Genomic DNA, 137,692 nt, shown 5'->3' on the forward strand with positions numbered 1-137,692 from the left:
GCTGAGCGTTTGGTTTTGGTTTTCTTTACGTTTTTAGTAACCATTTGCATTTTTCTTTTGAGAGTCACTTATTCGTGTCCTTTGCCCATTTTTCTTCTGAGACGTTCAGGTTTTTCATATTGATTTGCAAGAGCCCTTTTTGTACTAAACATATTAGCATTCTCTCAGGCACGCATGTTGCAAATATTTTTCCTGAGCTTGTTATTTGACTTTCAATTTTGGCAATGGTGTTTTGCGGGCTAAATGCATTTTCGATGTTTCTATAGTCAAGCCTTGTAAGCTTCCCTTTTACGATTCCAGCATAATAGAGACCTACAGGATTGTCTCCAGGTCAGCCTCCTCCTGCTCTCAATGCCCGAATCTCTGAGTCATGTTAGTTGCTGTCCCGTGAGACCCAGCCTTGGCTCAGTGGACCAGGGAGCCATCTGCTCATGTGGGGCCAACTGGGTTCTCCCTTTTGATAATTTGGGACTGGGATCCAGAGGTACCCACCAGGCAATGTTGCCCATTTGACCAGAGGACACAGAAGCCTGGAAGCTGTGAGGGTAGGGTTGCCCCCAGAGGTCTTGAGGTGCTGGCAAAGCCAGATTACAGAGAAAGAGGGAAAGGAGAGGGTTGACAGGGCCAGAGTGTGGGCTGCGATGGGCGAGGCACAGAGTGGACGTGGGTGGAGACAGCAGCCCTGTCTCTGAAGGCTCCTTGGGCCTGCCCCCGACCCTGGCCTAGGAGGGCCCCTGTCCTGTGTCCTAAGTCAGTTCCCACTGAACTCTGGTCTTAGGTAGGTCATTTGCCACAAGAAAGTCTTGACCAAGTCCCTCCAGGGGCACAATTGCCGGAGGTGTGTCAGGCAGCCTTTTACCTGTTGTCATCATGGAAATACAAAGGTTTGTGAACAGCCAAGCCCTGCTACCTATTCCCCTCCCGCTCAGCTCACCCTGGGAACAACCCCAAGAGAGAACGCCACTGTCTTCCAGCACAGCTGGCTGCTTGTCACCAGTTCCTGGAGCTGAGGACCAGCTGAAGAGGGAGCAGGAAGCAAGGCCGGCTCAGGAGGTCTATGCCTGCCTCTGACCAGGAGGGTTGTCCTGCGAGAGATGGGACCCCAGGACCCCAAGACTAAGGGGTGCAGGCTCCAGGGACGACCATCTGGCCTTCGGACACAGAAAGACTTTGCAATAATTCAGAGGTGGGGGGCACTGTCCTGGGGCCCCAGGAGGCTCTGAGCCCCCCAGCTTGGTTGGGGTCAGCACACGGGTGGGAGGGGGTGGAGGCCCCCAGAGTATAGGGAGCTCTTACTCTGGGAGGGTTAAAACCCAGGGCCCCATGGCGTTGCTCCGCGCCTACCTGGGGTGGAGGGTGGGAGGCAGAAGCACCTGTGTGCTCCCCCGCTGTGTATCCCACTAGCACCTGAGTAAGAAGTGAGGCGGGGCTGGGGGAGTTTGGCTGCACCGTGTGAATGTGCTGAATACCACTGAACTGCACACTTAAAAATGCTTAACATGGCAAATTTTATGTATGTTTTTACCGCAATTAAAAATTTAAAAATAAAAAACCTGGGAAAGATTGGGGTCATATTCTTAAAAGTGGGGCTTTTGTTCCTTCCTCCCCCTCCCTCACCCCCCCACCGCGGACTTTCCAGGGGCTGCGCCGTGATGCCGGGACTCGGTGCCCATGGATGGGGGACAGCGCAGGGAGCAAGGCCGGGGCAGCCAGGCGCCCCCACCGCTGCCCCCGGCGGCGCGAGGGCGAGGAGGAGGGAGGGCGTTGTTCCCGAGCGGGATCCTCCGCCCTGGCCGGGTGTTTTTGGAGCGTTAATCCGGTTCCTCGAAAGCCGGCGCAGCCCCGCGCCCCCTCGGCCCTGGCGCCGGAGCTGAAGCAGAGCGTCCCGCCGGGACCGCGCGCCCCACGGCGGAGGAGAAAGGGGAAGCGGCCTCGCCTGAAATCACACTTATCATGCGAAGGCAGTAAGTGCGGCGCCGCAATCGCCCGGTGGGGGCGTGTTTTCTTCTCCCTCGGGTCCTTCTTGATGGAGGACTGACGGGGAAAGGAAAGGTGCCCCCAGCCGTGGGCAGAGAACCCTCCGCGTGGAGGGCGCGTCCGAGCACAGCGCGCACATCAACGCCGGCGGACGCCTGTGGGCCGCTGAGCTGTGCCCTGATGTGCCGCGTGTTTCAGTGTGACTGTCTTTGTGCTGACGCGTTTAATGACCTATGGCTTGAGACCCTGGAGAGACCCCAGCCCCCGAAGTGCTGCCGGGACTGCGAGGGCCAGCCCCGCCTCCTGTGCCCTGGGCTCCTGCCTCCTGGTGAGACCATTTATGTATGTTTTCCATTTGGTTTTCATTATTATTATTATTATTTGCTTTTCGGAATTAAGAGTAGTCCATCAAACATCCTCTCTGCCCTAGAACTGGGTCACATGTCTCAGAAGCACAGGCAGAGAGCTTTCCTCAGATGAGGGGGAGAAAAATATCTAATAATGATGTTGAATGTTAGTAATTAACGTTAATATAACTCAACGGATTGAGCCAATTTTCCCTGGAATTTGCCGGTTCCACTAGGTAAGCCTGCACATACTTCTCCACGCTCTGGCAGCTGCTAGATTCGCATGTTTGCAGTGTTAGTGCTTCCCCATGAAATTGGTGTTTAGTAAGGGATTTTGTGTTGGTTTTGTTCCGGAACCCCATGACCTGTCACTTGGCCTGTACCTGACAGACTTGCCGAGTGACGGTGTGAGGCCGTGTGCTCTTGGTGTCTGTTACCTGCTGTGCTCTGGGTTGGCTCCACCCCATCACACACTTGCACACACGCTTGCACACAGGCTCGCCAGGAACACTTGAGTCCTTTCCCATGGTCCCCGTGTCCCAGCCACTTCTGGGGGTGAGCCACACAGCAGGTGCCCCCGCCCATCCCCTCACGCCTGAGCAACCGTGCACTTTCAGGAGGCAACCCAGTAGTGGGAGCCCGTGGCAGGTGGGGATGGGTCTCTGGGAAGGGTTACACTTGGGGATTCTTGCTGGTCACCTGAATGTCACACTGTTTATGGCGGGGTGCAGCTGTTGGAGTCCCATGTCACTTTCTTGAGCACTCGTGTCTTTGTGGAGAGAGACATGGCTGGGCCTCTTGAGAGCACTTGTGGGGCGTGAGTGGAGAGCTGGGCACAGCGCTGGGGGCTGGGCTGCCAGAGGGCTGGTCCAGGGAGGGAGGGGGACCAGTGCATGGAAGATGCCTCACTGGCCCCAGCTACGCTGGGGTTGGCCATCCCCCTCCCCCGCATATTTGCTGCTCAACTCCGCTTGCCACAGTTCAGATGTGGCGGCCAGTGTAGGGTGGGTGACGACCCCTGACCCCAGACAGCTGCTCACAGTGGAGGTTCTCCTGCACCGGCGCCTCTGGGGAGCAGTGACCCCACTCAGCGCTCTCCATGCTCGGAGCTCCCGGCTCCTGGGCCTCTGTGTCCCATCGCCATGTCTCCGTGTCCCCCGCCCTTGCTCTCCCTTTCTCCTAATGAGCCCTTCTCAGTCTCCTTCAGGGCTCTCCTGCCACTTGCCCGCTCCTGTGGGTGCCCTGGGATCTCCTGTACAGCCCCCTCGGTGAAGACTCCAGCCTGACCTTGTCTAGGTCTCCAACCCGATGGGCCCATCTGCTCCCTGTGTCCCAGTCCCCGCCCTACTGACTTGTTTGCCCGCCCCCACTCACTGGCCTTGGTCTGTACCTGCTCGGGGCCCCTGTGGATGAACCCACAGCCGAGTCTGTGGAGACGACCCAGGGTGAGGGCCCCAGAAGGCTCTAGCAGGCCAGTGGGACACGTGGAGACTTGCCCCAGGGGCAGCAGTCCATCTTTGGGTCAGAGCCAGGGCTATGTGCAGTCCCAAGGCCCATGCCCCTCAACGACAGGCCACAGAGCTCCAGGCAGGTGATTCTCTCCCTGAAAGGCCATCCCGCCCAGTGCTCAGTCAGACCCCATGGTCACTGTCAGAGCCCAGCTGCCCCATAGGCCGGTGGGCTGGGAGCCCACAGCTCAGCTCTCAGAGGCGGGACAAAGGCGGCAGCTGGGGCACTGAGCCCATCTCACCAGCCCGTCTCCCTGTCAGGCCAGATGGAGCAGGTGGGGACCTCAGAGACTCCCGGCCTTTGTGCTCTGGGCCCAGGGACAGCCACAAATCATCCATCAAATTGAAGGCCCCTCATTTAAATTCTAATAGAAAGAGACAGGAGGCCTGGCGCTTCCCTGAGCCTGCCCTCCCGCCTCCCCCTGTGGTGGCTGCCCTGCCGGCTGAGAGCTGTCCACACTGGGATCCTCAGGCCCCACTAGGCAGGCGGGGCACACGAGTGAGGGCTTTCCCCAGGAAACTCAACCCCGGCTTCTGGTGGCTCTCCCAGGGACTCACTTGAATTGTGCCACCTGCCACAGGAGGAGTAGCACTCTGCCCCGACCCCCACTGAGCACTCTGTCGCAGGTCCCTGCAGGCATGGCACTTTACACCAAAAGATCACCCAGATATTTCTAGCCGAAATCCTAACTCAGATCATGTCACCCCACTGCTGGGTCCCGTCACTGGCTGGAAATGGGGATGAGGGGGACAGAAAAGTCACAGACAAGTCTCGGCTTTCTTTTGGCCTAAACAGCGGGGTGGGTGGTGCCTCCATTCACAGAGATGGGGTGAGTGTGCCCAGGGGAGAAGTTGCGGCTGGAGACACCTACTTGGAAGTTAGTGACACCCATCAGTGACTGCGATGAGGCTGATGCCACCTCACCTCTGAGCACCAGTTACTCCCCTCAGCATTTAAACATATTTACCCTGGTACCAGTCCTGTGATGGAAGAGCTGTTCCCACCCACAGTGGAGAAAGAAAGACATGGAAACACTGAGCTGCATAGAGGCTGCCGGGATATTTTCACGTCTGCTCCACCCAGATGCCCTCACAGGTTTCCCCTTTTGGTGGGTTCCTGGCTCTAGCAGCATGGTTGCTTCTCTGTAAGAACTTTGTTACCAACTCATTGACTCAGTAAAACAGTGTCTGGTGTCTTGATTGTGGTTACCTCGAATTTATGAATTCATGTAGGAAGAAGTGACTTCTGTCCAAGACGGGGTCACTCTGTCCAGGGCAGGGATGTCTTTCCACCTGTTCAAGCCTACTGTGTACCTCCCCCAATCAGGTCTCTGTGCAGTGGTCCACTGTCATCCAGGGGTTTCTTCTAAGCTGCTGGTGCCAATTCTGCGGGTTCTGACACCGGCACGTATACAACCTTACTGCAAAGTGTCGGCAGGGTTCCAGGCAACGGTCAGGACTCACACTCCCTCCAGATGGCCCTCTGATGGCCTTTTGTGAGCCAGGTGTGCAGGGGCTGCGCTTGTCCAGTCAGACCCATGGGAGGGCCTACCAAGATTTCCATGTGCTAGCAGTGACCACATGGCCACATGTCACAATTGCTGCCAGGGTAACAGTGACCATAAGACAGTATTCACTGTAAGATGCACCCCGACTTCCCACTTACCAGGTGGAAAGGACACTCCTAGGAACTGGCAACACAGAGCACGTCCTGAGCCAATCCCCCTGGATGCCTCCCCGGTGCCCCCGCCTCTGCTAAGAAAGTAAAAGAGAAAACCCGTGATCGTCTCAGCACCGAGCATGGGTCGGGCAAAACCCAACATCCATTCACGATTTAAAAACGACTAACAAACTAGGAGTAGAAAAAGCCTCCCTCACCTGACATTGTGCAGAGGCCGGGAGCCTGCAGACACGCCCGTGCTCAGCACCCGGGGCCTAAAAACCAGAATGACCATTACACATGATGCAATGGGGTGCAGAGAAAGTCCCCCAGGCGGCCAGTTGGCTCAGTGGTTAGAGCGCGGTGCTCATAACCCCAAGGTCGCTGGTTCAATCCCCACATGGGCCAGTGAGCTGCGCCCTGTACAACTAGAGTGAAAACAACAGCTTGACTTGGAGCTGAGCTGCGCCCCCCCCCAACTAGATTGAAAAACAACGACTGACATCCTGGAAAAACACACTGTTCCCCAATATTCCCCAATTTAAAAAAATTTAAAAAGAAAATCTTTAAAAAAAAAAAAAGAAAATCCCCGAGGGCCAGTATAATGGCTGAATTGGGTCTCTCAAATTCCTGTTAGGAATCCTGGCCCCAGCACCTCAGGGCGTGACCTGATTTGGACGGAGGGTTTTTACAGAGGAAAATGAGGCTATTAGGGTGGACCCCACTCAAATAAGACTAGTGCAGGAATGAGAAGAGGAGCTCAGGAGACAGACACACACAGAGGGACAACCGTGTGGGGAGATAGCTGTCTACACACCAGCGAGGGAGGCCTCAGAGAGCCAGCCCTAGTGTCTGTGGTTTAAGCCTCTGCCGTCGCCGGCAGCCCTAGCAAACTAATACACACTTCACTGATAGCAAATCAATACGCAGGGTGGAGTTTCCATTAGGGACGATGGAGAAGGGCTGGAGGTGACGCTGGTGATGGTGGCACAGACAGTGTGAGTGTACTTAGGCCACTGAGCTGTGGGCTCAGAAACGGCTCGGGTGGTGACTTTATGTTATGTCCATTTTGCCCCAGGAAAGAAAATCGATATACAGAAAACAATTGTTTGCACGTCAGCGGCGAACCACTGAACACAGAATTTGGAAACTACATGTAGAAGGGCATCAAAAATGTCAAAGACCTAGAAAGCTAGCAGAAAATGGGTAAGAGCACTACCGTGAAAACTGCGACATTCGGGGGGAATTCAAAGCTCATCGCTAAACATGGAGAAAGGTACCCTATTTGTGGATCAGACCACTCTGTGCTGTTAGGGTGTCAGTTCTCCCCCATTCGCCCTCCGTGTCTGACTCCAGGTTTTCACGGAAGCCTCTGTGTCTAATAAAAAGGGGCGTTGCTGGAGGCTTCCAGCCTCCTGACATGAAGGAGTTCCCTGCATCCCTGACTTACAAAGCATTGTCTTCACCGTGAAGCTCTCAGCACTGAATTGCATTAATAGACTTCCTGGCCCGCACGCTGAGCCAAGTCCTGCTCCCACCGTGACGTGACAGCTCTTCTTTTAATCCCTCGCTCGCTGCAGTCTGTTTGCTGGTGGTTTATTTAGGTGAGCTCAGGAGCGGCACTGCCTACTCCTGCCGGTACATGGACGACACAATTCTAAACAACATAAATGCGGCCGCTGCGGCTGGGGGACAGCAGGCCAGGGCCCCTGGCACATCACGTGCCATTCGTAAAGTTTGTGGAGTGAATGTGCAGGGCACTTGCAGCCGCCTTCTCATGTGCTGCTGTCCTGTGGTCGTCTCTCCACATGCAGTATCTGCCTGTTGCCTTTCTCTTTCCCATCGTTTATTTCATGGGGAGCTTCTGCACATTAAGTTCCACCACAGCCAGGTTCAGGGTTCAACAGTGGCCTGCTGGTGCCTGGGAGCTCAGGCGCAGGTCTGCGAACCCGTGGGAGCCGCCCCAGCCTAGGGGCCCAGTCTGCACTTGCTGGTTTCACGGTCCTCACCCAGGGGACCCACCACAGAGCCACATAGAGAAGAGCATGCTTTTCTGAAGTCTGTGTGAGAGTGAAAAAAAGGAGAGGAAAGAAGGTTCTGGAAGAGATCCAGCAGGAGAGCTCTTCTTGCCTGCGGCAGAGGAGGAGCTGGGATGGGCTAGTGGTGGCCTTGAACTTAGGCGCCTGGCAAGCGTGCAGGGCTGAAACTGGGGGCATCTGGATGGGGAGGGGTGGGGCGGGCTGGGAAGGAGGCTGGCACCTGCAAGACCAGCCTCACCAGGGCAACCTGTTCACTTACAGCCAGACAGGGACACAGGGTGGCCGCGTGTGGTGATGTACCAGGACAAGAAGAAAAACCAACACCCTGCTTGGCTACAAAGCAGCTTTGCTCCCAGAGATCCTGTTGTTTGGAACGTCCCCCCTCCGTCCCCCTCCCAACCTCTCTGAATTAGTTAACACTTCAAAAATTCACACCTGATGCTTTGCAAGAGAGGCTATGTATAGGAAGTCTGGGTTTTAGCAGATTCTCTTGAAAGCGCTAAGGTCACTCTAGAAGGTAGCTGCTTTATCCGTGCACATGCCCTGTATGGGGCGTCTGACTTTTGTATTTCCTTGGGCACACATGTAATACGCTCCTGGGGGCGCGGAGAGAGTACGGGGCTCCAACACACTCCCAACATGCAGAATCCATCTCTCACAGCTCATTCATTCATCTCTGCATCCACTCACTACCTGTGTGAACCTGGGCAAGGGGCTCCTGGAGCCTCAGTTTCCCTGACATGGGGCTGAACGGCTCCTGTGAAGAGTGGAGGGCATTGTAAAATTCCAGTGTGGAGCCTGGGTGCCGAGCATTGCTACTGCACAGGTTGGCTGCGTGATTGTCACTCCTTCAGCAACACCCCCTGGGTACCTGCAGCGAGGGCCTGCGCTCAGCTAAGGCGTGACTCAGAAATGACCAGCCTCTGTGCGGGGGACGGGGGATGAGGGACGAGGGCCACGACAGAGGCACGGTCAGGGACTGGCTGTGAGCCCACATCCCAGGGAGCAGCTAAAGCTGCCCAGGAGTGTAGAGGGAGCCTCAATACAGGGGGCACATGGAGCGGGCCCTGACGGATGAATAGGAGTTTTCCAGGCAGCAGGTGGTAGAGAGGGACTGGTAGACAGAGGAATCAGGAATCGCATTCTTTCTGTGTCCAGAGGTAAGTGCTGGTGGCAGTGATCTGAGACCTCCCTGCCCTCTGATGCAGGCATGGGCTTCCCCTGCGCCCCACGAAACACAATGTGTCGTGTTTTTAGCTTCATTCAGTTCAAAATGCTACCTAATGTTCCTTTTTATCTCTTTTGTGCTACATGTGTTATTTGTTTCCAAACATTTGGCGGGGGGCTGGGGGTAGGGTTCCACATATCTTTTTCTTATTGATTTCGAATTTAATTCCACTTGGTCAGAGAACATAAATTGTATGATATGAATCACTGTAGGTGTTTTCTGGCCCCGCGTGGGGTCTGTCTGGGTCAACGGTCGTGTATACTTACGGTGTCCATTTAGAGGCTGTTGGGCGCAGTTCTCTGTCGATGCCAATCAGACCACATTGTCTTGGTCTTGTTCGAGGTCCTGCCCGCTGCACGACGTCAAGAGAAGGTGCTGAAGCCCCCAGCTGCGCTCTGCACTGGCCTCCTCCGCCCTGCAGCTCTGCTAGGCTTTGCTCCCAGGATTCCGAAGCTCGGCCACTAGCTGTTTGAACTTGCAGCGTCTCCAGGTCCCCTTTAGCATCTTAAAATGCCCCCCTTCCCCTTGGCACTATGAAATCAGACCTTCCCGAGTATGCAAGCCGGTGTCTTGCTCTGACGCTGGGCGTAGGGACTGCTCCTGGCCATGTGCGGGCCACCTATCTTGTTTCTGTGATTCTCTCACACCTCGGGCAGCAGTGTCCCCAGCAGGTACTGATCTGTACCCAGCCAAAGACGCCAGGAGGAGCCTCTGCAGATGGCAGTGCTCTCCCGTGTAGCTCTGTCCACAGTGGTGGCCCCGCTGGCAAGCCTGGCTGAGTGTCCTCTGATCAGGGACACCACTGCTTTCACCTGGGTCATGCCGCCTGGAAACTCACCAGGCAGTAAGCAGGGGCAGTCCTTGGGCCCCTCACTTGTCTCCTGTCTCACGGGGACCACTGGCCTTTATTGGCTGATGTCCAGTGTCTTGGACATGGCGGCTTCATATGCTTTGTGTGGGTTTTAAAAATGTATCCAAGCTGTTCTGCAAACACCTGTTTCACAGCATTCCACAGTGCACACCCATCAGATTGTACTTGTTCACTCACTACAGATGAGTAATCAGGCTACCGACTTCTGCTACACTAACAGCTGTGCAACGAGCAGCCTCCCTGCATCCCCTTGAGGACCCGTGTGAGGCGTCCTGGCTTAGAGCCACAGGGCACAGGCATGTGCTCCATTGAGAGCAGTTGCCTCCGCCCACCATGTGGCAGCTCCCAGCCCCTCGATTCTCACTTCTGCATTTTTACTATTCTGAGGACGTGAGGTGGTGTCTCGTCATCATTTTGTCTTGTTATCAGTGAGTTTGAGTGAGTGCCCCTTCATATACCTGTCAAACTTTGGGCTTCCCTGTTTGAATTGCCAACTTAAACATCTGTTCACTTGTCTGTCTGGTTCCCCTTTTCCTCGTGACTTGTGGGAGGCGTTTATATGTCACGGGTACCGTTTACTTGGTGTTAGACGTGATAAGTGTTTCACCCTTCCCCTGTTACCTCCGTCTCTAACGTAGACAACAGAAGCTCGGCTGCCATTGGATAGTAGTGTGACTTAAATGACACAGTATGTGTAAAGCACTCACAATGACACCCGGCAAGATGAAGCACTCAGACATGTGGCAATCTCAACTATTATTCAAGGACCCCAAGTAACAGGCATACAGAACGCCTGTCCAGGGCTCTGGGTGCATAGGGTGCTCCATGACCACTGGGGCCTGCATGTGCCATTATGAGCTGGAACCCAGACACATGAAGGGTGAGGGGAGTGGGACTCCCATAACAACGTGGAAATGGACTGGACTCCGTGATGACTGCACAAGTGGTGACATCACTCAGCTGACACATAGAGTTGGGTGTCTGAATGTTGGCACCGATCTCAGAGAATATAGGCAATGAATTGGAGGAACCAGTGCTGAAGTTAGGGTTCCCTTTATAGTCGACTCTCAGCAGAAATACATTGGGCTGGAACCCTGGCCTCCAGCATTGTTTCTTCTTTAATTCTCCTGCCAAACGTGTCTTCTCTGCCCAGCTCTGTGGCCATACGGTTGGTTTATCCTCAAAGCTCCGTGGTGTCGGCTCATTGTTACACCTGGCGATGGCCCCAATGACCACTCTAGGTTTGAAACCCCCTTATCTGGTCCACCTAACTCCCATTTTCTCACCAGCTCCCTCTGCCTTTCTCAGGGATATTTGGTCAGTGCCCCGAGTGTCAGGTCGTCCTGGTATGCAGAACACCTTTCTCCCGTGCTTGGCTCACCGAGTGGCTCTCTTGTCATCACACCTGTTACCTCCCAACTCAACCCCTGCTCAGTCCTTCTCGACAGATCAGAGGGTGGTGACAGCTTTTCTTGGCTGTATCCTTTCCAAACATGGCATATTGAATTCATCAAGTATTTATTGGATCAATTCCATCAGAAATTGCTTTTTTGTTTGGTGTTAAGGTAGGGGTCTGATTTAAGTTTTTCCATAAGTGTAGCCAATTGTTTTAGCCCATTGATTGAAAGTAATTCCTTTCCCAACTGCTCGGCAGTGCCAGCACCCTCACAAATCAAGTGTCTGTATTTTGTCTCACTGGTAAATTTGTCTATCCCCATGTCAGTATCACAGTCTCAACTACTGTAGTCTCATAAGACATTTTTATTTCTCCGACAATTCCGTTCCATCTCCTCCTCCTTCTTCTAGAATGTGTCAGTTATTATTTTGTTCTTTCATATTCATTTCAGAATCAGCTTGTTAAATTTCTTTAAAAAACCCTTTTGGAGTTTTAATGAAAATTTCTTCTGTAGGACAATTTGGGGGAGAAGTGACAGATCTGAGCCTTCCTATCCATGAATACGGTATATAGTTCTCATTTTATTCAAGTCTCCTTCAATAACGGTTTATAACGTCAACACTTTTGCTCACTTTTTAAGAAGTTTTGTGTCCCTTCTATTCTTTTGTTGCTCTTTTCAATGGTATTTTACAAAACTGAATCTTTTGGTTATTGCTGATAACTAGATGCATGTGCAGAAGTGTCTCCATTTGCCCTCCCTCCCAGGTCCACTCTCCACTTTTCTCTGCCTCTCTTTGTGCCCCGAGGAGCCTACATCTACAGGCTGCACCACTGGGCTGTGTTCAGGGGAGACACTGTAGGAGGTTAGAGGTGGGAGGAGACAGGTCAGAATGCCTTTTCCTCAGACCCCACCTGCAAGCCTGCAGTTTGGCAGGTGGCCTCCTCCCTCTGTGTGGCCCACACTTCAGCCCAGGACGCCTCTTCCTGGCTACTGCTGCCTCTCTGTCCTTTTAAGACCAGGAGTGGTGGTGGCTTCCTGAAGCTCAAATTTCCTCCATGCTTCACTGTGTTTTGCTTGTTCACTTAACTCTGCCCTTCCTTTATAAACAGTCCATTTATTAAAATTCCTCCAATTATCTTTCTGAGCATGCCATCTGTTTCTTGCTGGGACCCTGACTGATACAGTAATTGCCTCCATAAGTGTCCCCAGAAAACAGACTCTCCTAATAGGATTCTAGAATTGGGTTGCTTATATATTTGATGAGCATGTGGATAAAATCCTTGCCGGAGGGAAGTTGAGCCCTGGGGATCCGTGTCCTGCTGTGGTATCCCAATCCCTCAAATGATCTCCAGCGGTGGCCTGGGATGTGGTGCATGTGGCGGGCGGAGACATGGGAGGTCAAGTGGCTGAGACACTGAGCTGCTTTGGCAAAACGATGATGACACAGATTATGCCGTGGGCTGTTTGCTTCAGACGACTCTGGGAAGTGGACACAGAGGAAAAGGACAATTCAAGCCTTGGGTGTGTCAATGCTGTCTTGTCAGACCACCAGAAACACACCGTTAACTCAACAGGGTGGGACTGTCACTCATTGCAGCAAAGGACAGCACACACTGCAGGGAAGCGCAGGGTGACGTGTCAGAGGGCATTAGAAGGGATCTGGGCTTCTGTCAGTGATTATGGGGGAGCTTTGAGGAAGCGGGGTTCTGCTCTGGATCAGATGCTGTCAGAAGCAGGGGTAGCCTTCTTCATTCTTATCTAGGAGGGAAGACTAGGGGAAGGCTCCAGCTGGAATTGGTAAGCAGCAGCAGCCATACCAGCCAGGAAGGGAGATGTTGGTCTCTTGGCGTGGAGGGTGTCATGTCGTCTGTGTTCACACGTGACCAAGGAGCCATCACGGCTTTGTACTGATGCACTGTGGTCACAGTGGCCTTGTCTGCTCTGGCGTTTTGTGAAACTGCTTACATTCAACAAAGCAGAAGGACCAGCAGAAGGCAGGCCTTTGGCACTTCCTTCTCTGATGGAAAATAAGTCTCTACGGAGGGGAATGTGAAATGAGTGGTGGAAGGAGGCAGCTACGATCATCAACCTGGGCCTCATCACAGGTGCAGAACATGGAGAAGCTGCAGACATAGCTTCTGTTTGCGGGTAATTTCCCCTGACAAAGGGCATCGGTAGGTAACGCTTCAGTCCTTGCTTCACTAAAGGCTGAGACGACATCACCCATGAAGATACGGTAGTGGACGGTGCCTTGTTTCTCCTGCCCTGAACACCCATCTTCCCGAGCCTGTGAAGCACCGCAGCCCACATTCGCCTCTCCTTTAGCTTGACTCCCATTTTTAAAACGTATACATGTAAGTGCTCCTCCCCCAGAGGATTTTGGGTAAATCAGGGCTTTTGTTGTCTGGCCCCTCAATCCACAACCCCCTCCCCCGGGAGGCTTGCCCGTTTGCAGGAGGCTGCCCATCTGTGGCCGGTATCGGGACGCTCCTTCTCTACTCGTTGATACCAAGGTGCAGAATTTCCTCCAAGACCCTGGCCCCGCTCAGTGGTCTGTCAGCGTGACCAGGGGCCCTCGGCGGGGCCCTGACTCCCCAGTGCGGAGCGTGTGGGCCACTGGCCCCCGAGGCCACCCCTCCCAGCCAGCGGCCCCCCTTCCTGATGACTTCCGGCTAAGGCCACCCTGTTGTCACGTCACGGGTTTGCTGCCCGACTCCCACAGAGGCCAACGCCCGGGCACCGGCTTCTGAGCAGAGAAAGAGCAGCTACTTAGCGCCGAGTCGCTCACAGGACACCGAGGCACCACTCCAATCTGTCGGGGGGCAGCCGGAGGTCAAAGTCCTCTCCTCTGCCCACGCCTGGGCTGCGTGTCTTGCGGTTTGGTCTCTTGTCCCTGAAAAGCAACTCAGTATCTTGTTAGAACCAGGACAGGCTCACTTTGGGCTGGTTGCGTTTACTGTCCCTGCCCCCGGGTCCAGCCGAAGGCCCAGGGAGGGGAGGGCCGCTGAGGCTTCCCGCAGCTCCCGGCGCCGGCCAGGAGACCCGCTCGGGCAGACCCCACAGTCCGTGCGGTCGCCTGGCAGCTCTGCACGCGCACCTGCCGCTAGACCGCCCAGTACGCCCACCGCGGGCTGCGGAGCCATTTCGGGCGCCCGCCCGCGGCGGGGAGCAACTGCGCAGGCGTCCGCCGGCACCGCGCGTGCGTGCGCGGCGCCGGAAGGGGCGGGGCTGCGCGGCGCCTGCGCAGTGCGCGGCGCGGGCGGGGTGGCCGTCAGCTGACTGTGGCGGCGGCTGCGGCCTCGAGGGGGACAACCGTCGGCGTCGCAAGCTCCGGCGGAGGGTCGCCGGCACGTCAGCTCTCGTTGGGCGAGGCGCGGGCCGGCGCAGCACCATGGCGACCACCGTCAGCACGCAGCGCGGGCCGGTGAGACTCCGGGCGGACGGCGGGCGGGCTTTCCCCTCAGGGCGCGGGCGGCGGTGCGGGTCCGTGGCCTCCGGGGCTCTCGGGGAGGCCCGACGACGGGCTCCGGGCGAGCCAGGGGGCGGGGGCGGGGTGCGGTCCCCCAGTGGAGGAGGCCCTCACCGGGGTGGGTCCCCCGGACGGAGGAGCCCCCATGCCCGGGAGTTCCCTCGGGTAGAGGAGGCCCCGCCAGGGTCGGTCCGCCGCACGGGAGGCGTCTCCTGTGCCCTGTGGCCTCCCCGATAGAGGAGTGTCCCGAACTCCTAGTCGGTACCCCGGATGGAAGGGGCCCCCGCACCCTGGGCGGGCCCCGGATGAAAGGTTCCTGCGCCATGGGTGTTGGGTGGGTCCCCGGATGGAGACGGACCCTCACCGGGCCGGTTCCCCAAATGGAGGAGGCCCCCCCCCCCCCGGGCCTAGACCGTCCCCACGGAGGAGGCCCGGGAGCCCGCGACTCCGCCCCCTTCCCTCCCTCTCGGGAGCGGCGTGAGGCCCGCAGGCCCCGCTGTTTCCCTAAGTGGCCGCTGATCGCGCCCTCAGTTCCTTCGTTTGCCGGTGCGAGGACGGGCGCTCAGAACCCCGGCGGGCCCTTCCCACCCCCGCTGTGTCTCGGGGCCCCTGTCGGTCTCCACGGCCGCCTGCTGCTCCGGAGCGCGCGTGTAGACCCGCCCTGGGGACCGGGCCGCGCGGCCGCTCCTGCAGGCGGTGGGGGCGGGTTGTCACGAGCCGGGAAGTTTCTATGGGCAGCGGATCAAAATTTGCAGCAGACAAACATTCCCTTTAAGTGGGGAAAGTTCTCAGTGATGCCACCACTGCCCTCACTCAGTCGCTCTGCCTGTGAAGCCCGTCACCCGCCCCTGCCCCCCGGCCCTGACGGGGTGTTGACAAGTGCTGCTGGTGTTTTCCTGACTAGAGCAGAATTTTTCCCACAGCATGTCTTTTCTGAGTGAAGAAGACCCAGGTGTTGTTAGAAGTCCCGAGGGCTTTGCAGTGGACGTGACGGCCCCCCCCCCAGATTTCTCTGTGGAATCGGTCCACAGTCAGCAGAGAGGTTTCTGGATTCCCTCGGCCTTGGAGCGTTCCCCTCTCTCCGTCCTCACTCCACAGTGAATTACAGCGGCTGACAGCCAGCCGTTTCTCATTTCTGCTCAACTGGCTGGTCAGAGAGGCAAGGGAACCAAGTGAGCCGCTCCCTTGTTCGCGTCCCCCAGGGAGCAGTGGGCGCAGTGGGCCTGACCTGTCCCATGTCCTCACCCGCCTGGTGCGGACCTCACTGGTGTGAGTGTGAACGTGCGGTGCTGGGCGCAGTGGCCAGAAGTGCGCTCTCAGTAAGGGTCAGCTCCCCTGTGCGGAGCAGCGGTCAGCGCTGGGACTGCACAGAGCTGGGGCAGCTGGCGCCGCAGCAGAGCAGCTGCGGGGTCGGCCATTCCCGTCCCGCACGTGGGGCCTGGGCCGGCAAAGATTCTGTCCAGCTTGCCATGTGTACCGTGCTCCCCGGCCTGTTCTCTGTAGCACAGGCGAGTGGCCGTCTGTCTGTGTGTTGGTGTGCAGCACACATAGACCTGCACATGTTTTGGGGGTGCTCTCCATGGCCCGTAAACACAGTAACGTTAGGTCTGGGCCGGGCTGCTGGGGGCCTCCAGGAAGGTGTCCTCAGGGACAAGGGTCTTGAGTGCCCCTGGAGTACCTGTGAGTTACTCAGCCAGTGTTGTTGATCATGACATTGGGACGAGCAGGTGTAGTGCCTGCAGGGGAGGGGGTGGGGGCCTTACAGTGTGGCATGGGAAACCGCTGCCACGCGTAACCTGGCAGATAAGCCCAGCGGGGATGGTTGCCATCAGCTCTGTGGGTTTTAACTTAGGTATAAACAGTGGCCTCCTGGGCCGGGAGTTGGGTGGGGGGGTAAGGTTCTTGGAGGAACCTGAGACAGGGATGAGCAGGAGTTGTTAGATGAGGTGGGGTGGGGCAGGCTGCGGAAAGCCAGGAAGGGTCCTGAGGGCAGGGCCTGTGCCACTGTGAGAGAGTGACAGGCGTGGCTGGGTGCTGTTCCAGATGGGAGGGCCTGCGGCTGGCAGATGGGTTTGCCCTTGAGTTTTATCTGGTCGCTACAATGTAACATTTTTTAAAAAACATCTTTGCCTGGCACCATCCTCTCAGAGACCTCCCTGGTAGCCAGGGTGCATGGACTCCATCCTGTCTGGGCCCTGCCTCCCTGTGTGCTGGGTGCCATGCAGGTAGACGGGTCAAGAAGCTGCAGTACCAGCTGGTGCTGGTAAAGGTGGCATTTGGCTCTGCTCACTGCCCTGGGTCCTGTCTGGGCAGCAGTCCTGAGGGACCCCTGTGCCCTAGGGACATCCGTGTCCCTGCCCGAACAGGGTGGGGGTCAGCCCTGGCACAGGGAGCCCAGAGCCTTGACTCTCACTGGGGCTGGCTCGGAAGGCTGACCTTGCCTCCCACTCCTGCTCCCGTGATAAACGAGTGACAGGCAGAGTCTTTGGGACTGTGAGTGAGAAAGGGGAGTCACCACGGAGGGAGGCTGAGGTGGCCCTTGTCCGTGCTTGCTGCCCGTGGGGCGCCTGAGGGGTGGGCGAGATGGTATGTGAGAAAAAGTGCAGCCCGCGCTGAGCCGGCCTCACACCTTCTGTCCTGCTTTCTCCCTGCAGCAGCTGATGGGCTTCTCTGCTTAAGGTTCAGGAGACGTACTGTTTGTATCTCCAGGGTCAGGTTTTCCCTGAATAGTCTGAGGATGGCCCAGCCCTGTGCTGTTTGCCCCACTTTTTAACAATGCTCGTAGTTTTCTAATGACAACCCTTTTTCTACCCAGTGTTTCTGTTCAGTCCACAACTCTCAGTAAGCACCCAACGGGCACCTAGGAGGAGTAACTGGGGGTGGGCTCCCGCCCTCCATGCTAGAACTCGGTGGGTGGCATGCTGCTTTAAACTACAGCGGTGTCCATCAGCTTGAGGGGACGGACAGCTGTCAGGCTTAATTGGAGGCAGCTTCAACTTTTTTTTGGCAAGACTCCTTCATAGATGTGTGGGTAGGTCCCAGTGAGCCCAGGCTGAGGGGTTCCCAGGCTGAGGGGGGCCCAGGCTGAGGGGTTCCCAGGCTGAGGGGGGGGCCCAGGCTGATTGGGGGGTCCAGGCTGATGGGTGGTGCAGAGTAAACTATATTATAGTGTTATACGTACACACACATTTTTTTTTTTCCAGATTTTATTGGGGAAGGGGAACAGGACATTATTGGGGAACAGTGTGTACTTCCAGGACTTTTTTCCAAGTCAAGTTGTTGTCCTTTCAATCTTAGTTGTGGAGGGTGCTGTTCAGCTTCAAGTTGTTGTCCTTTCAGTCTTAGTTGTGGAGGGTGCAGCTCACAGGTCCAGTTGCCGTTTTTTCTAGTTGCAGGGGGCGCAGCCCACCATCCCTTGCAGGGGTCGAACCGGCAACTTTGTGGTTGAGAGGACGCGCTCCAACCAACTGAGCCATCCGGGAGCTCAGCGGCAGCTCAGCTCAAGGTGCCGTGTTCAATTTTAGTTGCAGGGGGCGGAGCCCACCATCCCTTGTGGGACTCCAGGAGTTGAACCAACAACCTTGTGGTTGAGAGCCCACTGGCCCATGTGGGAATCGAACCGGCAGCCTTCGGAGTTAGGAGCATGGAGCTCCAACCGCCTGAGCCACCGGGCCAGCCCCATACACACACATTTTTTAAAAAGTGTTTTGTACTTTCATTTGTCCTGTTTTTTGTTTCTTTTTCTTCCTTGCCTCTTTTTGGATTGCCCAAATACAGTTTTTTAAACTCAGTCTTTCGTTCTCCACTGGTTTGGAGAACACACACAGTGCTGCACGCGTGTTGGTTTTGCGGTTATCCTAGAGTTGGCACCATGGAGCCGTGTCAGGACCTGCGCTAACCCGATATGCCGCCCTCCTGATGAGTGTGCCACCTCACGTGACCGCTTCCCAACCGCAGGGCTGTCTGGTCCATAGGTGGGTCCTGTCTGACCTGGGGGCGCGTGTTCACTGCTCCTTCTCATCCTCTGTCTCAGGCCTTCCGCCTGGGCTCACCTGCTCGTGCTTCCTGCTCGGCCTTCCTGCTCATCCTTCCTTTGGGGGTACTCGGGTTTGCTTGTAAGTTGCCGTACAGACCCCTGAAAGGCGTTTCTGGATGGATGGATGGTCACCCTCTCGCAGCCCTTGCACTTCCTCTGCTGCCTTCCGTGGGGCGCCCCGCACCGTGGAGCAGTAGGGCCCATGCGCCTGTCTCTGCTGCATTCTGAACTCTCTCCAGTCGCCGCTGCTCTGCTCTGTTAGCAGCCGTTAAACTGCCCTGGAGTTCTTGGTGTAAACAGTTTGAGTGACAGTCAGCTCTAACTTTGGGCTTGTTGCTTAGCGTCTGGTGTCCTCATGTGTCAACCTTTGTCACGCTCGTGGACTGGCCATGTAGGTCAAATGCTTGCCCCAGGCCTGGCCTGTGGGGGCACCTGGACCTGTGAGCTGCTGGGTCCCTAAGAACTGTTTCTCTTTCTCAACTTGGCTGCTCCTCGTGCCACCCCCACCTCCAGCTTTGTGCACCCCATTTCCCCTTCTGCATGCCTCCTGCCACTTCTTTCTCCTTTGACACCAGCTGAGGGCGGTTGGCTGTGTAGGACAGTGGAGCCTGGGAGGGACAGCCGCATCGGCTGGGGGGCCACGAGGCCCTGGAGGCTGGGAAGCATCTGTGCTCCGAGGGAGGTGACTGCAGGTGGCAGGAGGGTGCTCCTGCAGGGGACTTGGCTGCAGCTCGTTCTAGGTGTTTGGAAACTCCCCCAGGTGACTTCCAGGTCCCTGAGAACGCTGTTGCCCGTGGGCACAGGGGCCAGCAGCCTCCTGCTCCCAGTCACTGACTGCGCTTGGGCTCCTGCCACCGCTCCTCCTCTCTGCCCTCGCTCCGTCCCTCCCCCACCCAGGACAGTGGCTCCCGTGTCCTCCCAGACCTTCCTCAACTCCAGATCCATGTGTTCTGCTCCTTGCCTTCTCCCTAGAATGTTCCAGACAGACAGCCTCTTATTCCCTGAGGCCCCTGCACTGTGTGTGTGCTCCCCACCCCGTTTGGTGGCAGCTCCATCCTTGACGTTGCTCAGGCAGAACCTGGGGACGACCTTGCCTGTCCTAGATCCCTCAGAAGTCCTGCGGGCTCTGCCTCCAGAGCAGTCAGCCTCTGCACCGCCCACAAGCTGCTGCCACACTTGCTCCAGGGGTCCACCTGCTGTGATACCCTGCAGCCAGACATGTGGCCCAGCATGTCCAGCCCCTCCCCTGCCCGGGCCCTCAAATGCCCCGCCCCTCACCTTCCCGGCCCTTCCCCTGCCCCTCACCTGCCCCGCCCCTCACCTGCCCCGCCCCTCACCTGCCCAGCCCCTCCTCTCTGTGACTCAAAGCTGAGTCCTTCAGCGGCCCTGGAGGCCCACACAGCCTCTGCCTCCGACCTCCCTGATCACTCCCAGAGTGGTGTCCTTCACTCTGTCCCAGCCACCTCCTGCTGTCCCTTCATGTGCCAGAGAAGTTCTGGTTAGGCCATGTACACAGGTGTTTCCTCTAGCTGGATTGTGTGCCCCGTCGTCGTCCCCCCCCCTCCCCCCGCCTGACTGACACCTTCACACCATTCAGATGCTCTCTTTCCATTGCAGCCCCCCCACCTTGCTGTGACTGTTTACAACGCTTACGCCCCTCAGCACACAATGACTTGACTGGTATTATTTGTCTTCTTTCATTAACTGCAAAGAGAGCAGTGACTCCCCCAACATTGCCTTATGGAAAGTTCATACACACCCTGAGGCTGGAAGGCGCTGGCAGCATGTGCCCGTGTGCCCACCACCCAGGCGGTGCCACCTGCCTGTGCTGTGGTCCTGGCGCACCACTCTGCCCGCTGGTTGGCTGGTTTTGTTTGGTTTGAGGACGGGGGTTCCAGCTCAGGCTTGCTCTTGGCCCCAGCACCTGCGACGGGAGGCCAGGTGCCATGGAATTCTGGTAGAGACCGCATTTCAAGTCACTCATTCTCTGTCAGCTTTTGTAGTTTGGGGAATGACGGTTATCCTCGCTCGCTCTCGTTTGTCTCCTCTTCTCCTTTCTTCAGCCTCTGCATTCATTTGGACCGCAGCCTCTCAGTGCCTCGCAGAACTCGAGTGGACGCTGTGGGCTCTGGCGGACGTGGGACATTCCAGCATTTTGGCCTTGCAGTCGTGGGCTGACTCCTCCAGGGGCCCCGCCAGTGCTGGCTGCGTAACCACTAGTGTACTTCATATGGACCGAAGTGCCCTTCCTGTCTTGGGGAACTGAAAATGGGGGTGGGGGGCTGGGGCTGACTGGCTGTCACTCACAGGCCTGCTGTGCTGCTCTCAGGGGCACCTGCGACTAAGAAGTGAAAGTACTGTTTTTGAAATACATTGAAAATAGACTAATATTTATAAAAGGAGCTTTTAGTTTTAGGGGAAGTTCAAATCCCGAGAGTTCATGGAATGAGAGTTTGTGCTGCTTTTAAATAAAAGTAACTCATGTTCCCTCTCTGTCTGCGGAGCACAATAAAGCTGCACACGGTTAGACGAGATTTTTTAAAATTATTTTTGCACTCTACACACTGACAGAGAGATAAAAGAAAATGAAACTTAAATATAAAAATTATTTACAATTAAATCCACAGTTTTATACATTTACCTTACATGTCAGTGAAAAGTTGCTAACCATCATGAAATAGGACAAATTATATCAAAAAGAACCAAAATCCCATAAAAAAATATATCCCAGTATGAAAAGTATTGTGCTCTGGGTATCTTCACAGCCTTCTCTTCTGTGTGCTTACGTACAACACATTGTTCCCGTGGATAAATGTGTCCTGTATTTATTCTTCAGTCGTCCATTTACGTGTTCTTCTGTCTGCTCCAAGGCCATATTCTTGGAGCCATCCAGGCAAGTCAGGACCCCTCGATAATCCACTCCAGAATTTAATTTTACCACAACTGGCCATCCTGTGATTTGCTTTAAGAAGTCACTGGGGGTTTGCTTCTGCAGACTCATTGTAACACTCCTGATCAGAAATCTGCTGGCTGGGATCTTGGACCCCCACTGTACGAGCCCCACAAGTCCAGCCTCCTCAAGATTGTTTTTAAAAGTAACCAGCAGGGTGGAAAAGTATAAGTAAGTGAAACCCACATCTCCCTGTCTCCTCCCCTCCCCCCCATTCTTGACCAGTAATTTCTTAAAACAGTGCTTTGAAACATAAAGCCCACTTTGTGGTTTTGCCAGTGTCACGCTGCTCCCCCTCCTCCAGCTGCCCGTGAGGTGGGAGGCACCGGGACATCTCCGTCGTGTGGCTGTACCTGGCCTGATGGGCCTGGGTGCCCATGGTGGATGTCGCCTTTTCCTGGTGCTGTGACAGTCCAGCAAGGAGCCAGCCACGTGCTGTGGGAGCGTTTCCATAGGTGTCACGTGGACTTGTTAGGTCTGGACACGAGTTTCAAGTGGCTTATTAGTACTGAGCTCAGTGTACTCATGTTGTAAACGTAAGCAGGTTATTTTTAAAAGTATGGCCCATCATTCATCTGTAATCAAGATGAATTGTCCTCTTGTCTTCCCAAGTCTTGGAGCCCGGAAAGCATATATTTTGATGTGGCCGTTCAAAGATTTCCTTCATCATAACATGGCAAAAATAAACTTTAGGATTAGTGCTGAATTTTTTTTTTTAATTAAAGTTTATTGCGGTGGCAATGTTAGTAAAGTTACAAAAATTTCAGGTGTACAATTCTGTAATCCATCATCTGTATCTCACATTGTGTGTTCACCACCCAGAGTCAGTTCTCCTTCCATCACCACATATTGGATCTGAATTTTCAGTATACACGAGGAGTCCATGTTTATTGATGCCATTTTTCAGTCTGGTCTCTGAGACGAAGGACTCACGTGGGCACTGGGCTCACCTGTGACGTGTGACATGCTAACCGGTTTCTTAGCAGGGGAGGCATCCTCTGCGGTGTTGGACTCTCCCCTCATTTGGACGCCTTGGATCTGAATTGAGAAATCTCCAGGGGCCCAGCAGTGCTGGTTACATAACCACTAGTTTACTTCAGAAGGACTGAAACACTGTTTCCTTTTCTTTCCTTTGTTTGGAGGTTACAATTTTTTCTAAGGAACTTTAAATTTTGGAATCGTGGCCAACATAGTACAAAGAGCTGCTGGGCTCCCTCACCTGCTTTCCCATTGTTGACGTTTTGTCACCGTGTGCGGGTCACGACTAAGAACCTGACTCTGGTGCGTGATTGCTAACTGCAGGAGTTATTCAGGTGTCCCACTTTTCCTGGGACTGCCCCTTATTGTCCTGCGATGCCACCCAGGGCCCACGTGGCCATCCTGTCTCCGTAGTCACCTGCGCTCTGGGACCGTCTCTGACTTTCCTTGTGTTTTGGGGCCTTGACAAGTTCGGGACTACCTGCCAGCATCTTGTAGAGCACCCCTGAGCTGGGAGTGGGACCATGGCTGGTGGCCTCCCCAGGCTGTCACCTGGAGAACCCGTGTCTGCCTGGCCTGTCTCTGCAGCTGTTGGCCAGGACCACCGGCTGGGGGTGCTGGCCACCTTTCTCCTCTTCTAATGTTCTGTTTGAGCAGTTTATGGTAAATCCTCATTTCATGTTTATAATTCTGTAGTTAAACTGCTGTTGAAAAATAACACGAGATCGTTTCACTTTTCAATATAGCTTTGTTTCCCCCCATTAAAAAGCAGTTGTATTCTCTTTGAGGAAAACCTAGAAGAGTACATTGAAAAGAGAACGTAACACCTGGAAGTCCCATTCTGATGGTGGGAACAGACAGGAAGCGGAAATAATGAAGGAAAAGAGGCCTCTCCTGCCCCCACATCTGTGCAGCCCCTCGTTACTGTCACACTGTCACTGCATACACACGTTGGCTGTCCCTGGTGTATCCCGTTCCCTGCTGGGTCCACAGAGCTGCAGTATGTGGCATGTGGTGACATTTATTTCTCTGAGTAAGTGCAAATTTGGTCTGTATACACTAATGCTTTGAACTTGGTTAGCGTGAGTGTTCCTGCAGACTAATTCGTTCGTGGCGAGCCATGGCGACTACAGGAACTATGTGTGGTCCGTGGATGGTTGGCAGGGCACCCCTGTCCCCTGTCAGCTGGGACGAACTCTGGAAGGGAGGCCGGTGAAGGGACTCGGGCTTCTCCACTGCAGTCGTGCTGTGCTCCCGCAGGGCCTGGCGCTGGGGTCGGTCTCGTTTGAAGCTGTGATGCCCCTGGCCATCTCAGTCCTCCTGCAGGGGTCGTCGTGTGGGCCTTCTTTTCAGAGCACGCCCCGGGACCTGCTGGGAACAAGCCACACACCTGGGGAGATGTGGCTGCCAGGCCTCTTGGGACACTGCACGCTTCTCCTGGCAACCCCTGGCCTCCCGGCGCCTGCGGCTCCTCCGGCCTGATGGATGCTGGAGCCCGGGCGGCCGGGGCGGGGGCATCGGGCACAGAGAAGGTGACAGTGTCTCACCGCCGCTCCCCTAACGCGTGTCCCCACCCGAGAGGGCCCGTGTGCACTTGCTCTATGAAGAGTGGCAGGAGCCCAGGCCCACAGATTGGGCGCACGGGTGGGAGGCTCCTGTTCTCAACACTGGCCCCTCTGCCCGTTCCGGAGCCAGCGAGCCCCCTCGGGTAACACGCCCCTGTGACGTGCAGGGCCAGCAGGCTTCTGGCCATCTCAGGGGCCCTGGTGGCTGTGGGCAGCAGACGCAGTTGCCAGAGCTCACGCTGTGACACTGGGGTTTCCCCTTGGTGTGATTTCCTCAGCAGCCAGCCCTTCAGGGCCCTGGGCTGGAGGCCCTGGGTGACGTCCCCTCGGGACGGCTGAGGAGGACCGGGGCCTGGGACCTCTGCAGGCAGCTCTGGGCTCTGTGGCTCCAGCTTGTTCAGCAGCGGCCAGGCCTCCTGTCGTGTGGCCCCACGGCTCCTCCCTTCCAGGGGGTTTGTTGGCCTAGTGGTCTTCACCAGTCGTTGGTCTTTCTGGGCATTTCTTACTCTGAGCCCTCCAGACCCTGCACCCCTGCCGGGGAAGGGCAGCGTCGCCGTTGTCCTTCCTCGGCCCTCCCGTGCTGGCCGGCCTTGCTTGGCTGTGGAGCCCTCGTTCCCTGGTTCGGGGACACAGTTGTCAGTCCTTTGCTCCTTTCCACCCTGGTGCCTTTTCTGGGGTGGCCGCCACGAGCCTCCACTGGCTGTCGCTTCGTTCTCCCCCAGTGTTTCTCGGCAGACTGTTGTCTGTGAGCCGTTTGGGTTTCTCCCGGGATTCGCCCTCCTGGCGCGTCCCTTTTGTGTCGTCCAGCCCGGGAGCCTGGTGACAGAGGCTTCTGCGAGCAGCAAAGGCCGAGGTCTTTGTGGCTTATTATTAACCTGACTTCTTTCTGTCTTGTGAGTTTGTTTGAATTTGAACTGTTTGAAATGGGCGTATTTGGTGTATCAGTACAGAGGGTTTTCCCAGTCTCAGCTCCCGGCTCAGTTCCCGTCTCATTCATTCATTTGAACCAATGTCTTGCGATTGACAGGCCTCGCTTGTAGTCATAGTGGCCCAGCGCGAACGGGTTGTGGACACGTAGCACAGCGCATGACACCCGAAAACAATCCGGGAAACCATCCAGCAAGCCCGGTCTGAGCGTGAACCCGCCTTTTGTGGCAGCGATGTCGTGACCTTCACTGACGGGTGTGCATTGAGTGCCTGCCGAGTGGCAGAGTGCGGGCTGGTGATGAGAGGCCCCCAGGCTGGAGCCCTGACCCTGGCGGCCCCTCACTTTCTAGGTGAAGAAAGTGAGAGCCAGTGTAGCTGCCCTCCTGCCCTCCTGCTGACGTGCTGTGCCCCCCCCCCCCTGCAGGTGTACATCGGCGAGCTCCCGCACGACTTCCTGCGCATTGCGCCCACGCAGCAGCAGCAGCAGATCCAGCTGGACGCGCAGGCAGCCCAGCAGCTGCAGTACGGAGGGGCGGTGGGCACGGTGGGCCGGCTGAATGTCACGGTGGTGCAGGTGGGTGTTGCCTCCACTACCCGGGGCCGCTGCAGGTGGCTGTGGGCTTTCGTGCCGCATTTTCTGTGTGGAACTTTCTCTGATTCTGCTTTTTCCTAAAACATACATCTGATGAAAAACGATGGTAAGTTACCCGGGGTGCTCCCCAAGTCCTCAAAGCGTTAGTGGTGAGCCTCCGTTGGTGCCTGCTCCGTGCTGGGCACTGCTCCTTCATGCACACGGTCTCCCTGCCCTGGGGGCAGCCGGGGGGGGGGGCGGGTAGACGCACCGCCACTGTCTAGACGAGGGCACGGGTGGGGACGGCCAGGGCGGGCGGCTGTGCCATCGGGCTCTGGAGCCCACACACCACTCACAGCCCAGACTAAGTACACTGTCAGGAGGCAAAATGGTTTTGGTCACCAGAACTTCCTATAAAACTGTGATGGGGGCAGTGACTGTGTCATACGGCTTCACACCAGCGCACAGTGCAGTAGACGCAGGGACCCCTGTTGGGCCTCGTGAGGAAAGCGGGGCTTTCACAGGTGTGCACTGCGGCAGCCGCTCGGCCACGCTCTTGGTGCTACGGGGTTCGCAGCCGAGCCCCCTGTTCTCACAGTGCACCTTACACCCTCGCTCATGCTCATATTTCTAGGATAGCGCGATACCCCCTCTCTGCGTGCCCTCTGGTATCAGTGAATTCATGCGCTGCTGTCACAAGGGCTGTTTCCTGCCAGCACCACAGGACCATAAGGCACCCCACCCCCCCTCAGCCCACACGGCGCAGCCCGGCCCTCCAGGGGCCCGGCCCATGGTCAGAAGCACTCCGGTTCACCTGTTTGGCCTTTTGGTAGCATTACTCATGGTCTTCCACTTCCTTTGTGATGAACAGTCTTGCCTTGGCTCACAGAGGGTGCTCACTGGCCCTTGGCCTGCCACCCCTGGCCGTGTCCCCTGGTGGACTGATAGGGGGTTCAGTCCCAGCCAGCCCCTCTCCTCCCTGCCCACGCCCCAGAGCGAGCAGCCCCTGGCCCCAGCCAGCCGCTCAGCTCAGCTGCAGACTCATGCGCGCACACCCATCCTTGGGGCCTCTGCCTGCATGTCCTTAGGGGTTTCAGATGTGATGTGCCCCAAATGGAGCTCAGCCCTCCAGCCCCCCACACCTGCTTCTCCCCAGCAGTAGGCAGCAGTTCCGTCCTTCTAGGAGCTCAGCCCTCCAGCCGTGGGCTTCCTCTGACTTCTCTGTCACACTCAAAAGCTCTCGGCTCCGCCCTCTGCGGGCCAGGCTGCAGCACTCTGCCCGCCCCACTGCCAACCCCCGGGGTGGCCCGAGCGTGGCCAGGCAGGTCTCTCTGCTTGGTCCCTTCCCCACTGTGCACCTGCCTGATCCTTTTCTCCCCTAGGAATGTCCCCAGGGGTCCCCGCTTGCTCCCTCACCTCCTCAGGAGCACCCCATGTTCCCATGTGCCCCATTCCTCTCACCTGGTCACTCCCCACAAGCGGCAGGGTTGTCACACGTTCCGTGTGTGATGTGTGTTTGCTGCACACGGCTGTGGGAGACACAGACGTCTGTCTGGCTAGGCCCAGCATGTAGTCACGCCCAGTAAGGATCAGAATGAGCAGGATGGCGTTTCCTTAAGCATTGGGTATGTGGCATTGCAGGAAAGCCTCTTAGAAGTGTCCGGGACAGGCCTGCGTAGTCCGTCCCCAGAGCAGAGGGAGGAGGAGCGTGTGCTGCCATAGCAGAGGGCAGGCGGGGCCTCTGCAGAGTGAGGAGAGTGACAGCCACGGGATCCCGTCGGTATTCCTCGCTTACGCAAAATCATCGGCACGTCCTGACGTTCTTTAAGGTGTTAAGACCAAAGGGCCTTAGCAGCCAGGCAGAAGCACCATGAAAACAGGTGCCAGGAGGCTACGGGCGGTCAGCCGGCCTCACGTTCCTACTGTTGTTTCACAGAAAACGCCAGGGCGATTTCTAAGGCATTTTCCGGGGAAGTTTGCAGTCTTGGGAGCTGCTGTAGCAAACTGGTGCAGAGGACAGGAGAGGAATATTTGCAGCTGTCTGAGGGCTGATGCGTACACCAGCAGCTTTCCGGAGAACATTGTATCTCTCTGAGCATTCCAGGGGGTGCTCCAGCCCCCACGAAAGGGAGCAGAATGAAGGACCCAAGAATGGAGAAGGCCTTGCATAGAAGGATAGTCACAGCTGTGGTTAAAAGTGAACAACATGTAGCTCCAAACAGGCAAAGACAGAAAGAGTAGACACAGTCAGTCGGAAACCAGAGGGCGGAATGGAGGGCAGGGTTCGGGGACCCTTGTGTGCTAGGAGCGCCCCTCCGGGTGTGGGCCTCGCTGTGGGCCGGGCAGAGGCAGCACGCAAAGTGAGGCAGACCCTGCAGCAGCCAGGGGACGACACCTCACGGAGGCTCAGATGGCAGCACTTTTAGCAATGAAGAATTTTTAATTCAGGCAACCCGTTTTATTAGCCATGCCGGTAGGATGCACAGGGTTCTGTGGGATGGCCTGGCTCGTGCCTGGGAGTGAGTCCCTCCCGGTCACAGGTGGCTGTGGTTCACTTCCTGTACTGTTGGCTTCCTGCCAGTCTCCCAGGGCTGGCCAGCGGGCCCACTCTGGCCAGTGGGGCGGGTTGAGCCTTCCCAGGAGGTTCCAGGGTCCCCCGGGGGCGAGTCTGCATCGCTGGGCCTGATGGTGGGGACCACCTGTCCACATGCTGATTATGTGCCATCAGGACCCTTTTGCAGGCCTTCTGCCCTTTTGTTCTCTGGGCTTTGTTCTTGTTCCTAAGATTTGCTAGTTGCTTATACATTCGGGATCCAGGTCCTTACCAGACATGGGTGTTTGCAGATACTCCCTTCTCAGCATCTTTTAGGGAGCAGGCCTCCTTAATGTCACTGCGTCCAGTACCCCATGTTTTCTTCCAGAGCTTGGGCCAAGGTCACAAAGATGTCCTCCTGTTTCTTTTGTAGGACTTTTATAGTTTTAGGTTTCACATTTAGGTCTGTAATCCTCCTGGAGTAAATACTTCCCCACCAGTGACCTAATGTGCAGAGCCTTCCATCTTTCTTACTCATCAAGACTCGTTTTTCCTCCCTGCGAAAGCAGCCCTCCTGTGCCAAGAGCCTGTCTGGCTCGGGGCTGGGCTCCTGACCTACGTGAGACACTCCCGTCCCAGGGAGCCAGTGCGGCTGGTCCAAGGCGTGTTTGGCCCCACCCTGGGCACGGGGAAGGCCCTTGTGGACTCACCCGTCCCGGACCTCGTGTCCCTTGCTCTCTGGCTCCTGGCTCTGTCCCAGGGTGGCCTGCGTGTCAGCCCATTCCGCGGACTGCTCTGAGGAGGGTTGGAGGAACCCCTCTGGCCCGCTGTGCCTGCAGCAGCATCGTCATACCTGCCGGCTCGGCACCAGACTTACGGTGGGTGACGTTCTCCCACCTGGTGCCAGGTCCGCAGCCACATTCCATCAGACGGCCAGACAGACCTGGAAATAGGTGGGAGGGGTGCACGACAGGTAAGCCTGGGACGGTGGCTGCCTTGTGTTCTGATGCCGGCTTTATTTCAGGCCAAGCTGGCGAAGAATTACGGTGTGACCCGCATGGATCCGTACTGCCGGCTGCGGCTGGGCTACGCCGTGTATGAGACACCCACGGCCCACAACGGCGCCAAGAACCCACGCTGGAACAAAGTCATCCACTGCACGGTGCCCCCGGGCGTGGACTCCTTCTACCTGGAGATCTTCGACGAGGTGAGAGGGCGGCCTCTGTCTGGGCTCCGCACTCGGGACCAGGCTGAGCAGGGGACACCTGTCGTTCTGGCGGTGGGGGCATCTCCAGGAATTCAGGCATGCCTGACAGTGTATGGTGTCCCCAGTAGTGGGAAGTGTGTGTCCTGTGTGGGTTCTTTCATAGCTGCATTCAGAAACGTCATCACCAGTGACAGCAGACCCCGAGCACTCTGAATGGAGTGTTGGCACGTCCCCCCCAAACCAGGCACACGCATCATGACCAGTGACACCAGACCCCAGTGCTCTGAGTGTTGGCACGTCCCCCCCAAACCAGGCACACGCGTCATCTCAGTGACACCAGACCCCGAGTGCTCTGAGTGGAGTGTTTACACGCTCCCCTCCCCTGAACCAGGTACATCGAGGCAGCTGTTTGTGAATAGGTTGGATATAAAGTGGGTCACCCCATGGCTGAGTGGGACTCGGGTTCTTGGTGGTACGCCTCGCAGAGTGTCCTTGGGGAGTGTTGGATGGACGCAGCGGGGCTCTTCCTCAGCCCGGTCCTCTGGGCACCAATCCGGGAGCACCTGGTCCCTCCTGAGGCCAGGCAGGTGCCCCAGCAGGTGACAGCTGGGAGGCGTGAGGGTGGACAGCAAGGCTGGGAGGGGCCCTCGGTCCCCGAGCTGCCTGCCCTGTACCTGCCCTTCCCGTTTCCTCCTCCGCACCCTCTGCTCCGTCGGGGCAGCTGTGGTCAGCAGGAGAGCGCCTCCTTTCCCCCGTGTGTGCTCACTGGCCTTCGGGGCTGGGTGGGGGACCTGGGGTGGGGGAGGGGTGGCTTGTGTGTCCAGGCAGCCCCATCTGGTCTTGGAGGGGCCCCTGAAGGGGGGGGCTCCTGGGGGCGGGGCCAGCTCTCCAAGTCCTCAGTGCCCTGTTGTTCCCGCAGCGAGCCTTCTCCATGGACGACCGCATCGCCTGGACACACATCACGATCTCCGAGGCGCTGAAGCAGGGCGAGGTGGAGGACAAGTGGCACTGCCTGAGCGGACGGCAGGGAGATGACAAGGAGGGCATGATCAACCTGGTCATGTCCTACTCGGTGAGGGCGCCGGGCGGGGGTCTGCTGAGGGCGGCCTCACCTCCTCGTTCGGGGACCCTTTGACCCTGAGGAGCTAGGCCTCAACCCGAACTCACAGGGCGTGGTCCCAAGAAGAGCCAGCCGCTCACTGTCCTGGGAGGAGCAGCGTTGTGTGGTGGCCGTGTCGGGTCAGGGCCATCTGCGGTATGGCCCCCTGTGGCCTTGAGGGGCTGGGCCTGCCCGGAGGGGACTGGGGACGAAGGTGCTGGAGAGCAAGGCCTTAGAGCCGGGGCTCTTGCCCAGTTCTGTCTCCAGCCCCCGGCCACTCTTGTGAGTTCCTGCTCTCTCCTGTGTGTCAGTGAGGTGGTGTCATTATTAATGGTTTGTGTAGAAAGTTTCCAGCCCGGGAGCCAGTAGAGAGATGAGTACAGACCCTTGGGGATTGGTCACCCAGCTCAGCAGTCATCCCATTTGCTGCTCTTGTCACATCCCTCCCTCCTTTTAGTGCTGGACTATTTTAAAGCAAGTCTCGGCGTCAGTTTGATTTTGCTCATAAGTGTTTCATCATGCGTCTTTAGCAGACACTTTTACATGAACACAAAACCATTGTTATGCTTAATGAAGTAATATAGCTGGAGTCAGTCCCCTCTGAACTTCTAGCACAACAGGATTGGGGTGTCGGTGTGGCAGGTTGTTTAAGGAGGATGGGCGCCCTGCACTCTGGCGTTCCCTGTCTGGGCTGCACCCTGCGCTGTCCCTCCCAGGACGCTTTCGGTGAGACAGGTGTGCAGAGGTTTTGTGTGGTGTGTGCTTCTCTGACCCCAGGATCATCTTTGTGTCTTCCAGCCACTGCCAGCAGCGATGGTGATGCAGCCCCAGCCCGTGGTACTGATGCCAACCGTGTACCAGCAGGGTGTCGGCTACGTGCCCATCACAGGTGCGTGCAGCTCCTCCCTTGCTGGGTGGTGGGTGTGGGGGCTGGGAGCGTGGCGTGGAGGCCTGCCCTGGTCTTCAGGTGAGGCATGAGGGCCTTCCCACAGCAAGGGCAGGTGTGTCACCTGTGAGTTGTGTGTGTAGGGAGGAAATAGAAGCTGGTTTTTCCCTAACTTGGCACTAATAAGGTGAATTGAAATTGATGGCGACATAGAAATGTAGTTTGTAAACACTTTAGTATGTGAAAGACCGTGTTCCTGTGGGTGAGATGAACTGTGTGCCCTAAAGTGTTTGCTTAGGGCAGAGTAGGTTCTTTATAAGCGGAGACGCGAGCTTTTCCTTGCTGTGTACCTCTGTACATTTTGAATAATCAGGTACTAACAGAAACGTTACAAAGGGAGGAAAGACTCTTGGCCTGAACCCTTTGAGACCCACTCACCCACCGGGGGCCCCCTCTGCAGTCGCATGTCCTACAAACGAGGGCATTGTCCTGCTGCCGGGCAGCGTCAGTCGGGAAGAGCGTGAGCACTGGTGCCCTCTGCGTGTCTTCGGCTGTCCCTCGGGCAGCAGCGCCAGGCCTCAGTCCCATACCCCCTCCAGGCCCTTCCCCCTTGGCCTGGATCCCCAACCTTGGCCACCTCTGCCGGTTTGGAGCGCCAGGCTGGTGGCCCCTCGGGCCCGTCTTTGGTCTGACCAGAGGTGGCGGTGCTGGCGCTTCTCGACAGTACAGAGCAAAGTAGCTTTGTGTCCCCTTCCTGCTCTGCAGTGCCAGGCGAGTGGCACTGGCCCCAGCCCTGACTGCCCTGAGAGTCTGGGGAAGGGCCGTTTGGTGACAACTGCAGCAGAAACCGCCCGCGTTAGCACCACACCTGAATTTAAGATACGGTAAGTCCAGTCGGTGCCCCCATCGCGTTTTCTCCGTAACTGGAAGTCACAGCAGACGTAGGAACACTGAAGCTCAATGCCACTCGGTAAAATGCGGAAATGGTTTGACGTGAAGTGAGAATCGGGTTTTGTTTTCAACTGTTGCTTAGCGCTCTCTCCCTCTGCTGCGAGGCGCTCACTGCTCACACTGACCAGAGAGTGAAATGGGCCCTGCGGCCACGCAGGTTCCTCTTCTTGATGCCCCGTCGTGAGGGGCTTTAAGCCCTTCGTCTCCCCTCAGTCGTGTCACTGCCTGTCTTCCTGCCCAGAGGCAGCTCCCAGGCCAGGCTGCACTGGAACGGGCAGGAAGGACCCTGTGGGTCGCCTGCCTGCACCGCGCAGCAGCCTCCTTGGGCCACAGTGACGTGACTGTGTGTGGCCTCCTGGTGGCTGCGTGGTCTGGAGTGTGTGGAAGAACGTGCGGCTTGGCTGCGAGTCGGGAGCCTCAGTGCACAGTGTGCTGTTCTCGCCGGTGCCTCGGAAGTGCCCTCGCCCCTGCTTTATTGATGGGAGTCTTCTGCGTGTATGCGCGCTCCAGGAGCTGAGAGCACAGCCCTCAGCACGTCCACTCTCACGGTTCACGGGAGGACTTGATTGTCGCGTCCACACTTGGTGACATTGACGTTTGGGCACATGGACCTGGCTGGCCGGGCGTTGGATGGGCTGTGACTGTCTCACACCTGTCCACTCTGACCTGGGCCTTCTTCCCTGGTCAGTAGCAGGCCGGTGTCTTAAAGCGTGTGTCACACAGGGTGTCAGGCGGGGTCTCTGGTCCCGCTCCCCACATAAGAACGCAGGACATGGTGAGGCCAAAAAGGAACACCCACGGAGCCATAGGTAGGGGAGTCAGACCACTGTAGTCTTGCTGGCGGCTGGGTTGGAGAAACAGGAAACGGGCCACAGGATCCACAACTTTCTGTCCACTTCTCTCTGCCAAACAACCCCACTTGCTAGCTGCAATTCACCGTCCTAACTGCAATCCGCGCTTGCTAGCTCAGCCACCATCTTCCTGCTAGCCCCCATTTTCTGCTAGCGTAGCCACGGCAGTTATATTAGTGGCCAGTGGCTCACTGGTTACAGCTGACGGCCAACTAGCCACAGCTGATGGCCATCCAATCACAGTTGATGGCCATTTACTCCCTGAGCCAGCACCTTTCCACGTGAGGCCGAGAGCCTGGACACTGCCCTCCTGGCTCTGTCCCAACAAGTGGCACTCACGTTGCAGTCGCCCTCATAGTCTTCTCGAAATGCTCCCTCTTCTCTCCCCGTTCCCGCGCTGGCCAGTCCATATAGGCAGGAGCGGATCTGCGGGGCGTGCACACGGTCGCCAGGGCCATAGCACGTGCCCTGTTGGTGAGCAGCATGAGGAGCAAGGCCTAGGTGACGCAGACCTAATGTCCCGTGCTCTGTGGCCTCTGCTGGCAGCCCTGGGGGTCATGTGCATGGGTTGTGCTGACGGCAGGGTGTGGGGTCGTAAGAGCTCACTCCAGCCGGGATACTTGCCTCAGACAAGACAGGCTGTCGCCCGTCCCGAGAGCACCTGCGATGGCAGGTGAGGTCACCGTGCTCCCGCAGTGTCCTGAGCATGGCCCGCCATCCCCACAATGACCGCCTGCGTGATGCCGTCTCAACAGGCCCCATCGCCTCACCTGTGAGGAGGGTCCACCTCGCAGCACGTCAGGCTTGGCAACGCTGGGTCAGGTGTGGAGGCAGGTGCTTGGCCAGGCCTGGCCGAGGGGTCCGGAAGGGGGACTGGTCTGCGCCCTTCTCGCTGCTAGTGCCTCAGGAGGTGTCCCGTCCGTTCCTGGTGTGGTGGCCACCATCATGCCCTGCAGCCACCTCCCAGCCCTCAACACTCCCACGTCCTGTAGCTTTGACTCAGGCTGGTGTGGAGGCAGCGTGTGGCTGCCCCAGGGTCTTGGGGATTTGGGAGCGGAGAGAAGTCACAGCCTGAGATCACTTCTGAGTGCCTGTAGGCCTGGTTGGGAGGTTTGTGATTTTGAGGTGTAAAGCACTGGTGCGCCAAGTTCCGCTTTACTCTGGGGAGGTATTACCCACAGTCCTGTGTTGCTAGCTGTCTGTGTGGTCACTTCCCACCTGGACATGTGTCTGTTCTCATGGGACGCGTCGCCTGGACTTGGGGCCGGGCTGCCCCAGGCCTCAGGGATTGGAGACCCGGCCCCAGGCCAGCTCTGCGGTTCCTCCCAGGGGCATCTGGGCCCTTCGCATCGTCCGCCGTGTCCCCCACTTCCCACACAAAGGGGTGATGCGGGCAGGGGTTAGTAGGGCCCCACCTTGGTCAACAGGCTGAGCACTGGGAGGCCCTGTGCCACCTGTCCCCTCGCCCGCATGCCAGCCAACATTCCTAGTCATCGGAGCGTCTCTGCCTGTGGTTCCCACGTGTCGTGCGTCCTGAGCCGGCGTGCAGCCCCATTCAGTGCCTGCCATCCTTTCCTCCCTCCGTCCCTTCTGATTGTGCTGGGTGCCAAGCTGGGAAAGTGGATTCCAGGGTGCATGGCAGGGGAAGGCTGCAGACACTAGATGTCTGGGTCAGCGAGCGTCCGTTCTGTTTGCGCTTGCGTCCTCAGAGGAGGGGCCTGTGTTGTGGCCTTTGGTCAGGGGTGTTGGTCCATGCATCTCAAAGGGACCAAGACCTATGAGCGCCTTGCCCCCACCCCACTGTGAACCGGGCTCATGAGGTCCGAGGTCCAGCCCCCACTCTGCTGGGGGGTGAGTGGGCGAAGCAGGGCTTGCTCTTGGTGCTGCTCGCCTCCGTTTCTCTCCCGTGAGCCCAGGCTGCTTCTGCGGTCGTGTTTCTTGGGTGCCCTTGCCCGTCGGTGGTTGAGAGGCCGGTGGGGTGCCACGTTGCTCCCTCCAGCTGGAAGCAGCCTCGTGTATTGTGGACACACCCACGTCCTAAACTCATCTTGTGCTTGCAGGAGTGCCCGCCGTGTGCAGCCCGGGCATGGTGCCCGTGGCCTTGCCCCCAGCAGCCGTGAGTGCCCCGGCCCGCTGCAACGAGGAAGACCTGAAAGCCATCCAGGACATGTTCCCCAACGTGGAGCACGAGGTGATCCGCTCCGTGCTGGAAGCCCAGAGAGGGAACAAGGGTGCGGCCATCAACTCTCTGCTCCAGATGGCAGAGGAGTCCTAGGCCACGCCCCCCGCTGCCACGTTGCCTCTGGCCCTTCGGACTTGCCAACCCAGGGTTCCCAGGGAGCACTGTCCCAACGCGATTCCTGTGAGAGAGCCCCGTGTAGCCCCTTCCTCTGCCCTCCGTCCGTGTAGCCCTGTCCACACCGTTTGGGATGCATGTGGGTCCTTGGCTCCTGGCAGCCGCTGTGGGGCAGGTGTGGTGTGGGTGGCTTCCCCTCGCTCAGACACGTGAGCCGTGTCCTGTGTGCACACTCACCCTCCCCGGCTTGGGGACGTGCATCTTCCAGCGCCGCTCACTTCTGCCCCTCGCGCTGTCCCCGAGGTGCTCTGGTGGGAGCGGCCTGCCTCGGCCAGGGCCTCAGGAAGGACCGCGCGTCCTGTGCTTTATAACAGTCTGCAGTCATTCGACTTCATAGGGACAGTCCTCTGTTAATTTAGGGCACACACAGTCCATTAACAACTGGTGTGGGGGGGTTGTTAGAACTTGCAAACTGAAGGAAAACTCACGTGCCTCCCTTGACGTGTGGACCTGGGCTGCTCCCCACTGTCCCCCTGGCGGCGGTGCTGGGCCCCAGCCACAGGTTTCCGCCTCAGTGCCAACAGGCAGCCAGCCCCGGGCCAGCAGGGCTGTCCTGGGCGCAGAGGGTCCCTTACGTCTTTTCCTGCTGTGTTCCATGCCAGCTCTGTGGAATGTAATTCTGAGCGGTCGCTTCTCTCCTTGACCGACTCTTGCTCCAGAACCTAAAATTGGGGGTAAAAAGTGAGAAGATACAGTACTTTGCTTATTAAAGGTGTTTGGGGCCTGGTGGCTCACTGCTGACATTAATCTCAGCTTCGTGCCCGAGGACCTGGATTGGGCGACACACACGGTCCCCTGGTGAGTCCACGTTTAAGGCTCCCGAGAGGCTGCAGGCGCATGTGCACCTGTGGGCTACACGCAGGCCCGGCCCTGGCCGCAGGTGCAGGGTGGGGACAGGCTGGGTGTCACCTGGTGACAGTGCGAAGTCTGAGCAGTTTCTCAGGAGCGATGCACTTGAAGCCGTGCGCACGCACTGACCACTCACGTGTGTCGGCTCGGGGCGTGTTAGGCCGCCCTCACTGTCCCTCCTGCAGCTGTTGCCCCAGCCTTTGGACTCGGGGGTCTTCCAGGAGGGACATCAGACAGGCCCCTGACAACGCGGCAGCCGTGGCGGGCAGCACAAGGCTGTCAGTTTCAGTCGTCTGCCCCTGTCAGCTAGAGAAGGCTGCTTCCTGCCGTGGTCAGGGTGGCTGCATGTCCCGGGGGCTTCCTGTCAGCCTGGGGACGTGGGCAGTGGGGTGGGGCCGGCGACAGGCGGGAGCCTCCGCTGACACGGACTGTCTGAGCTCGGGCGGCTCACCCTCACGGTTCAGGCGCTGGTCTCGGTCTCGAGCCTGTAGCAGACTTCTCCCGGGCGGGAAGGTGGGGCCAGGCGGCCACGCTGCCCTGGGACTGGTGATCTGAGCAAGTGGCACAGGACAGATGGGCGCAGGTCCCCAGCCCCAGGCGCGGCCTTAGTGTGTGGGAGCCAGACAGGGTTAGGGTGAGCACGCTGGCACGTCTCTGCTTCTCCACGAACACTGTCCCCGTCTTCATAGGTCGCAGCCACCCCCCACCCCCCATAGGGCCTTTATCAGTCAGCGCCGACTGCTCGCCTCCACGGGGCGCTGTTTTCACATCAAAGCTCATGCCTGCTCCTCGTAGGGACTGCGGTCCCTCTGGGGGGCTTGTCACCCAGCTGCAAAGAGGAGGCCACCGGGACGGGGCGGGTGGCTGCGGTTGTTGGGCCCCCGTGCAGGTGGGCGGAGGCTCGGGCGCTGATGTTTCCTGCTGCCTCAGCACCGGCCCGAGCACAGAGCGTCCGGCGGTCACATCCTCCCCCACCTTCTCGGCGGCGGCTCCTGGGGGCCCTTGTCCCTTTACAAGCACCTGCTGCTGTCGGCAGAAGTGACTCTCAGACGTCGTGTTTCTGGTTCTTCTCCTGGGGTCCAGTGTCCAGAGTTTTCTTTGATTGTAAAATATATTTTTACTTTTCAGCCTTCTAATTTAATAAATGATCTATATAAAAATAGAGAATTAAAGTCCTTTGAGGAAAGTTCACCATTTTTGTTCCTATTTTTTCACACAGCTCGTGATAGGCAGGATTGATGAAGCAATCAGAATAAATTCACTGTAGTAAACTGGCTACAGGACTGGGAATGAAAGCAGAACCCAGTGGCCAGCTTAGAACCTTAACTTAAAGGTTTAGCTCATGTGTGAGTTTTCGTTTTCCAGTGAAAGTTGGCAGGAGTCCCAGGCGCTGTGCTCGACCTCATTGCTTTGTTTCTGTGTGTGTGACACCCGCCATTTCACCCTGGGGGTCACAATGGACTTGAGCCACGAGGCGTGGCTCGCTCTAAGGGAGCCATGCTTAGACTCAGGGCTCCCGCGTTAGGTCACCTCGTCTCTCAGCCGCCTGTTAGTGTGTTAGCGCCACCAGGACACTGGGACCCAACTCAGGTCCCGAGTGTGTGTCCACACAACGCGACCTGAGGACAGGGGGAGTGTGCACAGCCCCCTGAGGCCTTCGTGCCATCTGTAGGGCCAGGCGGAGGACAGGGGCTGCGATGGGGACGCTTTCACCTCTCGTGTCCTTGGGTGGCCCTGCTCCGTGCTGTCCCATCTCAGGTGTGGGGTGGTTTTGGTGGCTTGTTTGGCTTGGGGTTCTAGGGTTTCCACCTGGCCATTCCTGCCATAGGTGAAGGCGTCATGGGCTGGGCCATCCCAATTAGGGCTCCAGGGCCTGGGGAGCAACCAGTGGGCAGACGAGTGGCCCTGTGCACCCAGCTGTCATGGAGCCTGGACAGTGCTCGGGGTCCCCAGTGTCCGTGGGCCCATCTGTGTGCTGGGCCGTCTCCTTTCTCTGGAGCACATAGGGGCCCCTCTGGGAAGGGCAGGGGATTACCGCCCTGGACACTTGGCCGTGGTGTTGCCGGCCGGCCTCAGGGAGCCCAGCCTCCTCCCGCTGAAGGATCTGGTCTGAGAACCCCTTCAGGCCTGGCCGCTGCGGGAGGAGGCTGAGCTCTGCCTTCTGCCCGTTGGGCTCGTCCCTGGGGCCCCAGGCCTGATGGCCGTCACCACAAGAGGCTGCTGCTCAGGACTCTGCCTCCGGACCTCGGGCCCTGCCCCTCCCTGCTGTTTGGGTCCCCAACTAATGGCACAGAGGACAGCCACACTGTGATTCCCAGGACGCAGGTGCCATGGAGCCAGGCTCAGCCTCAGCACCCCTTCCTCGGCTGTCACAAGGGTCGTCCGGGCTCCACTCACGGGGACCACTGCTGGTGCCCAGGCAGCCCAGCAGGCACACCGGCTCCAAGGCTCCAAGGCCGCTCGCTCCCGGCCACAAGCTCCCATAGCCAGCCCGGTGCCCAGCCCCAGCCGGGTGCAGAACTCGTCAGGCCCCGTGATGCAGCCACGGTCCTGCCATCCTCCCTACGGGGTCTGCCTGTCCTCAGCCTGCCCTGGAGGCCCTGACTTCCCACTGTGACATCCGGGGACTGCCATCGACAGGCCGGAGCGCCGGCAGCAGCCGGTTCCACTCCCTGTCACTGAGTCCCATGCCCCCTGAATGCCGGGGAGAGCGCACCAGCCCTGGCCACCACCTCCCACCGCACCCCAGTAACCACTGTGGAGAGCGTTCTCTGCGTGCATTTTGGGCATTTACTGTTACAGTCATGCCTGGGCTTGTTTTGCTATTTTAATTGGGCTCCTGTCGCGGTCTGGTTGGGTGAGGCTACTGGCTTGGTTTTGTGACCTGCCACCGTCTGCCACCTGTTTTCAGTTGTCTTCCTGTTTGTAGTGGTTTTTCCATCAATTCTGTGGGTTTTCCATACACTGATCCTGTCATCTGAAAATAGAGATGGAGTCAGTCCTTTTGTGCGGCTGCACCAGAGTGCCCCCGACGCCTCGAAGGACGGACTGACTCCGCTCCGCTCCAGACGCTGGAAGCCCAACATCACGCTGCTGGCACTCAGTCTGGGGGCCACTTCCTGGTCGCAGATGGCCTGCTGCTCCCTGCGACCTGCATGGAGAAAGGGCTGGGGGCACTGACCCCATCACGGGGGCCCCACCTCATGACCAGTCGCCTCCCAAAGGCCCTGCCTCCTGATGCCGTCCACTAGGGATCAGGTTGCAGCAGGAAATTTGGGGAGCAAACACGCAGTCCCACAGACCTCATGGCTTCACAGATGGACATCATGGCCAATTTACTTCAAGCCCAAGGCCTCTGAGGACCAGGAGAGGGACACACACAGCCCTCCCACGTGGGAAGCGGGGACAGGAGGCCAGCAAGTTCTCACGTGTCCCCGTGGGTCTCAGGCCCGACTGGCTGGATCTGTGTGCTCTCGGGGCCGAGGCAGAGACACAGGAGAACAGGGCGACGTGTGCAAGGAGGCCTCCCGAGGGGCAGGGCTGGTTGCGCGGTGACGCATGGCCCAGAGTTCCAAGGGGGCAGACTGCCACGGGAGCGCTAACAACCGCAGGGCGATGAGGGGGTGTGGACGCAGGGAGGGCGTGATTGTGACCCACAGAGAGTGTCTGTGTCAGGTGCGGCCCTGAGGTCCTCAGCACAGGGACAGACGCGCTCAGGCAGGAAGAATAAAAACCCAACTCAGAATTCACGTGAGAGCAAAGGAACAGGGACACTTCCAGGAGACTGTGTGGGTGACAGTGAAGGGGCAGCTGCAGGGAGGGACTGCCAGGAGGGGCTGTTTCTGAGACGAGTAGGGATGCTGGAGTGGGGGTGGGGGCAGTGCGGCCTCCTGCTCTCCGGTGCCCTGTCCTGCATCCGACCTCACACTGCCTGTCTGGACCATATCCGTCTCTTGGGGTGAAGGCCAGAGCCCTGCCAGGGGCCCCAGGCTCTCTGCTGCCTCTGCCACCCACTGCCCCATTCGGCTCCAGCCGCACTGGCGTGCCCGCCCCAGGGCCCTTGCACGGCTGCTTGCCCCCTCAAGTCTTTCCTCAAACATCCCCCCTCTGGGCAGTTTATTATCATTGCTTTTACTTTTGAAAATGATTTCAAAGCATCCCTAAAAACTGTTCATTTCTGCAAAGCAATCTTCGTGGAAGCAGCAAACTGCAGCCAAATTTAATCTGAAAGTTGAACTTCCCAGGGAAACCAGAGCACTGGCTTTCCCAGACTTGGCAAAGCCCCTCATTTTCTTCATTTTAAGTCCCCGAAATACAGTGCTGGCCCCACATTTCTATCAGTGGGAGGACGGAGCGGGTTCTCAGTGGACAGGAAGGAATCAGCAAACGAAGCAAAGTGCGCGGCACTCCTCGCGATGAGGCTTCGATGGGGTTCTGTGCGAACATTTTCTTTGATGACACAAGGCAGCGCGAGAAGCAGCACGTGCTTGGAGCTTTGCTCGCTTCCTCGGCTCCCGCTGGCAGGCCTTGCAGTAAACACTAAACCTCACACAACACAAGACATCTTCTTTCTACCAATTTGTGACTTTGTCACTAAGAGAATGACCTTCAGCACCTGTTAACTGTAAGGTGTTGCCAACATTAAAGCAATAAATCCCACGTAGGAGAAGATGGAAAAGTGAAAAATTACAAACATTGCGATGCAGGTGTTATTAACTCAGCATGGAAGCCCCGTCACTTTCCTTCCCTGATGTGTGGCACTGGTGTGCAATTGTCCCTGTATACGGCTGGGTGAGTGTGGGCTGAGTGGATGGCACGACGCAGGCGGACCGCGCAGTGTGGGGTGACGCGGGTGCAGGCGGGCACGGGGCTCCGGGCTGGTGGGAGCTCTGCCCTCCAAGCTGCCCACCACGGGCCTCTGTGCCTCCTGCTTACGTCCACTGTTTCTGATCTTGGGCCCCAGACAGGCTGGAAGAGTCGTGGAACCCACGTGGCACGTGGCTTCTGTGCACAGAGGGAGCAGATTGCAGGAGAATGTGACCCTGGCTAGCCTGGACTCCGAGGGGAGTCACTGCCACAAGGCGGTCAGCTCCAGGGGGCACCGTCCAGCACCCCTCGTGGGAGCACTAGAGCAGGCGACACCTGCCCGGCCCCCACACCCCTCTGCCCTTCATGAATCACACGGGAAGACTCCAGATGTCTCTTGGCTCTTGGCCTCAGATGAGCTTGGCAGGTGATCTGGGGTCACCCAAGGGTCCTATCCAGGCTTCCGCTGGGCTGTGGAAACCCACACAAGATCCAGGTGGACCCGCAAGGCCAGGCGACGGGGTCGGGGGTCCACCTGATGGATGAGGGGCCCCCAAGGCTTAGGAGGGAGGCACCACAGCCCCACATTTAGGGCTGCACCGGGCTGACGGCGGGGGGACTGGCCTGGAGCAAGACGAGAGCACAGAGCAGTCTGGGGACCAAGACACGGCCCCCTCTGGCCTCAGGGCCCAGTGGGCAGGGTCTGGGGCAGGTGGGGACCCCGCAGCCGACGCTTCATCTCAGCCCTCCCTCAGTGACTCTGGGGCTATGGTGACATTCCACTTCTTGACCTCCAGAGTGAGGCGGAGCGCAGCTTGTCCAGGCAAACGCGCCTGAAGAGTGCATCTGGGCGCTGCCTCGAGACCGTGAGGGGGAAGCGTCCTGCCTGGCGGAGCCGTCAGTCCTCTCAGTGGGGACCCGCTGTGCTGCTGGCAGACCTGACACCTCTCCTAGGAGAGCCTATCAAGAAGTCAGCTGTGAGCCAGGGGTGTCCCATGTGGCACAGACCTTGATCTCCAGGGCAGAGTCCCCAGTGGCTCGTGCACGGGCTCGTAAACAAGGCTCAGAGCACTTGGTCCCTGGGAAGAGAACAGACTGATAGGTTGGGACTGTACCCCCGAGGCCCACTGCCCTGCTTGACAGGGACATCTCTTTCCAGGAGTGCAGTGTGTTAGGCTTATTGGGAACTTCTCATGGAAAATAGCCCAAAATGTTAGGTGACCTGCTGAAAAATTCTTCCTGAAAAATTTTAAAAGATGACAAGAGAAAGGGGGAACCCAGAGAGATGCTTCCAGCAAACTTGACATTCAGTTCAGGCAGCACTGTGGGGTGTAAGGTGGGGGTGTCACAATGAATGGAGCGGTGTACTCTGTTCACTGTTGGTGGGAATACAAGATGGTGCAGCTGCTGTGGAAAACTGTATGACAGTTCCTCAAAAAATTCAACTGAATTGTCATGTGGCCCAGCAAGTCCACTTCCCCAAAATAATTGAAAGCAGGGACTTGATGAGATATGTACATACTTCGTTCATGGCAGCATGAGTCACAGTAGATAAAATGTGGATGCAACCCAGGTGTCCAAATACACAGAATGTGGTCCATCCACACAGTGGAATTTCATTCAGCCTTAAAAAGGACACTCTGACACCTGCTTCAACACGGACGAACCTTGAGGACATTGAGCTGAGTGAAATGAGTCAGACACAGGACAAATCCTGTGTGATTCCACTTACAGGATATATTAAGTAGAGTCAGATTCACAGAGACAGAAAGTAGAAGGGTGGGTGCCAGGGCTGGGGGAGGGGGTGAGGAGTGAGTGTTTCATGGGGACAGAGTTTCAGTTTGGGAAGATGGAAAGAATTATGGAGATGGATGGTGATGATGGCCACACAACAGTGTGACTATATTTAATACCTCTTAACTGTACACGTAAAAAAAATGGTTAAGATGGCAAATTTTATGTTATGTGGATTGTACCACAATAAAAAAATTTTTTTTTAAACAGAAGGTGAAACTGGAGAACTCTAAAATACAAGGCAGAGGACCATGTTTCTGATCTAAGAGCAAGGGAATAAGACCAAGAAGCACTAACAGTGAAGAAAAAACTTGATAAATCCTATTCATTAAAGTTATGAAGGCCTGTTTTTGATCTGTTGGTTTCTGAGAGGTGTGTTTCTTGTTTGGCTGTGGGTTACCGATTTCTTTGCTGACCACTGTTTGCCTTTAGTACGTTCAACCAGCGTTTACCTTTTCTTCTTGTTAGAGTTCACCCTCCTTTAGTAGCTCTTCCACACAGGGTCTGTGGGAGGTCAACTTTCTGTTGAAAATGTCTTTTTTTTAAATGTCACTCTTAAATGATAGTTTAGTTGGGTATAGAATTCAGGGTTTCAGAGGTATTTTCCCTCGGCACTGTGGAAATGTTGTGCCACAGTCTCCTTGCATCCAGCATTAATGATTCTTATCCCTTGTCAGCAAACGGTCTCGTGTTCTGGTCGCTTTGAGGTTTGTCCTCTTCTTTGATATTCCAAAATCTCACTATCAGGCACTAGGGGTGGGTGGATGTCTTCTTTGGCTCTCACTGAGTGCTTTCAGTCTAAGAGCTCATGTCTTCAGTTCTGAAAGATTGCTGTTGTTATTATTATTATTATTATTATTATTATTATTATTATTTCAAATATTGCCCTGTGGCCCCCTTTCACCACTGGGGCCTCCCCACAATCTCCTTCTTTGAAGGATATCTGTCAGTTTTACAGATAATTCATTTCCTTGTTTTCAGGTGCTGGTATTTTAAAGTTTCTTTCTATCTTTGTCATGGTTTTTGTGTCTGTGGGAAAAACATGTGCACATTTCTATCTGGAAACCAGAAATTCCTTTTGGAAAATATTTCAAGTTCAGGTGACACTGTCTTGTTTATTCATTGTGTTGATTTTTATAGTTATCTCCTCTTTGGCCACAGTAGTCTTGTGACCGCTGTGTGGGCTCTGGAGTCAGACTCCCTGGACTTGAGCCCAGCCTTACCCCTTACTGAAGCAAGTCTTCTCATGGCTTTGTGCCTCAGTTTCCCCATGTGTAAGATGGGAGAAACAATGGCGTGCGTTGCATAGGGCAGTTGTCAGGGTTAAATGGGAACGTATGCTGGCACACGGGAAACACTTCACATATGTGAACTCCGGTCCAAGAAAGGACACTCTTCTTCCAGGTGCCTTACAAATATGTTTAAGTTGCATAGAGGTGCATGGGTTTAAGGAAACAATTGTGCCACAAGAATGACTGAGGTTTATGGATCGCTGCTGTTTTGCATATGAGTTAATGAAGTCTTGGGTGGGAGCATGACCTGGACACAGAACCCCCAAGAATTCAGTCTGTGGGACACAGGTTAAGCTTATAGAAGTTGACCCCAGTGGTGACCAAGGGGGTGCCAGCCTCACCTACAGTTTCGTCAACCCATGGACCCATCTCCCCAGTGGCCTGCCCTGACCAGGCCCACTTTGGTGGGTAGGAAAGCCCAGAGTGCTGGTAGCGACCACTGAAAGGAATCCAGGATCCCCAGGCTGAGCCCCCAGATCCACCTTCCCCAGGAGCTGGGGACCCCAGCCTGTGGGGAGGGGCAGGAACTCTGTAAATGTGAGTTACTGTCATGGCATGTGCGGTGGGAGAACCACACTGAGCATGGATGCACGTCATGTGATGTGGGGAAGGTACAGGAAGACCCGCCCACTCGCCCCCTCCAGCACTGCTTTTGCCTCCCCAGGTGGCCGCCCCGCTCATAACCATCCTGCCCACTTAGAGGTCATTTCTTATCCTTCCTGCGTGGTTAAACCCAAAGCCAGGGCGCCCCCACATCCCAAGGTGCACATGTGGGCCTGGTAAGCGCAGTTCACTGCTGCGGCCGGCCACACCCTGCCTGCTCCCCCCACCCATGCAGGCAGTGTTCTCTGCTCTGGGCAGGGCGACAGGAACCGCAGGCAGAAAGCCTGTCTTCAGGAAACAGGAAGGAACAAATGTACAAGTTGCTGAGTGACAAGTGCCCTGCAGAAAACACCGTGGGAGGGAGGTACGGACAGGCTGGGGAGGGGCGCAGCAGCAGCAGCAGGGGCTCCCCTCAGGGTCTGAGCAGCACCATGTGCCCCACCCCACCATGCAGCCCTGGCTGGTGGGGCAGCTGCTTCCTGCACTGACGCATGTCTGGGGCGCCTCTTCCTGTTGGCTGGTCCAATCTTTACATCTGTGAACCAGTTTCCTAATGAACCCCATGTGTTTGAAATAATGGTGAGGCTGTTTCTGAGCCCTTGGCGGACTCCTGGCTCCTGCAAGTGCCCTCGCAGCCAGAGACTGACCTGGGCCTCCGTGCCCCCTGCCCTGCCTTTCCCTCCCAGCACAAGCCCCCGGGTGGGGGTGCATAAAGCCTGTGGGCCCTGCACAGCTGGGTCCATGGACGGACAGGAGAGCCAGGCGGACACGGTGGGAAGACACTCAGACCTGGAAGTGTACATGATGCTCGGTGTTTATTTGCAAGGTTGGGGCAGGGTGAGCAGAGGAGCTTCGGGGCACTGACCCCTCCCTGACCCACACCTCAGCCATCACAGCCTCAGCCCCAGGTCCAGGCACGGGCATGCAGCCACCTTGCCAAACTCCACTCCCTGGTGGCAGCCGGCCTGGTGTGGGTGGGTCTCAGTCTGCCGTCTGCTGCCCGAGGGGAGCCATGCTCCGCGGGGCTTGGGGGTGTGGCAGGGGCCCCCGGTGAGGAGCAGCACGGCGCCTGCCGATGTGCAGTTTTGCTCTTGGCACCAGGAAGGGGTGAGTTTGGGTGGAGCCAACGCTTCTCTCAGATGAAGGCTGGCCCTGATGGCAGGGCAAGTGGCCAAGGGGCTCTGTCTGGCACTCTCCTCAAGCTGCACTGTCCCCTGCCAGGGTGTGGGTTTCACCCAGGGCAGTGGGACAGGGGCAGAATGGCATCAAACAGTGGTGGCCCCCTAGGATTGAGAGACAGAATTGCCGTCCTTAGGAGCCGCAGGTGAGGGTATGCAGGCTGGGGTGCAGCTGCAGTCATCCACGTGGATGTAGGTGTGCTGGATGGCCGTCCCGTCGGGACACTGCATGGTCACCACCTCCTTGTGGGTCCTGGTCTCCTGGCAGCAGGTACACTTCCGCTGCATGGCCTGGGCCTCCATGGAGTACCTGCAGACACGTGGCACCCTCAGCACCCGCCCCGGCCGGCCCCAGCCCCCGGTCCTGGTTTCTCTGGGGTCTGGAGTCAGCAGCTCACCGCCTTCGAGCAGCCCTGTGCTTGCTGCCTGAGCACGTGGGGCATCGCCGTCCTGGCCTGGCCAGCTCTGGGGCACTAAGGACCGCTTTGAACACTGACCTTTCTTGGCCAGGCACCCTCTCTTCCCAGAACCACCCCCTCAATCTCATGGAGTCCGCAGACCCCTCCTCCAGGGACCTTCCCGACCCTTCTTCCTCTTCTGGCTGAGGGCACACAGCTGGCCGCAGCCGGGCTGACTCTGGCCAGGACACTCTGCCAGCAGCTCTGCCCAAGAGTCTGGTCCACGGAACGCCCTGATTCTGCCCACCCCCCAAGCAGACACTGCCCCAGGCCCCTGGACTCAGGTCCAGGACCGCAGTCCCCCGCTTTGTGCCTCAGCTTCCCCCATCCTGGCTCTAAGGGTCAGGGGAGGCCGCAGGCTTTCTGCAGATGGACATGGAGAGAGGGGAGCTCTTCTGTGGTCACCCCAAGCTGGGCCAAGGAGAGGGACACGTGGGGCCTGGGCGCTGACCCCGTGTGGCTGGCAGCTTGCGCCTGAGGAGGCCCCCAGCGGGTGGGCGGGGCTCTGCGGAGGGGGCGGGGCCCACTCACTTGGACACTCCTGGACAGGAGCCCTCGCAGAAAGTGACGTTGACGGGGGCCTCGCAGTCCCGGTGCCGCAGGACCGTCCTGTTGACTCGGACCTGGCAGGTGTCTAGGCAGAGGAGAGGGGGATCTCTGAGGACCCCGACCTGGGGCTCTTCCTCCCTAGTTCCCTGCGGATCTGCCGCTCAGGGCAGGTTCTTGGGGTTCGGGCAGGAGCCAATGGGCGGAGACTGGGCGGAGCTGGAGGGCGGGGACGGGAAGGTGGTCTCTACTTACCCACTTCCTCACAGGAGTAGCAGCAGCCGGTTTTCCGGAGGGTGCCCTGCAGCGGGGGACAAAGAGCGGGCTGGGGGCGGGTCGCGGCCCCAGGGATGGGCCCTCCTGCCGGGCTTGGCTTGTGGGAGCGTGGGCGGGGTTTCTAAGGTTGGACAGGGGCGTGGCCTACTGGAAGGGGGCGGGGTCTCCTGGGAGATGTGTGGGCGGGGTCTCTAGGGCGGGCCAGGGTGTGGCCTCCAGGGCGTGGTGTGGGCGGGCCCTCTCCGGCAAGGCTGGAAGACAGCCAGGCTGGTGGGATCCCTGGGGCACGCACTCTGCAGCTGGGCACGTCAGGGCAGGGCGCGGGCCTCGGGGTCAGCACAGGAACTCCGTTCTCAGCCTGGCAGTGGTACGCCGTGCAGTTGTCCACGAGGCTGTTGACCCACGTCTCGTTGGGCTGAAATGCACCGGGGAGAGTGAGGCCAGGGTGGGGATTATCTTGTGGGCTGTTGAGAGTTGGAGGGTAGGGTCTTCTGGGTGGAGAGCTGAGTCTGAGCACCCCCTTACCTGGACCAGCCCGCCGTGGGGCGTGAGGCAGGCCGTCTGCACGCACTCCCCGCAGCACTGCCCAGCCACTCTGGAGTACTCCGAACCCTGAGGGCCAGAGGGGTGGTCATGTCTGCACCCCAACCCGGCTCCCCAGCCCTCTTGCCCCCCCCCCAAGAGTCTGGCAGCCTCCTTAGCAGCCCCCACCCTCTGAAGCCGTGTCCCTGTCCATGGCCACCAGGGCAGAAGCTGCCCCGCCCCATTGTCCTGACAGCCTCACCCCTGCTCCCAGCCCCCTCTCCACCTGCCCCTGCAGCCTGCTGGTCCTGCCCCCCAACCCTTCCCCCCATCCTCCTGCTTCATGACCTCCCTTTGGGAAAAAACAAGATCCTGGCAAAGGTTGAGCTAGAGAACCCTCCCTGGGGGCCTGGGTACCAGTGACTCAGGGCTGCCGCCGTGTGGCATGCCAGGGGTCTGGGTATGCCTAGGTGGGTGGGCTCACCTGGGGACAGGTGGTGTTGCAGGCATTCTCCTCACACTGCACGGTCGTGTCCTGGGTGTTCACAGACAGGCAGGTGCACGTGTGGCAGGGAATGGTCGCTGGGAAGGTCGCACCGACCTGCAGTGGATGGGAGGGTGGGGGCAGGGGAGTGACATTGAGGGCACTGGGTTGGGCATCAGGGCCAGGACCCCTCCCTGAGGCTGGGAGAAGCTGAGGCCCACAGAAGGAGGCTTTTTTCTTCTTCACATGGAATTATGGCTATGCCCCCTGGCTGGGCACAGACCTGGAGAGAGGCAGGACCCTGAGTGAGTAGGGACCCCAGGCAGGCAGGAGGGGGCTGGGAGGGCGTTGTCCTGCCCCAGTGGTCCTGCTGGGAGGAAGCTGTAGGCGACCCTGAAGCTCAAGTCCCAGGGGCAGCAGGCATGGGGCTCACAGCCCTACCAGGCTCTGCCAGAGGCACCACCCCCCTCTCCCGTGTCCCCACCCAGCTCTAGAGGGCTCAGAGCCTCTCTGTTCATCTGCTGTCATGGTGGGAGGGGGCAGACAGGGCTGGGCATGTGGAGAGCAGGAGAGGAGGTCCAGAGGGTTCCAGGCCGTCCCACAGTGGATGCGCGAGCTGGGGCCCCAACCCCCGGCCACCCTGCCATCCTGCGCTGAGCCCTTACCCCGTAGATGGTGCCGTTGTAGATGCATAGCTTAGGCCCTGGAAGGAAAGGGAGGACTGAGAGCCTTCCTGGGCGGTGGGAGCAGGTGCTCAGACACCCCCCTGCCCCTAACATTAGCCCCCACCCCACTCACGGCAGCCAAAGGTGGGGCAACAGCTGCCCTCCTCCTGTGTGCGGGTCAGCTCCTCTCCCGGCCCACATTCTGGCAGGCTCTGGGGGCAGGTGGTTGTGTTGCAGACTGCAGGAGAGTTGGGGTGCTGTTGGGGGGGGTGCCCCTGCCCTCTGGCTCTGCTAGTTCCCGGTGTAACAGGGTTTCCCCACAGGGTTTCCCATGGTGGCTGACCTCTCTGTGGCCCTTCTGGATCCCCTCTAGGTCCTCAACTGTCCCCTCCCTCGCCCTCCCCAAGCCCCTGGGCAGACCAGAGGTCGGCAGCCTCGTGTTTAGGTGGAAAAAGGAAGGATCAGGAGCCCCCTCCCCCAGCCAGTGGTCCGGCGGTGTCCAGCCGGGACGCTGTGGCCCTGCTGTGCCCTGCAGGCATTGCCGGCCTGTAGTCTCCACCCTCCTCCGCTCGCTGCCCACCCGCCTGGCCTGCGAGGGCGCAGGGCTCACCGCACAGCGTCTCTGGGCAGCAGGGGTTGTGGGCCAGGGGCCTGGTCACGGTCAGGAAGCCAGGCCGGCTGCACTCCAGGGGCCGATCCTGGGGCTCGCACTGCACCGGGACGCACTGCACCGACACGGAGTCCTCGTCACACACGCAGGCCTGGCAGTCGCTGACCCACCGCTCTCCAGGCTGCAACAGACCAAGTCGGGGTTCCTGAGGGCTCCGGGACCGGGCCTCGGTCTCTCAGGCTGCATCCAGCAGCGGGTCAGGCCCAGCTCAGCTTGGCCAGGGTGGTCCTCAGCCTCCCCCTGTAGCCACCAGCTCTGGAGCAGCCTGAGTGACCGGGGCATGATGCACCCCTGGGTGCCCCACACCAGCCCCATCATGGGGCCACCCCAAAGTGGGGGTCCTCCCTCCCTCCTTCTGCTTGAGCAAGGGGGGCCAGCTGGGGGCAGAGCCACTCACGAATTTGGGAAACCCATCTGGTCCCACGCAGGCTGGAAGGGAAGGAGAAAGGGGGTCACCAGGGAGGGGTTGTGGGGTTCACGGCCTGGTAGCAGAGGCCATAGGGACATGTCTTCTCAGCCTTGGCCACCCCTCACCCCCAGTCAAAGCCTCTGTCTTCCCACTGGGAGCAGAAGCCCCTGGAGAATTCGACGGGTGTCACAGAGCAGGGGACTTGACGGCTCCAGACCACACTGCCACTGGCAGAACGGAGTTGGAGCTGGACCCGTTTGGCACATGGTCTGACATTGAAGCAAGCCAGGCCAGGCCAGGATGTCCCACCCGCTGGCTCTGCAGGGCGGGGTCAGGGGCCCAGGTCACAGGTGGTGCTTACGGCACTTGGGGACACAGACGTCCGTGTATGAGTTGAAGAGAGTGTGGCCATCGGGACAGAAGCAGCCCTCCACCAGCCCCTTGTCCTCTGGGCTCTGGTTCCTGTAAGGCGAGGGGCGGAGGGAGACGGGCGTGGATGGAGTGCAGGGGTTGGTCGGCTGCCGTGGATGCCCATGTGGTCAGGACCAGAGGTCGGTCCGGTGGGGAAAGGGCACTGCAGAGATCTGGGGCTGGCGGCCCTTCCTCCTTCTGTCTCCTCCTGGCCGCCCCCAGACTCTTCATTCGCCGCCCCCACCATTCCCACTGTGACTGGTACTCACCTGGAGTCACAGGTCATGGGCTGCTTAGGGCCGCATGGCTGGTACACCTTTGCAGGCGGGCAGGTGAGGTCTGGGGGCACAGAGATGGGCATCAGGTAGGCCAAGGAGGCCAGAGGCCAGAGCCCGTGGTGGCCTCCCGTGACTCACCGCATAGCCCGGCAGTGGCATTACGCCAGTCACTGCACACGCCCCGGGCACGGCAGAGCGCTGCATAGGCCTCCAGGCTCTGGCAGGGCACCTCGGGGCGGCCGGCCTGGCAACTGTCACTGACGCAGGTGCTAAAGAACGCGCCGGGCGGGATGAGGTCATGGCACTCAGTGAAGACCCTGCGGCAGGAGCAGTCAGAGGTTGGAGCACAGCTGGGTCCTGGGCCCGGGCAGGGCTCGCTGCCCCAGGACGGACAAACCCACAGGGAGGGACTCACTGGCTCAGCATCAGCTCACAGAGGGGCGCTGGGGGGCACAGGGTGGAAAAGGGTGTGGTGGGCATCGGGGCCGGGGAGCTGGTGGTCGGGGGCGGGCCAGTCGGTGCCCAGCAGCCCTCCTTGCTGCTTTCAGGGACCAGCCAGGTGTTGCCCATGTCCTGGCAGGTGGGGGCCATGGTGCCGTCCGGCCGGCGGCAGTCGTCCATCTTGTTATTGGTGCAGGTGCCTGGCGAGTGTGGAAGCCGGGAGGGTCACCACAGGGGCCAGGCGGGCACCCAGCCTTGCCATTCTCCAGCCTTTCCCCTCCTCACCCCTCCCTGGTGGTCACTCAGTTATGAAACACCGATTACTGAGGCGGAGTGGTAGCTCTGCCTGGGGCAGGAGGCAGGGGGAGCGGGTCCTGATCTGGGCGGTGGGGATGTGGCAGGCAGCTGGCACCACAGGGCTGCCAGAGGTGGGCGGTGGGGGCACAGGCAGGGCTTGGAGGGAGGAGCAGGCCTGTGAGCCACAGCAGTCGCTCGTGCTCCCGTGGACTTCCTATCACATCCCCACTCACCACACTGGCCCTCGGTGTTGTGGCTGAAGTGGCTGTAGGACAGCCGGACCTGGAAGACCTCCCCGTGGAAGGTGACGCTGACGCCGATGGCCGGGATGTCGATGTGCATGGCGGCGTCCACCGTCACAGACACACGCACGCCATTCTTGCTGAAGCCCTGGCTCACCTGCACGTGGTCGAACAAGACCTGGGGACACAGCCAGGGACATGTAACCGGGGGTGGTGGGTGCTCCCCTCAGGCCCTGGGGCCCAGTCTGTGGTGGTTGGGTTCCGGGAGCACTCTTGGCTGTGGGCAGCCCTCCCCCCACGGCCTTCTGCCCCCAGTGTGCCGATGGCCCTGCGTGGCGGTGTGCCCTGCCCCCTCTCTGAGGCCCCTTTGGAGCTGGCCTCCAGGCAGGGGAAACGCGTGCAGGAAACCTCCCTGCGTGGAGGCCCATGCGCCCCCTGCACCCGCACTCACCAGGCTCTCTTCCTGCCCGTCGGCGTTGGTGATGGTGGTGAGGACAATCTCCATGGACTCATAGTGGACACTGAGGGCGCGGGGGCAGCGGGCGGAGGCTGTGGTGGCCCCACAGAAGTAGTTGTTCAGGAGGATGGTGAGGTTCCCGTGGCGTGGGCGGATCTCCCTCATGACGACGTGGGTGCAGTTGTCCCGGAAAGAGTAGGAGGTGCCGTCGAAGGTGATGTAGTTGGAGCCCCCCCAGCTACTGCAGGAGCCTGTGGACACAGACAGTCCCCTCACACGGCGCCCCCCAGACCTGCCACCTCCGGGGAGTGGCTCAAGCCCCCACAGCGTCAGTTGCCTCATTTTTAAAATGGGTGAGTGGGTTGGTTGGTGGCCCCAAGGACACGCCCACTCAGCCTGTGGATATGACCTCATTTGGGAAAGGGTCTTCACAGCTGGCATTAACTTAAGGGTCTGGAGATGAGAGTATCCTGGCTTGCCAGGTGGGCCCCAAATCCAGTGACGAGTGTCCTCAGAAGAGACACAGAAAGAAGAGGCCACGTGAAGACGGAGGCAGAGACAGGTGACACAGTGACATGGCCACAGCCCAGCGATGCCTGGAGCCCCAGAGGCTGGCCGAGGCAGGAGGACCCTCCCCTGGAGCTGGTGGGAGGAGTGGCCCTGTGACACCTGGCTCTCGGGCTCTGGCCCCCAGGCCTGTGAGAGACTTGTCCCTGCTGTTTTGAACCACCTGGTTTGTGGTCCTTGTTGCGGTGGCTCCACAAAAGGTCACCCAGGACCCCAGGAACTGCGCCCTGTGTGCCCCCATTCCCACCCCTCCTATCCCTGGTCTCAGGCGCCCTGGCATCCCCATGGGCGTCTGGTCAGCGCAGCGCCTGTGCTATGTGTGTGCCCAGCTGTGCGTGGCTGCTGCTCTCACACTCGCACTCATAGTGGTACTGGCAGGGGTCCTGCTGGCTCTGCACTCTGACAGGCAGGTGCCCGTTCACGCAGCTGATCTTGGCCACGGGCTCCGGCTCCAGCAGGACGATGCGGTTGTCGCCCTCGCACCGAGCCAGCGTGCAGTCCTCCAGTGTCCAGGACTCATTCACCTGGTGACAGCAGGCACAGGGTCACTGGGTCGGACAGCGAGACCCACCTCCACCACCCTTGAGTCTCGCATGGCCTGGGGCAGGGCTGTCCACTTGTGCTGTGTGGCCCCAGCTGCTGACCCGGCCCCACACCCCCGTGCCTCACTCCACCCAGAGCTCCCCGTGGAAGGTCACTGAGGGCCTCAAAGTTGGCCCCACTGGAGCCCTCAGCAGCCCCTGACCCCATGCACACAAGCATAGGGAAGGCAGGGAGGCGGCGTGCACACCTGTCGGGGAGGGACGGTGAGGTCGCAGCCCCCAGGCGGGGAGGTCGGGGAGGTCGGGGACACGGAGGATGGGGGCTCTGGGGGTGAGGAGGTAGAGCAGGCACCCTGGAAGCGTTCGAGTTCACAGTGTGGGCTGCAGACAGCATAGAAATGGCAGCCGGCTCCGTCGCTTCTGTTGTAGACGACGTCCCCTGTGGAGGAGAAAATCAGAGCAACAGGGCACCTGGGTCAGCAGGAGGATTGGCAGTCACAGGGAGGGGCTTCGGGGACACGAGGAAAAAGTATCCTGGTGGATGGTCCATGAGGAGAGGACAGGCACTTCCACTCACCTGGTGAAAAAAGCTGTCCAAATGCCAGGCACAGGCAGGGTGTGGTGGGGACAGGTGGGCTTGCAGAGGCGGTGGGCCCGAGTGTGGTGAGGACGGAGGGGGACATGGTGGCTGGCGTCGAGCTGGAGGAGGTCTCTGGGAGCCGGGGAGTGCCCACCGTGGTGCCCGGCATGGAGGTGCAGTGGCGGTGGTCACAGCACAGCAGGCGCACGTGGAAGTTGTGGCAATATGGCACGCGCCCTGGCTGGTCACGGTTGCGGCACACCAGCCCGAAGCTCACATTGCACTGGACCACCTGCCCCACGTCCGTCAGGCTCACATCTGGCGCCTTCTCTGAGCGGCACTCGATGTCCTGGGGGCGCTCGCAGAAGACGTAGCCGGCCAAGCGGAGCGCGTCGAAGGTCTCAAAGTCCCCGCCATTGGGGCCGGGCTTGGGGTAGTCCGCATCAAACCAGTCTGTCCACGTGCACTGCGGGGTGCAGGCCCCAGAGATCGGGGTGGTCATGGTGGTCGAGGAGGGGCTAGGCGTCAGGGGGCTGGACGGCAGGGTGGTCCCAAAGGAGGGACCAGTGGGCAGGGACCCTTGGGTGGTCTGTATGGGCGTGGTCACCAGGGGGACCTTGTTGGGGGTACTGGGCCAGGCTGGCTTGGTGTTTATGGGCGGGGTCCCTGTGGAGGCAGAGAGACTGGAGACAGAGGCCCTCTCGGTGGTCCTGAAGGAGGTGAGAGGTGTCTGGGTGGTGTGGCTGGTGACCCTCTGTGTGGTCCCGGGAGAGGAGGGACCTGTCTCAGTGGTGGCAGTGGTGACCCTCTGGCTGGTCCCGGGAGAGGAGGGACCTGTCTCAGTGGTGGGGATGGTGACCCTCTGTGTGGTCCCGGGAGAGGAGGGACCTGTCTCAGTGGTGGCAGTGGTGACCCTCTGGCTGGTCCCGGGAGAGGAGGGACCTGTCTCAGTGGTGGCAGTGGTGACCCTCTGGCTGGTCCCGGGAGAGGAGGGACCTGTCTCAGTGGTGGGGATGGTGACCCTCTGGCTGGTCCCGGGAGAGGAGGGACCTGTCTCAGTGGTGGCAGTGGTGACCCTTTGGGTGGTCCCTGGGGAAGAGGGGAGTGGCGGTGTGGTGGCCGTGGTCCAGAGTGCTGTGGTCCCCAATAACTCCTTGCCCGTACTGGTGCTGGTGGCTGGGGCCATGCTGGCACAGTGGCTGTAGTCGTCGCAGCAGCGCACACGTATGTGGTAGTTGAAGCAGGTCTGGCCCCACCCCTGCCGGTTGTTCCTGCAGATAAGCCCGTAGTCCAGGTCACACAGCACCACCTGGCCCAGCTGCTCCAAGGGGACTCCCGGGAAGAGGACGGCCTCGCACTCGATGGCGTCTGGCTCTGCGCAGAGCTGGCTGCCCAGACCTTCTATTTGAATGTAGGTCTCAACATCACCCCCGTAGGGGCCCGGCCTGGGGCGGTCACTGTCCTGCCAGTCGGTCCAGCGGCAGGCGGGCTGGCACCAGGGGGTTGCAGTGGTGCTGGCTGAGTTGACGACGGGAGGGCTGGGGGTTGTTAGGGATGTCGGCCTCAGGCTGGTCCCCAGGGAGGTCACTGCTATGGTGGCTGGGGTTGTGGGGCAGTGGCTGTTGTCGCAGCAGAGCACGCGGATATGGTAATTGAGGCACATCTTGAACCGGCCGCGCTGGTCTCGGTTACGACATACCAGGCCCTCCTCCAGCCTGCAGAGCACCACTTGGCCCACCTGTTGCAGGGGGACGTCGGGAAGTGTCTCGGCCCGGCACTCCAGGGCCTGGGGCTTCTCACAGATGGGCTCGCCGGCTGCCCGGAGGTTGGCGAAGGTCTCAAAGTCCCCACCAGAAGACCCTGGCACCGGGTAGCTCTGGTCCAGCCAGTCTGTCCAGGCACAGCGAGGCTGACAGGAAGTGGACTTGGTCACGGAGGTCGTTGGGCTGGGGATCAGGATGGCCGAGGTCTGAGTGTTACCCTGGGGCACTGTTGTTGTGGAGGCAGCCGTGGAGGGGTGCAGAGTAGTGCCCAGCTCAGGCGTGCTGGGCGATACGGTGGCCCTAGTGCTGGGCTCTTGGACCGGGGAGGTGCCTATGGAGGCTGTGGAGGGCCCAGCAGAGGGCAAGGAGCTGGTGTGGGTGGTGGCGATAGTGGTGGGTGTCAGTGGGGTGTGAGAGGTCTCTGGGGACCGGGAGGTACCAGCCGTTGTGCCCGGCGTGGAGGTGCAGTGGCGGTGGTCACAGCACAGCAGGCGCACGTGGAAGTTGTGGCAATATGGCACGCGCCCTGGCTGGTCGCGGTTGCGGCACACCAGCCCGAAGCTCACATTGCACTGGACCACCTGCCCCACGTCCGTCAGGCTCACATCTGGCGCCTTCTCTGAGCGGCACTCGATGTCCTGGGGGCGCTCGCAGAAGACGTAGCCGGCCAAGCGGAGCGCGTCGAAGGTCTCAAAGTCCCCGCCATTGGGGCCGGGCTTGGGGTAGTCCGCATCAAACCAGTCTGTCCACGTGCACTGCGGGGTGCAGGCCCCAGAGATCGGGGTGGTCATGGTGGTCGAGGAGGGGCTAGGCTTCAGGGGGCTGGACGGCAGGGTGGTCCCAAAGGAGGGACCAGTGGGCAGGGACCCTTGGGTGGTCTGTATGGGCGTGGTCACCAGGGGGACCTTGTTGGGGGTACTGGGCCAGGCTGGCTTGGTGTTTATGGGCGGGGTCCCTGTGGAGGCAGAGAGACTGGAGACAGAGGCCCTCTCGGTGGTCCTGAAGGAGGTGAGAGGTGTCTGGGTGGTGTGGCTGGTGACCCTCTGTGTGGTCCCGGGAGAGGAGGGACCTGTCTCAGTGGTGGCAGTGGTGACCCTCTGGCTGGTCCCGGGAGAGGAGGGACCTGTCTCAGTGGTGGGGATGGTGACCCTCTGTGTGGTCCCGGGAGAGGAGGGACCTGTCTCAGTGGTGGCAGTGGTGACCCTCTGTGTGGTCCCGGGAGAGGAGGGACCTGTCTCAGTGGTGGCAGTGGTGACCCTCTGTGTGGTCCCGGGAGAGGAGGGACCTGTCTCAGTGGTGACCCTCTGGCTGGTCCCGGGAGAGGAGGGACCTGTCTCAGTGGTGGGGATGGTGACCCTCTGGCTGGTCCCGGGAGAGGAGGGACCTGTCTCAGTGGTGGCAGTGGTGACCCTTTGGGTGGTCCCTGGGGAAGAGGGGAGTGGCGGTGTGGTGGCCGTGGTCCAGAGTGCTGTGGTCCCCAATAACTCCTTGCCCGTACTGGTGCTGGTGGCTGGGGCCATGCTGGCACAGTGGCTGTAGTCGTCGCAGCAGCGCACACGTATGTGGTAGTTGAAGCAGGTCTGGCCCCACCCCTGCCGGTTGTTCCTGCAGATAAGCCCGTAGTCCAGGTCACACAGCACCACCTGGCCCAGCTGCTCCAAGGGGACTCCCGGGAAGAGGACGGCCTCGCACTCGATGGCGTCTGGCTCTGCGCAGAGCTGGCTGCCCAGACCTTCTATTTGAATGTAGGTCTCAACATCACCCCCGTAGGGGCCCGGCCTGGGGCGGTCACTGTCCTGCCAGTCGGTCCAGCGGCAGGCGGGCTGGCACCAGGGGGTTGCAGTGGTGCTGGCTGAGTTGACGACGGGAGGGCTGGGGGTTGTTAGGGATGTCGGCCTCAGGCTGGTCCCCGGGGAGGTCACTGCTGTGGTGGCTGGGGTTGTGGGGCAGTGGCTGTTGTCGCAGCAGAGCACGCGGATATGGTAATTGAGGCACATCTTGAACCGGCCGCGCTGGTCTCGGTTACGACACACCAGGCCCTCCTCCAGCCTGCAGAGCACCACTTGGCCCACCTGTTGCAGGGGGACGTCGGGAAGTGTCTCGGCCCGGCACTCCAGGGCCTGGGGCTTCTCACAGATGGGCTCGCCGGCTGCCCGGAGGTTGGCGTAGGTCTCAAAGTCCCCGCCATTGGGTATGGGCTTGGGGTAGTCTGCATCGAACCAGTCTGTCCACGCGCACCGTGGCGTGCAGTGCCCGGAGGTCGGGGATGTCGTGGTGGTGGAGGAGCCCAGCGTCAGGGTGCTGGAGGGCACGGTGGTCCCAAAGGTCGGACTGGTAGGCGGGGATGTTGCGATGGTCTGTATGGGCGTGGTCACCAGGTGTGCTGTGCGGGGGGCACTGGGCGAGGCAGGTGTGGGGGTCGTGGGCAGCGTGCTGGCGGTGGGGCAGTGGTTCACGTGGTCACAGCAGAGCACGCGGACATTGTAGTTGAAGCACATGTTGAACGGGCCCCTCTGGTCCTGGTTGCGGCACACCAGCCCGGCCCGCAGGCTGCAGCTGACCACCTGTCCGATCTGGTCGAGGCTTACCTCGGGGTAGCTCTCCGCCCGACACTCGATCTTCTGCGGCTCCCGACACATCCTGCCGCCAGCAGCCCTGATGTTGTCGTACGTCTCCATGTCTCCACCCGTGACCCCCGAGGTAGGAAAGTCCACGTCGAACCATTCTGTCCACTCACACTTGGGTTGGCAGCCGGTTGTGCCCTGGCTGGTCGTGGCCTCAGTGATGGTCCCCGGCCCCCCGGTTCTCTGTGTGCTCATTCCAGTGTGTGTGGGGGATGGAGGGCTCGTGGTGACCGTGCCAGCTGTGCCCCCTGATGTTCTCAGAGTTGAGTGAGCCGTGGTGGTTCGTATCGTCTCCACCCCCGTGGTGGGTCCCTGTGGGGTGCCCCTTGTGGTCCCCTGAGGGGTTGTGCGAGTCAGGAGTGATGTGGCCCTACCCGGGGTGCTGGGCTTTGTGGAGCTTGGAGGAGACGTGGGACTCCTTGTGGCGGATGTCACGAGTGTGTCTGCGTGGCTAGGGTTTGGAGATGCTGCTGAAGACATTGGTTCTGTTGAGAGGAAGGGCACTGCTGTGGTGCTGCCCAGGGGGGCCTCCGTGGCTGATGGTTTGGTGGAGGTGGTAGTGGTGATGGAGGAGGTGACAACGGTGGCAGTGGTGACAGTGGTGGTGGTTATGGCGGTGGCAGTGGTGGCAGTTATGGGGGCAGTGGTGGCTGTGGTGAGCTCCCCGCAGTGGTCGTGGCTGCAGCACAGCACACGGATCCTGTAGTTGAGGCACATCTTAAACAGGCCCACCTGCTCATCATTCCTGCAGACCAGGCCGAAGCTGGGGTCGCAGTGTACGCGCTGGCCCAGCTCCTCGGGTGTCCTGTTGGGGAAGTTCTCCGCCCGGCACTCTATGTCCTGGGGCTGCGGGCACACGGCACCCCCCGCACTCCTGATCCTGTCGAATGACTCGATGTCCCCTCCGGCCTCCTCAGATTTGGGGTAATCCTTATCAAACCATTCCGTCCACTGACATCGGGGCTGACAGGTGGTGCCCTGAGCCACGGAGCTGCTGGCCGTCCTGGTCGTGATCGTGGTGGGAGTAGCGGGTTGGGTCTGTGAGGTGAAGGCCACCGTTGTCTGGAGGGCAGGGGTGGGCAGGGACTCACTGGTCAGCCCCTGGCTTGTGCTCGGGCCCGGGGGGGTGCTGCAGGGCACGAGGTCACAGCATAGGACCCGCAGCTCGTAGTTGTGGCAGACTGAGGGGCTCTGCTCGCTGTTGAGACACGTGAGGCCCCGCTCCAGGCTGCACTCCACCTTCTGGCCCAGCTGCTCCAGGGGCATGTCAGGCAGCTGCCGCGCCCGGCACTCGACACTGGCTGGGGCCAGGCAGACCTGGTGACCCCTCTGCCTCAGGTTCACAAACGTCTCAAAGTCCCCACTTCCCATGCTGGGCTCTGGATGGTAACTGTCGTACCAGGCAGACCAGCGGCAGAATTGGTGCACACACACGGTGGGGAAGGTGGGGACCGGGCCTGTGGGGGTGAGGGAAGGAGATGCCATAAGCCTCCTCTGCCCAGAAGGTGGGGTGACCCGTGTCCCCTTGCCCCAGGGTTGGTCCCTGGGCCTCTGCAGGGTCCCTGTCCATCTCTCATGCCCAGGACACCTGTGCCGAGTTCCTGCTGGGTCTTCCCTCCTCATCCAGAGCCCCAGGCTTCCCCCAGGTCAGCTTACCTGTCGTGGGGGGCAGGGCAGCGGTGGAGGTGAAGGTGAAGGGCGTGGTGGGCAAGGTTGTGGGACATTCGGTGGCGCTTCGGGTGATAGTTGCATTGTTTCCACAAGTGGCAGTCAAGCAGGCGCCAAGCCCGTCGGTCGTGTTGTAGATGGTGTCCCCATAGCTGTAGGTCCTGCCCTCATAGGTGCACTTGCAGGCTGGGGGACATGGCAGGCACAGGGCTCAGTGGGGCCCCAGTTCCCAGCCCCCTAACCAACCTGGCTCCTTCTTACCTGCGAGGCTGTGTGTGCACTGTAGGCCGCTGGGGGTGCAGTCACTGGGTGGAGAGAGAAGAGCTGAGGACATGCAGCACACAGGCCAACAGCCCCAGCCCAGCCCCTGCCCTGCCTGCCCCCACTGCTCCCCTCACCAGCTCTGGCAGTTCTCTGCTGTGGGGACACTGGTGCCCACATCGTAGTAGTTCCCATCCTGGTCGTAGCAGCCACACTGGGCCACACACTTCATTTGGTCCTCGCTGAAGAATGGCTTGCTGGGAGGACACTTTGGGTAGCAGCCTGAGGCGGGCACAGGGTGGGGAGAAGACTCACCTTCTCAGACCAGCTGGTCAGTGCTGCCTGGGGCGGCCACCCACCCGTGCCTCCTTGTCCCGGGCTGTGGTGTGCAGGTGGCAGGAGCCCAACTGCCCTCTGGCACCGCCCCCCATGCCTGTGTGATGTCCTAGGATAAAGAGGTGTGGGTCCCCAGGAACAGCTTGCCCCTCACCTTCCAGGCCTGGGAGGTCCATCAGGCAATGTCCACTGGGGTTCCGGCAGGTTTTCAGACAGGGGGCCCCGCAGGGCTGGTAGTGCCACTCGCACTCCCCTTGAGGGTTGTAGTAGTCGCAGAACAGGGCTGAGCATGGAGGACAGAGGCTAAGGGAGCCCGCCAGGCCCCTCGTCCCCTGGGCATGCTAGGGAAGTGCCAGGCTGCATCTGGGCCGGCCTTGTCTCAGGAGTGGAGAGGTTTCAGGGTCCCACCCCTAGCATTCCAGTTTTACTTCTTAGCCCTGGACTCGGAATGACTGTCTCTCACTGAGTCACCTCATTTTGGGATGACCTGAGTATCTGGATTTTATGGACATGTACGTGCACACGTGTGTGGTGTGTGTGTGTGTTGGGTATCCTTCATACACACGTGTGCGGGTCAAGCCCCAGGGCTGCTCTGCCTCCTCCCACACTCGCCCTTCAGCACCAGGGACAGAGCCCAACTCACGGCAGACGTCCGGGGTGCGCCAGGACACACACACGCCCACCTCGTGGCAGGCCTGGGCGTAGGCGGCCACGGCGGTGCAGAAACACTCGCAGTCACCCCCCGAGTCACACGCACACGCGTCGCTCACGCAGGCCTCGTAGTACTTGGTGGAGTCAACCTGGGGACAGAGGGCCGAGGGGCCACTCAGCAAGAAGAGCTGACATCCCACCCGGGTCGGGGACAGCAACACACCTGCCACCTGAGACCTGTGACTTCTGTGGCCAGAAGGCTCCTGCCCACCTGGTATTTTCGCTCGTGCCCCCGCTCCCCTCTCTGACTGTACCCCTGCCCTTTGTCCCTTGCCTCTGCTCAGCATCTCACTCAAGTACAGACCAGCCTGCCCTGCAACCGTCTGGGGACCCTGTCCGACAAAAGGGGTGCTGTTGTGTCCTTGGGATGAGGGGGCTGCCCTCCCCAGCCACACTTCTTCCTCCCAGGCGGCAGAGCCCAGCGGACCCGTCTCATGGGCAGCACCACCCGAGGCAGGGGTCGCAGGTCAGGTTCATAGAGGACACAGAAGACAGGCTCAAGGGCAGGACCCTGACGCTGTGGCCAGGAGTCGGCGCGGCACGCTCGTGCTGCTCTAAGAGACCGTGTGCGTGAGCTGCCACTGCGTCCTCGCCCGCAGGAAGGACCCCTGGGGAGTCTACGGCTGATCCCTGCTTCTCTGCACCCTGTGTCCCAGCGGGGGGGGGGGGCAGGTCAGGGACTGTGGGAGGACAGGGTGGGAGCAGGGGCTGACACGAGGCTCTGGATGGCTCACAGCCCTGTTTCTGGGGGAGGAGGCTGAGTGGTTGGGGGAAGCAGTGAGGTAGCTCTGTGCTAAGATTGGGGACATGGGCACCTGCCTGGTGGGAGGTCCAGACGGTGTGCCTTGTGGAACAGCCAGTGTGAAGACCGTCCTCCGAGGCCCAGCCCAGGCCAGATTCAGCCCCACCCCACCAGCCCAGAGACCCTGCCCTTGAAGCCCAGAGCCGCTGCCCCTCGGCCCACCTGAGAATGACAGGCGGTGAAGGTGGCGCTGGTGATGATGCTGCACTGCTTCTGGGCCCAGGACTTGCGGGACGGGTTGGCGGTGCAGGGGTCCCTGGGGGCCGGGGCATCCGGGCAGGATGGGGAGAACTTCCAGCTGTTGCCAAACTCCAGCACGTCACCCACCACAGACCGGCTCCGTGTGGTGAAGTCGTTGACGGCGTTGTCGTCAAAGTTCCCGCAGAGCCCGCAGACCCTCCCCTGCAGACACAGCGACATAGGGGCACATGGGGCTGGGGCTGCAGGGGGCATCCTGGCCTGGGAGGGGTGACTGCAGGGCACTCGATTTCCCCAGGCAGTGCCCAGTGAACTTGCAGGAGGATGGGGTGCACAGGGGATCCTGCAGTGGACAGGTGGGCAGGCAGGGAGGCGGGCAGGTGGGCGGGTGGGCAGGCAGGGAGGCGGGCAGGTGGGCAGGTGGGCAGGCAGGGAGGCGGGCAGGTGGGCGGGTGGGCAGGCAGGGAGGCGGGCAGGTGGGCGGGTGGGCAGGCAGTTGGGCAGGCAAGTTCGCACTCCCCGTAGAACCTCAGCCCAGGGGCATGGAACCCTTGAGCTGAGAGACCAGGGAGCAGAGCGGCTTTCCAACAGGACTTGGACATACCCGCTAGTCGGTTTGGTCTCAACACATCCCTTTTTGGAACCCGACATTGTGCATGGCTCACGCCACAGCCCTCAGCAGACTGTCGGCTGCCAGAGGGTCAGGTCGAGGAGTAGGGGCTCTGTCCCAGCCTGAGAGGTCCTGCAGCCCTCCTGCCTTCACCTTGTAATCCTGGTGCAGCCGGATGAACACGCTGGTCTTCCGGTCCCAGGACACGAGCAGGCCGCTGCGAGTCTCGACAGCCAGGTGGGTGCCCATGTACCGGATCCTGTAGGGCAGGTCTCCCCCAGGCCCCCTCTGCACCACCTTGTGGGCGCCACTGTGGAGGATGAGCTCGTAGTTCTGCAGGGGGTGCATGGGAGCTGAGGGAGGGGCCAGCCTGGGGCCAGAGCCCACCCTGTGGCCTTAAGGAAGACCCGGCCTCCTGACACTGTCGGTGAACTTGAGGTGGGAGGCTGGGCAGAGTGAGCTGGGAGCCGGGGCCACAGGCAAGCAGAGCACACGGGCTGCCCCCCGCCGCCCCCTAGCACTGCTGCCTTCCTTGTGCCCCTCTCCACCCTTCAGGTGAGATGTCCCCAGCCCGCAGCTCTGCTCTCTGCCCTGCAAACTCTGACTTCCCTCTACACTTCCCGAGGTGCTGTTCCCCCACGGGACGTGCGCACGTCCTAACGCCCAGAACCTATTGGGGAAAGGGTGTTTGCGGATTGATTAAGTGTGGCATCCCTAGACATCATCCTGGACTTAGGCTGGGCCTGAACCCAATGACCGGGTCTCTATGAGAGAAGAGAGGGGGAAAGGACACACACAGGAGAAGCCACGGGGTGACAGAGGCAGAGACTGGAGGGCTGTGGCCACAAGTCCAGGAAGGGCCGCCTGGAGCCCCCAGCAGCTGGATGGGGCAGGAAGGACCCTCCCTTGGAGCCTTAAGTGGGAGCTCAGCCCTGGGACACGTGGATGTCCGAGTCCTGGCCTCCAGGCCTGGGAGAGGATGGATTTCTCTGGTTTTAAATCCCTGGGCTCTGGGCACTTGTTTTAATCATCCCAGGACACAATACAGCTGGGGGGGCACTGGGGGATCGGACAGAGTGGGGCAGGTCAGTTGCAAAGGGGGGAGATCATTCCAGCCCCCCCTCACCTCCAGGAAGATCTTGATGGCCTTTGAGCAGGTGACACCCGTGGTTCCACAGGGGACATTCTCGGTGACAATGCGGAAGGTCCCATTGGTGGTGCTGTTGCCCCCACAGTGGTCCTGGAATGGGGAGAGGTGAGACGCGGGTCAGGCCCCGAGCCTGCCAGCCTGTGGGGCAGGCGAGGGGGCTGCATACCTGGGCCAGCGTGTACTGGCAGCTCCCGTCGAAGCTGTACCGCTCGCCGTCGAACGTGATGAAGTGGCCGTCCCCGTAGGCCACACAGGTGCCCAGGCAGGGCTGGTGGCTGCACTCCCACCTGCGGTTCCTGCACGTGCTACAGGTGAAGGGAGGGGGTGCCCTGTTCACGGGCGCTCCGGCCTTGACCAGGACGGGGACCCAGCCCCTGCCCCTCCCTTGATCGTGAGGGGTCAAATGAAGCAGCTTCTGCAGCTCTAGCATCTGTGGCCCTGGTGGCAGCTTTGTCTGGCCCCTGCCCCTGGGGTATGTTCCAGAGAATGAATTGGACTCAATGGGGCCTCCCAAGGGTGGGGGCAGAGCCGGGCCTCAGCTCCTCTCCTGCCTCCTGGCCAGGGTCTGCTCAGGCCGCTGTCCCTGTGGTCTCTCTCCCCTCCACCCCCACCCCGCTGCAGAGCTCTGCCTTGGAGGGACCCTGGACCCACCAGGTGTTGCAGTCGACCCTGATGGTGTCTCCGGGCCTGTAGGCGGCCTCGTTGTGCAGACAGGGGCAGTCCTCCTCGGCCACGCAGCCCCCACTTCCATCCGACACGAGCCCCGGGGGGCAGACACAGCCAGACACGCAATGAGTGCTGAACTGTGGACATGCAGGCGCCGGTCAGCAGCTCGTCCCCTGCTATGGCCCGGGAATACCCAGGGAGGGGACACTGGCCATTGCGTATCGCCCAGGCTGGAGTGGGCACACCCTTAGGGCAGCAGTGTGGCTGAGCCCTCCCCGCCAACTCACACAGTCCACATCCAGCGTGTGGCAACTCCTGAGGCACTCGGCCCCAGGCGTGCCAGCTGAGGCGTTGCTGCAGTCCAGGTACACCATGGGGGCTACACACCCTGCGGAGGGAGGGGACGCTGGGAGGGCCCACCATGTAGCCAGGAGCCTCCCAGGCCAGCAAAAGCCCTTTCCACACCCCCACAAGTGGGGGCCCCCGGGCCGTCCAGCTGGGCAGGACAGGACTCGGTACCTGTGTTCGTCTTCTGTACTGCTCCCAGGCAGCTCAGTTTCCCGCTCACACATGAGCTACGAGAGACAGAGAACTGGCCTGGGACCCGCTGCCTCACACACCCACCTCGAGCTCGGCTGGGCAGGTGCATGGGCCCCAGGCCTGGTCATGAGGTAGGATGGCGCCTACTCCCAGGGTCGCAGCAAAGACCCCAAATCCCACAGTTGCTTGAGGACACGTGCAAAGGTGCAGGGAGGCAGCAGGTCAGATGCAGAGGACACGGATCCGCTGGTGAAGGAGCCCCCTTGGGGGCGGGGCAGGGGGACCCGGGGCTGGCTTGACAGTGAGCACCCCCACCATGGCACCCTCTGTGGGCACGGGACCTTCAGAACACTCCCGGGCCCAGGGAGGGGTCTCTCTTTACAGAAGGGCTAAGGGGTGGGGAGACTCCCCTGCCCTGGGAGCCCCTCTGTGTTTCAGAATCCTCTGGGAGACAGAGGGAGGCAGTACCCCTGCCTGGTGGGGGGAGATGGTGACGGCGGGGAGTGCTGCCCCCAGGGGCCCCTTACCACATCACGCCGTTGTCGTGTACCACCTCCCCAGGCGCCACCATGGAGCCACGGAAGTAGCAGGGACAGGCCTCCGCAGACACGCAGGTGCCAGCATCGTCCAGGAAGGTGCCACGGGGGCAGGTGCAGCCATCCACGGGCACGAAGCTGACACCGCAGGTGACGTCTGCCTGGCTCAGGGCGCGGCAGGTGGGCTGGCAGCCATCCACCACGTAGGCGTATTTCTGGGACTTGGGGCAGCTGCTCATGTACTTGGCTGGGGTGGGGTGACACTCGGGTCAGAGCTGGGGTCCAGCCTCGCTTTATTACGTCTGAGCTGGGCTTTAAGGAGCCTGACTCAGTTTCCCCCCTGGGCCCCGGGGATCATAAGAACACGAGGCTGTTGGTCCCACCGGAAGAGGAAGCACCAAGCTCTCTCTGAGACCTGTGGGTGGGCTTGCTGCCCCTGGGGTCCCCAGCACCCCGCCCCGCCATCGTGGTGAAGCTGGAGCCGGCCCTGCACACTCACTGCAGACGCCGTCCCTCCAGCCGCTGAGCAGCACGCCCTTGGCCGCACAGGCCCGCACGTAGGACGACAGCGCCGCACACAGACAGTCCTCGCTCTTCTCACAGTTGCACGTGTCGAACAGGCAGTTCTGGGGATGGGGGGCCGGTTACCGTCAGGGACCCCAGCCCACCTGAGTCCCTCCTCTCTCTGTCCATCCTTCCCGGGACCCCTGCCTTTGTGTAAGGCCACCAGGAGTGACGTGCTGCACATTCAGTGATGTGACAGGCTAGGCTGGGGACCCAGCGGGAATGCGTGAAGCCGGGCTGAGGTTGGGCGGGGTCTGTGGGAGGGGTCTTTGCAAGACACGCCCTTGGTTGTGCTGCATGTGGGGGGCCTGGACGGGAGGGAGGGGCAGGGTGGACTCCACGAGGGGCAGAGGTGGGCCCGCCTCCCATGTGCACACCCATGTGCATTGTAGGGCTTTGAGTTTCCCCCAGGTCTAGGGGCCTGGTTGTGGGTTGAGTTGTGTAGCCCTGAAAGATAAACCCTAGGGAGTGTCACTGGGACCCTGCTGTCACTGGGTCTCTGCTGATGTGACTGGCTGATGATGAGGTCACTAGGGTGGGCTCTGATCCGACAAAGCTGGTGTCCATGTAAGAGGAGACTTGCATCCAGACACGGAAAAGGAAAGGCCGTATGACAGAAGCAGAGACGGAATAGGTGGCCATAAATCCAGGGCTGCCTGGAGCCCCCGAAGCAGGGAGGGGCAGGAAGGAGCCTCTTCTACAACCTCGGGAGGGAGCGCGGCCCTTGAGAGAGGAGCCCCCAAAAAGGGAGGCTTGGGGGGACAGCTCTAGGCAGGGCAGGTCACGCTCCAGCACCCACTGTACCCTGGGACCTGGGGGTCCCCGGCTGGTCAGGAGGCTCACCGAGTGGAAAGGCGCTGGGCTGACGACAGAGTGACAAGGTGAGAAGGCGCTGGCAGGCTTGGTCAGCAGAGAGCACCAGTGCTGGGCGTAGTTCTCTGGGAGAGCGGACGGGAGGGGCTGATTGCCACCGGGTGCGGCTCACCACCCCCACACCTGCCCCCAGCCTCCTGCTCATGCCCTGTGGGGGCCCATTAGCCCGGGGAAACTGACTGGATTTGGGGCTCTCCCACCTGCCGCCTGGGCAGTGCTCACAGGGCAGCAAGATGCTCTCCCTGAAGACGGGGTCCCAGCACCCCACTGCTCACCCCAGACCCTGCCGCATACACGCACGCCTAGATATTGGGGCCCCCCAATGGGGTCCCTCCCACCCCAGACCCCAGGTGAGACACCAGTCTTCCTGTGTGGACGGGCAGTAACACAAGGGCCGCCCAGTGTCGGGTTACCGTTCTCCACGCTGAGGGAGCAGGGGTCCTCGAAGCTGTTCTTGACGTTGGGGCAGGTGGCCTGGGTCTTCCAGGTGTTGGCGAAGGCCGCGGCCGTGCCCTCCACCACGCCACTGAGGGTCCGGAAGTCGTCAGCCTGGTTCTGGTTGAAGTTCCCGCAGAGACCTGGGCAGGTGGGGGAGGGTGTCAGCAGGCCATCCAGCCTGTATTTGGGTTCCAGAACCATCTGCAGATAAGCTCTGGTGGCGGTCAGCATCTGTGCAAAGCCTCCTACCCCCGAGGGAGGGCCATGTGGCCACCTCCCCCAGCAGGGGTCAGACAGCCGGTGCCTTGGGAGAGCTGCCTTCCTAGGCCCTGCCTCCTGTATACTCTGCCCGTCCCCCTCCCCCGCCTCAGCAGGGCCCTGAGTCCTGCCCCCCCTGCCCCCACCCCTCCTCTCCAAGCCCACGAGCCTCACCACACATCTGGCCGCGGTGGGTGGGGTCCAGCCTGAGAAACACCTGCATGGTGGGTACCAGCTGTACCTCCAGCTGCAGCCCCAGGCCCGTCTGCACCAGGACGAAGAAGGTCGAGGGTCTGAATATGGTGACGTTGCCTGTGGTGGGGGGCCGGGTCAGAGGTCAGAGGCTGCGCGGAGGTCAGGCCTGGACGTGCTGACCAGCGGTCAGCAGTGGCTGAGCCCCCGTGCTCCCAGGAAAGTCCGGGAGGCGGGCTGGGCTCAGACAGGCATCTAGGGGACCCCAGCCATGCCACGGGGATCTGAGAGCCAGGCAGCAGCTCACATGCCTGCTTGGGTCGTGACCACTAACCGTGAGAGGCCAGGCATCGAGTGTGCCCGACAGCGGGTCCCCCCAGCAGGCACAGGCAGGACTACTGACACCCACTTTGCACGTGCCCACAGAGAACTGGCGAGGGCCCCGCTGGCTCTGCGAGTTCTCTGGGAGCGGTCCCAGGGGCCACGTACCTGCTGACACGGGCAGCTGGGTGTAGATGGAGTTCACAAACACCCCACCGCTGGCCTGGATCTGGATGGTCTACAGAGGAGGTGGGCTGGGTCAGTTGCGGAGGAGCACAGGGAAGCGCACAGGCTTGGAGGCTGGGAGTGGTTCTGGACACCCGTGGGGGAGGGGCTGCCCTGGGGCGTGAGGTGCAGGGCTGGGTGGAGCCTGTGTCCGCCCCATCTCGGCCCTCATCCATCTGCTTTCTCGTCTGGGCCCCTCTCCCAGGCCGTGGAGGCAGGGCCCTCACCATGTCCATGGCCACGCTCAGCGTCACCGCTTTGAGGCAGTTCTCATTGTCTGTGAGGCCGCATTTCCGGAGCTCGGCCAGCACGGTGAAGCCGCTGTCTGCACATTTCTGACAGGCAAAGGATGCAGGGCTGAGTGTGTGTGGTGCCCCAAGCCTGGGATGCTCAGGCAGGGTGCAGGCGGACAGCCGGCTCCAGGCAGCTTGTCTCAGGGCCCAGGAGCCCCTCGGCCCCCTGGGAGTGTGACCTGGGGGTTCCCCTTTGGATGGGACCCAGGAGGGGGCTGTGGGGGCTTCACCCACCCTGGTGGCCGTTGCGGGACACTTTCTGGGGGCAGAGGAGGGAGGAGGGTCGGGGCCCTGGGCCGCACCTTGGACAGGACGTAGCTGCAGTCCCCATGTACGTCGTAGAGTTTCTCGTCGTACGTAGAGATGTGGGACCCGCCCTGGACGGAGCAGGTGCCCGGGCACGGGAGGTCCTGGCACTGCCACAGCCCCCCTGAGCAGGTGCTGGGGGAGGGTCCGTGAACAGAGGGACTTGGTGAGGGAGGAGGTGGACCGCACCCCACCCCCCCAGCCGGTGGTACAGGGCGAGGGAGGGCCTACCAGGACATGCAGCTGGTGGTGAAGGAGGTCCCTGGGGCGTAGGTGTGGCCGCCGTGGGTGCAGGGACACTGCTCCAGGGGCAGGCAGCCCATGTTTGTGACGTCATCCAGCACCGTGCCTGGGGGTTGTGAGCAGGGCAGCTGAGGCTGGCGTTGGGTGTTGGGAGCAGAGTGCCCGCAGGCTGCCACGGGGATGGGGGTGGGGGACAGTCCCCAAGGGCCAGGAGGACCTACCTGGGGGACAGAAGCAGCCATCGACGCAATGGTCCTCGCAGAACTGGGAGCGCTCGGGGTTGGAGCAGGTGTCGGCGCAGGGCGAGCCACACTCCTGGTGCTGCATGTTGAGGGGGCATGTCCGAGCTACAGGGACGGGACAGTGCTTGGCCCCCAGAAAGTCACCCAGGCACCCAGATAGGCCACCTCCACTCCTGCCTTCCATGTGCCACCAAGGGTCCTTGGAAGCCACAGCTGAGCCCGGGAGCTGCTGGCTACCAGCCGTCTTCTGGTTGAGGCAGGAGGTGAGGGGAGTGCAGGCCCAGCACCCCCTGGGTTCTGGGCCCCCAGAACCCTAGGCCTTACAAATTCCCCTCTGCTCTCCGCCCACCTTCTCAATATGTGCCCCAGAGTGGCTCCACCTGCCCTCTGCCCCCAGCCAGATGCTAGGTGTCCTCCCAGGGGTCTCACCCTCAGCCCCTCCCCAGGGACTCAGGGTATGAGGCTGGGCCCAGTGTGGCCCCTGGCGCAGGCCCTGGTGGGGCACTCACGGCAGAGGTCAGGGCCCCTCCAGTTCTGCGGCTGGCCCCCTGCATGGGCACACTGGCGGGAGTACTCGGCAAAGGTGGCACATGGACAGGTGGGGCAGCGGCACAGGTCCTGGGCGCAGGCGGCCACGTACACACCGGGGTCCACCAGCCAGTTGCACCGGGTGAAGGCCGGGCCCAGCAGTGTGCGGTAGCAGACGCCCTCCTGGGGAGAACAGAGGCTGGGCACACTCTGCCCTCCACGTCGAGTCGGGTGGGGACCCTGGCACTGCACCTGTACCCAGGCCAGGCAGCCCCTTCTTCCCTTGTGGCTGCTTCCACCCCTCTGTGTGCCTCCCTCCCTCCCTCCCCCCTTCCTGCCTGACCTCTGTGAGCTTGCCACCGCTGGGGGCACAGCTCTGCTTGGCTCTGGGGAGTAACCCACGACTCTGGACTCCCCCACCCACCCAGGCCTCCAGGACACACCATGGGGCCCCCAGGAAAGGTGCAGACCCTGTCCCTGGGGGCAGCTTGGACAAGGGGGAGGGGCAGGGGTGCCTGAGCAGCTGGAGGTGGGCTGTGCCTCTGTGCCCTGATCTAAGGCTCCGGTTTCTGCTGGTTTTGAGGGCCCCAGAGCGTCCAGGCTATTTCCAAAGGTGGGATCCTCCCAGTTCATTGGAAGGGATTCCTGCCCTGGGCTCCGTGAGTGTCCCACTCTTAGCAGGGTTGGGGGGGGATGTGTTTGCACACACAGACGGGCACATGCGCAGCCCAAGGCACGCGCGCCCTCACACGTGTGTCGTCCGCATGCTTAGATGTGTGCAGTGGGGGGGGGGAGTGTGGGTGCAGAGGGCCACCTGGAGAGCGGAGGCCGTGTCCTGGGCTGCCTGGGTCTAGGAGATCATTTCTCATCTGACACCCAAGGTCCTGCCCTCCACCTGTCCCCATACCCTGGAGAGCAGAGGCTGCAGGGGTGCTGGTCCCCTGGAGAGGCACTCACCCCATCTGTGCAGTTGTTGGCTTCAGAGGGTGAGGGGTCCTGGCACTGCTCCATGGGCCCGTCCAGCTTTTGCAGGTTCCCGAACTGTAGAGGGGTCAGCTTTGCGTCTGGGGAGAGGACACACTCCGTGTGGGGGTCACAGAGGCTCTGGGGGCAATGCAGGGGATGCTGCCAGGGGACCCCTACCCATGCCCAGGACCTACCGGTGCCCCTTGCCCAGTGCCTGGCTGAGCCCCTCCTCGCAGCCTCCCTGGGACTGTGCAGCCCTCGGCTGGCCGCCTGCCCTCCCTGACCCTGGGGGACACTCACTGTGGGCATAGAACTCATTGACAGCTGGCAGCCCATTGAAGTCCCCACAGAGGCCACACGTCTGGTTGGCATACTTGGGGTCCAGCTCCAGCTAGAGGGAGGGGAGGAGCAGCTCCAGCCTCTTCGAGACTGGCAGGCCCACCCCACCAATCGCCAGCCCATCTGCGGGGCTCCCTCAGCTGGGGCAGGAGGGCAGGGCAGGCATCTCACCAGAGCGCTGTCCTCTCCGTTCCACGTGAAGGTCAGCACCAGCCGGACGTTCACCTTGATGTAGTCGCTGCTCTGCTCCACCAGGAGGCCGGCCTGGCTATAGGGCAGCTCCTCCCTGGGGTGGAGAGTTCTGGTCCTCCCAAGGCCCTGGCTTCAGGCGGAATCCCCAACCTCCCCACAGCTCTGACTTCTGGGCCCCCGGAGTCCCTGGCCTCCCACCCATGCGGGACTCACCGCCGCCCATCAACAAGGACAGAGCCATTGGAGAACTCCAGCACCAGCCCCTGCGTCTTGAGAATGACGTGGGTGATGGTGGGCCTGGAGCCGGCCAGGCCACGGCGGAGCTGGATGTTGAAGTCCTCGTATGTGGAGCCACAGTGCGCAGAGAAGACGTAGTTGCAGCGTCCCGGGAAGCGGAAGACGTCCCCGTCGAAGGTCTTGTAGTGGAAGTCGCCCCACGTGCTGCACACCCGCCCATTGTGTGCCGGGTTCAGGGCTGTGGGGAGAGCCTGGTGGGGCCCCTGCTGGAAGCCACCGCCCGCCGGCACCCAGCCCCCACGGGCCGCGCTCCCCAGGAGGAGGGACTCAGTGTGGGAGTGGGAGCCAGGAAGAAGCACTCTAGCCACTGCACCTGCCCCACTCCCCTCGGCATCTCTGATTCTCCCTGAGACCCCTGACGCCCTGCCCAGCATCTTGGGGCAGCCCCAGGAGAGCTGTCCACAGGGAAAGCATCCAGCTGTACCCAAGGCCGTCCAGCTGCCCCTCACTGTCCCAGCTCTACCCCACACCTGTGACCCCCCCCAGGGCTGGCAAACACCCCCGTCCCCATCGGCAGCGGGCAGCGTCCACTTACTGCTCATAGTGGGGAAGACCTCGATGGGTTGGATGAAGGTCAACTGCTGGGCTGCAGAGTGAGGGCAGGTCACGCGGGGAGTGTGGGACTGCCCCTTCCCCCGCCACCCTGGGGTAGGACTGGCCGCCAGCCAAGCCACCCAGCCCAGGACTAATGCCGGCCACTTGTGAGGTACCCCTTGTCTGCACGTGACACGCTCCTGCCCTGGGCTATTCTGTGTGCACATTACCCTGAGTGTGTGAGTCTGTGTGTGCACACTGTGTATGTATGTGCAAGCGTGTGCATGCATGTAAGAGTGTGTGTGCATGTGTGTGAGTGTTTGAGCCTCTGCTCTGTACCGTCATTCCTTGGCTCCAGCTGTCCCTCCATTATCTCCTCCCCTGGGCAGATGGGATCTGGGAAGGGTCTCTGTGGGACACGTAGCTAATGTGGAAAGGGGTCTGTCCCCACTGCTCCCCAGCCCCTTCCACCTGCTGGGGAGCCCCGTCACCAGGGGCCTGGGACACATACCAGTGTCCACCATCTGGCTCTCCATGACACCCTCTGCGCTCGGCCAGCTCGGCTCAGCTATGCCCTGGGTCTCTGCAGGAACAGGGGTGGGAGTCAGCGAGAAGCTGGACATGTTTGGGGCCCCAGTGGCGGGTCTCCGCGGGCTGCAGTGTGGTGGCCGCATGAACAGGCTCTGGCTTCCCCCATGGTCCGTTTCACAGACAGCAAGGCCTCCACCGAGACAGGGTTCTGACGGGGCTGCACCTCTTCAGTGGCCTTGCTCTGACCCCCACCCTCCCTGGCTAGGAATTGGGGGTGGCCCCTCACCCCTCGTCTCACAGTGACGGGGCAAAATAATGGAATCAGGAAAAGGTGTTGGCCCCGCTGACCCCAGCCTCCTCAGGGAGAGGGCTCAGCCCCATCCCACGTCCCTCGGAGAAGGACAAAGGCCAGCTTTGTTGGGGAGGCTTCCGGGCGTGACTTAGCAGAAACCCAAGACTAAAGCCAGCTCCACGCTGGAGCCGTCAGTCATGGCAGGTGGGGGGCGTGGGAGCCCTAAGGACACCAGACAAGGTCGCTGCCCTTGTGTCGATTGCCTCCAGGCTGCGCTTCCTCTGTAGCCTGACCAGGCAGAGGGCTGAGCCCTCAGGCCTTTCTCTGCTGAGCTCGGGCACCCCACTCACATGGCCCAGGGTTCCTTCCTCAGGCCTGCTGGGAGCCCCACACTCCCCAGCCTGCGCTCTGTGGGGAGTACAAGGTGGGGCCCTCGATGTCCCTGGTGGGGCTGCTGGGGGGGTGGGGGGGGCGGGCGCTGTGCTGAGCTGCTCGGCAAGCTGCTTCCTGTTGGACTTTCCCACCGGACCCCACACACTTGGAAACCACAGGCACTGGGTCTATATTCACTTTTCCTCTGGAGGCCCCGGTTCCCAGGAGCACAGCCGCTCCCTCCTTCCACCCCTGACCCTGGAGCCGCAGCCCCTCCCACCGTGCCTGGCCCCTGCCAGCCGCTGGCCCTACCCCAGGTACAGAGGATGCAGGTCAAATGGCACCCCCTCCTCTGGGTCCCAGGCCAGGTTTCCCTGAGAATCGGCTTATTGCAGGGCCCTTGTCGGGCGAGGGCCCAGCCCAGCAAGCCTGGGTCCCTATCACTTGGCAGAGAAATGCCCACTGCCAGCATCCCATCCCACAGCAGTGTGGCTGCACACCTCCTGGGGTGAAGGCCTTCTATGGGACTGGTCCCCACCCACCCCTAATGAGGCTTCAGCCCCGGGGGACCCCACCCGCCACGGTGCACCCCCCACCCAAGGGACTTGCCCCCAAGAAGAGGGAATGCGTGGAGGACGAGGTGGGGCCCCCACAGGCCCACAGCTCAGGTGCATGAGCCTGAGGCCGGCCGGCCCGGAGGAGCCCGGAGGAGCCTGCTGAGCGGAGACGTGGCTGGGCAGACGGCGCCCCAAGCCAGGCAGCAGGCCTGGGGGACACTGCAACTGGCTGTGACCCAGGACCCCCACCAGGAGGTGCCATAGAAAAGACCCCCTTACCTCACAGCCCTTCTCACCCCCAAGAGAGGGAGACGACTGCCTCCCTTTCACTGGGCCCATGCCCACCTGCCCAGACCCCCGAGCTGAGGGGCGGGAGCACGGCCAGGACCAGTGGGGCAGGATTGCCCAGACCCCCTGGGGCCTCATCCTTTTTGTTGACAGTTAATGTTAGGGCTTGTGGCACTTGCTGAGATGCTGAGGGCCACGGGCTGCACCGGGTGATGCGAGGTGCAGACCGGGTTTCAGCTGTGGCTCCCTGTCCTCCCGGGTGCACCCTGATGGCAAAGCCAGTGTGGGCTGGCCCGGCCGCTGTTACCCCACCTGGCCATGGAGGGCCAGTGGAGTGGTGCTGGGGGCTGTCCCACCCGCTTTGACGGGAGAGAACCCCAGCCTCAGCCCCTCACCAGTGCCCCTGTCTCATCCTGGAGGCCGAGACCCTTTTGCTGGTTTCCCCAGAGGGACCAAGCTTCTCCTGGACGCAGGGCTGGGGGTCCCACCTGCCCGTTCTCAGCAGGAGAACCCCCAGGCCAGCAGCCCATCCTGCTGGGAGGCAGCCCTGACTGAACATGGAGTGAGAGGCTTCAGCCTTACCTGCTTCCTGCAAGACCAGGGCCATGAGGGCCCACGCCAGTGCCCGGCACCCACTCAGGGTGCCCATCCTGGGGACTGGCACGGGCAGGCGGGTGGCAGGCAAGGAGAGAGTGGGGCAAGGTGCTCGCTGCCCTGGGGGCCTGGGGCTTATATAGCAGGAAGCCTTGGCCTGGCGCCAAGCTCCTGGGCCAGGAGGGACACTGTCCTGTCCCCCCCCCACCAGCCACGTGTGTTTGCTCTCGGGGAGGGGCCGCAGCAGGAAAGTGACGGAAGGAAGAGGAAGGATTTTCAGCTCTGGGCTTCAGAGACGCAGGACCCCAGCCCCCAGCAGCTTCTGAGAATCAGAAGGGAGAGGGGACGCCAATCCACCTGGCGACAGGACGGTGGTATTGGCGGGCCTTCTAGCCAGCAAAGCCCTTGGAGGCAGGGCCAGTAGGTGGGTCCTGTCTCTCTGCAGCCCCCCACTCAGTAGGGAGGGTGGTCAGCAAGCAGCCCTGGGGGAGCTGACCAGAGGTGCTCACTACTGTCCGAGGAATGGGGAGGGGCTGTGAGGCTGTGAAGCCATTGCTCGGCCTGGCAAGGGGGGCCTTGGGCTGTGGTCCCCGTGCCCTTCCGGGACCCCAGGGCGTGTGCTCTGGCCACCCACAGCTCCTGCACCCATCCTGTCGTTTCCAAGGTTGAAGGCTCAGGGCTAAGGTGTTTGGAGTCTCCACAGATCTTTCATATCCATCCCAGTTGTCCCCACTGCAGAAGGGCCTCCAAGGGAGGGCTGGGTGGGGGCCTCACAGGACAGGCCTGGGGGCTGGGGGCTTGGCCCTCCTGTGCCCGGGCCCCGGCAGAGCCTGCCTGCCTCGCTCCATGAAAACAGCCAGTGCTCAGCCATGCCATGGCATTTGTCCCTAAGCAGGTGGGGTGTGCACTCTCTGGGCCGCTGGCTGTAGAGGCGCTCGCCTTCACCAGAAGGAAGGAAGCTGAGGGTCTTTGGACCCTGCTGAGGCCTCAGGGAGGAGGGCTCCCTTGGCCTGAAGCCTCATTGCCAGGCCTCGCCCCTCATCCCCGCCCTGAGGGCTCCAGCTCTCAATCTGTACCCACCTGGCGGCTGGGTGAGCCTGATGCAGCCAGCACCCCACAGCCCACAGACGCCCACCAGCCCCACTCAGGGCAGCCCCTCGCCCCTAGCACGCAGCCTGGGCACCTTGGTCTGGGGCCTCGAACGTATGTTTCTCTTCATGGTTTCGTGTTTATGTCCGTCCCTGCCCACCCCCGGCCCATAAGGCGAGCTCTATGCAGGCAGGGGCCATGCCCATCTGTTCACTGCCCGCACACAGTAGGCACTCAGCAATGCACTGAATGAGAGCTCTGTCCTGGGCAGGCGGTCGGGGCACAGGGTCGCGGCTGCTGAGACATCCCGGATGCTTCTCGGGCCCAGCCTGTTTGCTCAGTGAGTTTACCCCTTCACAGTTGAGGGAGCCGAGAACAGAAGATAAAGGAAGGGCAGGGGAGCGGGCTGCCAGGAAGGGGGGCCTGGGCCAGCGGCCTCCTGCAGCTCGGGGAGGGCCCCGCCAGAGACCGTGCCAGGAACCTGTCTGCTTCGGGCTTGCACTGTGCAGGGAACCCCCCTGGGCCACACAGAGTCAGAGGCAGAAACGATCCCGGGGATGAATAAAGAGCCCACCCCTCAGCCCTGGTGGACAGGGTTCCCTTCACAGCTCCCCGCGTCCCCACCTCCCACCATGGCAGTGCAGACCAGGACAAGGGTCGCTGGAAGCCTCAAGCCTCAGGCATTTATTGAATGCTGGCTGTTTGCCCAGCTCCCCCTTGGCCACTGGACCCTTTGAGGGTCCAGGAGCGTCAGGCATAGCTGGGGAGTGACGGGCGTGTGGCTCGAGGTCAGCTCGGAGCCTGCCTGGGGCTGTCCTGGGGAGGGAGCGTTTACACATGTTGCCTCCTGCTCCCCAGAGGGCTGCGTAGACTCAGAGGGTGGGAAGCATGGGGGTCCCAGCAGCCCTGGTCTACATCCCAAGGGGCCCGGGAGCTGAGGCACACAGTGATGACCAGTGGCTGTGAGCCAGGCAGGTCCAGGGCTGGGTGGCCCAGACCCGGGCTTTGGGTTGGCTGAGCCCCGCCCCCGCCCCAAACACACTCAGGGTGTTTCCAGAAGAAACAGGTGGAGGACACGTTGGGCCATGGCAGCCCCCCAGGCCCTGGCTTGTCCATTGACACACATTACTGAGCACCTCTACCCCATGCCGAGTTGTGGGGTGCAGAGAGGTGGCTGTGACAGCCCTGCTGGGGGGGTGAGGCTGTGGGGGATAGGCAGGTCACACTGCATCTGGGCACCCTAGTCCCCAGAGCTGCTCCACTGTGAGAAGGGCCTGGCCCATCGCCCTGACCCTGCCCAGGCTGCAAGAGTGTGGAGCCCTTCCTGCCTCCTGCCGTGGGCCCCAGCCCATGCAAAGGCCGTGACCCCAGCCCACAATGTCTTCTCCTGCTTCTTCCTGGTCTTCACACAGATCCCTTCCCTTGCCTGTTTCCTCTCCCTCTCTCTCCCTCCTACCTTTCTTCCTTCCAGCAAATTCTGATGATCCCAGCCTGGCACTGCCCTGGGCACTGAGGGATCCACGGGACAAGCAGAACAAAGTCCCCGCCCCTCAGAGCTCACAAAACTGTGACTGTTTAGGGTGAGACCCTTGCAGGAGCCAAGAGAGCATGATAGCTGTGTGGGCCTGAAGGGATAGCATGTGAGCTAAAGGGAGGGGAGGAGGCGTCTCCTGCAACTCAGGGGGCAACTCTACTGAGAGGCCCAGCAGGTGCAAAGGTCCGGGGGCAGGGGTGAGTGTGGCCTGTTGGAGGGTCTGAAGGCACCTGGTGTGGCTAAGACTGGGGCATGGGGAGCAGGGAAGCTGGAGCTGGGTGGGCAAGGTCTGGTGAGGGGAGGACTTTGGGAGGATTAGAGCATTCAAAGAACGAAACCACAGGGAATGGTGTTCCGTAGTAAAATGAACATATAGAAATGACCATTTAAGTGTACATTAAGTGGTATTAAGTACATTCACGTTGTACAACCATCACCACCATCCATCTCTAGAACTTTCCCATCTTCCCAGAGACTCTGTCCCCCTCCCCCAGCCCCTGACCCCACTATCTACGTTCTCCCTCCATAAATCTGACGGCTCTAGGGACCTCACAGAAGTGGACTCACATAGGATTTACCCTCCGTGTCTGGCTTATTCACTGAGCTTCGTGTCCTCCAGGTCCATCCACATTGCAGCAGGTGTCGGACTGTCCTCCTTCTTAAGCCTAGGTGACACTCCAGTGTGGAGGGATGTTTTGTGCATGCGTCCCTCTGTCCACGGACACTCGGGTCTACATTTTGCCTATGGTGAATGGTGCTGCTATGAACGTGGTGTACAAGTATTTGTGTGAGTCCCCACTTTCAATTCCTTCGCGTATATGCCTAGGAGTGCAATTGCTGTCTCATGTCACAAGTCTGTTTCACTTTTTGAGGACTCACCAAACTATTTTCTACAACGACAGCATTTTACATTCCCACCAACAATGCACAAAGCTTCCAGTTTTCCCTCATCCTCAGCAACACTGATTCTTTTCCGTTTTTTTAACGAATAGCCTTCCTAATGGGTGTGAAGAGGTGCCCCATTGTGGACTTGATTTTCATTTCCTTAATGATCAGTGATGTTGAGAACCATTTCTTGTGTTTATTGGCTGTTTGCATATCTTCTCAGGAGAAATGTCTGTTCAGGTTCTTTGCCCATTTTTGAGTTGGGTTGTTTGCTTTTTTTTTTCTTGTTAAGTTTTAGTTCTTGCTATTGTGAATATTAATTTGTTATCAGATATCTGTTTTCAAATATTTTCTCCATTCTGTGGCTGCCTTGCAACTCTTTGATAGCGTCCTTTGCTGCACAAAGGATTTTAATTTTTACACAGTCCAATTTATCTATTTTTTCTTTTGTTGCCTGGGCTTTGGGCATCATATCCAAGAAATCATTGTCACATACAACACCAATAAGATTTCCCCCTATTTTTAAAAGAGTTTTCTAGTTTTAGTTATTATATTTAGGTCTCTGATCTATTTTGAATTAATTTTCATATATGATGTGAGGTAAGGGTCCAACCTCACTCTTCAGCATGTAGATATCTGGTTTTCCGAGAACCATTTGTTGAAAAGACTGTCCTTTCCCCATTGGTTCGTCTTGGCACCCTTGTCAAAAGCCCATTGGCCACGTACACCTCCGCTTATTTCTGCAGCTTCTAGCCTATGCCCTTGGTCTCTGCATCTGTCCTTATGCCCGTCCACAGTGTTTTAATTACTGTAGCTTTGTACTAAGTTTTGAAATCAAGACGTGTGAATCCTCCAACTTTGTTCTTCTTCATCAAGAATATTTGGGCTGTTCAACGTCCCTTGAGATTTTGTATGAATTTTAGAATGGATTTTTCTATTTCTGCAAAAACAAACAAAACACCATTGGAATTTTGATAGAGATTATATTAAATCTATAGATCTCACTTTGGATAATATTGTTTTCTTATCAATATTCACTCCTCAAATCCATGAATATGGGATCTCTTTCTACTTATTTATGTGTTCTTTAATTTCTTCCAGCAATATTTTGTTGTCTTCACTGTACAAGTTTTTTTGCCTCTTTGGTTCAATTTATTCCTAACTATTTGTTATTGTTGATGCTACTGTAAATAGGATTGTTTTCTTAATTTCCTTTTCAGGTTGTTCATTGCTAGTGTATGACAACTTGACGAATTCACTTATTAGCTCAGTCTTAGTCTGTCCGGGCTGCTATATCAAAATACCTCAGACTCAGTAGCTTATAAACAACAGAAATTTCTTTCTCATAGTTCTGAGGCTGGAAATCCAAAGTCAGGGTGCTGGCCTGGTTGAGCTTTAGTGAATGCCCTCTTCTGGGTTGACTTCTTGCAAAGTCCGCAGGGGCTGGGAATCTCTCTGGAGCCTCTTGCATGAGGCATTAATCCTACTCACAGCAGCTACACTTGCATGATTTAAGCACCTCCCAAAGACGCCTCCTTATATCATTACCTTTGGGATGAGGATTTTGGGGGCACACATTCTGACCATTGGAAGCTTGGATAGTTCTTCGGTGGAACTTCTAGAGTTTTCTATATACGAGATCACGACACCTGTGACTAGGGAAAGTTTTACTTTTTCATTCCCAACCTGCTTGCCTTTTATTTCCCTTTCTTGCCTGATTCCTGTGGCTAGAACTTCCAGGACTATGTTGAATAGAAGTGGTGAGTGGGCAACCTGGCCTTGTTCCTGATCTTAGAGGAAAAGCTTTCAACATTCACCATTGAGTATTATGTTTGCTGTGGGTTTTTCTTATATGGCATTTATTATGTGGAAGTAGTTGCTTTCTATTCTCATTTTGTTGAGTGTTTTTATGATGAAAGGGTGTTGAATTTTGGCAAATTCTTTTTCTGAGTTGATTAAAATAATCACGTGGATTGTTTCCTCCCTTCATCTATGAATGTGGTGATTGGTTGATTTTTGTATGTTGAACCATCCTTGCATCCCAGCAATGAAACACACTTGGTCATGGGGTATAATCCCTTTAATAAGCATCTTAATTGGTGTGCTACTATTCCATTGAGGATTTTTTCATCAATATTCATAAGGGATATTAGTCTCTAGTTTTCTTTTCAGTCTCTGTCTCACTTTGGTCTCAGGGTAATGATGCCCTCATAGAATGAGTTAGAAACTGTTCTCTCTTCTACAGTTTCTTGGCAGAGTTTGACAAATATTTGTATTATAATAATTATTCTTTAAGTGTTTGATAGATTTCACCAGTGAAGCCCTCTTCTTGGGCTTTTCTTTGTTGGGAGGATTTTGATTCCTGATTCAATCCCCTTACTAGTTACTCGTTACTTGTCTATTCAATTTGTCTGTTTCTTCATGAGTCAGTTTTGTTTGATTGTGTTTTATGAATTTGTCCATTTATTCTAGGTTATCAAATTTGTTGGCATAAAATTATTCATAATGTTCTTTTATAGTTATAGGTATTTCTGTAAAATCAATAGTAATGTCCTTTTCATTTCTGATTTTAGAAACTTGAGTCTTCTCTCTTTTTTTCTTAGTTCATCTAGCTAAAGTTTTGTCAGTTTTGTTGACCTTTCAAAGAACCAACTTTTGGTTTTGTTGGTCTTCTCTACTGCTTTTATATTCTTTATTTTATTTATCTCTGCTCTAAACATATTATTTCCCTTCTTCTGCTGGTTTTAGGTTTAGTTTTCTCTTATTTTTATAGTTCCTTAGGTATGCAGTTATGTTATTTATTGAAGATCTTTCTTTTTTAATGTAGGTATTTAGTTATAAAATTTCTCCTTAGCACTTCCTTTGGTGAATCTCATAAGTTTTGGTATGTTGTGTTTTGTTTTCATTTAACTCTAAGTATTTCCTAATTTCTTCTTTGACCTATTGGTTGTTTAAGAGTATGCTGTTTAATTTCCACATGTTTGTAAATTTTACAGTTTTCCCGTTATTATTGACTTGTAGCTTCGTTCCTCGGTGGTTGGTAGATACTTTGCATGATTCTAATCTTTTAAAATGTATTAAAACTTATTTTGGAGCATAACATACAGTTTATCATGAAGAATGTTCCATGTGCCCTTGAGAAAAACACGTGTATTCTGCTGTCGTTAGGTGGAGTGTTCTTTATATGTATGTTAGATATAATTGGTTTATAGTGTTGTTCAAATCCTCTGTTTCTTTATTGATCTTCTGTCTGGTCATTCTATTCATTATTGAAAATGTGGTATTGAAGTCTCCAACTATCACTGTAGAACAATCCATCTCTCCCTTCAATTCTGTCAATGTTTTCTTCATATATTTTGGGGCTATATGTTTAAAATTGTTATATTTTCCTGTTGAATTGACTCTTTTATCAATAAATAACATCCCTTTTGTTTCTCTTGTAACCTTTTTAAATTTAAAGTCTATTTCTCTGGTATTAATGCAGCCATGCCAGCCCTCTTTTGGTTACTATTTGTATGGAAGTTCTTTTTCCAACATTTCACTTTCAACTTATATGTGTCTTTAGTTCTAAAGTGAATCTGTTGTAGACAGCATACAGTTGGATTATGGTTTTTTTTAATCAGTTCTGCCAATCTCTGCCTTTTGAGTGGAGAGTTTAGATTCAATTACATTTAAAATCGTTAGTGGTAAGGACAGACTTACCGCTACCATTTTTCTATTTGGTTATGTATATTATCGAGCTTTTTTTGTTGCTCATTTCCTCCATTACTGCTTTCTTTTGTGTTTAATTGATTTCTTGTAGTGACAATATTTTGATTTTCTCCTCATTTCTTTATGTGTGTATTCTACAGATATTCTCCTTGTGGTTACCATGCGATTACATATAACACCTAATTTGTCATAACAGTCTAATTTGAACTGATACCCACTTACCTTCAAATGCAAACAAAACTCTATTTCTACACAGCTCCATTTCCTCCTTATGTTATTATGACAAATTACATCTTAGATTTATAATTTAACATAGATTTATAATATTTTTGTGCATTAGTTTTTAAATCACATAGAAAATAAAAAGTGGAGCCACAACCAAAAATTACAATCATAGTGGCTTTAACATTTGCCTACATATTTAGCTTTACTGGAAATCTTTATTTCTTCATACAGATTTTATTTACTGTCTAATGTTCTTTAATTTCAACCTGAAAGGCTTCTTTTAGCATTTCTGGTAGAGTAGGTCTAGTTGTAATGAACTCCTTCAGCTTTTGTTTACCTGGAAATTGATTTCTCTCTCCTTTTTGAAGGAAAGTTTTGCCAGATATAGAATTCTCTGTTGACTGTTGTTTTCTTTCAGTACTTCAAATATGTCACCCACTGCCTTTCTGGCTTCCAAGGTTTCTGATGAAAAATTGGCTAACAATCTTATTGAGGATGTCTTGTGTGTGACAATTTGCTTCTCTCTTGGTGCTTTTAAGATTTTCTCTTTGTCTTTCAACAGCTTGGTTATAATGTATTCAGGAAGGATCTCTTTGGGTTTATCCTATTTGGAGTTTGTTAAGCTTCTTGGGGGTTTTCAGCTATTATTTCTTCAAATAATATTTCTGCCCCATTTCTCTTCTCTGCTAGAACTCTCAGCATGCATATGTTGACACCCTTGATGGTTTCCCACAAGTTTCTTAGGCTCTGCTCTAACCACTTTCCTCTTTTTGTTTTTCTGCTTCTCAAACTTGATTACTTCAATTGTCCTGTCTTCAAGTTTGTGGAGTTTTTCTTCTGTCTGCTCAAGTCTGTTGTTGAACCCCTCTGGTGAATTTTCCATTTCAGTTATTTTCAGCTCCAGAATGTCTGTTGGTGTTTTTGGGTTGTGTTTTATTTTGTTGTTGTTGTTTTTTAAATTTCCATCTCTTTCTTAATATCTCATTTTGTACATGCATAACTTTCTTAATTTCCTTTTTTTTGTTGTTCATGTTTTTCTTAGCTCTCGGAGAATAGTTTAGACACTTGTTTTAAAGTCTTTGTCTAGTAAGACTGATATCTGGACTTCCTCAGGGATGATTTTTGTACATTTATTTTGCTCTTTTGAATGAGCCATATTTTCTTGTTTCATTGTAAGTCTTGTGATTTTTTTGTTGAAAACTGGAGCATTAACTATTATAATATGGTAACTCTGGAAATCATATTCTCCCCCTTCTCCAGTGTTTGCTGTTCCTTTTCTTTCCTTTCTTCCTTTGTTCCTTCCTTCCTCCATCCCTCTTTCCTTTCTTTCTTTCTTTCTTTCTTTCTTTCTTTCTTTCTTTCTTTCTTTCTTTCTTTCTTTCTTTCTTTCTTTCTTTCTTTCTTTCTTTCTTTCTTTCTTTCTTTCTTTCTTTCTTTCTTTCTTTCTTTCTTTCTTTCTCTCTCGTTGCTGTTGTTATTGTTGAAGGCTACAGTGGTCCATTTGTTTTGAGACTTTTCCAAACAAATTTTACAAAGACTATTCCATGTTGTGTGTGATCACTGAAATCTCCATTCCTTAGCTCATGCTCAACTAATGTTTCAACAATTTCCTTGAATATCAGGAGCTTTCCCTGTTTTTACAGCCTGGCCCTGTGCTGAGGTAGTCCCTCAACACTTGGTATACTCGCTCTGAGCCTGGGGATCAGCTCAGGGTGGATGGGCATGAGTGTGGCTTTCTAAATTCACATGTATACATGGCTGCTTGCGAGTGTCTTAATTTTCCAAAGAGTCTGACTTCAACTTCTCCAGCCTTTAGACGGTCTTTGAAGATGGCTTTTTCTTGACTGTAAGTTGGCTTGGTTGCTATAAACCTTTGTCTTTTGTAGCTCTGGCAACTTTGGTTCAGACAGTTTCTCATTGTTTTCAATGTTTCTATGGAAAATGAGAGCTTAGAGCTTCGCAGGCCAGCATGTTGCTGATTGATTTATATTTTTAAAAAGATTTATTCTGAAAATAGAAGTTCATGAGACTACCAGTATAAATGAATAAATAAAAAATAAATAAATGGGAGAGAAGAGAAAGCTCTTCCTACAACAGGATGCCAACCAAGAGGAGTAGGAGTGATTAGAAAAGCCTCAACAGATCCTGACACTAGTGGTGACAGGCTGAGGGGCAGTGGAACACTGACATGGTCCCCAAGCATGTCCCCCAAGACCCTTTTTAATTTTGAGGGGAAAATGGTTACCTCCCAGTAGACACTCCCTGAGCTAAGTGATGGGTTCAGTTGACATCACGTGACCCCAGCTATGATGCACTGAGAAGGACACAGCTGCAGTGTTGTTCCTGCTAAAGCACTTGCACCAACCTGAGCCTGAGGAAACTGTGGACAGACCCAGGTTGGGGGTTCTGTACAACATAACTGGCCTGCTCTCCTCAAAAAGGTCATGGTCAAGAAACACAAAGAAAGGCTGAGGACAGATTCTAGATCAAAAGAAACTAAAGAGACCGTGCTCATGTGACATGTGGTTCTGGCTCAAATCCTGGACTGGGAGAAATGGACACGGTCAGGACAACAGGGACTAGCTAACTAAGGACTGTGGTTTAAAGGGCGATGTATCATTCTTGACTCAACTGAGTGTGACCCCTGCCCTGTTTCTAGGACACACACACACACACACACACACACACACACACACACACACCTATTTAAGGGTGAAGGGGCATGTTTCTTAAACGTAAGTGGTTCTGGGGCTGGTGCGGTGGCTCAGGTGGTTGGAATGCCGCGCACCTAACGCCGAGGTTGCTGGTTCGATTCCCACATGGGCCAGTAAGCTGCGCCCTCTACAGTTAATATTGTGAACAACGGCTCTCTCTCAAGCTGGGCTGCTGTGGACTGCTGTGGGCTACTGTGTGCTGCCCTGAGTGGCCAACAGTCAGTGTGAACTGCCGTGGGCTGCTGTGTGCTGCCATGGGCTATCATGTGCTGCCATGTGCCAGCATGAGTGGCCGGCAGCCATTGTGAGCTGCCGGGAGCCGGCGAGAGGTGCCATGAGCTGCTGGGAGCAGCCGACCAGTGACTGGCAACCGACTGCCTCAGCCGGGATGGGAGGGGGAATGCAAGGCTCATAACACCAGCGTGGGCCAGGGAGCTGTGTCCTACACAACTAGACTGAGAAACAATGGCTTAAAATGGAGTGGGGGGGGGGAGGAGGCGGAAGAAGGGGGAGAATTAAAAAAAAAAAAACTTAAGTGGTTCTGAAAAAATACGTAGATACAGAGAGAGAGAGGGAGGGAGGGAGGGAGGGAGGGAGGGAGGGAGGGAGGGAGGGAGGGAGGGAGGGAGGGGATGCACCTGAGCGTGAACAAGCGCAAAGCAGAGGGAGCAGAATACAACCCGCAGGAATCTGGTAAAGGGCAGACAGGGCCTCTTTTTACTATTTCTGCAACTTTTCCATAACCTTGAACTCATAGCAACTCAAAAAGTTCTTCCTAAAGTTCTATCCTGGCTGTGATTTGCAGAATAGACTAGAGGGAGGCCAGGGGGGACCTCAGCTGGACGTGGATGTGGACACCATGGGGGAGGGGAAAGGGAGAGAAGTGGGAAAGGGAGGTGGGGAAGGGAGAGCAGGGTAGGGGCAGCCACTCTGTCTGCTGGGCAGAGTCAGCCTGAATGGTCGGTAGCTATAGAGGTGTGATGTGGTTCCAGGGACTCCGTGATGTGGCAGGTCCTAAGGCAGGTGCAAGAGGTGCCTCCCGCTCCCCCTCTCCCCTCCTCCTCTTCCCTCATCCCTGGTGAATCTCCTGGAGAAGCAGCACCCCCATACAGGGCCAGGTTTGTGAAGTCTTCTGGAGCTCTCCCCCACAGGGGGCGGAGCCAGGTCGGTGGGGACAGGCATAGCCCAGTGTGACCCAGAATGGCCCCAGCATGGGCAGGGCGGGTGTGGACAGAGGAGAAGGTCAGGGGCAGGCCCCTAAGCCCACATTTGCTCAGGATTAAATCAGCACATGGCAGAGCAAACAGCGGCAGGGGCCTCAGTGTCCTGGGTCAATGGGAAAGATTAACCAAGTGTCAGTGGGCAAACAGGCCCTCCCTTCCCTCCAGGAACCCCAGTGTTGACTCAGTACCCACAAAGTTGGCAGAGGGGCCCAGACGTGGCCCCTCACGGCCCAGGGCCACCTCCCTCCCCACCAGTATTGAGAGGTACCTGGTACCGAGACCTGGGTGGCTGGGCATCCACACCCAGGCCCCACCCCCTGCTTTGGCGTCAGGGCCCCAGCAGTGACCAGTGACTGGGAGAGGGAGGCCAGGGACACCCCACCACTCTGGGCCATGCCATCCTGGTCCTGGCTGTGTCCCAGGTGTGGGGGGGTGTAAAGTAGCAGGTATCCCCATGCACCCGCCTGTCATGGGGGCACAGGCCCAGGTGTCATCTCCAGCACCATTTCATCATGTTGCATTTCCTTGAGGAGACTGATGGGTTCCCTTGTACCCTCGGAAAGTGTGTGGAGCAAACAGCCTGAGGAGACAGTGTTAACACCCTAGAGCTTGGGCCATGAGCCCATAGGCTTAGTTAGAGCTGCCATCGGGTCAGCCATTGGTGAGCCTGAACTCTGACCTATGACCCTGCTCACAGGAGGGTCAGCATATAGTGGGGGACAGGATGGTCACCCAAGGCCCAAGGGGCACACACAGTGAGCCAGACTTTGTGTGGAGGGGAGTGGGGGAGAGGTCAGAGCAAAGCCACTGTGCCTGGTGGAGGGGTCACCAGCTGGGCCTCTGGAGGAGGGGCTTCTGCCGGGCTGAGCAGCCCTGTCCCCTGTCCCCAGGGTGCCCCCATCCTTTGTGCACACCAAGCCAGGACTGTGCGGTGACACACACACCCACATGCCATTGGTGCACCCTGCACTCGCTTCTCCAGAAACAAGCTGGAAACCAGCTGAGCGGGTGCTGGAGGGACTCGGTTCCCTGAGGCCCAGCTGGAGACGTGGACACTGCCTCAGTGACAGCTGTCTGCGGCGTCCCTGGAAGCAGAGGTGGGGGTTTCGTGCGCAGGGCACAGGCCTGCGTTCCTGCCTTGGTGGGCTCAGGACCCAGGGCAGGTCCTGCCTCCTGCGCGTGCTGTCGGTGTCAGCTGGGGACAGGGTGTGGCCGCTGGATGAGAGACCTGTCCAGGGTAGGGCCAGCGGGAAATCCAGGCCCCACCCCAGAGAGGGAGCCCCAGCCCCAGCTTCCTGCTGAGACCCGTTGGGCAGGAGCTGCCCCCAGGCTGGGGTGGGGGTTCAGGAAGTGGTCTGAATCTGGACACAGGGCAGGAAGTCCCCCACTGGGGGCTCCACCTGGGGCACACAAGCCTGCCTCTGAGGATGGGAGACCTGGGGCCACTGCTGTCACCTGGGCCACCTGGCTCTACACCTGGGGCCACCTGGCTCTGCACCTGGGGCCATCTGCAGATGCCCAGCTACCGTGGGGCCACGTGGCTCTGCAGCTGGGCTGACTCCCCTGGTGGGCTGTGTCCTGCTCAAATGCGGCCCCTGAAGGTGGACCACATCTGCTGACAGGCTGGGGCCCCCAAGGGTGTTCCTTCTGCCCCTTCATTCCTTGGGGACTGCGATGTCCACAGAACAGGGTGGCCCAGAGCTTGGCACCGGGGAGAGGGAGAGGGAGACCGCTCGTGGCCTGTGGATGGGGGTAAGATCTTGGTCACCCACTCTCTACGAGTGGCACCAAGTTCCCTGAGCCCTGGTGGGCTGCTTGCCCTGGGGTGGGGTGGGTTTGCATACAGCTGTGATCTGTTTTGAGATCCTTCCTGCCATCCCTGCCCAGTCAGCCCCCTACTGGGCCTCTGAGGCCCCAGGGGGATGGGCAGCAGGTGAGGTGGGGGTCCTGGGTCTTGGGGGCTGGTCCTCATAGCCTAATTCTGTCCGTTGTCTACGTGTCAGGTCAGTGTGGATTGCAGCCCTGGGCAACACTCCGGGTCACATCCAGCTCCTTGGAACTTTGCTCATAAATACGGTTTCCACTGGGACCCAGGACGTGTGGGCTCTGTAATGGCAACACTTTACATGTTACTTTTATTCCATTTGGCAAAGAAGTAAAACCTGGTGTGGTCCTCTAGGTGGATTTCATGAGCGGTGAGAAGCCACCGTTGCAGAGAGGGTCCGCACGTCGGTCGTAGGCGCTGCAAATACCTCTTCCTGGCCTGTCCCCTCCCGGTCACCCTGTCCAAGCACCCAGTGGACAGAAACTGGTTTATGTCACTAACGCCTTTGGGGCTGCATACAGGGCGTAAGCCCCATGGCTTCCAGTCCTCACCTCCCAGGTCCGGAGTTGTCTAGAGTCCAGAGCAGGACGAGGCCCACACAGAAGCCCCTCCTATTCTGCGTCCAGCCTGCCCGCCCCTCAGGCTGAGCACGCGCCCTCCCCTGCCCGCTCTCCAGTCTGCACTGACTCCCTCGGTCGTCTCCCCAACTGAAGAGCTGTGAGCTGCATCCAACCCACACGTCCACCTCCCCGCTGGACATCACCTGCGTCTAGTGTTCAAACAGCCGGCGGGACCCAATCACGCTCCCACGGTCCCCGAACCCTCCCGCAGCTGCCCCACTGCAGGTCAGGGTGCCTCTCCTTCCCCCGATGGAGGGGCCCTGTCCATTCACCTCCCGGTCCATCAAGACTTGGTCACTTTAGCTCCCACACCTCCTCACCCTCCTGCCTCCCCAGCCCAGCCCCCACACTGGTCTCCTGCTTCTTCTGTCACCCCTTCCCCCCAGCAGCAGGTCTGAAGGACAAGGCCGAGCCCCACCACCTCACTCAGAGGTAAAGCCTGGTCCTTGCTGGGCGCGGCCTGGCCACCTGTCCATCTCCCCTCGAGGCCACCTCGGGCCACTGAAGGTTCCGACCTCCGACCCTGCGCCCTGCCTGGACATCCTCTCCCAGACTCCTGCTGCTGACCGCAGACCTCCACCCTCAGCCAGCTTTTCTTGCCCCCTTGTCTGCTTCATTCCCCAGCATCTCCTTCCCAATAATCTGTCCTGTCGGATCGTGCTTTGGGAGCCCCGGGCTGTAAACCAGACACAGCCAGGCCCTGAGCACTGGCTCACACACAGCACAGTGGCTCCTGGGGTGCCCCAGGCTCCGGCCCCAAGATGGCTGCTGTCCTTCCTGGTTTGGTGGGAAACCTGTGCTGCCTGGGCAGCTCCCTCCATGCCCTCCGTCCTAGTCACAATTGACCTGGTATGTGAGGGCCTTTGACGCCCGTGTAATGACGTTGTCAGCTTCCTGGAAGAGCTCACCCCAGCAGCAGGGTTGGAGCTGAGCTGCCTCCCAGACATGCATCTCCCCTCCGTCCATCAGGGTCCGGCTCCGTGTCCTGACCCCCAGCCCCTCCCAGAATGTGGCCATTCCCGCTGGGTCACAGCACGGCCCTGACACTGCTGGAAAAGTGACTGCATTCGGAGACATTTCCAGTGGTGTCGAGGGTGTGCGGTACCCTGATAGTTTTGGGGCTGCCCTTGGGTCTGGCCACCCTGCTGGGCTGTCGCTGGTCCTGGTGGTGCCCTGGGCTTTGTCTGTAGGTGGCCTCGGCAGCTTCCTGCCACAGGTGAGTCACTGGGCTGAGGTGTGTCCAGGTCTCGCGCAGGGACCAGCACAATGTGCCTCACATTCTTGCCCACCTGCAAGGCCGTCCTGACCACTGGACACACCCCGAGAGCAGGGGCTGTGCGTCCAGCATCCAGCAGGCGCTGTGCCCAGGGTGAGTGGCTGGTACTTGCCAGCTGCCCTCCTGCCTTTTCCCCAAGTGCAGAAGTCCTCACTCTGTCCCCAAAAATCATTCTTCTTCGGTCTCTGCTCCCAGAGTTTAGCTGGCCACCCCTGAGGTCACTGTGCCCAGTGCTCTGCCCCTGGGCCAGGCAGGGACCCAAGACCCCTGTCTGTCTGAGAAGTCACGCTACCCAGGGCCTAGGTCTGTGGCTGAGGAGGCCAGAGCTGTGTCCTGTGTGCCCACAGCCAGGCCACCCACGGGGACCCCAGCTCTGGCCTCAGACCAAGCAGCCTTTCCCGGTGAGTGGGGGCCAGGGTGGGAGTCTGCAGTTCTGTGTGTCCCTGGGTGGGGTAGGCATGCCAGGAGCAAAGGTCAGGAGGCGGGGACTCAACCTGCCTGCCCTGGTCACAGGCTCCCCAGTGTTCTGTGTCCCCCTCCTTCGCCATCTCCAGCAGCCCCCGGTGTCTGCACCCCAACCTGGGCCCCCAAGCCTGAGGGTGGGATACCCCTTCCCTGTCAGACTGGGGCAGCACCCAGAACCACGAGCGTCTTGCCCAGTCTCCTAATGGCCGTTCTCCCCTCCTACACCCCCGCCAGACTCCAGGGGCCACAGCAGGCGGGGCGGTGAGCTGCCAGGCCAGTCCTGGTTTTTTGGGGTCTCTTCTGGCCAAATGCCCCCACCCCAGTGGTGACAAGTTGGCCCCCACCCCTCCGGTATCCCATGGCGGGGGGCTCTCAGTCTGGAGGAGCCACCCCAGCCAGCAAAGCAGTGTGGTGACCTCAGTGGGCCACGCCCAGCTTTGTAGCTCTTTCCGGAAAGGACAACTTGCATAACCTGGCCTGTGGTTGCGGTGGCCATGGTGGGCGGGCAGGGACCCGCTATCCGGTTACTTCCTGCCCCTGGGCTGGGGTTCCAGGCAGGGAAGTTGTGTGCTCCCCGGGGGGTGTGGATTAGTCACCCATGGCCTCCATTTCACACAAGAGGAAGCAGTGGCTCTCTCAGTCACCCGATCCGCTCGTGGGGGCAGTGACGTCCGTGAGGTCCCGCCCGAGAGGCTGCGGGGTCAGCCCGGCCCTGGGGCAGCGGCTTCCAGAAGCCGAGGTCCCAGCACTTCCTGCTGCCTTGTGGCCCTCTCTTGTCACAGCTGCCCCACCAGCTGCCAGCCTGTTCCTGCCTGGCCACCCAGGGTCCCAGGAGCCCCTCAGCTCCCCTCCTGTCCACTGACAGGAGGGCTGAGGCTCTGAGGTCGCTCAGCTGCCCACATGGCCAGGGCACATAGCCACATGAGATGCATGGCCCCCACACATCCAGCTCAGGCCGGGGCTCAGAAGGCGGGGTGCACAGGTTGGGAGGAACAGTGCTGGCCCGGTGGACACACTGTATACGGTCAGCCTCCAGGGCCCTGTGGCCCTGGGCAGGCCCTTCCCCGCCGGGCACAGCCCTGCCATGCCAGGAGTGGGCTGGCTAGAGGGGCCCTTGACCCGGCATCCTGAGCCCCAGGCCTGAGCCGGAGGTGTGGCGGCCGAACCCTGGAGATGGAAATTTGGTGCCTGGCGCCAGTCCCGCCTCGACCCCAGACCAACCCCAGGCCAGGCCTGGTTCCTGTAACTGAGGTGGCCCCAGGTGCAGGCTCTGGGTGTCGAATTCCAGGAGCCCGGATGGGAAAACTGCCCACCAGACAAAAGGACATGGGACCAGCTTCCTGTGCCCTGGCTGCTGACCTCCACCAATCTGTGCTGCCAGGCCTCGGTTTCCTTTTGTGAGACAAGGGGAGGGACCCCGCTTGCTGTCACAGAGGACACAGTGTGGGAACAGAACCCCAGAAAGCAGTTTCCAGGCTCTCGGCCTTACGTGGAAAGGTGCTGGCTCAGGGAGTAGATGGTCAACAGCTGTGACTAGTTGGCCATCGGCTGTTACCAGTTAGCCATGAGCCACTGATATCACTGCCACGGCTAAGCTAGCAAACGGTGGTGTAGTGGCATGTTGGAGTGTGGATTACGATTGCAGAGAGGCAGATTGCAGCTAGCAAGTGAGGCTGGTTGGCAGAGAAGTGGACGGCGGGTTGCGGATCGTGTGGCTCCTGCTTCCTGTGTCTCCAACCCAGCCGCCAGCAAGACTATAGTGGTCTGACTCCCCTATCTATGGCTCCATGAGTGTTCCTTTTTGGCCTCACCATATCCTGCGTTCTTATGTGGGGAGCGGGACCAGAGACCCCGCCTGACACCCTGTGTGACACACGCCCTCTGCCCTGAATCTACGCCTGGCCACTCCGCCCCCACCCGGTGTCCATAGGACCCTGATCCCCAGGATACCCCAGGAGGGCAGCACTGTCCAGCCTGCCAGCCTCCTGCTCAGCCTGAGTGCCAGCAATGGCTGCGGGGGTCAGCTGGCTGCCGGTGCCTGGCCCTGTTGGCTGGTTCGCTCTGGGTGCCCTCCCCCGCCAACTCGGACTCCCAGCATTCCTGCTGAGGACCTGCCTGTGTCCAGGCTCGGGCTTCCCTGCCCCCACCCTTCACTTGCCCTTCACTGGCCCTGTGTAGGCGGTGGGCCCCCTCCACACCCCACCCTGCCTGCTCAGCCTCCGGACCTTGGAGCTCAGGGCCAACCCTGCCCACCCCCCAGTGCTACTGTGGGGCTGGGACCAGCCTGAGGCCAGCACGTCGCTGGGGGTGTCTGGGGGCCTCCCCTGGGGCCTCCAAGGAAGCAGGGATAAGCTTTAGGAATGTGGACATTCGCAGAACGAGGTTGGGGGTTGCAGGTCAAATGAGGAGAGTGACAGGACCCTGGGGCCACGTCCACCCCTCTGCAGTGGACTGGTCTCAGAGTGCTTGTATGTGCACACACAAGCACGCTACACACTCGCACATGCACACCCAGCTCGGCTCCGTGTGTGGGAAAGTCTGGATGCTGTGGGGGGAAGACGGAGCCTCCCCTGGAAGGGTGAGACCCTCTGGTGCCTGATGTGGTCAGCGGGCAGATAAACGTGTCCCGAAGTCCTGGGCAGCCACGTGGGCCTCCCTCCCTCCCTCTGTCCCCAGAATGGGCGGCTGCACTGCCACCGACAGAGGAGCCCGTGAGGCACACAGCCTGGCCTGAGAGCCCTCGTGGCCCAGGCTGCCCGCCCCACTCCTGCATTTCATGCACAGGCTTAAAAATCACACAGAGTCGGGAGTTGCAAAATGCTCCAAGTGTATTTATGGCTCCGCTGGCCCTTTCCTGAGGCCCAGGGTGGAGGTAGGGTGAGGCTGTGCCTCCTGGCGGCCGGCCGAGTAGCCCACTGCACGTCCAGGTGACGGTCATTGATAAGACCCCACCCAATGCTTAAGTCTGGGAGGAGCGCCCACCTGCCCGCCCTCCCAGGCTGGACACTGGAGAGGGAAGGGGTGGGTGACCATGCATCCTGGACTTGGGCCACCGGGACCAGGGCTCAGGGTCCTGGCCTGGGAAGCTGGGCTGCAGGGAATTCAGGCTGTCTGTCTGGGAGGGAGGCTGTGTCTCAGGCGAGTGGCAGGGCGCGGGTCCCCCTGCTCCAGTGGCTGCGCTCGGGGTCCTGGCCCTGCAGCCGGCCGCGGTCACCTTGGGGGTCGCACTGCAGGCCCACGCAGCCGCACTCCTCCACCTGGGTGTAGCTGAAGGTGCGGCGGGAGCCGTCGGCACAGCTCAGGGTCACATTGTGCAGCGAGGCCCGCAGCTCCTGGCAGCAGCTGCACCTGTGCTGAACCGCGTTGGCTTCCAGCGAGTACCTGCAAGGAAGGCTGCTCAGCGCCAGGGCTCACGCCGCCCGAGCCCACCACAGACCCCCAGCAAAGCCCGCGGCCAGCCAGGGGCCAATGAGCAGTGGACGGACAACATCATCACGACCACAAGCTCTCAGAGGCGGCCTGGCTCACGTGCCAATTGGTTGGTATAAATACCCCCGCGGCTGGGGAAGGGCACACATGGGCCCTCATGAGCCCCAGTAAGTCACCAAGGGCTCAGTGAGCCCGGGGTCTCAGTAGACAGAAGAGCATGATTGCAAACAGGACAAGGCCCTGGGTCTCCGCCCACCTGAGGACCCCTGCTGGCCCCGCCTCCCTGTGCCACCCTCGACTGCCCACACCAGGCCAAGTGCACCCGGCACAGCATCCGGGCTGGCCAGCCCTGGGGCTCACGTACATGGAGGAGGTGTCCCCACAGTTGCCCTGGCAGAATGCGAGGCGCACGGGCCCCACGGAGCTGCAGCCCTGTAGCTGGATGACTTGCTGCTGGTAGTAGACAGCACACGTGGACTCTGGGGGGCGTGAGGCAGTGCAGAGGTCAGCATCAGCCAGGCACTCCCAGGGCCCCCCACCGCCCCCACGGCCACGGCCACTCACGGTTCTGGGGCTGGGGCTGGGGACAGAGGAGGCAGCAACCGTCCTTGCTCAGCCGAGCCTGGTCCTGTGCCAAAAAAGGGGGACTGTCACTAGTGTGGGAGCAGCCACCACAAATGGGGAACCGAGGACGCCAGACCAAGCGCACACAGGAGTGGACAGTGCCCCACGCAGGAGGGTAGCACCCTGCCGGCATTTCGTGGGGCTGACCGCAGCTCCCTAGCCCTGTCCACCCTGGGCACTGCTGGACAGGTGGGCTCCTGGAACTCACCGCAGGACAGCTGAGCGGGGGGCATGCCTGCTTCGTGGTCACCACCACAAGCCCGTCCTGGTGCTTCTCACACTCGTGTGACACACAGGGGTTTCCAGGATCTGGCCAGGACTCCCCGGGCTGCAAGGAGGCCCAGGCCAGCAGGGTGAGTGCACCTCCCCAGGCACCTCCCTCCAGCAGAGGACAGCACTGCCTGTGTCCCCAGCCTGCAGCTTCCACAGGGTCCCCCAGGGCCTCTGCCAGGAGCATGCCTTGCAATGACAGCTGCCCACGAGCCCTGGTGCACCAGGGTCCTGCCCGCTCAGTCCCCGCTGTCACTCTGCCCACAGGGCAGCCCACAGGCAGGGATGGGCCTGAGCCTGAGCCTGGGCAACCCTGGGTTCCTGGGAGGCTGGCTTCGTCCTCAGCCTGTCGGGCGCCTGTGGCCCACCCCACCCAGAACCTGCCCCAAGGCCCTGCTACGAGAACTCACATAGAAGAGGTGGGCGGCGCTGTCACTGGTGTTCATGACACAGGCCACCTGCACGCACAGCCCACAGCACTGCCCGCTCTGCGCCTGGTACTCGAAGCCCTGTGGGGGAGAGGTGGGTGTGTGGCCTGAGCCTCGCTGGCCGGCACTGCCTGGAGGCTCGGGGCAGTGGGGGCGGCGGGCACTCACCACGGGGCAGTGAGTGTTGCAGGTCTGGGTCTCACAGCTGATCATGAACCTGTCCGACTGGGGACCGCTGAGCACCTCGCATCTGCACGTCTCACACGGGCTGGAGGAGACCACAGCCCCAGGCTGGGCAGAGCAGGGCAGCAGCGTCAGTGGCTGGGGCCAGGCCTGGTGCCCCTGCCTTCCCGACATTTTCTCCAAGCCCGACCGACCTGTCCCCCACCAGGGTGACCCTCGATGGCAGAGCCCCAAGGCTGCGCCTCCGTGGAGGTCCCATGTTCTCAAGGGCCCAGCTGGGAGAAACCAAGGCTGGGGCAGCTCTCATCGTGTTCAGAACAGAGGGCGGGTAGTCTGAGCTCAGCCCAGCCTCAGGCCTCAGCCACACCGGCAGCTGCAGTGTCCACCTGAGCCACGGGGCCCTGGCACAGCCCGGAGACACAGTCTCGGGAACAAGCCAGCAGGGGTGGGGCATGCTGAATCTCCTGTGCCCTGGGGACCTGACCTGTCCCGACCTCTGGCGGGTCCTTACCTGGTACAAGGTGTCATTCACACTGCAGACGGTCCAGCCTGTTCAGGAGACAAGCAGGTCTGCACACCCACTCCTCCCGCCCTGCCCACCTCCTTCCATTCTCACTACTGCCAGCCTCCGGGGCCCACAGGTGCCCACCCCCATCACTAGAGTGTCCCGTCCACAGGGCCACAAGCCCTAGCTTTCCCCCTAGCGAGGCTGGCGAGGGGGTCGGGAAGTAGCTGGCTGCCTCAGGGCCACTGGGCTGGCACACTTACTGCACTTTTGGCTGGGGCAGCAGGCCCCCTCTTTGTAGGTCAGGACCTGGTGGGAACCCTCAGGACAGTCTGCAGGTGGCGGGCAGTAGCTGGCATTGCAGGCTGCGGAGGGCAGGAAGGAGGCACTCAGGGGCCTGTGTCGTCCCCGGGGGTCTCCCGGTGTGCTGACTGCCCAGGGGGTGGGTGGCAGGCTCTCCAGGGGGCACCAGTCACCCAATGGGTGAGGCTTCTAGTCAGCCTGGGCGCAGGAAAGCTCCTGCTCTCCCGGCACTTCTGCTGGAGTCACCAGACGAGACTGCAGCAGGGGAAGGTGCTGGCCCGGTCTCCTGGGCTATGCCCCCCTGGTGCCAGCACCACATGCCCCTCACAGGCAAAGCAGTTCAGCCGTGAGCCAATGCAGTGCATGTGGGACCCTCAGCACACATGGGGACAGCAGCTGGAGTCCCGCCCCCACCCTCCCAGCACGGGGCTCACCGCAGTGGTACTGGGGACAGCACTGGCCTGCCTGTGGGGCCACAGGCACAGGCACGAATCCGGGCTCGAGGCAGGTGGGGGGCAGGGGGCAGGGCTGACGCCGGCAGCTCAGGCTCCGAGTGCTGCCATCACAGGTGCACTCCTGGCAGTCGATGTTGACAGTGTGGCCCGGCTGCAAGGGAGGGCACACGTGAGCCTGGGACTGGACGCAGCCTCTGCCAGCAGAGGGCGCAGGGGAACCCAAGGAAAAGGGCTTCCAAAGTGCGGGTGCTGCCTGAGGCCCTGGGGGCCTGGGGCAGATGGGAGACAGCTGTGCTGGTGGCTGGCCTCTGCCTTCACGGTGTCTTAGCAGAGAAGGAGGACGTCCCGGTGGAGGACGGGCGTGGCCAGCCTTGGGGCCAGCACCCACACACTGCTCCAGGGCACCCGCTCTGCCGGGGAAGCCTTGCCCCCCCCCGACCTGCCAGAGTCACACTCACCTCCATAGGCTCCCCGTGGGGCCCCATGCACCCTGGAGGGAGGGAGAACAAGGTCACAGTTGGGCAGCCACACCCCCGGCCTTCAGGGCAGGACCCGTGGACCCCACAACTGAACGCTCCGGGGTCCAGCTGAGAAGGCGTTCGGGTGGAAGGAACAGCCCACCAGCCCCAAGCCCAGCTGGCCATGGGACATACTGGGACAGCCTGTGGGCACGCAGATGTCCATGCTCGTGCTGAAAAGTGTCATGTCCTCTGGACAGAAGCAACCCTCTGTGACAGGGCCGGCATCCTCAAGGGCCCTGTGGGGAGCAGACGGTTGGCCTGGCCCCTGTGCCCTCCAGGGTGGGGGAGGCCATCTGAGGGGCTCTGGGGTCTGAGAGGGAGGGCAGCACTTACACAAGGCTGGTGCTGTCGCTGCTGTAGCAGGTGGGGGGGTTGGAGGGGCCACAGGGCCGATACACCTTGTCAGCCGGGCAGGTGAAGGCTGTGTGGAGGGAGAAGCCAACCTGAGGCCACGTGCGCCAACCAGGAGCCACTCCAAGGCTGTGCTCCAGGCCCCAGGTAACTGCTGAGCACCAGACATCTGCCGGGGGGTCCTGCAGCCTGCAAGACACCCCTTAAGCCCCACCCCTGCATGCCCTGCCCAGCCCAGCCTGTCAGAGCCCACCCACCCTGCGCCCCGGCCCAGGGGCCCTCCTTCCTCTCCAGGAACCAAGTGCGTTCTGCCTTGGGGTCAGCCTTCTCCCCCAGGAAGCCCACCCCCAGCGGGCACTCACGGCACGTGTGGTTGGTCTGGCCCCTCCAGTCAATGCACACGCCATTGGATGCACAGAGCGAGGCATATAGCTCCACGCTGGAGCACACCACGTCCGAGCTGGTGGTCATGTGGCACTGGTCAAAGACACAGCCTTGGTAGTATGGCCCCGGGGGGATCACGGCATGGCACGTCTCGAAGACCCTGCAGCACAGGGACACACGGGTCGTGGGGCAGCCCTGCACCCGGCAGCCAGGCTCAGGCCTTCCCTGGAGAAGGGCCGGGAGAAGGGTCGCCGGGCCCACCTGAGCGCCGAGCACCCTGGGCTCCAGGCCACCTGACCGCAGTGGTCATTCCTCCTGCAAACTCTCCCCTGGGCTCCCCCATCCTCTGCCTGCAAACCCAGGGACAACGTCTGCCTGGCCCCGCATATGCCCGAGGCGCATGTGCCCGCCAGCCACATCAAGCTCTGTGCCTGGCAGGTCAGCAGCATTGGCTCTGCTTGGAGCCCATGATGGCCACTGGTGACCAACACAGGGGCTGGTCAGTCCCATGGGCGCTCTCCTGCCCACTGGTCTCCTCCCTCAGGAACCCCCTGCAGGCCCACTTCTTCCCAGCATCCCCTCCCCAACTGCTCCCAGAATCTTACTCGCTCAGAATCAGCTGGCAGATTGGCGCGGGTGGGCATGGGGCAGGCGGGGTTGTGGGCCCGACTGCAGTGGGTGTCAGGGGAGGCCCGTGGCAGGATGGCTGGTCGGGATTGGTCACCTTCCAGTGGCCGGACATGTCAGAGCAGGAGGTCACCACTGCTCCCCCAGGGAGGCGACACTCGTCCTTTTGGTCATTGGTGCAGGTACCTGGGGCAGGGTGGCGAGAGTCAGACAGCTGGGGACAACACAGCCATGCCCACCCTGCCGTGGGTCAGTGTCCCCAGGCTGTACTTGATGGGTCAGCTGAGGGACCTGGCCAGGCCCCTGACCTCCCTGTGTTTCCCTTTCCCCCAGGAGCACGGACCGGTGTGGGTCTCAAGGGTGGGGCACTGGCTCATTTTTGGTGCAGCCAGAAAGCCGAAGACCCTGGAGGCCCCAAGCCGCGCAGGCGGCCTCACCACACAGAGTGCCGCCCGTGAGCTCGTCCAAGGCTGGCCCTCCTCACAGTGGACCCGCAGGGACCATGGCCGGGCGGCGGCCGGGGCTGGGGCTCACCGCACTGCCCCTCCGTGTTGTTGGCGAACTTGCTGAAGGGCACCTGCACCGAGAAGATGAGGCCGCTGAACATGACCTGGACGCCAATCTCGGGGATGGTCACGTACATCTTGATGCCGATTTGGGAGATGACGATGCCGCGTTTCTGGAAGCCGGGGCTCACCACTTTGCTGTTGAAGATGATCTAGACAGGGGACACAGCGAGGGGGCCGGGAGGACGTGCCGTAGCCCCGCCTGCACCCCCTCGCCCTGCCCTCCTGCAGCTGCCCGCCGGCGTGCCGCACCTCATTAGTCATCAGCCCTCGCACTGGCTTGCGGGTGAGCGTGACACGGTCCTGCTGGTACTCGACAATGATGGACTGCGGGCAGGACAGCCCGTCCTCAGCGTCGCAGAAGTAGTTGTCAATGAGCACGCGCAAGTGGCCGTACACGGGCACCACCTGCTGCACCAGCACGTACGTGCAGTTGTCCAGGAACGTGTAGTAGGTGCCGTCAAAGGTGATGTAGTGGGGGTCGCCCCAGCCGCTGCACACGCCTGCGGTGCGAGCACAGGCCTCAGTGGGGGACCCAGAGGACCCAGGACTCTGACCAGACCCGTCACTGGGACCCGCACGCCCAGCACCCGCCAGAACCAATGGGGCCTCAGAGTGGGGGCCAGAGCCCCCGCCTCCTCCAGCTGCTCCCAGGGCTCTGGGGCTCAGGCAGCAGTGCCCTGAGCACCCCTGTTGGAGCCTGGTACCACCCATCCACTGCCGCCCTGTGCGAAGTACTTCCTGGCATCTAACCCAATTCCCACCGCCTTTGCGCAGCCCGGCCCGCCCAGCCTGGCGCCCCGGCTCACACTGGCACTGGTAATGCATGCAACAGCCATCCTCGTCTGCCACCTTCAGGGCGGGGTAGCCGTTGGCACAGGTTGGTTCCTGCAATTGCGGGCATGGGCGCGGCTGCAGGGTGATGATGTTGTTGCCCTCACAGGTGGCCTGAGAGCAGTTGGCCATGGCCCAGGTCTCTCCTTTCTGTGGAAGAAAACACAGCTGCAGGCCCCGCCCCCATCCAGCCTGCCCACAGGCCACCCGTGGGTGCTCAGGACTCATACTGCTGTGGCCAGTCGTCAGTTGTCAGTCTCCCAAGAGAGAGGCCAGCAGGGAAACGGGGGTGGGGATGGTGCCTTTGGGACCAGCATTCGTGCCAGGCCTCCCTACCCACCAAGTGCCAGCTGGCTAGGAGGGTCTCTGGGGGTATGAAGGTGCCCTCCCCTCTCTGCCAATTTCCATACTGTTCCCCACATGTGGTTCCCCGGACTCTGCACCAGGGCCTCTGCCCTGACCCCACACACCCTCCCATGGCTGTCCAGCCGTGCCCACAGCACTGACCACCCGCTCTGGCCCCCTGCCACCCACAACCAGCAGAGTCAACTTCGGGCCCACACTCCCGGCTACTGCCGAGCAGGCACCCCCTTCGGGCCACTTCCCAATGTGCAGCCTGCACAGGCCCAGGAGTCGCCCACATGAAGCCATGGCCTAATTGAAGGAGGCTGGGGTGGCCGCACTAGCCACTGAGCCCTCAAGAAGGGCAGGAAGGGGGAGGTTACCGTTCTTGGCGGGACGGCATTTGGGCATCCCTCCTGAGTGACGGGCACGGGGGCTGACGGGGAGGACCCAGGCGGGGAGGTAGCTGTGGTGGGAGGCGGTGCGCTGCTGAGGCAGGCCTGGTCAGTCTGCCTGACCACATGGCAGTCCAGGCTGCACACGGCGTAATAGCAGTGGCCAGCAAGGTCTGTCTGTTGGTATATGATGGAGCCTGCGAGACAGAGGGACAAGAGCCATTAGTGGAGCCATGCTGGGAAGGCCCACAGTGGGGAGCAGCCCTGGGCAGGCCTGTGGTCCACTCGGGCTGAAGTGGTAGGTGGCCTTCCTACCAGATGTCAGTGGAATAAATCCTCGAAGATGGCTGTGGCGCTCCTGTGAGCACAGCTAGCCCTGTCACAGAGACAAGGCACCCTGCCCTTCACACCATGGCTTTCTGTGGATGGGATATCAGTGACAGGCAGCACACACCCCACCAGGAAGACTTCACGTACCTGCAGGGTAGAGCTCATCAGCCACGCTGCAGTAGCATATGGGGGTGGACGGTGCTGCCCACGTCACGGTAGGAATCTTGGAGGCAGACTCTGTTGTGGGCCAGTACTTGGTAGCTGAGGTTATGTAGGGGGTCACAGAGGTCAGAGGGCAACCTTCTCGGGGCTCGCAGCACAGCACACGGATCTCATAGTTGAGGCACATCTGGAACTTGCCCGTCTGGTCCCGGTTGTGGCACACCAGGCCCACGTCGGGGTTGCACTCCACCACCTGGCCCAGCCTCTCGATGCTGATGTCGGGGTGGTTCTCGGCTCGGCACTCCAGGTGAGTGATGTACTCAGGCCGGCGGCAGATTCTCTCTCCGCTTCTGACGATGTTGCTGTATGTTTCCAGGTCGCCTCCGTGGGGCCCAGGAGACGGGAAGTCCACGTCGAACCAGTTGGTCCACGTGCACTGTGGCTGGCAGGTGGTGGTCCCAGGTGTGGGGTGGGTTGTCTCAGCTGCAGAAACAGGGGCTGTGGTGGTTGTGGCTGCCGAGGTGGTGCTGGTTGTAGGAGTTGAGGCTGGACTGGTTTTTGGCACAGAGGTTGCACTGGTTTTCGGCACAGAGGTTGCACTGGTTTTCGGCACAGAGGTTGCACTGGTTTTTGGCACAGAGGTTGTCCTGGATGTGCCCGTGTGGAAAGTGGTCTCAGTAGGGCTGGTGATCCTCACACTTGGGGTGCTGGGTACCGTGACAGGTTGGAAGGTAGGGCAGCCTTCTCGGGGCTCGCAGCACAGCACACGGACCTCGTAGTTGAGGCACATCTGGAACTTGCCCGTCTGGTCCCGGTTGTGGCACACCAGGCCCACGTCGGGGTTGCACTCCACCACCTGGCCCAGCCTCTCGATGCTGACGTCGGGGTGGTTCTCGGCTCGGCACTCCAGGTGAGTGATGTACTCAGGCCGGCGGCAGATTCTCTCTCCGCTTCTGACGATGTTGCTGTATGTTTCCAGGTCGCCTCCGTGGGGCCCAGGAGATGGGAAGTCCACGTCGAACCAGTTGGTCCACGTGCACTGTGGCTGGCAGGTGGTGGTGCTGGTTGCAGGAGCTGAGGTTGCACTGGTTTTCTGCACGGAGGTTGCGCTGGTTTTCGGCACAGAGGTTGCACTGGTTTTCGGCACGGAGGTTGCGCTGGTTTTCGGCACAGAGGTTGCACTGGTTTTCGGCACAGAGGTTGCACTGGTTTTCGGCACAGAGGTTGCACTGGTTTTTGGCACAGAGGTTGCACTGGTTTTCGGCACAGAGGTTGTCCTGGTTTTTGGCACAGAGGTTGTCCTGGATGTGCCTGTGTGGAAGGTGGTCTCAGTAGGGCTGGTGATCCTCACACTTGGGGTGCTGGGTACCGTGACAGGTTGGAAGGTAGGGCAGCCTTCTCGGGGCTCGCAGCACAGCACACGGACCTCGTAGTTGAGGCACATCTGGAACTTGCCCGTCTGGTCCCGGTTGTGGCACACCAGGCCCACGTCGGGGTTGCACTCCACCACCTGGCCCAGCCTCTCGATGCTGACGTCGGGGTGGTTCTCGGCTCGGCACTCCAGGTGAGTGATGTACTCAGGCCGGCGGCAGATTCTCTCTCCGCTTCTGACGATGTTGCTGTATGTTTCCAGGTCGCCTCCGTGGGGCCCGGGAGACGGGAAGTCCACGTCGAACCAGTTGGTCCACGTGCACTGTGGCTGGCAGGTGGTGGTCCTGGGTGGGGTGACAACATGTGTGCTGGGTTTGATCCTGGTAGATGGGAACACATGTGCTGAGCTGGCACTGCTGTGTCGTGTGGAGGTCCAGGGGATTGCAGTGGTCCTGGTGGTGCTTGTTTGGGTTCTGGTTTCATGTGAGGTCGAGTGTGTGGCCCCAGATGTTGTGGGCAGGGTGGTCCTACCTCTGCACACGTCCACCCACTCACAGCACTGGATCCGGATTTGGTAGTTGTAGCAGATGGGGGGCAGCTGGTTCCTGTTCAGGCATATGAGACCCACCGTGTCACTGCAGACCACATCCTGCTCCAGCTCTGCCAGTGGCGTGTTGGGGAAGCGCTCCGCCCTGCACTCTACCTTGCTGGGCCTGTCACAGAATTTATACCCTTTGGATCTCAAATTCTGAAAAGTGTCGAAATCTCCGCTGTTTATGTCAGGCCCAGGATAGCTACTCTCAATCCAGTCAGTCCAGCTGCATAACTTTTTAAAACAGATCTCGCTGGGCTCAGATGAGGGTGGCTCCGGGGTGGTGGTAGACACAGAGGTTATGGTTGAAGCTGTTGTTGAAACTGGTGTTGGGCTGGGGGTCGAGGGAGTTGTTTTCACGGTTGTAGAGGTAACTGGGGCAGGCATGGTGGTAGCTGGGATGGGCGTCGTGGTAGCTGGGGCAGGTGTGGTGGTGCCTGGGGTGGGCGTCGTGGTGGTTGGGGCAGGTGTGGTGGTGCCTGGGGTGGGCGTCGTGGTGGTTGGGGCAGGTGTGGTGGTGCCTGGGGTGGGCGTCGTGGTGGTTGGGGCAGGTGTGGTGGTGCCTGGGGTGGGCGTCGTGGTGGTTGGGGCAGGTGTGGTGTTGCCTGGGGTGGGCGTCGTGGTGGTTGGGGCAGGTGTGGTGTTGCCTGGGGTGGGCGTCGTGGTGGTTGGGGCAGGTGTGGTGTTGCCTGGGGTGGGCGTCGTGGTGGTTGGGGCAGGTGTGGTGTTGCCTGGGGTGGGCGTTGTGGTGGTTGGGGCAGGTGTGGTGTTGCCTGGGGTGGGCGTCGTGGTGGTTGGGGCAGGTGTGGTGTTGCCTGGGGTGGGTGTCGTGGTGGTTGGGGCAGGTGTAGTGTTGCCTGGGGTGGGTGTCGTGGTGGTTGGGGCAGGTGTGGTGTTGCCTGGGGTGGGTGTCGTGGTAGCTGTGGCAGGTGTGGTGTTGCCTGGGGTGGGTGTCGTGGTAACTGGGGCAGGTGTGGTGGTGCCTGGGGTGGGTGTCGTGGTAACTGTGGCAGGTGTATTGGTGCCTGGGGTGGGTGTCGTGGTAGCTGGGGCAGGTGTATTGGTGCCTGGGGTGGGTGTCGTGGTAGCTGGGGCAGGTGTATTGGTGCCTGGGGCAGGGGTAGGGGTGCCTGGGGCAGGGGTAGTGACATGCAGGACTGGTGTTTTGTGACTTGTAGAGAGGGTGGTTGGGCCAGTTGTGGTGATAGGGCCTAGGGAGTCTGTGCGTCCTCTCAGCACAGATGGGGTCCCGGGTGTGGGCCCAGTTTTGGTTGTCCTGTAAGTTGTTGGAGGGGTGGTCTGGGCTGGACTACTGGAGGTGGGGCAGGCACGGGGGGAGCAGCACAGGACCTTAATCTGGTAGTTGTCACAGAGCCCCGAAACCTGGTCTCTGTTGTAACAGGTCAGCCCCACCGTGGGGCTGCACTCAACGCGTTGCCCTAGGGCTTGGATTGGCACGTCGGGGGCATCCTCGGCTCGGCACTCCACCGCCCTCGGTGCTTGGCAAACTTGGTACCCGTGGGCACGGAGGTTGTCCAGTGTGTCAAAGTCACCACTGTCAATGCCCCGTCCTGGATGGCTTATGTCCAGCCATAGTGACCACTGGCATTCCTCCCCACAGCCCGGGTGGGGAGAGACGGAGGTGGTCGAAGGCGTCGGCCAGGGCCATGTGCCCGTGGCAGTGGAAGGGGCTCTGCTCAGAATGTCGGTGTGCGGTCGTCTCGTGGTGGGGCTGGGGTGCGTGCCAGGCGGACCCGTTGAGCTCATGACTGAGGGCAGAGAAGGCAGAGAGGCCAAGCGTCAGGGGCTAGTGCTGACTTGGGGGTCCTCAAGGTGCCCACCCGCCATTGTCCCTGTCCGTCAGCTGCCTGTGGGTGTCACCATGTCAGTCTGCATGTGTGTCTCGGTCTATGACGGGAGCTTGGGGAGAGCCAGCAACCAGTCCCCAGACGTGCCCCATACATGGCAGTTGAATCAATAGGCAAATTGATCTCAGTGGAGGAAAGTGTGCCCCTGGGCATTTCCTGAGCAGATCGTGAACACATAACCCTAAAAGCCAAAGCTCTGGGAACTCTTCACTCCTGGGGGGTCCTCTGCTAAGGCTCTGATGCCCCCAGGACGGTGTGAGGACTAGGGGTGCCTGGCGCAGTGAGTCGGGGCCGGCCTGGGCACCTCTGCTCGCAGCCCCTGCCTTGTGCTGGGGGTCTCAGCCCTGAAAGCAAGACTGGGAACCTCAGTGCTTCCAGGACGCTCCACGAGACTGACCCTCCCGGGCTGAGGGGCAGCCTTCACGGTCCCCAGCGTGTCTGCCTTACCAATTGGGGGTGTAGAGAAGGAGAAGGTGGTGTGGGGGACGGACGTGGTAGGACTGCAGGTGTGGACCCTCCTCTCGATGGTGCCATTGGCCCCACAGTGGGCGGAGATGCAGCCCCCTGTTCCGTCCGTCGTGTGGTAGATGATGTCCCCCGGACGGAAACGCTGCCCATTGTAGGTGCAGACACAGGCTGTGGAGAACAGAGAAGCCGGAAACGTCATGGGAGTGGGGTGTGGGTGGGGATCCCCAGACCCCAGACCCAAGGAAGGCCATCTGCTGCTCACCCTCGGTGTCGTAGGTACACTGCACGCCACTCTCGGTGCAAACACTGGTGACAGAAGGAAGAAGGTAAGTGGGAGTGTAGGGCATGCAACTATGCCCGGGGAGGGTGGGCAAGAGCACCCCCACAGGGGTGCCCTGGGGAGACTGAGGTCACACCCTCTCAGGGAGCCCCTTCCAATCAATGACCAGTGAGCCCCCCTGACATTCTGATGGCCACTGCCTCTCCAGGGCATCTGTCCTGGGATCCTTGGGTAGAAACAGGCTCAACCTCCCCCCACCCTGGCCCCATCCTGCAACCCCCTTCCCTTTACCCCCCAGCATCCCCATCCTGCAACAGGGAGGCTCTGGTCAGACCCTTCAGGAAACCCAGGCCACGGGGACCCCTCTGGGCCCTGGCAGGGAGAAACCCCGAGGGTGGTGGGCCGGGCAAATCCCCGATGAGCTCCATCCAGGCTCCTTGCAGGCGAAGTTACTCACCAGGAGTGGCAGTTCTCATCTGAGGGCACCACCGCCCCTGGCAGGTAGGTCTTGCCCCGGACTTGGCAGGGTGGTGGCAGGGTCGGGAGTGGGCATGTGGCCACACACTGCATCTGGTCTTCGTCGAAGATGGGGGCCTCTGGCGGGCACTTGGGGTAGCAGCCTGTGTGCCAGAGAGGCCTGAGTCCCAGACAGACAGACTGCCCAGCCCCCTGACACCCATGGCCTTGGCACCATCCCCACCCCTGGACCTCGCCCACAATGCCATGGGGAGCATGAGGTTGTGCCCACAAAGGCGCCTGAAGAGGTCAGGAAGAGTCTAGCCTGGCCGAGGGTCCCAGGATCCCCAGGACAGCCCCTCCCAGGCCAGCAGGACAGCAGCCCACCTTCCAGGCCTCGCGTGTCGTGCAGGCACTGGCCGCGGGGGTTCCGGCAGGTCCTCAGGCAGGGCGCCCCACAGGGCTGGTAGTGCCACTCACACTGGCCCTCGGGGTTGTAGTAGTCGCAGAACAGGGCTGCAGGGGCAGGGACGGGCTCAGCGGGCCAAGCTCTCAGCCTGGAGCCAGCCTCCCAGTAGCCCCAGGGAGCAGAGGCTTTGGAGGGACAGCCCAAGACCAGGTGGCCCCGCAGGCTCCCCTGCACCCCCATCTTTGACCAAGTCCTGTGGGCTGTTCTGATGCCTTTCCTTCCCCTGTGCCTCCTGGATGTGGCCTCCAAGGGCATGAGCCTGGAATTCCCATGGGCGAGACGGGCAGTGGGAAGGTGGCCAGCGTGGGGCCCCCGTGGCTTCTCAGCAGTACCGCCTGTCGGGGGTAGGGAATGCGGCCAGCGTGGCTCTCCAGCTACCACTCTCTGGCCAGGATCTATCTGGGCTAGGCTGGGGAGGGGGATGATCTCTGCTGACCCTTTGGTTCCAGAAGGTTCTATCATGCCTGCCATCTCTCCATCAGCAACATGTCCCCCCATTTCATTTTTCCTTCAAACCCTCCCATGGGTGAGCGAGGGCACTCACGGCAGACGTCCGGGGTGCGCCAGGACACACACACGCCCACCTCGTGGCAGGCCTGGGCATAGGCGGCCACGGCGGTGCAGAAACACTCGCAGTCACCCCCCGAGTCACAGGCGCATGCGTCAGTCACGCAGGCTTCGTAGTACTTGGCTGGCTCCACCTGTGGGGGAGAGGCCTCAGATTCTGGGGACTCCACCCCCTCAGGCTCTTGGGGGCATCAGGCCTGCGTTGTGGTGCTGGCCTGGGCCTGTTCCCTCTGAAGCTCAGGGACAGCTAATGCATGGCCCCGTGTGGTTGGCCAGACCAATCCTAACATGCACAGGCTGGTCCTAAAGGGTGGCCCCACCCCAGCAAAGTGACGCTGGTCCCCCGACTTCCATCCCTTCCTCCCAGGCACCCAGAGGAGCATCCCACGTACATGGGCATGACAGGCAGTGAAGGTGGCACTGGTGATGATGCTGCACTGCTTCTGGGCCCAGGACTTGCGGGACGGGTTGGCGGTGCAGGGGTCCCTGGGGGCCGGGGCGTCCGGGCAGGACGGGGAGAACTTCCAGCTGTTGCCAAACTCCAGCACGTCACCCACCACAGACCGGCTCCGTGTGGTGAAGTCGTTGACGGCGTTGTCGTCAAAGTTCCCGCACAGCCCGCAGACCCTCCCCTGCAGACACAGCGAGTGGTGGGGCTCAGGGAAAGTGCAGGAAGGGCCAGAGCCCCCTTCCCTGACCCCTACTCTCTGACCCCATCCATCTCCCAAGAGGAGGAGGAGGAAGCCTGAGTCCGAGGCCACCCGTGCACAGCCCCACTCCACGCAGAGGCTCGTGTGGCATGCGGAAGGCTCCCACAGCAAAGGGTCTCCTGCTGCTCACCTTCCAGGAAGCGAGCCTGGGCCCAATCCTTCCTCTCTCTCTCTGCCTCTGTCTCTCTCTGTCTCTCTGTCTTTCTCCCCCACCCCACACCCCAACCCCCTTGGTCAGGAGCGAGGCTGGCCAGCGGTGTGGGTCCCACCTTGAACTCGGGACCGAGTCTCAGGAAGATGCTGGTCTTCTTGTCCCACAGCAGCGTCAGGCCGGCGTTGGTGTTCACCACCAGGTAGATGCCCACCTGGCGGATGGAGTAGGGCACCTCCTGCCCTGCACCCTTCTCGATCACTTCCACGTTCCCATCACTCAGCTTCAGCTCATAGCTCTGCCCAGGGAGAGGTCACTCAGAGCCTGGTGAGGACTCCAGGTCACCTGCCGGGAGGGTCTACCAGCCCTATGGTGCCCATTACGGCTCAGCCACGGGAACGCGGCCTTCCTAGGGACTCCCCAGAGCCTCCCAAGGGGGTGCCCCAGCCCCCTCCTGGTCCCCCACTCACCCCCAGGAAGATCTTGATGGCCTTGGAGCAGGTGGTCCCCGTGGTGCCACAGGGGACGTTCTCAGTGACGACACGGAAGGAGTCCTGGGCACTGCCATTCCCACCACAGTGATCCTGCGGGGACCAGGGGACCCGGCTCACCTTCCCGAAAGGAGGCTGGGATGGGGCAGCGACGCAGGGCGGCAGGAGGACTGGGGAGGCCGAGGGCGCGTACCTGCACCAGTGTGTACTCGCAGTCCCCATTGAAGCTGTAGCGCTGCCCGTCGAAGGTGAGGTAGTGGCCGTCCCCATACACGGCGCAGGTGGCCAGGCAGGGTTCATCCGTGCACTGCCACATCCTGCTCTTACAGGTGCTAGGAGGGGGCGTTGCTGGTCAGGGCAGGGCAGGGACAGGGCGCCCCTCCTAGAGGCCATGGTGGCCTTTCAGGTGCCTGACTGCGGGTGGTCTCCAGGCTCACGGGCCTCGACGGCTGGAGTGGCAGCCTCCCCCCAGGACGGGACCCCGAGCCCCCGTACCAGGTGTTGCAGCCCACGCGGATGGTCTGGCCGGCCTGGTAGCTGCCCTCGTTGTGCACACAGGGGCAGTCAGCCGAAGCAATGCAGCCACCTTCACCATCGGCCACCAGCCCATCGGGACACACGCAGCCGGGCACACACTGGGGGCTGTACTGTGGGCGGGCGGACATGACTCAGTGGACAGGGATGGTTAGAGCCCCCGCATGAGGGTGGAGGGTCCCCTGGGGCAGATAGCAGGGCCTGTGCCCAGCCGGGTGGGCTGTGTGGGGGCCACAGGGGCAGCGGGCCCAACACACTCGGTCAGGGTTCCTCCGGGGACCAGCCTGGGTGGACATCTCCACAGGTACCCATGGGGGTCGAGCAGGTGTGGGGGCACTGGGGGGTCACCAGGGGCATCAGGGGTTATGGGGGCCATGGGGCACTCACACAGTCCATGTCCAGGGTGTGGCAGCTCTTCTGGCAGCCAGCTCCGGCGTCCCCAGGCGTAGCATTGCGGCAGTCGAAGTAAACCATGGGCGGGGTGCAGACTGGGGATGGAGAGGCCATTCAGGGGTCCCCACCACAACCCACCAGGCCTGCTCTGAGGGACATGACTGCTGCATACTCAACACATGTGTTTCTTTCCGACCGAGTCCATGGCTGCCCTGGGACAGGGCGAGTGTGTGTGCATGTGCATGCATACGGACATGTGTGTGCATATGTGGGCATGTTTGTGGTGTGTGGCACATGTGTATGTGCGCGCGTGTCTGCACGTGTGTGCGTGTTCAGCACATGTGTGTGCATGGCATGCCCACATCCCCGTGCCTCTCTGTTGAGCCCAGAGGGCTGATCGACACCCGGCAGCCACATTGATTTGCCGGCCTTTAGTCCTGAAGCTTCGGGAGCATAACCGGGGGCGCCCTTGCTTCTCCCAACTCACCTGGGGCGGGGGCGTGGCCTCCGATGCAGGTCAGTGTGCCCTGAGTGCAGGTGCTGTGAAGGAAGGGTGGTCAGAAAGTCTGCCCCACCTGCCCCACCCCCTGCCCGCCCTGCAGGGGCTCTTACCAGACAGCCCCACTCTCATGCAGAGACTCTCCGTTGGGGATCACGGTGTCCCCGTGGTAGCAGGGACAGCTGATGGCTGGCACACACTTGCCCGTGTCGTCTAGGAAAGTGCCCTGAGGGCAGGTGCAGCCATCCACAGGCACGAAGCTGACGCCACAGGTGACGTCCTGGTCGCTCCGGGACCGGCAGGTGGGTTGGCAGGAGCTGATGTGGTATTGGTAGGTCATCGACTTGGGACAGGTGTCCATGGGCTTTGCTGTGGGATGCCAGGAAGGGGACAGTACTCAGGACACACTGGGCGTCCCCGGCCCCTGGCTCCATGTTCTGCCAGGCCCGCCCTCCTCAGCAGAATCTGGGGACCATGCTGGCCTGGGTGCTCCCTGGTTTCTGAGCCCGGTGCAGCGAAGGGCCCGTGGAGCATGTACTCCAGCTGCTGGGGACACCCGGCCCTGCACACTCACTGCAGACGCCGTCCCTCCAGCCGCTGAGCAGCACGCCCTTGGCCGCACAGGCCCGCACGTAGGACGACAGCGCCGCACACAGACAGTCCTCGCTCTTCTCACAGTTGCACGTGTCGAACAGGCAATTCTGGGGACAGGGCGGCCGGTTACCATCAGGGACCCCAGCCCACACATGGCGAGAGTCCCCCACACGGCTGGTCCCCTACCTCCTGCGGGACCTCCACCCCCCAACCCTTGCCCGGGGCCCCACTCCCTCAGCAGAGTGTGTGCAGACACTTGGGCCACGCTCCCTGGCTTGGCTGGGATAGGCTGGGAGCTGGGGGACCTCGGCCCTTGTCTCTGTGACCTTAAGGGTACAGCCCTGCCCACTCAGCCTGACTCCACAGCATCCTGGTGTCTCATTTGGGCCCTGGGGCCCACAAGGCTATGAAGTCTCTGCTTTGGCCCCCAGGCCTATTATAAGGCTGGAGCCGGGAGACCGGCCCCAGACCCCTCTGCCATGACCCTCGGGACCACCCAGGCCTTCTGGACCCCTGAGGGCTGCCGTGGACCAGAGGAGAGAGGCAGGGGGGCGGCATTACCGAGTAGTAGGTGCCAGGGCTCACGGCGGCGTGGCACTGGCTGAAGGGGCCTTGCGGGTCCGTCAGCCGTGAGCACCAGTGCTGAGCAAACTTCTCTGAGGATGGGAGGAGGGGGTCAGCGGGGCAGACAGTGGGCATCAGAGGGGAGCTACGCACCTCCTGTTACCCCAATTCCTGACACACACCCCTGCCTGGGTCAGCAGCACACAAAGGGCCCTCCCTGCAGTACCCTGTCCCTTTTCTTCCGGAACTCACCACGGCCGTCCAGAAGGACAACGTGTTGGCAATTTGCCTGATTCCCACCTGATGTCCGCCCCCAGGCTTGGAGTGGACACTGGAGCCACTGCTGGACCTCCGCAGCCTGGGGAGCAGGCGGATGGACACGTACCGTTCTCCACGCTGAGGGAGCAGGGGTCCTCGAAGCTGTTCTTGACATTGGGGCAGGCGGCCTGGGTCTTCCAGGTGTTGGCAAAGGCCGCGGCTGTGCCCTCCACCACGCCGCTGAGGGTCCGGAAGTCGTCAGCCTGGTTCTGGTTGAAGTTCCCACAGAGACCTGGGCAAGCGGGGGAGGGCGCATGAAGTCCGTGAACCCCCACTGGCCGCCGAGGGGGCTCGGGCACCCAGGGTAGGCAGTGCCTCTTACCACACATCAGGCCCCGGAACTCAGGTGCCAGCCTCACAAACACCTGCATGATGGGTGCCAGCTGGACGTCCACCTGCAGACCCAGGTGGGTCTGGGCGATGATGAAGAAGGTTGAGGGTCTGAAGAGTGTGACGTTGGCTGTGGACACAGGGGACGAGGGTCTCAGTAGGATTCTAGGGGTGGGGCCCTCACAATGGGGGGTGCTGGGCCGGTGCCCTCACCTGCCGAGACGGGAAGCTGTGTGTAGATCTGGTTCACAAACACCTCCCCACTGGCCTTGACCACGACGACCTGGGAGCAGGAGGAGGCGCATGTGTGTCACAGGCTGGGGGCCAGGGCTCCGTCAGTGCCCCCAGAGGCCCCAGGGGGTATGTAAGTGCCTGCAAGAACTTGCCAGCTGGGCGCGGGCTCCCACAGGGAGCGGCTGACGACCTGTGTCTCCCCGGGACCCTGTGGTCGTCCCATTTTCTACAGGGACTGAGGATTGTGCATTTTTTTAATCATGTAAAAACCTAAGTGCTTTTATAACAGAGAGGCCTCCCCCTTCTTGGGCCGGTTGGGGCAGGTGCAGAGGCCCTGGTGCCCCTGAGTTTTCCCTTTGGGGACGATCACACAGAGACCCGCAGTAGTGGACACAGCCAGTGGGGTGGATGGAGCCTTGGGCCAAGACCAGCCCTCGCTGCTCACGTCAGCATCAAGGCTTGGGCAGTGGTCACTTGCTGTGAGGGACATGCCCCCTCCCCCAGGCCCCCGGGGTCTGCACTCACCGTCTGGCCCCCACCCAGACTTAGCGTCAGGCTCCTTAGGCAGGTCTCGCTGTCCGTCAGGCCACACCTGCGCAGCTCAGCCAGCACGGTGAAGGCACTGCTGTCACAGGGCTGCAGACACAGGTCCTCACGCTCCGACCAACACACCCCATGCCCCCCGCCCCCATGGGCACCCCAGAAACCCCGTGGCAACTGGGGCCACTTCCTGGAGGACTAGGCATCGGGGACCCCGGGGTGACCCCAGATACATGTAGCCCGGGGGGCAGTGGGGACTGGATGTGGTCCTGACAGCTGCTCTGTCCGGTGAGGACCCCGGCCACACCTTGGCCAGCACGTAGCTGCAATCCCCATGCGCTGTGTACGGCTTCTCATCGAACGTGGAGAAGTGGGAGCCTCCCAGCACCGAGCAGGTGCCCGGGCATGGAACCTCCTGGCAGCTCCACTGGCCTCCGGAGCAGGTGCTGAGAGAAGGGAGACACTATGTGCTTGCCGGCCCACAAGCATCCAGCCCCCGGCCTCTATGTCGGCACACGGACTGGTCTGCCAGACCTGCCTGCACCAGCACACAGACTGGGGCCTGTCAGCATCTGGAGAGTGCTGACCTACGCCCAGGCCCCCAGTGGGAGGGGATGACCAGTGCCTGGGCCACAGCACCCAGAGGGGCTGTCCCAGGGCACATCTGGGGGACAGGAGGGCAGGCTTGGGGTCCTACCAGTTGGTGCAGTCTGTGGAGTAGACGGCCCCTGGAGCGTAGGTGACCCCGTTGTACACACAGGGGCACTGAGACACAGGGACGCAGCCAGTCTGGTTAATGTCATCAAACACCATCCCTGAAGAAGTATGCAGGCTGTGTGGCAGGTGCTGGGCTGTGTCCACTGCTTGTGTGGAGGGGACGGCCCTCTGCCCCTGGTGGCCCTGCCCTCAGGGGTTTCTCAGACCCAGGGAATCAGGGACGCCATGAGCCAGGTCAGAGGGGCCTCCCTTCCAAGAGTCCGGGGTGGCAGTGCCAGCCGCCTGGGGCCTCAGAAGCATCCCTGTGATTCTCGTGGGGCTGGTGGGGGTGGGGCGCAGTCTCACCCTCGGGACAGAAGCAGCCGGCCACACAGTGGTCCTCGCAGAGCTGGGAGTGCTCCAGGTTGGAGCAGGTGTCGGCGCAGGGGGAGCCACACTCGCGGTATCGCATGTTGAAGGGACACGTCTGGGCTGCAAGGAGGTGGTGGGGCCCACGTCACATCCTGCCCTTGCCTCTGGGCCCACACAGGACAGTGTGACGGGGAGGGGCAGTTGGGGCACTTACGGCACAGGTCAGGGCCCCGCCAGTCCAGGGGCAGCCCCCCAGCGTGGGCACACTGGCGGGAGTACTCGGCCAGGGTGTGGCAGATGCAGCTGGTTAGGTCCGTGTGCTCGCAGAGGCAGAGGTCTTGCTGGCAGGCGTCCACATAGCTGCTGGCGTCCACCCGGTGGTTACAGTCCAGGAACAGCTCCCCGCTGAGGATCTCCTCGCAGATGCCCTGAGGCAAAGCCAGGAGCCCACGCTGAGTCCAGGCTCTGGAGGGCTCTGGGGTCACAGCCCCCCCACCTCCGCCCCACCCCACCCCATTGGCTGTTCACCCTGGGACTTACAAAGCCGGTGGAGCAGTTCATCGGGGGTGCAGGGAGCACGGGGTCCTGACACTGCTCCGTGGGGCCATCCATCTTCTGCAGGTTCCCAAACTCGATGGGGGTCAGCTTGACGTCTGCAGGAAGCACGACACTGAGTTGTTTGCACGCTCCTGGTGCCTCATCACCGTCCCCAGTGCCTGAGGAGTCCCAGCTATGCCCACCTTCCCCATCCACACTGCCGGGGTAAGCAGCGGCTACACGGGATATGCAGGGGTCTGGAGATGAAGTGAGGACCCACTGGGATGGGGCTGCTGGGTGGCAGACTGAGGCCCATAACTGAGGCTCCACAGGCCCGGGGCTGGCATGTGGCCCCGAAGGCTGGAGAGTGACCCTGAGCTCTGCTGGCCCTCGGAGCCCAGCGAGCCTGCACTGGGCCGCCCTGGCCATGGCTGCTGGATGCATCAGCCGGCTCAGTCCCCCATGACTGGCAGCCCCTTACGGGGTGGCTCCTTGTGGGGCTTCATGGGCCTGGCAGAAGGGACCTGGGGATCGAGCAGGTCACACAAAAGGCGACTGTGGCAAAGACTTGAGGGCTAAGGGCAGTGACAGGGTCTGATTGGGGGTGGGTCTGTAATTTCAGGTGAGGCTGTGTGGTCAGGGGGTGCCCAGGGCCCAGAGCAACCTCACTGAGAACAAGAGGGCCCCGCGGCTGCACTGCCAAGATGGTACAGTGTGCCAGGATTGTGCAGGTGTGCACACGTGTGCACATAGGATCTGAGTGTGCATGTGTGTGCATGTGTGCACGAGGGATCGTGTGGGTGGGTGCAAATGTATCTGTGCATGTGCGTGTGCGTGTGGTTGGGTGGCATGTGGCTGCACGGGCACGTGAGTTGGAGACGTCTGACTGGGAGCCTGGAGGACAGCCTTGCAGGCAGTGCTGCGGAAGGGGCAGGTGGCCGGGGGCTCACCATGGGAGAGGAACTCGTTGAAGACAGGAACACCGTTGAAGTCTCCGCAGAGCCCACAGGTCTGGTTGGCGTATTTGGTGTCCAGCTCGAGCTGGAATGAAAGAAGACGTCAGATGCCTGGCCCGCCAGGGATGCCCAGGATGGAAAGGATAGACAAGGTGTGGGAGCCTGGCATCCCCAAGGAGGGGCTGGGGGGCTCCTCAGAGGAGGCCTGGGCCGTGGGTCCTCCCCACGCGCTCCACGAAGCCGAGAGCCCAAGCAGACTACAGCCTGGAGGAGCCGCCCGTGGGCCCCCATCCTCACCTGCCGTGTGGGCGGGGTCTGACCCTCCCACCTCCCTTGCCCAGAGCACGTTCTTCCCTCTGTAGGGACACTATCGAGCTGCAGGTGCCCCCGCCCCCCAAGACTCACCAGGAAGCTGTCGTCTTGGTTCCACATGAAGACCAGGCCCAGCCTGGCCACCACCTTCAAGTAGCTGCTGCTGTGCTCGACGAGGATCCCGGACCGGCTGAAAGGCAGCTGGATTCTGTGGAGACAGGGCTCAGCTGAGGCACCAGGGACATGCGAGGGCACGCGAGGAGGTCTGGACCTCGGGCAGGAAGGGTCCCTGCGTTCAGTGTGCCACAGATGGTGCCAGCCGGCGTGACAAGGACAGGGGCCCTGGAGCGCTAGGAAGGGGATGCTTCCAAGGGAAGCACGGGCACCCTGGGCCCAGAGGGGCAAGTGGTTGAGCGCAGCATCTGGGGAGATCCCGGCCTGGCTCCGCTGTTGGCGAGGACCCCACGTTTCTCCCATGGCTGCCCAGAAACGCCCTCAGCTGCCCAGGGGCCCAGACTCACGGGTGCCCATTGACCAGGACCAAGTCCTCGGTCAGCTCAACGACCATGCCTCTGAGCTTCATGGTGACTCGGCTCAGCACGGTGGCGTTGGACCCCAGGCCACGGCGGACCTGGATGTTGAAGTCCTCGTAGGTGGCGCCACAGTGCGCAGAGAAGACATAGTTGCAGCGTCCCGGGAAGCGGAAGACGTCCCCGTCGAAGGTCTTGTAGTGGAAGTTGCCCCACGTGCTGCACACCCGCCCATTGTGTGCCGGGTTCAGGGCTGTGGGGAGAGCAGCCGCCTTGCTGAGGGCACCCCCACCTGGTGCCCCCACACACCTGAGTCTGGGAGGTGCTGCTGCCCAAGGGCGGGCATCTGGGGTGGTCCTGCCTGGACCCAGGATGTCCTGGGAAGGTGGCCCTTTCCCAACACTTCATCAATGGCTCCCAGAAAGGTGTCCACCCCCAGGTCTGAGGGAGGAGGACCCACCAATGCTGGCACCCCAGTCCAGCCCTGTGGGGTCACACTCACCTCGCACCACAGGGGTGGTCCTCAGAGGCGGGAGGATGGTCACTCCAAGGACAGGGTGGCCTGTAGGAGCGGGGCATGTTGAGGCACAGCCCCCCGCCCCTAATGCCCGTGCACACAGTGTTGTGGGGTGGGCAGTGTCTGCACCCAGCAAGGCTGCAGGCTCCCCAGCCAGCTGGACTCTGCCGGCCCGGCTTCCTTGCCTGCCATACACACTCAGGGCAGAGGCGGTTTCCCTCTACCCTTCACTTCCTCTCGGTGATGCCCCAAGGCACTCAGGGCTCTCAGCTCTCACAGCCATGTGGCCCAGGGGTCTGTTGCACGTGGGGACTCTTTGCACCCAGAATCTTAAAAGTACCCAAATTGTCACCAGTGCTGAAAACAGTCCCTCAGGCTCTGAAATCAGGGCAAGCAAGCTCCCTGAGGGCCGCTTGGGGGAAATGCAAGCTGAGGTTGGCAAGGTTTCCCCCGAAGCCTCCCAGACACGCAGCGTCTGGCCGTGCCAGGGCGCCCCTCGCCCACCCGCCTCTCCCAGAGCTGCGAGGACTGCACATGGGCATCCTGGGCACAGAAATACCCAGAGAGGCCGCCACCAGCCCTGCTTCCAGGCCCAGAGGACACATGTGCAACCGGCATATCAGGAGTTAAATAGGGAGAAAAGAAGATGTCACTGTGAGCTCAGCTGGCCCTCCAGCCATCGATCACTCCCTCTCTGAAGCACAATGGGGAGATAGCAAGCAGCCTACTGGGGGTCTTTCAAGTGAGCAGCTGAGGCCGTGTTTGCAGGGGTGTCCCCCGCCCCCAGTGGGGCCAGCTGGGAGGGACCCAAGGCCAGTGGGCCCTCAGGGTCTGCCAGCTGGGGGGGCGGGGCAGCTCTGACAAGTGGGGGATACTCACCGTCGGGCCCCTGGGGGTTGAGGGGGAGGTCTGGGTGCTCATAGGCTGACTCCACAGAGACATCCTGGGCTCCACCTGCAGGAAGAGGAGAGGGTGCTGGCCTGAGTGGGTGCAGGGGAGACAGGGCGTGCATGGAGGGGGAGGGGGCTTCTCTCTGCACTGGGCGGGGAGCTGGGAGGGTCTCCTAGGCCCACGGCTGAGCCTCGACCCTCCTTGAGCATCCCCATGACTTGGCCCATGAGCATGTGGGGGTCCCTGGGCCCTGCTGGGTGTCTCCAGAGACCATTCACTCATTCATTTACACAGTGTCCACCACAGGCCAGGCACTGGTGTCCTTGCTCAGACATGGGGGCAGCTGCCCTGGGCAGTGGCCTACTGAAAGGTCACTTGGTAAAACACAGGGGTCCTGACAGCATGTCAGGAGGCCACCAAGGCTCTGCAGGAAAATTCGGAGCAGGTTGTAGGACCTGGGGGCCAAGAGGGGATGGGGTGCTCTGGCCACTGAGCAAGTGGGGCTCAGTGCGGGGGGGTCGGGGTAGGGGTCCGAGGGAAGGTGGTGTTGGCCCCAGCAGACCCTGTGAGGCTTATTTCTAGGATCCTCAGAGGCCCCTGCCACCAGTGGGAACACCATCCCAGCCCCACAAGCTGGAAATTGTAGGTCGACTGGAATGAGGGTCAGAGGCTGAGCTGCTGGAGCTGCTCACGGACGCACTCAGCTTGTCCGGAGCCCAGGACTGCCTCTGGGCTGCCTACTGCCCGCAGGGGACCAGGGCCAACCCAGGACATGGGGGAATGGCAGGGGCATCGGGTCGTGGCCAGGGCCAGCCTGGGAAAGCCAGCCAGAGTGAGTCTCACCTGTGTGCTGGGCGCAGGCCAGGCCAAGAGCCAGGGCCCAGAGCGGGGCCAGCGTCCTCCAGCCGACACCCATCGTGTGGAGGGAGGGGACAAGTCCCCAGGGGCAGCCTCTGAGGACGGACCTGAGTCGGCAGGAGCCTTTTGTAGCTCCAGAGCTGGCTCCAGCCCCAGTGGCTTTACGTGGGTGGGCGGGGCAGGGCCTGTGGTTCCCCTCACCCAAGTAAACAGTGGGCACTCGCTTAGCGCTGGCTGGCGGCCGGAGACAGGCAGAGATGGGTGTGTGTGCCAGGTGGGGCCTGGTTTCCTGAGGGCTTCCTGGCCTCAGGTGTGCTCCTACTGGACCCCACACCCCAAACTTTTCTAGGCACACTTCTGTGCAGCCGGACCCCTGAGTTCTTGGTACTTAGAAAGGCCACCAGTGTCTTCCCTGCTGATGGGGCTGCCAGGGCTGGGCTCACCGTCTCTGGAGAGGGGCTCAGGGGCGGCATCTCCCAGTGACACGACCTTTCCCCACCGTGCAGCCCCCAGTGTTGCCTGGGATCCTGGCTATGCTTCTGGCTCCTGGCCCCACGCAGACCGTAGGCAGCTACAAGCTCAAGTCCCAAGTGGGCCTGGCCTTGAGGGAGGGGCAGGACTGTCTATGCCCCCCGGGCTGGGGTGATGTCAATCGGCCCCAGTCTAGAAGCCATCTTTGCCCTGGTGGGCTCCAGCACAGAAGCCACCAGAGTGGAATGGACACTCGGCCCAGACCACAGGGTGTGAACGAGGGGCCCTGGGTGCCTGCACTGAGGCTGCACTCAGCCTCTCCCCTGGCGGCCACACTGCCCCCCCCCACATCCCCACCGAAGCTGGTCCTGACCAGGAGGCCCCACCTGGGAGGGGTGGCAGCAAGGGGAGTGGGAGCCGCTGGGCTGGGCCCCCCTCCTGCTGAGGAGGGGTCTGGGATCTGAGGGGCCTCAAAGCTGTTCTGAGAATGTGCCCCCCACTCTCTTACGGCCTGTCCCAAGCTCCTCTAGTCACCGTGCTTTCTGTCTCTGAGCCATCCCTTCCCCAAGCCCTGACCTGGCCCTGGAACCTGGAAGAGAGAGAGAGCACCTCACATAGTGTGGGGGACTGTCGGGCGATGAGTGAGTGAGAGAGTGAGAGAGTGAGTGAGGGCATGAGTGAGGGTGAGGGAGTCTGCGAGTGAGTGAGGAGTGAGTGAGGGCATGAGTGAGGGTGAGGGAGTCTGCGAGTGAGTGAGGAGTGAGTGAGGGCATGAGTGAGGGTGAGGGAGTCTGCGAGTGAGTGAGGAGTGAGCGAGGGCATGAGTGAGGGTGAGGGAGTCTGCGAGTGAGTGAGGAGTGAGTGAGTGAGGGCATGAGTGAGGGTGAGGGAGTCTGCGCGTGAGTGAGGAGTGAGTGAGGGCATGAGTGAGGGTGAGGGAGTCTGCGAGTGAGTGAGGAGTGAGTGAGGGCATGAGTGAGGGTGAGGGAGTCTGCGAGTGAGTGAGGAGTGAGTGAGGGCAGTGAGGGCATGAGTGAGGGTGAGGGAGTCTGCGAGTGAGTGAGGAGTGAGTGAGGGCATGAGTGAGGGTGAGGGAGTCTGCGAGTGAGTGAGGAGTGAGTGAGGGCATGAGTGAGGGTGAGGGAGTCTGCGAGTGAGTGAGGAGTGAGTGAGGGCATGAGTGAGGGTGAGGGAGTCTGCGCGTGAGTGAGGAGTGAGTGAGGGCATGAGTAGGTGAATGAACGAGTGATCGTGCAGGAAAAGGATACGGCGAGTGAGTGGGCCCCCCAACACACTGCTGCCTCAGACGTCCTGACCCTCACGGGCAGAGCTGGGGCTCCCGCCTGGCCTTAGAGCTAGGCACCAGGTCAGCTGGTGATGAGCAGGGCAGAGGACGGTCCCCAGAGGTAGGCAGTGAGGACAGTCTGGGTTGTCCAGCAGATGGTGGGAACCGGTGGCCTGGGAGGAAGCTTGAAGTGGGGGCCAGGACCCAGGCCAAGGGGCGTGTGAGTGACACGGGCCTGCCCCCTCACGGCCCCGAAAGGCAGGGTAGTGATAGTTCCACCAGGGTCCACGCTGCCGGCACGGGGCACAGGTCTGAGTCCACACCACAACCCCTGACCGTTCTGAGTCACCAGCCTGGCCTTCAGAGGTGTCACGTCCTACCCATCCAAGGCTGGGCTAACCCACCCAGGCAGCGAGCGTGGTTGGCTGCCCAGAGCTGGCAGTCCGGCAGCGCCAGGCCCTGGCTGTCACGTCCCTACACAGGCACATCCCCCACAAGGAAGCTGCCCAGGCCACTGCTGGGGTCCAGGATGGCTGTCACTGCCCAGGCAGGCCTGGCACTGCCATGGTTGTGCTGGACTTCCTCCTGGGGCCCCACCTGAGCCACCTGACACAGGCCACCAGGCTGCCCTCCCGAGTCCTGAAAGTCCAACCCAGGCTGGACGCCCCGGGAGACCCTGGCCTGGCACCTGCTCATGGCTCCTGGCTCTGGAGGGGCCCATGGGAGGGGGTCCAGAGTCAGGACAGGTGTGGGGCCTGTGACCTGACCTCAAAAGTTAGGGTCCTTCCCCATGACCTCCCCAAGCCCAGTGGAGATGCTGAATAGGGTGCAAAAGTATCCCTTAAAGCTCTGGGGGGCTTCACTCTCAGGGACGCATGGTCCAGGGGAAGGGTGAGGCTCTAAGCCTCAGTTTTCTCATCTAGAAAGGGGGTCCGTGAAAATCCTTACAGGGAGATGGTCACACAGGCAGGGGACTCACAGTAGGGGGGCTGTGTACAGGGAGCAGGGGGCACATGTGGGGACCTGCTTGGCCCAGGGTGGCGGCCCAAGAGGCGTTGCTCCCCTGGGTCCCCGGTGGCTGCCCAGCCCCCCACCTGGACCCAATAAGCTCATGGGTTGGCTGCAGTCCAGTGAGAGGGCTGGGGTCCGCCCTACAGGATCTGCCAGGTGTTGCCATGGAGACGGGAGGACAGTGGAGGGATGGGGGGAACGGGGTGGAGACCTTGGCTGCATCCCAGAGTGTCACTCTTGCTGTCACGCTATCACTGGCCTCTGACTCACTTCGGCCGCTCTGATTGGGGACAGGAAGCGGGCATCTGATAGTTCTGTTTGTCGTGGGTGACCGGCCCAACACTGAACCAGGCGAGGATGAAACACCCGCCAGCCCAGGATCCAGCCTCCTTGGGGGGTAAGGACCTCGCAGGTGGGGTCTGGCCTGGGCGCTGGAGTGGGGGGACACGACTTGTCCCCGCATGGTGGCTGCTCCTCCAGTCCAGTGGCCCCCTCTCGGGGGTGGGAGAAGACATGGCCAGGGCCCTGGGGTCCTCACAGCTCTCTCTTCAGACGTGTGATGACAAAGCAGCCCCCAGCTCCCTTGGGGGTCTCCTGTCCTCAGGCAAAGCCATGGGGCTGCCACCCACTCAATGCTACCAAGGTGTCCCACCCACTCCTGCTCCCCCAACACCGGCCAGGAACACAGGGCTGGCTCGGCCCGGCCCCAGCCTGAGCCCAGCCTCACCCTGGCCTGACCCCACCATGACCCTGGCCTGAGCCTGGCCTGATCCCAGCCGGACCCCGGCATGACCCCGGCATGGCTGTTTCTGGCTGAGGTGCCAGGGTCTCACACTGGTAGCACCACCTCTCCTGCTCCAGGGCAGAGTCTCTCCCAGCTTTTGACTTCCAGTCCAGTTTCTGGGCACAACTGCAATCTTGACGCTGGGGACCTATAGGGTTGTTGGGTCACTCGGTTCTGGCCGGCAGGCGCGGGCGGTGGGGGGGTGTTGAGCCCTCTCTGCAGCGGCTCTCAGGCCAGCCAGCCACTTCCCCAGCCTTTCTTTCCCCCACGAGGCTGAGGCTGAGGGTGGGGCTCTGTCCTGGCGGGCCCCTTGTGGCTTTGGGGCAGGACAAGGGGGCAGCTTGGTGGCCCTTGCCCCTGGGCTCTGTGGGGCTGGCATTCTTCCTCCAGGGTAAGGAGGTGGGCACAGCAAGTTCCAGCCACCTGCCCAGCTCACCCTACTGGGGTGGCCAGGCCTCCCGCTCAAAGGGGCTGGAGGGGTGGTGGAGAGAGTCTTGAATTCCACCCCTACTCAGGGTACTTTTAACCCAGAGGTCAACACCTGCCACCTGCCCAGACCTGGCAAGGCCTGGACCAGCCACACACCTGAAGCGGACCATCAGACGTGGCTTCCATCCTTCACAAATACAGTGGGGTGGACGGCTGTCCCCAGGCCCCACCGGCCCCTGATTGCCACCCGTCTCGGCGGCCTTGTGTATGGGGCCAGCTGCTTGGATGCTTTACCACAACCAGCCCTGGTGGGAGCATCTGGCAGGCCAGGCACACTTCCTGGGGAGGCTTTCATTGTCTGATTAATTCTGTCCTTAAAACACCAAAACCCCGTGTGTGGAAGGAACTATTATCCTCACTTTGCCGATGACACAGGCAGGAGGCTCCTGGCCAGGGCGGGGGCAGCGGGATTCGAACCCAGGCCCGGGGCCCCAGACTCTGGGAGATGGTGGTGTCCTGGCCCCAGCACCCACAAGCTGTGTGTTCAGTGGCCAGTGCATCATTCTCTGTGCCTCAGGCTCCGCTGGAAAAGTGATCATGGGACTGCTTGATGCAGGGACAAAGTGATGAATCAGCCAAGCATCCTCCGAGCTGTGTCTGGTCCTGGGAAGTGCCCCCACCTCTCTTGCGGGTCTGCACCCCTCACCCCAGACACTGGGCCTGGGCAAGCTGAGGCTCCTGCTTCCTTATCTGAGAGAAGGGGTAGTCACTTAACATTGCTTCTTGCACATTTTAACGTGTCTGGAATTGCGGTGCCTCCCACGTCTCTCTTGACAGTTAAATGGGCAGCACCTGTCTGTCCTGGTGGCACCTTTCTGCCCTGGCACAGCTGCCCATCCGCAGTGCCTCAGTGTCGCTGACCATGTGTGGGTCGGGACCACCCACCCAACAAGCAGCAGCTCTGACTGCTGACGTCACAGATGAGGACCCAGCAGTTTGGGGAGGCATCACCATGTCTTCCTGTGCTGATTTCATTACGAAGAGGGGCCGGGCCCCCCACACCTGTGAAGAGGAAGTGTGCCTGAGACAGGAATGACCTCCGTGTTGACAGAGGGCTGAGTGGGCTGCCACTCTCTCGAAGCCGGGAACTTCCCTGAGAAGGAGGAAGGCGCCTTAGTCCCTTCTGCTTTGCTTTGGGACCAAGAGAGAGCCATTGGGTGCCTACGGGAGGGTCAGTCCCGGGGCCTGAGGGGCCAAAACCCCCATGGGCCGGGGGGGTGCCCTCCCAGCAGCGGATAAAGGGAGGGGAGGTAAATTTGGTTTCCTGGCAGGGCGTGCTGATGGGAACGCTCGTGTGCATGTTTATTCTCTGAATCACTGGGCAAACAGAATTCCTCCAAGGTCGCCTGGCTGCTGAGGCCCTAAGACCTATGGTTCTGCCCACCCCACCAGCTCCTGTCCCCAGGGAGGGCCGGCCTGCTGCCACAGCGGCTCCCTCCGGGGCAGCACTGGGCTGAGGTCCCTTCCCCTACAGGGCTCAGGCTCCTGGAACCTCTGCACCCCCTCCTCCACTCCTTGAACCTCAGGAAACACAAAGGCCCCTCAGCCCCCTCTCCCCACCTTCTTCAGTCACCCTCCCAGCTCCCGGCCCCACACACCTTCAGAGAGCCTGATGGAGGCCACAGTGCCCCCCAAATGCTCTAAATCTGCTATTAATTTTGCAGTGGCAGGTGTTCACAGACTTGGGGGCACATCTGCAGACCCAGATCCCCCTCCAAGGCCGATGGCCCCCAGTTTCCTCTCACCCCCGACCCTCAAAGTCCTAAGGGTCTGTGACAGTCGGGGGTGGGGCCTAAAGCTGAGCACATTTTTGTCCCTTGCGGCACCAAGGGGTCAGGGAGTAGCTCTCGTGCCACTCAAAATCCCCCCTCCTCTGCCCCTTAAGGGGACATTGTCACAGGGGCCAGTCCCCAAGCACAGCCGTAAGTGAGTTGTTTACTGCCCCAGGCTGTGGGGGACGGCTGTCCTTAGCCTGCATTAGGAAGAGAAAGTCGCCAATCACTGCCCAGTCAGCCTGGGGGGCAGAGGAGGGGTGAGGCACGTCCCTCATGGTGGCTCCCCACGGCACACAGACCTGGCAGGGCATGAGGGCACAAGTTGTCCCTCTGACCCCAGGACAAAAGGAACATCAGTGGGGATGGACGGGGAACTATCTAATACAATCAGCTCCTTTAAAGGTATTTTTCTCAGTATGAAATCATACTGGTAAAAATTAAAGCACTAATTCTGGGCACATCCCCAAAAGAACTAAAAGCAAGGTTTTTTGGTTTTTGGGTTTTTTTTAAGATTTAACTTTTTCTTTTTTTTTTTTTTTAAAGATGTTATTGGGGAAGGGGTACAGGACTTTATTGGGAAACAGTGTGTACTTCCAGGACTTTTTTCCAAGTCAAACTGTTGTCTTTTCAGCCTTAGTTGTGGAGGGTGCAGCTCAGCGCCAGGTCCAGTTGCCATTACTAGTTGCAGGGGGCACAGCCCACCATCCTTTGCGGGAGTCGAACCGGCCACCTTGTGGTTGAGAGGATGTGCCCCAACCAACTGAGCCATCCGGGAGCTCAGTGTCAGCTCAGCTCAAGGTGCCGTGTTCAGTCTTAGTTGCAGGGGGCGCTGCCCACCATCTCATGCAGGACTCGAGGAATTGAACTGGCAACCTTGTGGTTGAGAGCCCACTGGCCCATGTGGGAATCGAACCGGCAGCCTTCGGAGTTAGGAGCATAGAGCTCCAACCGCCTGAGCCTCCGGGCCGGCCCTAAAACAAGGTTTTGAAGAGATATTTGCACACCCACGTCCATGGCAGCAGCATTCACTGCAGCCAGAAGGTGGACACAACCTGGGGGTCTGTGGATGGGGGAACAGATACAGAAGCTATGGTCCCTCCACACACTGGAGTGTCACCCAGCCTTAAAAGGAGGACATCCTGACACCTGCTACAGCGTGGACGGACCTGGAGGACACTGTGCTGAGTGAAAAGAGCCAGACACCGAAGGACAATCCTGTGTGTGTGATCTCACTTCCATGAGGGTCTATAATAGTCAAATTGTAGAGACAGGAAGTGGAGGGTGGTGCGTGGGGCTGGGGGAGGGAGATGAGTGTTTCATGGGGACAGACAGCTTCAGTTTGAGACCATGAAGTTCTGGAGGTGACGGTGGTGATGGTGGCACAACCATGTAAATATGCTTAGGGCCACTGAGCTGTGGGCTTAAAAACTGTTAAGATGGTAACATTTTGTTACTTGTATTTTGCCACAATTTTTTAAATTGGAAAAAGAATTAAAGCAAATGATTTCACCCCTATCTTGAGAGAATACCCGTAAACCGCGTGATGTGGTCCTGGCAGACCTGAGGGGGCGTCGGCAGCTCTCTCTCCTGTGTCCCGTTCAGGGTCCTTCCCATTCCACAGTGGGCTCACCCAGACTCGCCCCAAGGCCCCTTCCATCCAAGCTCCTGGTTCATATAAAATACAGACCAGCCTCATTTCTGGGGATGCTCACAAAAGTGATGGCTTAGAAGGGATCTGAGCCTGGGGGGCCAGTGCTCCTGGGCGGGGTGGGGGCCAGCTCTAAGAGCATGGGAGCTGGGACCCACTGTGGAGCTAGAAACCCAAGTGCTGGGAACCACCCTGCCTGGGGCTCCCACTTGGCAAACACAGGGGCGTGTTGTGTGCTCACTTTCACACCTGGAACCTCTGAGGAATGTGCAGGTGAGCAGCCCCGGGTGCCCCGTGCACACCTGAATCAGGCCCCCAGTGCCACGGGTGCCTGGACTCTGGCCTCCCATCTCCCCCGGCCACCCAGGACCAGCAGGACAAGGCTGCAATGTGTTCGGGGCCGAGTGGGGCAGGGCAATGCCATGTCCTCCCAGAGGGACCGGGGACGTAAAAGCCAGGGACCCCGACAGTCAGGCCATGACCCTGGTAGAGAAGTCTCACCAGACAATGACTGGTGCCACTGCAGAGTGTGCGCCTGGCCCGTGGCCCCTGCATTGGGGTCCCCACCTCTGCCCACTCTTCCACTGAGTGGCTCTCTCTCCCTAGCCATCTAGGTCCTCACCTGCTCAGTAGAGTTGGGGTGCGCAGACGGGTGCTGGGGGCCCATGCCATCCTCCCCAGACAGACCCTGGGTCTCTGGCCAGAGGTTGAGCAGGGAGTTTTCAGGAACCCTGGGGGCACCTGAGGCCCCCAGCATATGGGCCCCACTCCCGAGGACAGACACCCTCTCTGAGCCTTGGGCTAGAGACAGAGCAGCACAGATGGAGGGATGGCAGGGACCCAAGACCACACGCCCTCGAGCTGAGGAGGTTCAGGGAGCAAAGATAGGGCCACTGAGACCCGCTGCGCCCTTCCTACCCAGGAGCTCATCCCGAAACCCGGTCTCCACTGGCCACTGTTGTGATCCACTCCACTCCCTGCTCAGCCCTAGGGCTGGGCCCCTCTCCTCGCTCATGTCCTCTGCTCTGCCCCCAGTGGGTTGGCATTAGGGTTAGAAATGTGTTTCTGAGCATTTGGACATTTTCTATTAACTTCTGTTATCGGTTTCTAATTTGATTCCCTTGTTGTCAGAGAACAAGCTATGTGATTTCAGTTGTATTGAACTTGTTGAGCATTCCCTGGCCTGGGGTGTGGTCCATGTGGGCACATGTCCTGTGGGTACTGAGGAGTATGTGTCCTGCGAATGTCGGTCACACCCTGTGGACGGTATCAAGTTCTCCCAAGTCCGTGTTGATTTTCTCTCCAGTTTTCTATCAGTTATCAACAGAGGGACATTGACGTTACAATTTCATCTATAATTATAAATCTGTATATTTCTCCTCTCAGATTTCTGTTTCCAGCTCACATACTCTGCTTCTTGAATCTGTAGGTCTTTTGCTGAATTTGGGAAGTTGTCAACCCTTATTTCTTTCGGTACTTTTCAGACCATTCTCTTCTACTTCTTTTCCAGAACCCTAGTGACGAGCATATTAGATCTTTTGTTATAACCCCTCAGGTCTCTGAGGCTCTGTTCATTTTTTTCAGTCCACTTTCTCTCCATTTATCAGTTTGGACAATTTCTATCGTCTTATCGTCAGTGCACTGACCCTTTCCCTCCATTTGCTGGTGAGCACATCCATTGAGGGTTATAGTTGTTTTTATTTCAGTTACTGTAATTTTCAGTTCTAACATTACTGCTGGTTCTCCTTTATATCTTTTATTTCTTTGCTGGGACTTTCTATTTTCCCACTTGTCTCAATGTGTTCATAATTGAATCCTTCTCTCTCTCTCTCTCTCTCTGACTGCTTCAAAATCCTTTCTGGAGGGACGGCTGGTTCGCTTAGTTGGTTAGAACGTGGTGCTGTGCCCTCCACAACTAGATTGAAACAACTAACTACTTGATTTGAAGCTGATAGGTCCTGGAAAAACACACTTAAAAAAAATATTTTCTTGGATAATTCTAACATCTCTGTCATCAGTGTAATGGTTGTTTCTTTCTTCAGTTTGAAATCTTCCTTGTTCTTGGCATGATGAACGATTTTTTATTGAAACCTGAGCTTTTGGGTCTTGTCATGAGACTCTGGGTGTTATTTAAACCTGTTCAGTTGGCTTTCTCTAGCACAATTCACCAAGGCAATGGGCTCATATGGAGATCCAGCCCTCTGCTGACCCAAGGGTCCCCTCGCTCTTGCGGCAGGAGTCTGGCTCCCCATGCGTCTTTCCCTGACATTCTGGGGGAAGGTAGCCTTGTTACCACTAGCAGAGATGAAATCCCAGCTCCCTGCCTGCCTCTCTGACACCACCCCATGAGAACACCTTGGGACTTTGGCAGCTGGGGGCATGGGCTGGGGGCTAGGGGCTGGGGGGCTGGGGGCTGGGGACTGGTGGCTGAAGGCTTGGGGCTGGGGGTTGGGGGCTGAGGGCTGGGGCAGAGTTTGCTGTGGTGTTTGGCTGGAGGAGGGCAGTTATTAAGTTATCAGCTACAAGTTTCCTATTTTGCAAGGCTTCCCCTTTCTTGATCAGTTTGGCTCTGAGTCTAGGATATATGAGATGAAAATAAAATCCAGGGAAGTCACCACCAAACAGTGTCTTGGGTCCCAATGCTCCAACCAACCTGCCTTCTTCCTTCCATCTTTCAGAGTCTTGTGTTTGTTTTATAAGTAAAGCTCAGAATTTTCAGTTGTACTAAATGACACCCTTTGTCCCATTTGATTTCTTGTTTTAATTCTACTCTTTTCTTTACTGATACCTTTGCCACTGCTCACATCTGCTCGTTTTTCTCCAGTATCGTGTCGTCTCTCACTTCTAACTTTCCTGTGGCACAATTTTTAGATCCATCTCTTGTAAATACCTGGGGTTTTGTTTTTCTCATTAGCCCAAACTCCAGCTTCCTTTTTATAGGGAAGTCCAATGTGCATTTATTCTCACAACTGAGGGAGGGGTCTCCAGTTACTCTGACGTGTCGTTACATTTTCCTTTGGCCTTCTATTTTTTTGCGGTTGGTTCGTGTTTGCTTTGCCTTTTTCCTCTTGTGGATGTTCACTCTGTTTTAAATTATCATAGAGAGGGTGGCCGGATGGCTCAGTTGGTTAGAGCATGAGCTCTGAACAACAGGGCTGCCGGTTCGATTCCCACATGGGCCAGTGAGCTGCGCCTTCCACAACTAGATTGAAGACAGAGCTGCCGCTGAGCTGCCCAAGGGGCGGCCGGATGGCTCAGCTGGTTAGAGCACGAGCTCTCAACAACAAGGTTGCCATTTCAATTCCCGCATGGGATGGTGGGCTGCGCCCCCTGCAACTAAAGATTGAAAATGGCAACTGAACTTGGAGCTGAGCTGTACCCTCCACAACTAGATTGAAGGACAACGACTTGGAATGGATGGACCCTGGAAAAACACATTGTTCCCCAATATTCCCCAATAAATTTTTTTAAAAAAAGAATAATTTAAAGATTATCTTTTTTTAGCACTGACTCTGCAGTTCTATTAGCACTATTGATCGACCTCTGAGTATGGCTTTGTTCTGGAACGCTCACTCTGAATGGAAACAACAAATTCACCCCTTGTGCTGTCTTTCTAGAATGATTTGTGCTGTTTGTGTCTATGTTGTTGCCATAAGGCACAATGATCTGAAATGACTTCTGCACTCGATCATTCCAGGCTTCCATCACAGCTTCCCATTCCTGAATTTTCTACTGAGATTTTATCTCGATTTGCTGAAGTGCGTCTTCTTGTCCCTTCCGTCTCCAGAAAAGGTATATGGGAAGCAGTCTTTCTAATCCTTTGATTTAGTCATCTTCAGAGGGCCGTCCCTTCCCACTTCAGGCTTCACATGCAGCCTCCTGAGTCCGAACACACACCCCCATCCGCCCCCACTGACCGCACACCACCTGCTGAGCCCCACCTTTTGGGTTGGCTCACCTCCTCGTGAATATTCCCACAGAATAATGTTCCTATTGCAATTACACTGATTCATGAGATTATATGGCCAAAAAACAATGATCCCACTAAACTCTAATCCCCATGACAGCAAGGATTCTGTCTGTTTTTGTGCACTTTGGTCCATGAAACGGGGGAGATTCTCAAGTAGCTAAATGAATAAGCAAGCCTGAAGTCTTGCTTCAACTCATAAGTGTTGTATTGTCTTGTATCTTCAATCCTCTTATGGAAGTGGTACAGCTGGGTTTCCACCTACCGTCTTGCAATTTGTTTTATGTTTCACCCATCGGTTCTTTGTTCATCTTTCCTGATTTCTTTTCAGTTAATCAATATTTTCATTTTCTTTTAAAAGAGTTTCATTTTCTTTTCTTTTACATACAGTAAAAACAATTCATTTCATGTTAATAGTCAATGAGTTTGGGCAAATGTGTATACCCACAGAACCACCAGCACAATCAACACACATTTGCATCAACCCAGAAAAGCTCCTGTGTGTCCCTTTCCAGCCAACTCCATCCTTGTTCCTGACTCAGGCAGCTGCTAGTCTGAGTTCTGTCACTACACCTTACTTTTGTCCGTTCTGGAGCTTCATACAGATGGAGTCATAAAGTATTAACTCTTTTGTGTCTGGCCTTTTTCATGCAACATGGTTTGAGATTTATCTCTGCTGTGGAGTGCATCCATCACGTTTTTCTTTTTATTCTTGAACGATATTCCAGTGTACGGATACACTACAGTTTGTTTATTTCACCCACTTCTGGATGAATATTTGAGTCATTTCCAGTCTTTTGTAATTATTGATGGCTGCTGCTATGAATGTTTTTGTACAAGCCTTTTTGTAAACACGCTTTTTAAAAAGCTTTTTATTAAAATATAGCTAGGATACAATATTATATCAGTTTCAGGTGGACACCATAGTTGTTCAACATTTATATACCTAAACAACTGATCACCATGAGAAGTCCCGCAACCTCGGACACTGTCCCGCGCTGTCACAATATTACTGACTATATTCCCTATGCTACATTACATCCCCATGACTCACTTGTTTTATACCTGGATACTTGGACCTCTTATTCCCCTTCACCTCTTCTCCCCCTTTTTAATTTTTCAAACACAGTTAACATTCAATATTATTTCATATTAATTTCAGGTGAACGGCATAGTGGATAGGCATTTATATAATTTAAGAAGTGACCCCCCTGACTAGTCTAGCACTCACTGGGCACTATGCATAGTTATTACCATATCATTGACTATATTCCATGTTTTACTTTACGTCCCCGTGACTATCTTGTAACTGCCAATTTGTACTTCTTAATCCTTTCACTTTTTTCACTCTGTCCCCCAAACCCCCTCCCATCTATCACCCCAGTGAGTCTAGTACCCACCTAACACCATACATAGTTGCCCCAGCAGGCTCTGGTGCTTGTTGAGACTACCCTTTGTGTGTGCCACTTGTGGGGCTAATTAGGCAGTGCTCTGCTATAGTCTGAAAACAACCTCCAAGTATGTTGGTTCTGGGGCCTCTTGGGAGGGGCTCCGGTGCAGACTCAGGTCACCCCCTGCCTGTGACTGGCTGGAGGCTACCTGGTAGGAGCAACAAAGTGAACCGCATTTGGCCCCTGCCCAGAGGTGTGTGGGAGAAGACACACTGTGAACTGAGGACGTCTGCCACTGGAACTGGGTGTGGGGTAGCTCCACAAAAAGCCAGGACACCGCGAGGCCTGCTGCCACCTGCCTGCTCCCATAAGGTTCAGCCACTGATAAAGCTTGTGTGGTTTGATGTTGGTGGGGTGGGGTCTCAGAGCGTCAGCAGGGCAAAGCAGTGTAGGCATTGGAGGCGGGCTCAACAGAGGAAAGATGGCGCCCGCCTGCCGGCTGCACGGAAGGAAGACCTCTCACAGGGAAAATGCCAACTGTCCTCCAGCCCACACCCTGAAGCCACACTTCAGTCTGCCCCCCGCATGCCTCTGATGTTCCCCGAGTCATCGTCCCTCAGTCGGAGCCCAAGGTCAGTGCCTATGAGCAAGTGAGTCTGTGTGCGGGCCGTTTAAGAGGACAGCTGGGTTTCCCACCTTCTGTCCCACCCAGTCCCACTGTTTTTCACAGCCAGACGTTGCGGGGGCTTCTCTTCCTGGCACCAGTACTCTGGGCTGGGGAGCCTGGTGGGGGGCTGGGGTCCCTCACTCCTCTGGAAGGAAGCTCCATGGCCGAGATATTCCTCCCAATTTTCATCCGCCACAAAGAGGTTTGGAGCCTGTTCTGTCTCCATGTCTCCTACCAGTCTCAAGGTGGCTTCTTCTTTATATCTTTAGTTGTAAAACTTCTGTTCTTCAGACTTCAGATGGTTCTCCAGGTTGATTGTTCTATAATTTAGTTGTAATTTTAATGTGTTCATGGAATGATGCAGGCAGTGTTTATCTACTCTGCCATCTTTGATCTCTCATGTAAACACACTTGTCACGCAGGGCGTCACGTGGGGTCTCTGGTCCCGCTCCCCACACAAGAACACAGGATATGCTGAGGCCAAAAAGGAACACCCACAGAGCCATAGATAGGGGAGTCATACTGCTATAGTCTCACTAGCGGCTGGGTTGGAGACACAGGAAGCAGGAGCCACACTATCCGCAACCTGCCGTCCGCTTCTCTGCCAACCAACCCCACTTGCTAGCTGCAATCTGCTGTGCTAACTGCAGTCCACTCCTGCCAGCTCAGACACCATCTTCTTGCTAGCCCCCATTTTCTGCTGGCGTAGCCACAGCAGTTATATTAGTGGCCAATGGCTCACTGGTTACAGCTGACGGCCAACTAGCCACAGCTGATGGCCATCCAATCACAGTTGATGGCCATTTACTACCTGAGCCAGCACCTTTCCACGTGAGGCCGAGAGTCTGGAAACTGCACTCCTGGCTCTGTCCCCACAACACTTTTAAATTTATTTTGAGTATATGTCTAGGAGTAGAATTGCTGGGTCTTATGTTAAGCGTATGTTTAATTTTATAAGAAACTTCCAGGCAATTTTCCAAAGTTATTGCCCGTTTGAACACTCACGTGCAGTGTTTTGAGAGTTCTAGAAGTTCCCCATCTTTGCCCACAGTAGTCAGTTAACCTAGGTGAAGTAGTTCCTAATATTTCATACCTCAACTGGCTTTCATCTATATATATATTTTTAGTGGTTTCTCTATAGATTATCGTATTCACCCTTAACATATCACAGTCTATCTTGAATTAATATCATACCACTTAATGTGAAATGTAAGAACTCCAGAACAGTCTAATTTCATTTACCCCCATCATTGGTGTTATTGTGGTATGTATTTAACTACCACATGTGTCACAAACTCCCACAATTAATTTTTTTGGGGCTTTAAACAGTTCATAGTCCTTTAAAGAGGTGAAAAGAATTTTAAAAGTTTTCATTTATATTTACCCCCATATTTACCATTTCTAATACTCTTCATTCTTTCCTGTAGATCTACAGTTCAGTGCTGGTTGGCAGGTTTTTTCTTCCCACACTAGAAAGATGCCTTTTTATCATCTTTAGGATACCATTGTTTCTAATGAGAAGTTAGCTGCCGTTCTGCTTGTGACATCTTTGAATACAAGTAATTTAGAACTCACTATGCTGCTTGATTTTCAAATGTTTCAGGATCTTCTTGCTATCTTACTGTTATTTGTTTTTAGTTAATTTCTATTTTAGTGAGAGAATATACTTTGATGACTTCAGTGCTTAGAAGATTACTGAGACTTGTTACAGCTGGCATTGTTCCATCTTGGTGAGCAGTCCAGGTGGGCTTGTAAATGGTGTGTACTCTGGAGTTCTTTTGCAGTGTTTAAAACACCAGTTAGGTCTGTTGGTAGTGTTTTTCAGATTTTCTACAGCCTTACTGAATTTCTGTTCATTTGCTTTATCAATAACTGAGAAAAGATGTCAAACTCACCAAGTCTTGTGGATGTGTCTGTTTCTCTCTTAAGTTTTATCAATTTTTGCTTTGTATATTTTGCTTTCTTATTAGCTACATACACATTTAACATTGTTTAACTTTCTTGATGAATTGACCCTTTTATCATTTTAAAGTTTCCCTTTCTATCTCTGGTAATACTCCTGTCTTGAACTTTACTTTGTCAGGTATTAATATAGACACTCTAACTTCATAATGACTGCTGGTCACATGGCATTCATTTTTCTATCCTTTTACTTTTAACTTGTCTGTGTCTTTATATTTACAATGTGTCCTTTGTAAGCAGCATAGAATTGGGTTGTGCTTTTTTGTTATCCAAGCTGAAAATCTCTGCCTTTAATTGGAGTGTTTAGTCTGTTTACATTTAATATAAATTTTACATGATTACATTTATCCATTTTATTATTTGTTTCATATATATATATATATATATATACACTTTTTTTTTTTCTTTTCTTTTCCTGGCTGCCTTAAAGATTTTCTTTTACTTTTTCTTTTTGGCAGTTTGTGTGTATAGGTGTGATTTTCTTTATATTTATTCTCCTTGGGCTTTGTTTCTTGGAACTCAGAGTTGACGTTTTTGGTCAAATTTGAAAACACTTGGCCATTCTTTTCTTCAGATATTTTTTCTACCCTCTTTTTCCTTTCTTCTCCTCAGACAACTTAATACTATCTCACAGGGCACTGTAACTTTTTTAAACAACTCTTTTATTTTTGTTCTTCAGTGTGGATAATTTCTATTGACTTATCTTCCAGTCCATCAATCCCTCCCTCTGCGGTAATGACTATTCATTAATAATCATTCATTAGTCATTTAATGGTTATTTTATTTCAGATGTTGTTTTATTATTTTCAGTTTCAGGATTGCCACTTGGCTGTTTCTCAGAGTTTCCACAGCTCTCCTAAAGTTCCCCCACCTCTTTTCCATTATATTCATTTCCCCCCATAAGTTGTTTAACATGTTTAGACTGGTTACTTTACAATGTTTTGTACTAATTCCAACACATGGACCTGTGGGTGTGTGTCATCTTCTCCCTCTGGGTTGTAGGTCACAGTATCACGTCAGTGACTTATTGTACCCTGGACCTTGTGCATGATACACAGCAAAGACTTTAGATTCTGTTATCACCCTCAGGAGTGTGTTTATTTTGTTAAATTACTTGTAGATCGACGTGATCCCGAGAAGGATTATTTTTAGACTTTGTTTTCTGGGTCTCTTTCAGTTTTGCCCCAGGCTTCAGTTATTCCCAGGCATTGCTCTTAGTCCTGGGACATGGTCCCTCCTCTTGAAGCACTTATAGAGTTTTGATGGAAAGCCCAAGGTGGTTATCAGGTGGCTCTAACGTGGCCAACTTGAACTCCAGGCTCTGTGCCCCACACTTATGTCTTTCAGCCTTCCACTGTTTCTTTCCACTGCAAAGCTAGAGTCTCATACCTACTATGTCCATTCTTAAGATGTCAGCCAATAACTGTGGCTCCATCCTTTCTGTAACTTCCTTCCTAATGTCCAGTGTCTCGGGTAACCTGGAGTTTCGACCTCCGACTCCTGAGCCTGGCGAATGTGCTGTGCTCTGCCTGAGCTCTATCCCACAAGCTCGCAAACTGAGAGGGTCTTCAGGCAGAAGCCCACTGAATGTGGACCACGTCTTATTTGCGTCTTTCTCAAGTGCTGCACCCATGTGACTGCTCTCTAGTCGTTGAAACAGTTGTCCTGAGTTTATGATCCTTACTGGCAGATGTGCTGCTCTGTTAGGAGCCACTCATGCCAGCGTGATCTCTGTCCTTTTCCTCTTTATTCTCAGAGAATGTTCCATCTCTTGCACAACTTATTCAATGTTATGTTGTGCTGTCCTGTTGTTTGTGCTCTTAGTGCAGATGTTACCTGTCCCCTTGCTTCCCTTGTCACGTCTGCCCAATGTTGGTCCACGCCTCTGTCATCTCAGTCTGTTACCTTTTTCATCCATCTTTCACTTCCTGTTTTCACTTGAATTAACAGACACTTTCTAAAATATATTTCATTTCCCTGCAACAGTTGTTTTATTTTTGTTGTTTTTGTTTGTTTGTCTGTTTGTTTTTTACAAAACTGTGTCCCCTCTGACTCTCAAGGGAAATGTTTCTTTTCTAATAGCTCATGAATCTTTCTGTCTGCCCTGATCCAGTTGGTTTTCTTTGTTGTTGGCTGGCTCTGAAATGGCTCTTCTAGGTCTCTCTGTTGACAGGGGCCATGAATTCTGGGCTCACCAGATGATTCGTGTGTCAGTCACTTACTTAAATGTCTGAGGCTTCACCTGGCAAAGGCCTGCACATGTCTGTCATGGGCTGGCTGTGGGCTGGTGTCCATCATCCTCACTCTGGGAAGCAGGCTGATGGCGCATGTCCATGTGCTGAGCCAGAGGGCAAAGGTAAATGATATCCTGGGATTTATCCAAAAGTATTGTTGAAGACATTCATTTTTTTCTGCATCTTTATTCGCCAGACAAGCAAAGGAATCCTAAGTTGAGAGCTGGGTGCATGAGTGAGAAGCTGGAATGCCGGGGAGGAAATGGTCCTCACAGGGTTAAATTCTGGCAGGACTGAGGTGGGAACGGAGGAAGTAAGAGTGTCAGTGATAGTGGCATGGGGCAGAGTGGCTGCAGATACACCGGCAGCACAGTTGAGACAGAAGGTGGACCTGGCTTGGAGGGCCATAGGTGTGTGCACACCTGCACACGGACAGTGGAGAACATGGAGGGTGTCGTGAGGACAGGAGGCTGGTGACAATCTGCCGGGGGGGTTGGAATGTCGAGAGGAAACACGTGGCATGTGTGGCACAGAGGCTCAGTAGCTGGTGTGACACACACTGTGGTTTCTGGGGCCCAGGGCGTCTGCACTGCATTTGGCAGACACTGGGTAACACTGGGCTTCATGGCTGGAGAATGACAGCCAGACAGCTGGGGTGGCCACAGCCTCAGCTCTGGCCCCACAGAGGGACCCCCATCACGGGCCCCACTTGAGGCACTCTGAGGCTAGTCGGGGGACAGGCCAATGCAGAGCTGTGAGTCAAGGTGGGTGTGACAGGAGTGGGTCCCACAGGTCCCTCAGGGGGCAGGCCACGTCCAGCTGGCTTTGAGGAGGAGGTGATAGTGAAGTGCCGAGGTGTCTGCTGTGACTCGGCCCCACTGTGCCAGGGGTTCTAGAGCCTCACAGAGGCAGGAGGGGTGGCAGGGTGGACCCTATCTCGGCCCAGGACCATGGCCTCAGTTGTCCCCCCTCTGGCCCATCTGGCTCCTGGTGGTCTCTGGGATACTGGGCACTTGCTCTGACAGCCTGTACACCTCCTCCCAGGTGCTCAGCCCCACTGCCCGTGGGTGCGGGCTGTCTAGACTGCAGGCCCTTTGGCCACCAGCTTTTGTCTCCTGTGCCCCTCGAGCAGAAGCTGAGGCTGCAGGTAAAGAGGTGTTTGCTTTCCCCTCCTAGTGGCGACTCCATGCTGGCTCCATGCCAGCCTCGGCCTAGGTCCCCTGCCCAAAGGGACAGACGGTGGGAGGAAGCTCCCAGGATGCATGGGCAGTGCTGGGGCTTGGCTGGGGGCCCGACCCTGAGCTTAGCCTTGGGAGCCCATTGCCCATCTGTGGACACAGCTTCCAGGGACAGGGGCTTCACCACCCGTGGGGGACACAGTGGGGCATCATGGAGGCTGCATCTGGCATGGGCTAGGAGTAGGCAGGGTATCCTGGGGCAGATTCAGAGCAGGAATGTTCAGAGGGCAGGATCACCGAGGGAAAGAGCTGAGAACCGGGCACAGGCAGGCCTTGGGGCAGACAGAAAAGGAGAGACCCTCCCGGGCCCCAA

General features: G+C 58.7%; 3 protein-coding genes and 1 pseudogene across 3 annotated transcripts; 1 reads left to right on the plus strand and 3 right to left on the minus strand.

Annotated features, from left to right (window-relative positions):
- The first annotated feature begins 13,950 nt into the window (after positions 1-13,950).
- TOLLIP (toll interacting protein) lies at positions 13,951-37,446 on the plus strand. Its single transcript, XM_019714747.2, has 6 exons — positions 13,951-14,451; positions 25,377-25,526; positions 29,081-29,263; positions 30,183-30,335; positions 31,161-31,251; positions 35,111-37,446. The coding sequence occupies exons 1-6, from the start codon at positions 14,419-14,421 to the stop codon at positions 35,323-35,325; spliced, it is 825 nt and encodes a 274-aa protein (XP_019570306.1). The 5' UTR covers positions 13,951-14,418; the 3' UTR covers positions 35,326-37,446.
- LOC141572309 (U6 snRNA-associated Sm-like protein LSm6 pseudogene) lies at positions 21,292-21,533 on the minus strand (annotated as a pseudogene).
- An 8,100-nt stretch (positions 37,447-45,546) lies between the features above and the next one.
- MUC5B (mucin 5B, oligomeric mucus/gel-forming) lies at positions 45,547-75,177 on the minus strand. The gene is made up of 49 exons (XM_074336946.1): positions 75,072-75,177; positions 72,961-73,032; positions 72,451-72,501; positions 71,832-72,093; positions 71,598-71,712; positions 71,388-71,478; positions 71,079-71,185; positions 70,103-70,304; positions 69,573-69,698; positions 69,340-69,457; positions 69,105-69,243; positions 68,737-68,844; positions 68,453-68,522; positions 67,946-68,083; positions 67,489-67,653; positions 67,046-67,140; positions 66,138-66,264; positions 65,630-65,885; positions 65,082-65,137; positions 64,850-64,950; positions 64,548-64,699; positions 64,063-64,201; positions 63,873-63,986; positions 62,900-63,079; positions 62,101-62,340; positions 61,069-61,225; positions 60,580-60,708; positions 60,227-60,371; positions 60,090-60,133; positions 59,817-60,014; positions 53,771-59,617; positions 53,442-53,632; positions 53,004-53,175; positions 52,079-52,335; positions 51,619-51,805; positions 51,063-51,288; positions 50,786-50,964; positions 50,639-50,708; positions 50,320-50,420; positions 49,947-49,978; positions 49,490-49,670; positions 49,013-49,117; positions 48,880-48,917; positions 48,215-48,331; positions 47,734-47,820; positions 47,501-47,623; positions 47,188-47,233; positions 46,918-47,020; positions 45,547-46,238 (listed from the first exon to the last, which is right to left on the minus strand). Exons 1-49 carry the CDS (start codon positions 75,136-75,138, stop codon positions 46,034-46,036), a joined length of 12,231 nt encoding a protein of 4,076 aa, XP_074193047.1. The 5' UTR covers positions 75,139-75,177; the 3' UTR covers positions 45,547-46,033.
- Positions 75,178-93,477: 18,300 nt separating this feature from the next.
- On the minus strand, positions 93,478-118,543 carry MUC5AC (mucin 5AC, oligomeric mucus/gel-forming). The gene is made up of 50 exons (XM_074336948.1): positions 118,443-118,543; positions 117,588-117,662; positions 116,694-116,753; positions 116,183-116,444; positions 115,755-115,869; positions 115,344-115,434; positions 114,397-114,509; positions 114,071-114,284; positions 113,851-113,976; positions 113,486-113,603; positions 113,096-113,234; positions 112,774-112,884; positions 112,228-112,297; positions 112,007-112,144; positions 111,752-111,916; positions 111,364-111,458; positions 110,783-110,909; positions 110,322-110,577; positions 110,197-110,249; positions 109,704-109,804; positions 109,278-109,429; positions 108,976-109,114; positions 108,762-108,875; positions 108,410-108,589; positions 107,823-108,062; positions 107,408-107,564; positions 106,782-106,910; positions 106,396-106,558; positions 105,921-105,964; positions 105,638-105,826; positions 104,633-105,091; positions 101,345-103,885; positions 100,856-101,064; positions 100,106-100,280; positions 99,549-99,799; positions 99,265-99,448; positions 98,709-98,916; positions 98,082-98,263; positions 97,702-97,789; positions 97,501-97,604; positions 97,306-97,337; positions 96,827-96,998; positions 96,353-96,454; positions 96,096-96,133; positions 95,570-95,692; positions 95,384-95,482; positions 94,912-95,031; positions 94,644-94,707; positions 94,444-94,558; positions 93,478-94,031 (listed from the first exon to the last, which is right to left on the minus strand). The coding sequence occupies exons 1-50, from the start codon at positions 118,513-118,515 to the stop codon at positions 93,785-93,787; spliced, it is 9,522 nt and encodes a 3,173-aa protein (XP_074193049.1). The 5' UTR covers positions 118,516-118,543; the 3' UTR covers positions 93,478-93,784.
- Positions 118,544-137,692: the final 19,149 nt, after the last annotated feature.

Source organism: Rhinolophus sinicus, linkage group LG06, assembly GCF_036562045.2.
Source record: "Rhinolophus sinicus isolate RSC01 linkage group LG06, ASM3656204v1, whole genome shotgun sequence".
Lineage (NCBI taxonomy): Eukaryota > Metazoa > Chordata > Mammalia > Chiroptera > Rhinolophidae > Rhinolophus > Rhinolophus sinicus.

Coding starts and splice junctions, on each gene's coding strand:
- MUC5B (XM_074336946.1), bottom strand. CDS start 75,138: ATGGGCACCCTGAGTGGGTGCCGGGCACTGGCGTGGGCCCTCATGGCC. Junction 72,094..72,450: donor GGTCTTCCCCACTATGAGCA/GTAAGTGGACGC, acceptor CTCTCCCCACAG/CCCTGAACCCGGCACACAAT. Junction 68,523..68,736: donor TGAGCGTGGCCATGGACATG/GTGAGGGCCCTG, acceptor CCTCCTCTGTAG/ACCATCCAGATCCAGGCCAG.
- TOLLIP (XM_019714747.2), top strand. CDS start 14,419: ATGGCGACCACCGTCAGCACGCAGCGCGGGCCG. Junction 14,452..25,376: donor TCAGCACGCAGCGCGGGCCG/GTGAGACTCCGG, acceptor CCCCCCCTGCAG/GTGTACATCGGCGAGCTCCC. Junction 30,336..31,160: donor ACCTGGTCATGTCCTACTCG/GTGAGGGCGCCG, acceptor TGTGTCTTCCAG/CCACTGCCAGCAGCGATGGT.
- MUC5AC (XM_074336948.1), bottom strand. CDS start 118,515: ATGGGTGTCGGCTGGAGGACGCTGGCCCCGCTCTGGGCCCTGGCTCTT. Junction 114,510..115,343: donor CAACGAGTTCCTCTCCCATG/GTGAGCCCCCGG, acceptor TGCTTCCTGCAG/ACGTCAAGCTGACCCCCATC. Junction 111,917..112,006: donor GTTCCGGGGCCTGATGTGTG/GTAAGAGGCACT, acceptor CCGCTTGCCCAG/GTCTCTGTGGGAACTTCAAC.